The sequence below is a fragment of the Drosophila melanogaster genome, chromosome X (genome assembly GCF_000001215.4).
Source record: "Drosophila melanogaster chromosome X".
Taxonomy (NCBI): Eukaryota; Metazoa; Arthropoda; class Insecta; order Diptera; family Drosophilidae; genus Drosophila; species Drosophila melanogaster.
The window spans coordinates 22426731-22556004 of NC_004354.4; the positions used below are offsets into that span (position 1 = coordinate 22426731).

Here is a 129274-nt window from a genome sequence, read left to right on the forward strand (position 1 = left end):
TTTAATTTCGTTTCTTTTCTTTTTTTGCATTTGCTTTCACCTATTGAAGTCACTTGGCCGGCTGCTTGCCTGCATTACAGTATAATATTTAATAATATTCCGGTGATCTTCATATCCTTCTTCTTTTGGATGCTCTGGATCTCCTTTAGGTTCCTTTTCCGGCTGCGCCAGTTAAGTCGTGGTCTGAGGATTCCTGCTTCTTTTAGCTTCTTTTTATGTTAATCGCGAGGAGGATTTTCGATATTGAAGTAAGTCGCTCAAAGTTCGGTAACAGAATGAATTTTATTTACAGAATAATTTTCCTCTTAGCCTAGCGTACAATTCTTTTTGTTCTGCGAAACCCCTTGCGTTGGCGCTTTTCGCCCGGATGCCATCGTATTTGGTTCCTTCTATAAATATAGAACAGTTTATATGGTTTATTATTGTCGTTCCTTCAATAAGAAATGGTTCAGCACTTGTTTGATTTATGCTGATAATAACGATCCACTGTTGCTCAGGTTCCACTACTGCCTCGTCTGTGTTGATAATTTTTTGCCTCGCAAATAGGGTTTATTCCTAATGTGAAATATAATTATAGTTTGTTCGGATTCTATCTCTACGTTAAGTAATCTCTAGATATGCTCTTCTGAATTGATTGAAAAATTTTGAAGTTTGAAAATCTGTGCAATATCTCTTATCTCGTCAATTGGCAAGATAATGTTTGGAATTATATTGAATTTGGCCAATAATATTCTTTCTGCTATATCGTGTATATGGTTGTGCAAAACGTCTATATTGTTATTTATTATATTTATTGTAATATTTGTAAAGTTCTAACTCTTTTGTATTCTACTACTAATTCCTTAGAAATACTATTCTTAAAGTTATTAATATATTCTTCAATCTTTTCCTGTTCCTTATAAAAGTGTTTAGAAATGTTATTAAAATTTATGATTATATCATTGTTGTTGGCTGGCTAACTACCTTGTAGGATTGTTCGAATATGTGTGTTCGTCCTGTAAAAACTTCGTGGGGGGCAAACTTGGTAGTCGAGTGTATGGCGTTGTTGTATGTTACAAATGTTTCTGCTAATATTAGGTCATGGTCTAAGTTGAGTCTTAATGTCTTTTTCTTTTCGAAAATGATCCTATAAATTTCAGTTAGAGATGAGTGCAATCTCTCTACTGTGGCGTTGCTACTTGATTGTTGGAAAGATGTTATATGTAAATGTATCCCGTATTGATTGCAGAGTTCTTTAAAAAGAATTCCTGCCAATTCGGGACCTTGGTCGCATACTATTGTCTTAGGAATTCCATGGGTTTTGAAGAAAAACATCATATGTTTAGTGATGTTAATGGAATCCCGAGATGGAATAGTGTAACCCTCCGCGAATTTTGAAAGTTTGTCTATTATGGTTAAGATGATTTTCTTGTTAATCGAGTATAGATCTATGTGCACAATGTCTAGAGGTTTATTGGGAGTTTCTGTTACTTGAAATATTAGTTTTTGGGGCTGTCTATCATACTTGAGGGTTTGACAAATGTCACATTTGTTTATAAGCTGAGATATCTTTTCTTTTAAACAGGGGCAAAAAATCTGACGCTTAATGTGACTAAAAGTATCGTCTATACCTCTATGATTGTTCTTGATATGATAGTCGGATATGTACTCTATCTGTTCTTCCGGTGTTCTGAGTTCTTTTAGAAAGGTTGTGCATCTTATAATTTTGTAAGATTTATTTGGAGCGAAAAATGTTGCATAAATTTTTTGCACTGATTCGAAAATTGTATCAGTGGTGTAGATTGCATGTGTCTTGTTTGATCTTAACACTGCCTTTAATATGTCTATCATTGTCTTGTCATCAAACAAGGGCCTAGAAACAATTCTTCTGATTTTATTTTTAAAAGGTGTTTCCACCGAGTCGTTTGCACACTCTGCATCCTTTAATAAATTTTTGGATTGCAAATTCATTTATAGGTCTGTTAGAATTTAAAATTTCTGTATCAGCAGTAATTGGTCTAGTTTCGTTAGTGTTGAGCTCCACGACAATTCTACTCAATGCATCTGCCACCACGTTTTGAGAACCTTTCTGATATATAACTTCACAGTCATATTCTAGTTTCCATCTCACAGGTTCTTTAAGGTTCTTCAACCAAGCTAAAGGTTCTCTTATTTGAAGCGTCCGATTTCTTGGGGACCAGAAAAACCGGAGCACTCCAAGGTGAATGGCTGAGCTTAATTATATCTTGCTATAGGAGTTTGTTAATTTGGTCGGTTATTTCTGTCTTTTCTGAAGGACTGTATCTGAAGGGTCTTTTGTGTACGGGGACTTCGTCAGTGGTAGTAATATTATGCTTAACTATATTGGTGAAAGTTAATTTGTCTCCTTCCTTGTAAAAAATATTGGGAATAGTTTGCATAACCTCTTGAATACATTTCTTTCTTCTGTGTTTAAGTGTTCTAGTCGTAGCTTACTGTTTCCTTCTTTTTCCTTGTCCGAACATACCGTGCCATGATCTTTAATGTCGTTTATTATTAAAGACATATATATATATATATATATATATATATATAATTATTGGTGACTCTAGATACAACTTTTCTTATATCCCGTCTGTCCGACGAGGCTTTTAATTGAAAATTTTCGGCATCAATATTGTGTAGTTCTTGTTCATTTGTGGTTTCTATGTGGTTAAGGACATCCCCTGTCTTTGTTGTCCCGAACTTCCGTAATTCCGTGGGTATTGATTGTTTTTGTCATAGTGTTTCCTGTCCTCTTCTTTTACGCATTGTAGCCTCTCATTTTGGTATAACTTCTGTCGTTGTCTCTGAATCTTGAGTGATTTAATGTTTGATCCCTAGATCTGAAGTTTCTATCGAAGTCTGGTTTCTTATTAAACCTCTCGTCTCGAGGTCTGTCGTATCTACAAAATTTTCTCCCATTATAATTGGAACTGCTTGGTCTTGAACTCGGTGTTTGTTTAGACCAATTTTCTTTCATAAAGATATCCCTTTCCTTAATAGCCACATCAAAGGCTTCCTGGAGACTTCTAGGTTTAAAAGTTCTGACAGTAGCCCCAAGTGGACCTTTAATGCCGTGTATAAATGTGTAAGTTATTAAAGTTGGGGGAGTAATAAGGTTGACGAGCAGCCGCTCTTTATAAATGTTAAAAATCAACTGAACTTAAAAATGAATCTTACAGCTAACAAAAGACTCGCAGCGGCCACGCAAATATGCTGTGTCTGCCGGCTGCGCACGGGTTTCCGGCCCGATGCTGGGTCAGCACTTTAACGATATGATATTATATTTCGTGCACTGAGCCAACTGGTCTAGCTCGTTGGCTCGTGTTAACTTACATATTTAATTATCTGGTTAACTGTTGCAGGGATGAAATTGCATATTGGTTTAGTTCTTTTTGTAATGTTCTTAATACATTCGTTGTTTATTTATTTACGCTTTTGGTTATAGACTTTACCATGTTCTTCAAAATAAGTATCTTTTTTTTTGTTAAATAGGGATGTGTTCTATGATATTATTATGATGAACCAGGGGCCAGGGGTGGAATGGGAAGTTTATTAATTTTGTTCTGCTTTTAAATTGGGTCTTGTAGTAATGTGTTTCTCTATTTCTATTGGTGATTTTGTAATGGTCTTCGTCAGTTTGTTTGACGTTCCTTGTTAATTTAAAAGGGTTTTCTAATTTCCCTTTTTGCAACGGTCCCTTTCTATATCTAGTGTCGACGTTGTATATTGTTCGGTCTTTGTTTATTTCGTTGATTTTAATTTCTTTGTTGTGTTGTGTATCTAAAATTGGTTGTCCAGCGTAAATAAATATGTGGGCAGGAGTTTGTTCAGTAGTATCGTGTTTGGTTTTGTGGCTGTAAATGTAAAGGATCGTTTCTATTTTACTGGGTTTAGCTTCATTGTCATCGGAACTGTTTATGATACGGATTTTTTCGTTAATTGTTTTATGGAGCCTTTCTATATCTGCAACACCTGTTTTTGTGGTATTGAGTTGTAATTCTACATTTTCAGTTTCGAGCCAACGTTTGAGGGCTAAACTAGAAAATGCGCCATCTCTATCTGCCTTTAGAATTTCGGGTTTCCCCAACTGATTGAATATGCGCATTAGAGCATTTTTGCACTCTATCCAATCTTTTGTTTTTATCTGCTACAACTCAAATAGTGATTCCCTTCAGAGGAGTAGATATCTATTACAAATTTATCGCGGCAATGTTCGGGTTTAGGGGTGACTTTCATTGGCATTTTTGTATTTCGGTGTTCTGTTTTTGCTAAGTTACAAACTTGACATTCGTTAATTATATTTTGGATGAGGAGTTGGCTATTTGGGAAGTAGTATGATTCGCTGAAAAGTTTTACAGTTTTCTGTATTCCGGGGTGTAAGAGTTTTTGTGTGTGTGTTTAGAATTAGTTCTTTAAAATTTGCGTACGTGGGAATGTTTTTTAGTAAGATGAGGCTTCGGAAAATATTTGTATATCTTGGATTCATTATCTCCTTATATGCTTTTTGAATTACTTCGAAATCTGCATCGCTTTCGATGTAAAGAGCGCTGTTTTTTGAACAGAAATAGTCGAGTAGATATCGTTTGGCTATTTCGGGGGTCATTTCTTCATAAGAAAGGTGTATAATTTGTTTTTTGAAGTAAGTTTCTATTTCTGTACTATTGGGACCTTTAGTAAAGATGATTTGCCTTTTATATTGATTAATAGCTTTCTCTGTTACAGTCCTCTTCGGCACTATGTTGTGTAGATTCAGTGGCCCAAACTATTGCTAATAATTCTTTTCCTATGGCGCTATAATTGACTTCAAGTCCATTTAATATTCTGCTGATGTAACTAACAGGGTGTCCGTCTTGTGATAGAAGCTCCTAAAGCTACATTGCTGGCATCTGTTGTTAATGTAAATTTCCTCTCAAAATTCGGTATTTTTAGGATCGGATCTTCAGAGATTAATAATTTTAACCTTTGGAATGCTTCTAAGTATTGTGAACTGTTTATATCTATTGTTGCTCCTTTCTTTAGGCACTTGGTCAGGGGTTTGGCAATGTCAGAAAAGTTAGGTATAAATTTCCTATAATACCCTGTGAGTCCTAGGAAGGCTTTAATTTCTTTAGTTTTTCTTGGTAATGGATATTTTACTATAGCTTTTATTTTATCCGGGTTTGGTTTATTCCCGTCTTTAGTGATAACATGTCCTAAGAAAGTTGTCTCTTGTTTTAAGAATTCACATTTGTTTAGTTGTAATTTGAAATTTGCCTGTGATAATTTTTCGAAAACAGCCTGTAAGGCTTGAGGATGTTCTTCTAAAGATATGGAGAAAACTATGACGTCGTCTAGGTATACTAGACAACATTTATTTAAAAGTGGACGGAGTAAATTGTTCATGCATCTTTGAAATGTAGCGGGGGCATTTTTAAGACCAAATGGCATTCGTGTGTACTCGTAGTGTCCATATTTTGTAGAGAAGGTAGTTTTGGCTATTGACTCTGAGTCCATTTCTATTTGATAAAAGCCCTTTGCAAGATCTATTGTTGTGAAATAATTTGACCTCCCTAGTTTCCCTAATATTTCATCTATGTTCGGTATGGGGTATCTGTCGTTTATTGTTATTTCGTTCAATTTCCTATAATCTATTACGATACGAAGCTTCTGCTGTCCAGAAGCATCTAGTTTTTTAGGTACGATCCAAATGGGGCTACAGTACGGTGAAAAACTTTCTCGGATAATACCCTGTTCTAGCATGTCTTGGATCTGTTTTTCTACCTCCTTTTCATATGTCTGTTGGAAACTATAAACTTTAGAGTAGACGGGGATATTGTGTGTGGTGTTAATAATATGTTTTTCTTGGTTTGTGAACGTGAGCGTGTCACCTTGGTGAAATTGAATGTCTTTGTATTTTATTAGTAGGTTAATTAATTTTTGTTTTTCTTCTACGTTAAGGTGTTCTAGTCGGAACAAGTTTTCCTGAAGTGTGGAGGTTTTTAAATAGGTGGGGACTTGTGAATTTTAAGGGTCCATTTGGATATGATTCTGTTTTGTAATGTTATTACCGTCTTTTATCTTGTATATTTTGTTAAATAGGGTAGCAGTTTTCTTTTTATAATCGATTATTGCTTTGGCTTCGGACAACAGTTTGCGCCCGATCAGCATGTCATAATGATCCGAGAACTGGTGGATCAAGAACTCTTGGGCAATAGGGAAGTAGTTATTAGGTGGTATATTCGTAAGTGTGTTAATAATTAATGGGCCATTACTAGTGTGGATTAGATGATTGGTTTCTTGTATTCTATGTTATTCTATGTTATTCTATGTTATTCTATGTTATTCTATGTTATTCTATTCTATTCTATTCTTTCTTTTCTATTCTATTCTTTCTATTCTATTCTATTCCATGTTATTCTGTGTTATTCTGTGTTATTCTATGTTATTCTATGTTATTCTATGTTATTCTATGTTATTCTATTTTGAGGATATGTTGTGGGAATGTTAGTGTGGCTAGGTCCAAATCGGTTTTGGTCAAAAATATTTTGTCTGTTAAAAGCTGGGTTTGGTCTGGGTACTTGTGACATGGGTATGTTAGATTGTGGGTAAATGGGTCTATTTTGATATTGAGGAACCGGGTTTGGGTTAAACCTGGGCATATGAGAATGTGCTTGGTGATAGGGTTGATAGACGTTATTATAGAATGGTTGGAAGGGTACAAAGGGTCTAATTTGGTTATTCATTTGTCTATTTTGGGGGTTGGTTGTTATTTTGTTTGGAATTGAAGTTGGCTTTATGTTATCTTTACTTGAGGTTGGTGCCTCGTAAAGACCTTTTTCTTGTTATATGTTTATTAATGATCTCAGGTTTGGCATATTACAGTTTATTATTCTGAGATAAATGTGGCTTGGAAGTTTTTGAATTAGATTTTCGATGCTGGTTTGTATTAATCTAGTATATAGAGTGGTTTCAGTAATATTGTTTTCTAGTTCTAATTTACTTATAAGTATCTGCCGTTTTCTTTCGGCTTCTTCAAGGAAATGACGAATGTTACCTCGATATTGTGTGTTCCTGAATTCCTCCAGAAGTTGGTGGTTCGGTGCTTGGGGCTTGTAGTTAGGTATGATGAGTTGAGTCCTGAGTTCACTCCAGCTGCTGAGGTTGGTCACTCCGAGGGTGCGGATAACATCGCCACTGATGTTCCGTTCGATGTGTCCAAAGATTATTAACTTTTGCCTTTCGTCTGTAGTCTGATACAGAGCCAAGATGAAGTCGACGCGACTGATGAAAGTGTGCAAAGTGTTAGGATCTCCGTTGAAAACCTCGGTTGCGTGTATTTGTCTTTCGACTTGAATCATGTTCGAGTCGGACAATTCTATTTGTGCTGGTGCTGCTGCGGCCATCGTGGTTTGTTGGTTTGAATTTTTTTGTTAGTGTCTTTATTTAGGTTTGTGATTTGGATAGGATTTGCGTTCTCACTAATGGTTTGTGTCTTATTGTTCACTATTAACTAAGTTTGACTATATCCCTGTCTAGTCAACTCTTTGCTAAATAAATATTTGTTTATACTTTAGGTTCTTTTTAAATTATCATAAAAGTAAATTACTAATTTCACAAGTTCCACCGAGACAATATCGAAACAATAATTATTGTGATGCGCGTGCTGTTTATTGCAAATGTTTTCTGCACTTAATCTCCAAATGCGTTCTTTGCTTTTCGTATTTAGAGTAAGCACCGTTATCATAAAGAATGAGCCGATAAGAAAAAAGGCACGCTTACAGTTAGCTCTGAAAACATAGAAATTGCTCACAAGCAACGTTGGGCGCGAAAGGGTTAATTTTCACTTATTTTCACTGTTATTATTATTCTTTGCTTATTTGTGGTTAAGTTCATTTGGTTTTCACTTAGTTTAACTGTTATTATGTTAGTTCACTTAGTTGTAGTTACGTTTATTTAGTTTTCACTTAGTTTAACGGTTATTATTGTAGTTCACTTAGTTGTAGTTACGTTGATTTAGTGTTGCGCACTTAGTGATTTCACTTTGTTTTGAGTAACCTTTTGTTACTACTCAGTGAATTCAAAGGCGACATCTTAAAATTTGATATAATTTTAAGTTTTTTTTTTTCAATTTCTCTATCACTCTGTGGTTTCGGATATGTTGTTGGTTTTGAATTGATTGTACCGATTTACCGACGCGAGATATTGAAGTTGTAGTTCTTTAGCAGATGATACACAGTGAATTGAATATGTTTAATATCGCATCAAATAGTATCATCCTACCGACTGCGCCACTTACGTAGTTATTAATTTGTCAGTCGAATAAATGATCCGTCAATAACAAAGACAAAGATCAACGCTGAAACAACTTCAAATCGAAAACACGAACAATTTTGGTGAACGTCTTTATTTAAGAAATGTCAGCTTAAGACTAACTGTACAGAGTTTTGATCGGATCGAAGTGAGTCGCGAGAAACGGGAACGTCTAGTCAGTATATGTGTACAAAAAGGAACGGTATGGATGCACAACAAATCATGCGCTTAAGTGTAAAAAAAATGTAAATTGGTTTCATGTGTTTATGCATGTGCATGATTGTATGTACGATGCTTGTGTAAGCGTAATATGTGAAGCATATTATGCTACTATATATTCTTGATCAGAATCAATAGCCGAGTCGATCTATGTCCGTCTATCCATTTGTCAGTATGAACGTCAAATTCTTAGGAACTACAAAAGGTTGAGATTCAGCATAATGATTCTAGAGACATAGACGCAGCGCAACTAACTTGCGCTACGTCTAGAATCTAGAATAGTATGCTGAATCTCAACCTTCTAGCTTTTAAAGTACCTGAGATCTCGACGTTAATACGGACAGATGGCCAGACGGACATGGCTAGATCGAGTCGGTTATTGATCCTGATCAAGAATATATGTACTTTATATGGAAACGCTTCCTTCTGACTGTTACATACTTTTCAACGAATCTAGTATACCCTTTTACCAAAGACACTAGAATAACAAGATGCGTAACGGTCATACATTGGTTTTGCACTTTGCAGCCACTTTTTTGGCGACGACCAAAATTACCCTCTGTCCACTCTTATCTTAACATAGAATTTGTTTGCTTGTGCGAGTAAAAACAATAAACGAGAACGTGTATATGTTTGCGTAGTTGTGCCAGAATACGATTTTCGGGCCGAAATCAATTCTGATCCAAGAAACGAATTTACATACAGGAGTTTTGGCCAATTTCGTATCAGTATGATGAAATAAAATAATTAAAAATTCACGCAGTGACTACTACAATATTAAAGTTTCTTAATATTCGTTTGCTAAAATCGCCGCTCGAATTAGCTACCGTTTACTTATTAATATTTGTCGAGCCACTGCATATATTTAGGGAATGCCTTTAACAAACTTAGGCCGCTAGGACGGTTAACATTTAAGTTGGGTTTTTTTCTATAAGTAAATCGGATTACAATCGTTCAAATATTCTTATTGTTAGTACCGCAATATTGTCTCCCCCTCTTGGATAAAATGCAACCATAATATATCTGAGAAAATTATGGAAAGTGATCATCGTGGCCGTCCAAAAGTAGATTTCTCGATGTCATCATCAAGATCAAAGCGACGCCGTTTAGCTGAACTGGCCAAAATAGATGACACCGCTGTATCTGCTTTACTCAATGAATTTGAAAAAAAAAAAATATTGCCAGCAGATCCGATTGAAATAATTTTACTTTTATGATTTATACTATTATAATTTTACTATTAATGAGATACCCTGAAAATATTTTCGTTGATAAATCTCACGCTGAGGTGGAGTTACAGAGTTTATTAAATAACACAGCGTCAAGTATATTGGAGCTTCAAGCTGAGGTAGTCAAAACACTCACTGATGATTGTGTTAAACGTTTTTAATATTTTTTTTTAATTGGAAAGTGGGGATTTGATGGAATAGCGAATATAATCAAAAGTTTTCCAATAATGATCTACAGGATAAAAGTTTATTTGTCACATCCTACGCACCTCTCCAACTAATTTCAAAAGATAACCAACAAATAATTTGGAAAAACCATCGTCAACACGTTACTGCAGGCCAGTACGATTTCAATTTAAAAAAGAGACAACAAAACTTTCAATCGAAGAGGAAAAGTATTTTAAGGAAAAAATAAACCTTCTGAATCCAACTGAAAAAATTGGCTTCAAAAATTACCGAAATAAATAAAAATGTGATATATCCTTGTGCCACAATACTAAAAGCTATTGCATCGGGGTGTAAAATTAATATTAACAAATTTAATACAAATGTCCTCGATACAGCCAAGGAGTTGATCAAGAGTATCCATGGTACTATTTGCCAGCTACAGTCCACAAGGTGCTAATTCATGGATCTGCAGTAATACAGCATGCATTAGTGTCAATTGGAGATCTTTCGGAGGAAGCTGCGGAATCTAACAATAAAGAATTAAAAAAATGTAGACTTAATCACAGCCGGAAGATGTCACGCATTACAACAAATGCAGACATTATGAATTCATAAGTCAGCGTTATTTGAGTCTGTATATGTCTTACTAGAGGAGGGATAATAATTATTATCATATTGTTCATTATCATTAATTTAAATTGGGGTGTACCCTCTTCAGCCTTCGGAGGGATGGGAACCTCTACGGGGGGAAGAATATATCGTTTGCCGAAAAAATGGGGTTGGAGGGCCCCAATCTCAAAAATCAATATTAGATGCCTAAACGAAATCTTAGGCTTCTAGCTATATTGGAAGTATTTACGGCCGCTGCTCCATACAAGCGGAACCACTGTGCAATAGTACGGAAATATAAGCGCAAATAGTAAGTGCGATAAGTAGTGAAAAATAAATTCGAAGGTCATATAAATATCGGACCGCATTACAATTGTAATGGAGTACCGATTATTAGGTATATTACAAATAATTTATTATTAACATAAATATACAGTTTGTCAAGAAACTGTTTACACACCGTGAAATAAGTAGAATTTTTGACTTTAAAGGTCAAAATTAATTGTTTTTTGCTTAATTAAACGCAATTTTTTTATGAAATATAATTAAACAATATTTATTTTACTTATAAATTAAAAAACAAATTCAATATATCAAATATACAAGAAAATAAACAACAAATTTCAAGTTTACACACTTTTGAGAGTGTCAAGAAACTCTTTACACATTTTGTTTTCCTACTTTGTTTTGCTCTTTTTCTTAGAACGAACTCGATTTTTCCGTTATTTTTGTCTTTTGCATTCCTTTTTACAACGCTTCTATTGAAATTTGTTGACTTTGGTTGTGAAATTTTGCTTATCAAACGTGCTTAAAGCGAATTATTAAATTTAATGAAATGCCTGGAAAGAGATTGGCTTTTGAAGGGACCCAACTAATATACTATAACCACCAGTTGGGAAAATCTATTCCTGAATTAGTAGAAATATTTTCCGGATCCCGTAAAACCGTCTATAATATTTTAAATCGTGCGGAAAAAGAGGGCAGGCTTGAACCTAAGAGTGGTGGTGGGCGGAAAACCAAAATTAACAAGCGAGTAGACCGCCTTATTATGCGAAAAGTGATTGCGAACCCCCGAATCTCGGTCAGATCACTTGCTCTGGATATCAGGCAAGAATGTCACCTAACTGTGTCACACGAAACTGTGCGCCAAGTCATCCTACGCCATAGGTACTCTTCAAGAGTTGCAAGAAAAAAGCCTTTGCTATCAGAGATCAATATTGAAAAGCGTCATTCATTCGCTGTGAGCATGATGGATCATGCGGAAGAGTACTGGGATGACGTCATATTTTGTGACGAAACAAAAATGATGCTCTTTTATAACGATGGGCCAAGCAGAGTATGGCGCAAACCGTTGAGTGCGCTAGAAAAACAAAATATCATTCCAACAATCAAATTTGGAAAATTGTCAGTGATGATTTGGGGCTGTATCACCAGCCGTGGAGTGGGAAAACTAGCCTTTATTGAAAGCACTATGAATGCCGTGCAATATCTAGATATTTTAAAAACAAATTTGAAGGCCAGTGCAGAAAAATTTGGTTTGTTTAGCAACAACAAGCCAAATTTTAAGTTTTATCAGGACAATGATCCCAAACATAAAGAGTTCAATGTACGCAACTGGCTACTCTATAACCAAAGACACTAGAATAACAAGATGCGTAACGCCATACGATTTTTTGGCACACAATTTTTTGGCCGTGGCTCTAGAGGTGGCTCCAGGCTCTCTCAAATTTTTGTTAGAGAGCGAGAGAGCGAAGAGCGCTACAGCGAACAGCTCTTTTCTACGCATACAGTGATAGCAGACAACTTTATGTGTGCACACGTATGCTCATGCATTGTAAATTTGACAAAATATGCCCTTCACCTTCAAAGTTCTTTGACTTTAAATCTATATTATTTTTGATCAATTGGCACCATGCGAAAAATTCTTGTTTTGCATTGCCTTAACGTTATTATTATTTGAAAATAGATTAGAAATAGCCAAATCTATGTACATAATATCACAAAAATAAATTTCAAAAATGACTTTATATAAGAATATTTGTCATTAGAGTATTCATCTTGCGGCGTGTGAAAAATTAATAAGGCAATGATTGTTGAGTGCTTGTGTCCGCACTTCGTGCCTCAAGATATGACCAAAACAAAGACACTAGAATAATTCTAGTGTCTTTGATGTGACTTTTGCAATAAACAGTTTTCATATTTTTATTTATTTTACAAATTTTTATTTTCTACTTCGTATTATTTTTATGAAATATTTATTTCTCAATGTAATGTATTCCGAATTTAATGTATAACGAATTTAAAAAGCATTAAAATTAAAAAATTTTAAAATTAAAATTAAAATTTTAAAATTATAATAAGAAGGGCGCGAATTTTTAAAAATTATTTTATTTCATCATATTGCTACGAAATTGGCAAAAAACTACCCTAATATGTACAATGTAAATTCATTTCTTTGATCAGAATTGATTTCGGCCCGAAAATCGTCTTCTAGCACAACACGCACACATATACGCGTTCTCGTCTCTTGTTTTTACTCGAGCAAATTCTATTTTTAGATTTCTTATGTTCTCAGCGTGAGCGAGCGGAAAGAGAGTAATTTTGGCCGTCACCAAAAAAGTGGCTGCATAGTGCCAAACCAATGCACTATGGGGCATTTGGCCTGTTTTTTTTACAAAAATTAATACCTCCTAAACTATTGGAGATATTTGGATGAATTTTTTTTATACGTTACACATGCCTCCAGGAATATTTTGGAAAAGTGGGCGTGCCCCAACTCCGCCCCATTTTTTTTTTTTTTTTTTTTTTTTAATAATATATTTTTAAAGTTTATTTTTAATTTCAATAATGTATAATTCATAACCGTCTTCCTCTTCACAATCAGTAGAGTCTGAAGAATTTTTATCAGGTTCAAATTCGCAAGCTAACATTTCAATGACTTCTGGTGGAAGAGATAGTCGCTTATGTTTTCGCCTCTTTAAATTTATTGATGATATTATGGGATCCGAAGTATCCATTGCTCTGTAAAAGACATCTGCGAAGCTACTAATAGTTTTTGCCGTGGCTGGCTTCAACAAAAGAATTTTAAGTATGGCTGCAAGATCCCGCAGGCAGCACTTCCGTGCAGCTTGAACCAAAAGACGTTCGTTGTGTTTCTGCGCCCTTACGAGTTCATCTGCTTGCTGTCTTCGGCCACTCAAATTTTTTAAATAATATGACGTTTTCGGGAGTCCAACTAATTTCCTTTCCTATTAATTTTTCTCCTTTACCTTCAGGACTAGGTGTTCTTCTAACCAATTTGAAAAAAATTTTAAAAATTCATATATTTTTCGATTGCATTTTCTCCAATTTCGTAAAAGATTGACTGAAATCATTCGTTATTATTATTATTAGTTAATCGTTTATTAAAGTCTAGCTTGCTATCAGAAAAATGCCCACTGATAAAAGTGCAAATAGAATTTTCCTTTTGACGAACACCCTTTTGCGTGCGCCACACTTCCAGCAGGGCAGCATTGGAAATCGAGATATTGCTCCCTAAAAAATGAAATTTCTCAAAAAACCGCAAAAAACGCACATAGAGACTACCTGATATGAGTTAGGAATTGAACACACTACAACATGGATATAAACACTTACTGAACAAATTTGAACAAATTGTTGTAGCTCTATTCAAAGTTGAAAATTTTTTCAAACAACTACATGTTGACACCACTTGCTAAATGTACAAATTGTTAGAAATAGGCGCACACAATAAACAATATATTAATAACAACACATAATAAGAACCTAAAGATTGATTATCCATTTCAAATTATACTCTCCTTCTTCTTCTTTTTAAATTTTAACACTTTGAAAGTTAAGCTAAATTTTGCGCGCAAAGCAGCCACGTGGTATATGCTCGCAACAGCCGACTTTAACAGCTGTTATTATAACAGTGCATTGTTAAATTAACTTATGCGGGCTATATCATAACAGTTTAACGTATTTCCAATGTATTAATACTAAAATACTTCAAATTTGCATACTTGTGAAAAACACATTATTGTAAAAAAAACAGGCCAAATGCCCCATAGTGCAATGTATGGCCGTTACGCATCTTGTTATTCTAGTGTCTTTGCTATAACTGTGGCAAGGTGATCGATACGCCCCCTCAGAGTCCTGATCTAAACCCCATTGAAAATTTGTGGGCCTACTTAAAGAATAAGGTTGCAAAAAGGGGCCCCAAAACACGACAACAACTCATGGCTGCGATAGTCGAAGAGTGGGAAAAGATCCCGCTTGAATATGACCTAAAAAAACTCATACATTCCATGAAAAAAAGGCTTCAACTTGTAGCCAAAGCCAATGGGGGTCATACTAAATACTAAAACTTTTCAAATATTAACAAAATAATTAAAAAATTTAGGATTAAACTTAGGTTTAGTGTTTTGTGTAAAGAGTTTCTTGACACTCTCAAAAGTGTGTAAACTTGAAATTTGTTGTTTATTTTCTTGTATATTTGATATATTGAATTTGTTTTTTAATTTATAAGTAAAATAAATATTGTTTAATTATATTTCATAAAAAAATTGCGTTTAATTAAGCAAAAAACCCTTAATTTTGACCTTTAAAGTCAAAAATTCTACTTATTTCACGGTGTGTAAACAGTTTCTTGACAAACTGTAACTATGTAAACGGCAATTTTAGCAAACGAATATTAAAAAACTTTAAAATTATATTAGTCACGGCGTGAGTATTGAGTTTTAATTATTGTTGTATTTCATCATATCATAAATATGTATGTATCGAAGAGTCATCAGGATGCCCTTCTTCCTCTTCACTACTCTTGTCATTGTCTGCGCAACGTTTTCTGGCGCGCGAGCGAGGCACGTCTGTTCTGCGCAATGATCGATTACTGACTGACTCAATCTCTTTTCACAAAAACAAGAATTATTCGTAGTTGTTAACTCGACACGCAATACCAACACATTTTGGAGACTTATTCTAGTCCGCATACACCAATACTAATTCACACTGCATTATTCTGTACGCTTCCCGTTATTCGTGCAGACAGCTTGCATTGCGCGTCCCAAGTAGAAACACGCAATTGCGAGAAATGTCGTTAAATTTAAATGGTCTGCGACATGTGTAAATTCGTTTCTTGGATCAGAATTGATTTCGGTTGAAAATCTTCTTCTAGCACAATACCCACACATATGTATACACGTTCTCGTCTATTGTTTTAAGCAAGCAAATTCTAGTTTTAGATTTATTACGCTATCAGCGTAAGCGAGCGGACAGAGGGCAATTTTGGTCGTCGCCAAAAAAGTGGCTGCATAGTGCAAAACTAATGTATGGCAGTTACGCATCTTGTTAATCTAGTGTCTTTGGAGATACCCATAAATACGCCGATCGGAAATTGCTTTACACGGACGGTTTAAAGTCTGACGCATCAACTACCGTTGCAGTAGTAGACAAATATAGGAATCAATGGAAACGAGGAACGAGAACAAATCTTTTCGGTCTCACCCCGCCCTAAAATATATTAGTTAACCCAACATCAAATAATTAATACCTAATATTATTTATTATATATTATTAATAATCGACAAACTGCCGATCTATCAATAAGTCGAGTCGATGGTCAAAATAGCTAGTTACTTCTTTGTTTAAATTATTAATATATAATAATTAATTGATTTTATTTTCTTCAAAGTGGAAAATGTGTGAAGATGCTCAATTAAATTATATGGATACGGATCCTCCTAATTATACTGCCAAAACTTAAGACTTTTATAAATAATGCTAAATGATATCCAATGGCAATCTTCGTAGGGATTGTGCTGCTGGTGCTTGGTGTTCCTTTATCAATTTTTGTTGAAATGTTGAAACATTTTTCATCCTTTAACGCTGATTGAAGTTCTTTGACCTCAAGGGTTGTGGTGGTGTCGATTTGAAGACGGTTGTATTTGCACCGATCCGAATTTACAACAAGTAAAATCGCAATTAAAATAAACAGCCCGAAAATATGTGATCTTCTCAATAGAACGAATAACACAGTATATTATGAATGCTTTTAGGCTGGAAAAAATACTGTTCAGTCAAATGAGTAAGCCTAGTGGTACCGATGAAGAGTGTTTGGTTTTTATTTTATACAAAATTTATTTCTGACCCCACCTCAGATATGACAAACTAAATTTTGCCGTCCGCAACAAAAGTTATCGCGAGTGCTGTTTGTGAAACGAAACGCAGGTAAAAATACGTATAAAATATAAAAGAATTTATTAATTAATTTAATGGAGGGCCAAAAGTGTTATCGTAAATATTGAATTTAATAACTTAAATGGTCAAGGTGCAGTACAAAAGTAATTGCGATCTTCGGAATTGAAACTGTAAAAATTGTTGCCTCTCTATTGTCTGGAAAACAGCTTAAACAGCTGTTTACTATGTATGAAACACTCCGATAGCAAATTTTGCACAAACTAGAGAACCTAAAAACTAAATCAACAGATCAGACCAAAATCGAAATCGAAAAAAAACGATTACCGATTACATGCCTGAATATATACGTTGTGAATACACGTTTTTTACATTGCTCAAATGTCCATATGTGGTTATCCGAACAAGGATTTTTAATTTAACGACATTTCTTGCATTTAATTAACTCCTACCACTGTAAAACGGTTTTGTTTTAACCGATAGTTTTTTAGGCTTTTCACCGAAGTTAATTGGTACAACCTGTATAAGGGAAAAAATCCGCAAAATAGTTCGGATTTTTCGAACGCTTTTCAAATTCTCTTTTAGACTTCAAAGTTAGCCAAAAGCTGCTTAGATCGTTAGATGTTTCTGTCTTTGTAATAGATAGCTAGATAATATGAAATTCCTAACAGCCCTCGTGTTCCAAACTCCACCGCTCCATATTCGCTGCTAAATTATTGATGCTAATTTGACACACATATATGATGTGCATTATCTAACACCGCTTGATATTAATGACATCTATTCTTTATTTGGACATGATCCAGTTAAAAAGTTTACTTCAATAATTAATGTCAAATCAAAGCTACTAATATTAATATATAAAACTTCACACTTCTAATTCCACACTGCTCATTTCTCACAATATAAAATCGTATGACTTAAAGCATATCGATTACATTCCCATCATTCATCGCCATCTGAAAACACAATCAGATTCCCATAAACGATTCTCATACACGATTTATTTTATAGCTATACTTGGATATGCATCAAATACAAATACAAAACCCTCGGTTATCAAAACCCAGAAGGAAGGACGAAATTTGATTAGCCATGTTATCAAATACGTTTTCGAATGATAATTTGGCAGGGAAATAAACACTATCAACCGTCTACAGTTCTTAAAATAATGCATTAGCTTATTTTTATTTGGAAATAACTTATATATGTATATACTTTTGTTTTAATTTTGACGGAACTGTTGCATACTGGAGTACAAAATTGCGGTTTATCGAGAGCGTTTGGGGTAAAAGGGCTTTTAACAGTCTGGTAACACTGACAGAAAACAAAAAACAGACGACGTTTTAATAGACGATTTAAATTTTAAAAGAACAACAGGCGCAATGCAATAAGCCCCGCGTGTCGGATTGTCAGCACCATCAGCAGCTCCAGGACCAGGTCTTGCCACTTGCCCCTCGCCCGTCGCCAACGATTCGCGGTAGAATCGGCACCGCACCTAAGCCACGAGAGCACGGGCCAATCCCAGACGAAAAATGCTAGGCAAGCGGACTGGGTCGCGGCACATAGCGGTCGTGCTGCTGATGTGCCTCTTCTGGTACGTGATCTCCTCCAGCAACAACGTGATCGGCAAGATGGTCCTGAACGAGTTCCCTTTTCCGATGACCGTGACTCTGGTGCAGCTGTGCAGCATCACGCTGTACAGCGGACCCTTCTTCAACCTGTGGCGGATCCGGAAGTACCAGGACATACCTCGTCCCTACTATTACCGCCTTATTGTGCCGCTAGCGCTTGGCAAGCTCCTGGCCTCCGTCACCTCGCACATCTCTCTATGGAAGGTGCCAGTTTCCTACGCGCACACGGGTAAGTCAAGTGCCCGCCAATCTAGTGGTATCCCAACACGTCAGCAGAATCTGTGTGATGTGCTTGGGAGGAAATTTCCAAGCGGCAAGATGTGATAACGATCGTGTCGCTGATATGTACTTGGCATATTGACATTATATTTATGTTCCTTATTACAGTACCAATTATCTTGAAGAGCTATTCAAAAAATTATATTTAAGGTAGTTGTACATTTCCAAGGTGTTCAAGCATTTTAATGATCAATGTAAACGCTGTAAAGTGATATAAAAAGTTGTTGTGTCAATGCTTAATCCAACAACTAAATCCGATTTCGAAACAATTATAAAAAGTAATGCTTAAGTACAATTTAGTTAATATTTATGATTACCGCCAAACCATTGATCAACGAATTTAAGTTTAAAGTAGGTTCTTATTTTGCCGGTAAAGGAATAGGTCTTAACTTTAATACGTTTTTATTCTTTAACAGTCAAAGCCACAATGCCACTATTCACCGTCGTCCTGACACGCGTTTTTTTTGGTGAGAAACAACCGACACTCGTGTACCTGAGCCTGCTGCCCATTATCACCGGCGTGGGAATAGCCACAGTTACGGAGATCTCCTTTGATATGATGGGCCTTATCAGCGCCCTCATCTCCACAATGGGCTTCTCCATGCAAAACATTTTCTCAAAAAAGGTAACGCCCCCGCAGAGTCTGTTATTGATTCCATTACATTTGTAAATTACCTTTATCGTCGACAGGTTCTCAAGGACACCAACATCCACCATTTACGGCTGCTGCATTTGCTTGGCAAGCTGTCGCTGTTCATCTTCCTCCCCCTATGGCTTTACATGGACAGCTTTGCAGTATTCCGCCACACGGCCATTGTGAGTAGGGTACCTTATTCTGCACAAATGAGCAACATCTGATCTTCTGAATAGTATTTTTGATAGGGCGCTAGTTAGGGTTACCTTTCGTCTTACCTTTCTATCGTCTACTTCTTTATGTGTTCCTTATTATGCCAAATGACATTTCCCTTGCATTTGTCTTGGATGTCATTGTTAATATTATTTAAGAAAACAAGTCCTTTCCAAGCAAATTAAGTAAATACACACGAGCAATACAAGATTAAAAGTGTATTCAACACTAAATACTTTGGAAGAAAACTAATGACCAAAACCAAAGTTATGGAGAGGAATTTGTGCTTAAAGTTTTTAACTAACCCAAATTTGCGCTTTTACAGAAAAACCTAGACTATCGAGTTATTGCCCTGCTTTTCGCCGACGGTGTCCTAAACTGGCTGCAGAACATCATCGCCTTCAGCGTCTTGTCTCTGGTGACTCCGCTCACCTATGCGGTGGCCAGCGCATCGAAGCGAATATTTGTGATCGCAGTATCGCTCCTAATCCTGGGCAACCCAGTGACGTGGGTCAATTGCGTAGGCATGACGCTGGCCATTGTGGGTGTGCTCTGCTACAATCGCGCCAAACAGCTTACGCGGGGTCGCGAGCAACCGACACTGCCGCTGTCGCAGACTAGCTATGTCAAGTACTCGCCGCTGGAGCAACAGGCAGATCCGTACTACCGGGGATCGGTCAACGGGAAGCTATCCAATGGCTTGCACAGAACGCCCGGAAACAGTCTGCTGGCGAATGGCAGCGGAATGCCGAGCGGGACGGCAACGCGGCTACTATTTGTTTAGTGTGTAGTTAGTGAATGTATCCAATAAGCGGGTTAGCTAAATAGTATTAACCTGTGACGACCACCATCCAAATTCCGACTCTCCCCTCTTTTATATATATAAATATATATATGTATTTATATTATTATATTATATTTATATTTATATATTTATATATATATATATATAGTGTATATATTAAATATGTTTGACTAAAGAGGCGCAACTCTAAAATTAATAATTTAATTGAAGAAGCAACATTTTTATTTTCAATCGAATTTAAAGGAAGTGGCTTCAACCCCACAAAACAATGTCACAACCGACTTTTGAAACATTTAAGTTTGCTTCTTTAATATGATTGAATTAAAACATGAAAATAAGACGTAAAAGGTGCGTAATCAATACGGCTAATGAATAGTAGTTAAAGTAAAGGGACTGAAGGAGTGTCTTAATTCTAAGATATTATCGCTCTTAATGTTTCGCAAAATTTTCAATTTAAATCCCGTTGAGAGAAAACGACACACTCTTACGCAAGGTGTATAAAATGCGTAACCCTATGACATACTTTAGCTAATTAACTCGAAAATGTCAAATTTGATTCAGTCAAAAGTGCGTAATATATGTATATATACCTAGAATGCAATGCAATGCTGTAAATAAAATGTATTTTTGATATTGTTTTGGAGGCGAGCCGTATGTGTAAATAAGTAGTTCGAGTCCCCGATTTCCATATCCCCTCCCGCCCGCTAGTTTCGAATTTGTTTTCGAATTTCATTAAGCCGTAAAGTGTATTCAGAAAGCGTGTACGCATGTTAAATGCCAAAATAAAATTGTTGATGTATGTACATGTACATAGGCAAAGCAAATGCAAATCGCCTCGTCTTCTTCTTGACCTCACCTATTTACCAGTTGTCTAACTATCCAGCACCGTCGCCAGTTCTTTGGCGACCGGAGCGTCTATGAAGAATTCGGTACCAGCTTAATCCACTCATTGACCAGATCTTTCTGGTACCCGATCCGCTTGAGCAGCGCCTCCGACCGCCAGTTAGTAGCGACAATCCAGGCCGTTAGGGTGATCTCCTCGCCCCGAGCAATTTCTCGGCTCATCGCAGCGGCTAGGAGGCCACCTAGTCCTCTACGCTCCGCCTTGGGCAGCACTTGCAGCATGCTAAAGAGAAATAAAGAGAAAAGTTTATCGTGGACTAGCTCTGTACAGAGATGCTTATCATTTGGAATACATATATTATCATCGTTACTATGCCGACAGTGATGCTGTTCACAGGGATTATGAATTGAGTTCTTAAAAACCATAAGAGTTACTTTGTTAATTAAGTTACATACATATGTGCTAGCAATCGCATCGGCATGAATATAAAAGAAGAACATTATTAGTGAGATCATATATGTTTGGAAAAGCCAGATCACATTGTTTCAGCATTTTTATTTGACCTTTTGGTTTCTTAACTGTTGCTAAACTACATCCCTTTTGTGAACAAAAGCACCATACTTAAGTTGAAATGCATTGCTGTTATCGCGTGCATGATATATTTCAGATATACGCACCCCAGTCCGGAAAAGTCGTTCTGAAAGATCCAGGCAATCAGTTCCCCAGTGTCGCTTCGGCAGATGCCCAAGGATTTGTTGAAACGGACGAGCGCCTGGAGATAAGTGAGTGAGCCTTCACCCTTGTTAGGCCAGGAATCGTGCACCATGGCTGCATCCTCAGCCCTCAATCGCCGAATCTCGAACTCAGAGGGCAGATCTGGAACTTTTGCACAAAAGGCATCCTCGTGCGACAAAACCATCCCGAAACACTGGCGTGGTTGAATGGCGGTGACCCCGCGGCTGACGGCCAACTCTTTGACTCGATTACAAAATCCCAGATCAACGTTGGTCAGCAGGGCTCCCTGTGTCCACTCGATGAGCTGCGTTTGCTCCAGGCATTCCCACAGCTCCGCGGCTCCATCTGGCTGCCAGCTGAAGAAGGAGACGCTCTGCACGATGTCCCGATGAAGGCTCACATAGGTGCCCCACGTCCGGAAGTTTCCCCTTCGATGGGTGTAGAACTGCTTTCTCAGAGAAATGTGGTTCAGATCATTGCGCGGTATTTGAGCCTCGCTCAGCTGGCGGTCCCATTTTCGCTGGTTGTACAGTAATAGGTAGTGGAAGTTCCTTATACCGAATTTAACTTTGTATAGATCAAGCAGTTCGTCCACTTCGCTATCGCTAAGTGGCCGCAAGATATCACCGTTCTTATCTGAACTCATTGCCGGTCTATATGTATCTGTCTGTCAGCCGATTCGATTTGAATTTAGTTTTTGTGAACCTTCCGCCTGCCCGCTGCTAAAAGACTAGAGAGCTGGCCGCAGTAAATGCGTCGCTGTTAATTCGCTAGTTAAACTACTTAATTGTAATTCAGCTGATTAGATTTCTCTCGTTTGTCCAGGGGCGAAATTCATTCAGAGCGGGCAGCATAGTGGGGGCGCTATGAAATATATGTAATTATTATCTGGGATTAGAAACTAATTACATATTATCTGGGATTGGTTAACTATGCCCATTGCAAGGCTCGTATAAAAAATATGTAAAATGTAGAATTTTGTTATATTTTTTCGTTTTTATTTTTATTTTTTATTATCTGGCGAATTTCTATCGGTATACGAAACACATTTTGGCCACACCTCTCCAACGTCCACAAACCAATCCAAACTGTCACGCCCGCTAGTGAAAAATCATTTTTATTTGTTTTCGATATCGATATCGAGAAAAATGTCAAAATTTCAAAATTTCTCGCCCGCTTTTGAAGTATGTACATTGCTGAGTAACGAGTTTTGAATAGTATAGTATTTATTATTTTATTCTCCAATAATAATAACGAGGAATGTGGAATATAAAATTGCCTAGCAACGGAGTTGGCCTGGCCCTTTTCGGCTTGTGGAAGTTTATTAACTTTCATTACAGCACACATTCGGCAGTATGGTGCTTAGTGAGTAATTGAAATTGTAGAATAGTAATGTTAACGTACCAATTAAACTGACTAATCCGCAGTCACCGAAGAGCTGGTCCGCAAGAAATCAGAGCACAATGAACGTCTAATCAGCACGCTGGAAGAGATCTCCTTGCACCAGGAGGACATCGAGGTAATTGAACACATCCAGAACTGGTGTCGCGACCTCAAGATCCTACTCCTCCAATCCAACCTGATTGCGCGCCTGGAGAACTTGCACAAGCTGAAGCGCCTGGAGTACCTCAATGTGGCCATCAACAACATAGAACGAGTGGAGAATCTGGAGGGCTGTGAGTCGCTTAGTAAACTGGATCTTACTTTAAACTTTATAAGAGAGCTAACCAGTGTTGAGTCGCTATGTGGCAATTACAATCTCCGCGAGTTGGTACTCATTGGTAATCCTTGCGTGGATTATCCGCACTACAGGGACTACGTGGTGGCCACCTTGCCACAGCTGAACAGTTTGGATTGCGTGGAGATCACTCCCTCGGAACGTCTGCGAGCGTTGCGGGAACTGTCCAAGAACCGGTCCATCATTGTTCAGAAGCAGGTAGAACAGGACATCGAACGTGATGAGCAGCGTATCCGGGTGGCGAAGCAGCAGTCCGCTCTGGCTGAACATTGTGCCGGCATAGAGGACGAAGAAGAGCGCATAAAGGCCTTTTGGCAGGCGAAGAGCGAGCACTGCCCGGAGATTCGCACAGAGATCGCTCGGCAACACCGATTGGGACGGGAGCGGCACGAAACCAAGTCCCCACTGGACCCTCTGAAGCCACAGCGCAACCTCTTCGCTCCTTGTGGCAGACCCTACAATCTGAACCAGGCCAAACTGCCCTTTAAGTTTCGGGATGAGGCCGACCATTACTTGCTCCAACTGGAGGTGTACAGGTAAGCTAGGCTAAGATGTCTTAACCAAACTTATACATATCTTACAAGTTATCACCAACATATTACATATGTATATCGATATTGGTATTGCTTGATCGTTTCTACGCCCCAATCATATACATACACTTCAAAATTCTTAATTAATATTGCATATGTATATTCCTTCGCCCAGACACCTGGATACCTCTCTAATTGACGTCGATGTGCAGACCACATACACTAGAGTCACCGTCAAAAAAAAGATCTTCCAGATCGCGTACAGCGAGGAGGTCAAGCCGGATGAGTCCACTGTGCAGCGTTCCCAGATTACAGGTCACCTTGTGGTCAATCTTAAGAAGCTAAAAGTTAACGAGCTGCTGATAGCCAAGAAAAGCCCGACTAAAAGGTAAGTTCATCCAGTTCATTGTATATCATGAACCACAAATCCTAGCTACCTTTTCATGTAGCCCTGCCGCCCCTTTTGATGCAGGAAAAAAAGATGGGAAACCGGAGGAAGCGTTTCACGGAGGAGTAGTGGACATCAGCAACATTTGTGCACCCGAAGATCTTCCCGATTTAATTTGAGACTGTGTTCATTATTTAAAAATGGTTTATTTAAATATTTGTCTGATTTGGTTTGTTTTCTCAAACTCCTCAGTGATCTTTTGTTTTGTTTGGTTTTTGTGATCCATCCATTCCATCGATCAATCATTAGCTTTCTAGTAAATACTTTAGCCCGATCGGATGCTCATATATATATGCGCTTGAGTGTGTGTGTGTGTGTGTGTGTGTGTTTGTGTACATATACATTTCATATATAAATGTAACGTAAGTCGGATAATGCAAAACAGGGCACACGAAAATAAAGATTAAATTAAAAATTATATTCTAACTTGGTTTTTTTTCGATTATTTTTTTTACGGAAACCGTGGTTTGCCAAATTAATGAAAATGTCTTCGCCTAGTGGCTACGAGCGTATAAAATATATCCAATTCCAAATTCCATAGACTTGATTTCAGTTTCTTACTCTTCTGCAGCAAACGAAAAAGTATTCGGATATGAGGATATAAATTCCCGTGAAGTGGCCTCTTAAATGGCTATACAAAATCAGGGCCTAAGTTGGTTTTCGTTTAAAATATGCCTTTCATGCTGTATTTACAATACACGATCATCGGGATTATTATTACTGCTATCGCTTTCTGTATACATATTTATATATAAGTTGTGAAATTGCTATAAATTACAAGATACATAAAAAAAATGTATTCGATTTTATCTGAAAAAGTCGCTTTGTCCTGTGGAAAGTATGGGATGTGGTTAAGATTTGAGATTATTGATGGAGGGTCGTGTCTTATCTGAAATGATCATAGTTTGTTTGCTTATTTTCGCTCGTTTGTTAAATGGATATAGCAACAATCTTGTATTCTCTCTCGCTCATATATTTCGGTATTTGTTTTATCTTTTAGTTTGTATCTTTAAATAGTATTGTATTCTAGCTGTGTTGTGTGCAGTTCGTCATCAGTTTCCTGGTTTGGTTTTTAATCTTTAATCTATGTAAGTATTTCGCTTATTTCTTTAATTCATTTCATATTATGTTTGTTTTGCAATTGCTTAAGTCCATGGTTTTGCTTTTGTTTTTCTTTATCTCTTGTTTTTGTCGTTTTTCCGTTTTTTGGATCTGTTACAAAAATCGAACAAAGTAAAAATATTTCGAAAAAGCGTTGTTGCCGGCTACTTTTTTACCTCTCATTTTTTGTTCTCTGTGTATTTTTGTGGTTGTTGCTGTTTTGACCAGACTCGAAAACTCGATTAACAGCATTCATGTTTGAAAAAACGAGGTAGGACATTGTGTTATAATAAATATGATTTCTTTTTCTTCTGCATTCCATTTGGGTTCGTATAAAAACGAAATAAAAAAGATTAAGCGGCTCTAATTGATTGGAGTTTTCGGGGGTGTGAGTGTCGGGATTTGTCAAGTGTGAAATAAACTACAATTATAAAACATATTTTGGTTATACCTTATATAATTACATACTTGTTAGATCAACTCAGCTAAGAATTCTAGAATAAGTGCTTCGTCCTCTTCTCTTTCCCTCAAACTCATATCTTTCTTTTAAGCCCTTTCTCTTTCCATTTCTCTGCCTCTATATCCGTCACTTTCACATTTTCTCTCTCTCGACAGACAGTAAAATTAAACAAACTGCGGACGCGTGTTGACAGAACTAATCCAACTTAAGCTCACTGCTTTCCGCTTCCAAGTTACCAACAGCAAATGTATGTTTATTTGTGGGTGTTGTGTGTTTTTCTGACTTGCTTCTTTGTTGACTGTGCGTTGTTCAGCAATTGCAGTCAGGTGCTTCAGCAAGGACCAGACCAAAAAAAATTACTTAGACCCGCAGGATCTCGCACGCTTTGTTATAGCAAATGGCTATCCAGTCGGGCTGTGTGGCACCCCACTGAATCTGATTGACTTCGCCCTCGGCAGCTGTATAGGCTAAAATTGGATCCTCGATTGCACGTGGCATTTGTTGTATATCCCAGATCAGTGCTTGGTGATCATCACCGGCAGTGCAGATGTGACAGGAACTGCAAACCAAAATACAAATTGTTTAGGCACATTTTAGGTTTAAGGAATCTTATAGTCTCACCTATGCGGCGCCCACGCAATACCGTTGACGCACGCTCTGTGATTGCTCAGTCTTGCAACGGGTGTACAAGGAACACGAACATCTAAAATTATTACTTCGCACGAGTCCATGGCAACGGTGGCTAAGTAGTTCGGGTCCTGTTTGTTCCAGGCCAAGCGCAGCAGCGCCGTATGAGCAGGATCCTATTGGATTTATCGTTATGTAGTCATCCGTTTTTGTGTTTTCGCGCGTTCTACTTACCTCATATATAATGGTCGAGTGCTCCAAGTGCCGCAGATCAAACATGCGCACCGACCCGTCCGCTCCCACCGAGGCAAACATGTCCCGACCGCCGCCGGCCCGCGAAAAAGCAATGTCGTATACTTCCTTGTCATGGGCAATCAATTGCGTCTTCACGTGTCCTGCCACATAGACGCGAGCGTGCGGCTGTCCGGTCTCCAGTCCCCAGATAGTGCAGGTTGTGTCTATCGATGAGGTTCCCACCAGATTGGGATCCACCTCGTTCCAATCAAACGAAGTGAGGGGAGCGCAAAAGTCGCTGTTCTTGTTGTTATTCAGTACGCACTCGAGCCGCGTGTCCGGTTCCCCGGCACGCCACACCCGCAAGTAGTCGCCACTGGTGGCCAACAGATCCGGATAGACACCCTTGGAGTCCGGGATCCACATGATCTTGGTTGTCGGATATGGATGATCAAAGGTGCTATTTGAAGAAGAAATAATCTGTCAGTGAGGAAGGGGATTTCGGAAAAATGGTTCGTATAACCAAATAACTATTCATATTTAAAATGATTACAATAATATCAAAACTGCTTATCATTTTATATTATTTTTTAAAGATAATATACGAAATATAAAATGAAAACAGAAAGTAGAAGGGATCAGCTAAACAAATATTCGGTATACCTCTTAGCACTAAATTCGCTGGTGTCCTCGTCCAGGCTGATGATCTGTACCTTGTTGTTGTACTCCTCGATGAAGCTGCCCAGTGCGAGCCGGAATCGCTTGTCCGGCCTTACACTCCAGTTCATGGAGTACAGTGGCCATGGCGCGAGATATTTGTAGATCTCCTTGCGCTTTCCGGCGGTCGAGGACATAACTGTAGATATGGAAAAGGATCAGCATGAGAATCTAGGACTCGTATTCGAATTCGGAGTCTGGATCAAGAACCCACCTGAACTGTGTGATTGGATACGGATATCCAGACCAAGACGAAGATCAAGACTTGGATGACAAGGTGCTGCTGAGTTTTCTCAATGCCGTTTAGCTGGTGGCCGGCCTAATGACGACGAGCTCCTTTGGTGATGATGACGACAATGATGATGATGGCTGATAATGACCACTCACAGCAGCGGACAACTCAAGAAAACTTCATGGAATGGGAAACAAAGGTCTTTGCTTGCCACTCGCATTTGCACACTTTACCGGCTTGCTTTTCCTTGGCTTTTCCTGTAGCTTTCCTCTTTTCCGAGATTCACATCATTTTGTGCACTGGCAGTATTGCCAGCTCGCCCGTTTTCCGACTAGAGTCCGTCCGTCCGTTTGCCGTCGTTATTCCGGCGAAATTTAGGTCTGGAGGACACCGATCGGAGAAGTCGAACTGTACTCAATCAACAGGGCGAAGGAATTAATTCAACGGCGTGCACATCGCGACCGCAACGCATCCGTTTGGCCAGCAAGTGGAATTGTGCCCGGCACTCCGTATAAGGTGGCAACACTAAAACGTAATGCGACGCGAAAATTCGTTTGTGGCGGTCCTTCGATGGGCAAGCTGCCCCGGTTTTACCTTATAATTTGGTTAAGTTTCCAATCCAACCACAGTTTTCTGAAACAGCACGGTCGGAATTACACGGAATTAGTATTCAAAGAACTTTTAATACATTCTTTTCGACAGAATTTTCACACAAAAACAGTGTGACCGCGCAGATAGCTATAAGAAATACCTTGTGCAAAATCATTGTTATATACCAGATAAACAAAATACTATTTATTTAAAACAAAATTCTGTATTAAATTATATTGAACTGTAATATATAATATTCTAGGCTTGACTTTAGTCTAATTAAGAATTGAAAGTTGTGTGTTTATTTCCACCCAGAAATCTTTTCCCTGGAACTGGAAATATAATTCGATTGGCGTTTTGTGCAAAAACTATTAAGTTTGAAGCATATTTTTCAAATCCCATATGATGGAATTCTGTGTAAATGGAACATTAAGAAGGCCTCTGCTCATCTGTTAGCAAGTACACCAACCATACATGCATCAGGCATAGTTCTTCGATAGTTATCGAAGAACAGTTAACCTATCTTCAAAATCTAGTGACGGTGACTTCGTTTCGGCGTGCGGCCACACTAGCAAAAAAAATAGGATTAAAAAGTGAGTTCTGTGTTGTGCAAAAAAAAATTGCTTTAATTCGACCGGAAAAAGGCCCTTTTGCGGTGCAAAACGATGATGTCGCTTGGCTGGCGTTAAAATTTGTGGGATATCATTAAGAGACGGGACTTTCGGCAGCGCGACCTCGTTCGCCTCGTGATGTTCGTTTTGCGGTCAAATTTTCACCTTCGCCACCCATCCCCTCGCCCATTTGTTTTCTATCTTAGTATGAATTTATACACTTTATATACGCATTTGCCTTTGTACATTTTTTGTGTTCCGTGGATGTATGAAAAATTCCTAATAGCCGTCGTCGTCACTTTTCCACTTTCCATTTTGAGAAAGATATTTCACTTTGCGTAATTCGTACGCTGCCTGGCGCCTGTGTGTGTGTGTGTGACCGTGTAGCCAATAGTGCTACATCGCTCGCGCGCACAATCTCGGCACTGTTTTACTACTACCCTGGCTCGCCCCCTCTCCCTCACACATTTCACTGCCAAACGTACGCGCGTGTGTGAGTGCACCTTTTAAAAATAGAATCTCATTTCGTTTCGTTTTATATATTGTTTTTGCTTTTATCACAATTATTTCGATTTTGACGTGCAAAGAATGTATGAGTTTTGTGTCTAAAGAAAGCGGCTAATCGTGGTAACCGTTGAAAAAGTTCAGCTACACCTGTGGGTACTCGCGTGCGATTGTGTGAGCTTGGATAATTCAATTTTTTTAAGTGAATGTGTGTGAATGGGCTGTAGTGTAGTTGTAGCATTTTATGAACGAAAGATCGATTCGTGAAAGTGTGGCCATCTTATGTTAGTTAAGGCCTACCACCCGCTTCTCCCATCCCCCTGCACTACACCACCCGCAGAGCCTTACACTTGTGCATGTATGTATGTAAAAGCAACGGTTTTCTCGAATGGGAGCGTAGACAGCCTGGCGGCACACACACGAACGTAACTTCATTTTAAGTGTTACCGCATAAGGACAGCCGTCCGCGTCCCACACCGCCCCTACCCAGTTCAGCCAGCCAGCGTCACACTGAAGTTGTTGTTATGGCAAACTTGAAAACGGCTTTTCTCTATTTATTACTATTTTGCGATTGTAAACAAGTGTCGATCGGTTTTCCACTCTCCGCCTAACTGTTCATCAGGGACAAATCGAAGGCCACAAATTCCCGAGATGTGCGTGGGTGTTTTTTGCGCTTGTGAAAAATCAATCGTGGGAAGGGGAAGAAAGACGAGGAGTTCCGCTTGAAGGGTTTCGCATTATCTTATGCAGAATTCAAGATAACCTTGCGCCTGCAAGCCTTCATTTCTCCAATAAGTGAATCAAATGTAAACGGACAAGGTCTTGACAATTTAGAATTGTTTGCACTACTAAAAGTACCGTCATAAAAATGTGGTTTTGATTAAAAGATGTTCCCTCATTAGATCATTTACACTGGGCATTTTCCAATCTTTTGGGTATATTTTTGATAAAGAAGTTAGAATATTATGGTCCGATTAGTATGAGGTTTTGAATTCGAATTAATTTGATAAATAGGGCCTTCTAAAATTCCATTCTTTTCAGTTTCGCCTACAACTTTAGCAGCAACAAGAACGGGTCTTAGATGTAGCACATATGCAGCCATTAAGTTTAAAACTAACCTAATCCTAGGGATATAATGCGATGATAATGTAAATAACGTGACGCAGGTGGGTACATGGACACGTTGACGCTGTGATTTCCATTAATGAAACTGAATTCCGCCGTATAGCCCACGAAAAACAGAGAAAGCGAAGCAAGACCGGAAACAAAACAGGAATCATCCGCTCAGCAATACCACGTGCTGCCAGCAGACCAAGGACACTCTCGACTTCATCCGGAACCCGGGGCTTGATCACTGCCGCTGCTGCCATTAATATGCGTGTAATTGCGCCGCGTAGATCGTCAACGTCAGCGGCGGGCAGCGGCAGTCTCTACGGTACATCGGCGGTCGGCACCTCCAGCGGCAGCACCACCAGCAGCAACTCCACCAGCGGCAGTCACCACATCAGCATCACCGGAAGCGGTGCGGTGGATCGGACCAGCGGAGGCGCCGCCACGAACGGTTACTCCCGCATATCGAGCAGCTACGACCGCGGCAGCAGTCTGTCCAAGTGGCTGCCCACCTCGTCCGGCGGCTCCAACTCGTCGGGCTACGGCAGCAGCTACTATCCCACCTCTTACTCAACGTTCTCCGCCAACAGCGGCTCCTCAAGCGCCTCGTATGCGCCGCGCTCCAGTGTGCAGAGGAGCAGCGTTGGTACCACGTCGTCAACGTCGTATATGAGCGGCGGATCCGGCAGCAGCTCGTCCGCCTACCGCACCTCCTCGTATCTGAGCGGGTCCAGCTATGATTCACCTACGTACAGCCGATACGGAGTGAGTAACACCTTGCTTACCTCATAAGATGTACCTTGATTTACGATACACCCACTCCTGGTCGATTACTCTTAAGTTTGGTGGCTGATCTCTTGGTTTTCAGTAATATCTCTATGCGAATCCTGTATGCTGGGCCCCTGGTATAACTCTACTCACTGCCTTATCCCCGAAATCATCATGTGTTATGTATCTGCATATTTGGTGAATACGCATTTTATTCAATATGAAAGCTCGATAAATTGGTGTGAAGGCAGTTAATCAGTAGCATGAAGTTTAATGTTATGTTGTTTAATTCGAATATAGTCAAAAACATCAAATCCTATTCACTTAAAAGATAATTTGCAATGCGATTTAGAAATATGTCATTAAAGGTCAACATAATGTCTTGATTTGAATCGATTTGATGGTTGCTTTAAGTACTTGTACATTCAAAGAAATAGCAGTGCAAGAGAAACTAAGAAATACAACGGTATTTTTCCATGTCCCTTTTCGGGATCGACCTTTTATTCCACCTTTTTTTGTAAAATGGAATGTTTAGATAGAAAAAAAAAGTCCCGTTAGTTTTTCGTGTTCTCCTTATTTTATTTACATTCTTGAGCAAATTCACAACTTTTAGGCTGTTCATTAAAATAGCAGTGTCTGGTTTTCTCAAACGTAAAGTCCCGAAATTATCAATATTTTCTAAAAAGTGTGTTTGGTTAAGTTAATTCGTATATTTAAAAGATCAAAAAATTAAAATAAATAAAAAATATATATTTTAGTGGGTAGAGGACAGCACTACTCCCAGAAGAAAAGAATGTTAATTCTTAAGCTAAGAAAGGAAGGAAAAACATATAAGGACATTCAAAAAACCATTGAATGTTCTGCGAAAACCGTGGTTCCATCGTAAATCCACAGATATCGATGAGGATCGACGCGTAGTTCGTTGCAGCAAAGTGAATCCTTTTGCATCATCTAGGGACATAAAGTCTGAGCTGAATCATTGACGTTACAATTCGAAGACGACTATTGAATCAAAATCAAAAGAAAATCAATAGTTCACGAAAGGTTTCCCTACTTAGTCCAAGGCATATTAAGGCAAGGTTAGGCTTCGCTAAAACCTACCTAAACTGGCCAGTCTCCAAATGGCGTAATATCCTTTGGACTGATGGTTCAAAAATAGTGCTATTTGGAGGAATTGGTTAACTACAGTATATCTGACGACCTCCAAACACGGAGTACCACCCAAAACACTCACTCAATCCTGTATCCTGTATCCTGGTATGGGTTTGTTTTTTTTTTACAAAGGTATGAGTCCATAACATATGATTATGCGATTATATGATATGGTATTATAGACCAAAACGCATATGTAAATATACATAGTGATTTCTTACTCTCATATGCCCTTAAAATGGACAGGCCAACAGGATAATCGGCTGATACTTGGTTCACCCAAAATAAAATAGAGGTAATGCCGTGGCCAGCACAATCTCCCGATTTAAACCCGATTGAAAACCTCTGGGGGGCATTTAAATATAAGTGTCGAAGAACTCTCCGACGTCTAAGGCTCAGTTTTAACAAGTAGAGCAGGATGCATTGTCAAAACTTCCCCTCAAACGTTGCCAGGACCTGGTGGACTCCATGCCAACCAAGTATTAGACCCTAATTAGACACATTAAAAAGAAAAACTAAGTTAGTTCTATGTCTAAGTTGAATTTTGTTACAATTTTTTATAGCACTGCTATTTCAGTGAACATCAAAAGGTCTGCCTATTATGTTGTCTAAAATCTATATTTCTTTTACTATTGAAGAAATAAAAGTGAAACATTTTTTGAATTGTTTAAAATTAAATACCTAATGAGATTATAAAAAAAATTGCCCAAGCACTGCTAATTTTATGAACACAGCTGTACATACATACATATATTAAGTGAATTCGAGTTTGGCTTCAATGAATTAGATTTATAGCTAAGTAATGATTTGAAAATTACAATATTAATAAAAGTTCTAGCATATAGGTCAGGATGTATAAGGCATACATTTCAGAGTAACAACTCGATTTGCAAAGCCTTCGGCCTTCACCCATTTTAAAATCCCATTGACATTTGCATCATGTATTATGCCTGTATCTGTTCTATCAGTTATATCCGCGCAAATATTACATTTGTTGGTAATCCGCTTTCGGTTATATGCATTCGATCCCGAGAATAAACCTCCACAACAGACTACACTCACTCATAGCTCATAGTTCATGCGACCACGACGGCCCTATTTGTGGTGATCCTATTCCCGTCCCCAAACCCCACGGGCGCATTTACGAAACCCGTCCATTAATCCAGCCGGATTACCCGCCTATTTTGGTGTTACTTTATCCCTTAGACCTGATAGTTTCTTCTTTGGTGGCCTTTAGAATATTTCATTTTGGCATTATCGTTTGCTGATTATATCGTTTTGTTTGTGTTGTACTTTGTGATTGCAACAACGAAACACCTTACACCCATTCAAATTCACCCATGCACGCCCACATAATCGACATAGTCGACAAGCACTCACGCACTGGGAAATAGTGTATGTATTTTGTCTAGCCGTGGGACAAATGCCAGGTTTTATACCTACGATAACGGACCTCGGTACAGTAGTCGCTCCTTAGCAATGACAGTTTGGAAATTACGCGCTCCATACGCTCGTGGAGCCCACGAACATACATGTCTTTTGACCTTTAAAATGATAAGAAAACCTCATGTAAAGTTATTCGGTATCTCTTTACTTTTTTTTAGAAACTAATTGTGTAGAAAGTTCTTCGTCGTACAGATAAATCAATGGATAAAATAAACCAAGAATAATACAAATGACCAATAATGGTACACATATTTTTAACTTTTAAACAGATTTCCTGTTTAAGTATGATTAGTTTGCTTCAATACATGCAGATGAGATAGCGTGAACAAATATGTAATAGGTTGATGCCAAATAGAAACGTTGCACAGAAGTTGAATCTTAACTTTCAGCTAAACATGATCCCTATAATGGAGCGACTACTATAGCCAGATGTCAAAGCAACCCATCCAGCTCCAGGGCGCCACTTGTCCAGTTGGCTAGCTCTCTGCAAATATGACCAAGTGCGTCATTCTTCATGCACTGAGCACAATCACAGTCGCAGTCACTGTTCAAGTCACGTTCACAGTGACAGCCACATTCCATTGGCATCAGACGAAGAGTGCGTGTGTGTGTGTGTGTGAACTGAGCTGAACAGAACAGAGCTGCGAACCACTTGTTGGCACAGATCCAATGGCACAAAAAAAAAAAAAAAAAAAGCAACAGCCGAATGACAACACCGAAATACCGGGAATATAACGGCAAAAGGTTGCAGCACCAACAATTGTGTCCCATCCCCCATCCCCCTCTAACCGCCTTGCGAATTTGTAACAAGGTTAATGCAATGGGGCTAGCGCTATCTCTGTCTCTGTCTCTGCCTGCCCGTGCATGTGTGGGTGGATGGGTGGTCGAGTGTGTGTGCGTGCGTGCCGCAGAGCACACCACATGTGGGGTTTACTATGCTTCGCGATTTTTGGGATGCAAGGGTAAAGAAAACAAAAGCAATCGCAAGGTGCGCCCCCTGTCATTTCACACTTGTAGTCATAACTTTCGGTTACCTCTTGGTAAAGTTTCTAAAGTTTGTGTTAACAAGAACCAGCACACGTGGCAAGTTCTATTAGTGAGGTCATTACTACTGCGTTTAAAACTTGAATGGTTTTCATCAAGCATAATCATCATTGGGAAGTGCACATCGGAAATACTGGTACTCTAAAATCGTGTTATCATCAGGACCTGATCCCATATTTCTTTAGACTGTATCATTTTCGTTTCATTTGTGTATAAATCCAGCCATTGATCATATCATTGATGTTTCTTTTCTTTACATTTTGTTTTTGTCGTATACTTTTTGCCATTGAAAACATAAACATAACACATGTTTTATCGTTGCCGTTTACTGTTACAACGTTACCGCCTACCGATACTCCAATTCGAAAAACAAAAACCACCACCACAAATTCATTGACACCTGTAAATGTTTCGCAAAACCACTCGTCAAAATATTCAAAATTGAAAATCCAACAAAAAAAAAAACAAAAAAAAAAACCGAACCGAAACTAAAGTTACCGCGCAAAGCGGCGTCCAGAATTACCACCAACGGGGACAGCTTGAGCGGATCGGCCAAGAGGGAGGACTACGGTCTACGGCGTGGTCATGATACCGTCAAGAAACCACCGATCAGCGGAGGGAGTGTTGGCCACAACTGCAGCAGCAGCACTGCGAGTAGAGACACCAAAGCCGTCGATGGCAACAAACGGCTGTCCAGTTCATCCTCATCTCCATCGCTGGCCCGTTTGGTGGCCACCTCCGGACTGGACATTTATGAAAAGTACAGTCCGGCCAACTATAAACCCAACTGTGAACTGTCACGTTCCAGGTCGGGGCATTCTGAGACGGATCTAGAAAACGGAAGCAACAAGGAGACGACGCCCACCTGTACGGTGACCCTGGATAGGCCATGGAGCAGCACCAGTCGATACAGCCGCCTGTACAGGAACAGCAGCGATGCAGGAGGGGACTCCTCGGCTTCCGCGAAAAAATTGGGCTCCGGCAAGTACTCGATTAGCAGCAGCAGTAGCAGTGGCGATGTGCCCACGGCCACCTTTACACTCCGAAGCAAACGCACGCGGCGCAATCAAGCGGAGGAGGTACCCACGAGCACGGGAGTAGAGCAGGCAGGCCCAGCAGCTCCACCACCGACGCCACCACCACCGCCACCACCTCCACCACCCACAAATGGCCACAAGCCGGCTGAATCGAATGGCGGACTGGAAGCCAAATTAAACGGTCTATCTCTGCTCTCAACTTCACCCAAAAGAAATGCCATTTACGAACGAAATCAGGAGACCGCCGATGATGCAGGTGTTAGCCAGGATACTGCGGACAATGCCGATGTGAGCACCTCGGCCACATTTAAGCTAAACGACAGCAGCAAGGTAAAAGCTTTTGTCCACAAGTAAAACGGAGACTAGAAGTGCTGCCCCAAAAAAACGAAAACCAAACTAATTGCATGTGCCAACACAACCTGAACAACTATGGCGTTTGCGATCAAATAAGAAACCATTTAACCCCTAACCCAGCATTAACCATTGACCACCTTACTTCATTTTATTCAAATTCAAATTCCACCTTCTGTGTGTTCATCAGTCAGCCCAGCAAAAGCCGATCATTTAATCAAGTCTACATTTTTATGTATTTTTAGCTTAACTCTTGCAGATTGCGACCCTTCTAACTTAAACTAAACTCAAAAATCAAGCCCAACTAAACGCCAGGCTAACTAATAATACTTCTAACTAAAATCAAGCCCCCTATAAAACCGTCATAAGATCATCCAAATACCATTTGATTAGGATAGAGTGCGGAGCAGGACAGGATCTTCCTGTTAGTCGAGAGTAGTTTATACGTGGCAGGCGGCGAGGAAACAAACAAACACTACACAAAATCTCGTATCCGGTCAACCATAGGCCGGCCACATAAATTTACGCTACAACACTATAGCCACAAGAGGAGCTGCTGCAGCATAGAGAGAGGGAGAGAAAAAGAGAGTGCGGTGACCATCCCGTCGAATGATGTTAGACATTAAGAAGACCAGAGGATTCCACAAGATTCCACAGGCATCCAAATTACAGTCAACAACGAAAACATCATCAGTAGTAGCCACATCAGCATCAAGTCAAAACGAAGTGCCATCACCAGGAGGATCGGCTGGATCAAAAGTTGGAGCTACCAATCCAGTGCGAGCGGCCAACCAGCGCTTCTTCCTAGTGTCCAGCTACAAGGACCCCACATTTCTGAAGGCCGAATGCGACCTGGCCCATGCCCATGTGACAACCAGCAAAGTGAAAACCACGTTGCAACCGCACCGGCGGAGTCGTGCTGGTGAGGATTCAAGGAACAACAACTACAACACTAGCCGGGCACCAACGCTGATTAATATGCGACGCCCGTCTCTGTTCAATGGCAATCAGCAACCAACCACCACCAACAGCACCACCATCAACAACACCACCAGCAGGAACACCACCAGTAACACCAGCAACGGGGTGCTCAAGTACAGCGTGCGCTCCACGACGGCAACTGCAACTTCAACGTCTACCAGGAACTACGGCAAGCTGAAACCGCTCAATAACAACCAAACGACCGCTGGAGTAGCTATGATGAATGGACACACCAATAATAATAACAACAACACCAGAAACAGCAGCAACATCAACAACGGTGGCAATAACAACATGCAACGCCAACAACAGCAGCACGATGACATAAGCTTCATAGACAGCGATGATCCGCCGGCAACTGGTGGCCCTGAAGCCGGAATATCGACAACCAAGACGAGCATTTGTTACTTCAAGCCCATCACCCCGCCGCTGCAGCTGCGGCACGAGCAAAATCAAGTTCAGCAACAGGAAGAACAGCCGCAGCCCAGCAGCTCCAAGTCTGCCAGCCATCGCTATCCACGACCCAAGTCCACTATTATAGCATCGGCCCACTCGAATTTTGCGGCCAGCTTTGAGAAGTTTAGTGGTGGCCTCTATAGGCAGACCAATGGCGAGACGAACATTGAGAGCAAGACCAGTAGCAATGCCAGAAGATACGGCATTGATTCATTGAGTATTAAGGCCTCGATAGAGAAGTTCAACAACCTCAGTGGCCAGAAGAGACAAAATCCGGGCTCTGGATCAGGTATAGGACCTGGCAGTGCTACAGCGTCCGGTTTAGGAGGAGGACGGCTGTCTGTGGCTAGCCGTAGCAATCACGGATCGCAGGCAGGCGGTAGCAGCAGCAATCTGCAGCAGCGCTACAGCAGCGATCTGGACAACATACGCGTGGCGGCTGGGTATAGTAGTTCCCTGACCAGAGCAGCCTATCGGACTACAGCCACAATGAATAGTGTTAGCACACCGGTAGCGGTAACCTCTGAACTAGGCGGTCCTATTAGTGGCGATGGAGGAGAAACCGCCACGGCAATGGGTCAGCCCACAAGCAAGGTAACGGTGAGGGGTGCTCACAGCAACCGGCAGCCAATCGAATGCGATAGCGTGGTCTTGACCAACAAGGCAAGCAAGGATGCAACGACAGCGGCAACACCTACTGTTGCCACTGCCACAGCAACACATACACCAGCCACGTCTTCCGTATCCACAGTCACAGTCACCGCCGCAGCTCCAAACTCCGCCAGCGATAGTGTAAGTCGGTCCTTGGCCAGGTCACCGATCAGTTCAGTTTAGTATTATTTACTGTCTCAATTCCGTTTTCTTATAAGTATTAAGATATTTGAAATTCTTGCACTTGTCAAGAGAAAGCAACTGAAATTACGAAAAGAATCTGTAGCTAGAACATGTATTTACTTCATCCCTCTTTTGGATTCATCACACACTATTTTCCTTTGTTAACGTCTGCCTTTTCTCGCTATCAATTTGTTGCGTTTGTGTTATCCTTTGCATGCTGGTCTACTATCGCTCTCTGTACTCACTCTTCATGTGCATTATGAAACACAGAAAACACCTGTACTAACTTCGACTTATAGTTGTTTTTCTTTAATCTCTGACTGTTTACCTGCTAGTTGCTTTAATTAACTAACTTAACCTTACCCTTAATACTCAAACTTTCGCCCGAGCCTTTAGACAGTTATAGATTATCAGTGATGGGAATGTTGTTAGCAAGTCGGAAATTGGGAATTACTTTATAGGATTTTGAAATATACAAAAACTAATGGAAGAATCGAATGTCCCCATCACTGGAAATCATTCGCTAGGTTACTATTGCGTTCGGGCACTTGAATGAAAACTCAATTGATATTCACATAAGATAGTTTCTCTGTTGCACAGACGTTGGCGAGAAGTGGCACTGGGAGTAGCAGCACTGCCCGGAGCGTCCTGCCGCCCATGACGCCTACGTCAAGTCGGTACTGGGATCGGGACAGCGGCACCAGCCGCAGCAGCATAGGCACCTCCTCCGCACTGAACTCGTCATCCCTGAAACATAACTCGGATGATGGCTACAAGACCGCCTCCTCTTCGCGGGATGAGAAGTCCGAAGGTGGGTAGAGTATTATGGATATGATTCGCTTTTATTTGCCGCATTTGTTGTCAATAATAATCTTAGAACGTCCAGGTTGGCATAGAAAATAGAGTTGTTCCGTTCCGTTTCCTGCCAATCGTAGTAACTAAACGTGAAAACGTTAGGTTCGTTTTTATTTGCTTTAACACGTCAATCCGAAAATAACTATATCTGTAAACAAAAAATTCTAGTGAAATTCAATGTAAAATCTAATAGTATAAACTTGGAACAAAAACATTTCCTCGAGAAATAGTAACGTTGCAGAGGTGTAAGAAAAAGGCCAAAGGACGGGGGAGGATGGTATTGTCTTCCATTGACGAATGCAACCCCATGCATCCCGATTGGGGAGTAAAAACCTCGGCTATGCCGGCCCCCTGACCATTGAGAATAATTTCTATCCCTTTTCTGCAAACAGGTCTGTGCGGTCTGCGAAACATTGGGAACACTTGCTTTATGAACTCGGTCATCCAGTGCCTGAGTCACACTCAAGAGCTGACCCGCTTCTTGCGGTCGCACCACGGCTCTCGTTCGTTATCCACCAAGGATCAGCAGATACTCCACGGTTAGTTTGTTGATAGATTGGCACATTATTCTTTTTTTTTTACCCCCCTTGCGTTTGCAGAATTTGCCAAACTCATTCAGGAGATGTGGACCGCTAACGTGCACACGGTGACGCCCATGGAGCTAAAGAGGGCGTTCTCGACCAAACATCGCATGTACAGCGACTACAACCAACAGGATGCGCAGGAGTTCCTGCGTTTTTTCCTTGACTCGCTGCATTCGGCCCTCAATTCGGGCGTCAAGGGTGAGACGCTCAACATTGACGATAATCTCAGGTGGGTCTTTATTGATTGGTTTGTATAATCTGCCCACTAATGCCGTTTATGATTAACCTGTAGTGACAATAAGAAGGCGGACTTGACCTGGGAGTGGTATACGCGGCACGAGAACTCTCTGGTGCGCGACCTGTTTGTGGGTCAGCTCAAAAGCACACTGAAGTGCACCACCTGCGGTAACACCAGCGTCACCTTTGATCCGTTCTGGGATCTGAGTGTACCGTTGCCGTCTTCGTCCCGCTGCAAGCTAGAAGCTTGCCTCGACCTCTTTATCCGCGAAGAGGTCCTTGACGGCGACGAAATGCCCACGTGCGCCAAGTGCAAGACACGGCGAAAATGCACCAAGAGCTTCACCATTCAACGTTTCCCCAAATATCTTGTTATACGTAAGTTTTCACATTCCCGTTTGTAATTCAATATATAATTTATAATTCAAGCAAGGTTATAATACAAGGAAAATACAATCTATTTGCATATTTACAGACCTAAAACGCTTTTCGGAGACACGCTGGAGCAAGCTGTCCAACATCGTTGAATTTCCCACATCAGACAGCGAGCTGAACATGGGCTCCTATGGCGCCAACTCCAACTCGAATGTGCATTACTCGCTCTATGCGATATCCAATCATATGGGTGAGTTCCACGTATACTTGTGGATTTCAGTGCACTTATCAATACATATCCAACAGGGTCAACGGCTGGTGGTCATTATGTTGCCCTTTGCAAGCATCCAGTTTCCCGCAAGTGGCACGAATTTAATGATAATATGTAAGTATGATTTCCTTTGTATTAATACCCGCCAACTAAACCTATTGCACCGCACCTACGAATTTGATTTTCTTTAAAGTTGTTAACCGAGTTTTCTCCTTCATTTTGCAGAGTCAGCGATGCCTTGTCCGAAAACCATCTCGTTTCATCCAGTGCCTATATTCTTTTCTACGAGCGTACGTAAGGCCCAATCGGTGCTCTACGTGCAGCACTCTGCATATAGCGATGGAAATCAAGATGACCATGGGGTAGGATGAAAGCAGAAGGAAATGAATCAAACGAACTTTTAGAAACGCTTCGTAGAATTGCATACAAACAATTTACTTAATTTAACTCAACTTAAAAGCAAAACAAACTAACTCCTAACTTAAAGCAGAAACCAAAACAAAAACGGAAAAGCTGAAGAAAAGTGCATAAAAAAACCAGAACAAATGTACATAAACAAAAACGAACTTCGATGGCTAAACTATACAACAAAAGGAACAAGAATAAAACTCCGACGAAAAACAATGAATCTGTGCAATAACAACTTTCGGCAAACCAAGCAACCTCAAGCCCCAGGATAAACGAAAGAGAAACTAATGCTAACTAGTAACAGGAATTCTTTTGTAAGGATACTGAAAGCTATCAGCGATATATGTTTCAATATTTCTCCCTTTCTAAGTGTTATTTAATTAAAACTAAATTTGCAATTTGCATCGACGTACTCTCCCTGTCTCTTTTTTCGCTCGTCACTCTATATCTCTCTCTATTTAATTGAATCCATTGGTTTGCCGAAGGAAAGTGCCCTGTGGTTGTGTGTAAAAATAAAGAAGTAAAATAGAGCGTGGGAAAAGAAACTGAATATAAATTTTCAATTCGTCTTGTGCAATATATTTCATAATAATACAAAAAAAAAAAAAAAATAACTGTAATAAGCACTGCAAGCTAAAGACGGTTCAAGCCAAAAAATAAAAGAAAACAAAACGCAATCGCGCCACAAATATCTCCATAGCTAAGGGAAAAAGCTTTTTAGCAACTAAAATAAAAAGTAATATTAATTAATTGATAAATGAGCAACAAATTGAATGAAAGGGGCCGCGAAGTGAAGCTGAAATCTGAATTGTGAAAACGTACTTATGATAATTGCTAGTAGTACAATTTAAAAAAAAAAAAAAAGGTTAACAGCAACAACACCAAAAATCCATTGTTATCCCCTGGCCAAGACACCTACCAACCAAGATTCAGCCCATGTAATAAGGGGTGATTTCCGCAACGAGACAGCACCCGGTAACAGGGAATTTTCCCAGGCTACAAAAGACCGTTTCGAAGTTCGTTTTAATGTTATACAATTTCTTGTGTTTTTATTTTGATTGGCTTGCGAAAAAGCTACCAAAACTAGTCTCAAAGAAGAAAGGTTTACATACGAAGCCACCACTTAACGAAATACACTTTTAATTTGTTTGAATTTGTGCGTATTTTGTAGTTTAAATCAAGTTTTTCTACAACCCAGCAATCCTACTTATAATTGCTATACACATTTTTGTTGCTTGTTTTGTTTTTATACCTACATATATAATATATCTTATGTAATTTATTTATTGTATTTATGTAAAGGATATGAAGAAATACACTCAAACACCTACACTTACACTCAGCGAAACAGGATGTGTACATAATGTAACTTGTTTCCAACAGATTCACGAAGAACTATACAAGCTTCAACTACAACCACACTGAAATTTGGACGAAAAATAATAAATGAATCCAAGACACATTATTTATTTTTTTGTAAAGAAAGTGCAACACTTTCTTTTGGCTTAAATATTAGTTACGATTTTAATTGTTGGATATTTTACTAACGTTACAGAAAAACTAAAAAGGAAAGCAAAAAATCATTAAAACACTAAGAGAAGACGGAAAAATAAACGCAAAAGCAAAATTTAAAAATAAACATTTTGAAATCTGTTTTATTCATCTCATCGATTTCATTATCGACCAGGGCTGCAGTCAAGTGCAATAACACAACTTAATAACAACTAAAGTATTTTAATATTTCTGTTTTTGTACATTTCCAAATATTTTTTTAAATGATTTTACTTATCAGGCATATATTGTGTGTCGTAGTAACATCATTCATATGATTCCATCCTTCGGAAATAGAATTGGGCATCCTAACAAAACTAAATTAATAAAACTAACATTTCATTATACAGAGTATATGTCAACAATTTAAACTTCATTTCGTGCGATTAGGGTCACACCCAGAACTAGAGGCTCTGCTTCTTTTTATTTATACTTTAATTTAAAAGTTAGGTTTTTGTTTGCGACAACATTCTCACATTTACAAAATATATCTATAAATAACGACTACTGAACTCCACGTTCAGCGGCTCTGTTTTGGGTTTCTTTGTGAAATAAGATTTGGTTTCCCATTGGGGACGTCCCGCCGTTTCGTAACTGCAGCAGAAACTATAGGCAAAGTACATATTGAGTGTGTATCTGAATATATGGGATGGGATTGAAGGGATTACGGCTATTTAACTGTGGTTAGTGGGCGTGTGTGCATCGGCAACTCAGTGCGGTGGCTGCGGCTTCTGCGATCGACTGTGATTCCGGACAAGAGTTATGTTCGTTTGAGCACCAGTGCCAGCAAGAACGGCGGCAGTTTAACAAAAAAGACAACAGGTCAACTGCTCGCCGCTCGCCGGCGTCCGGTCGCTGCTGGTCGCCGATCCCTTGGGGCATTGACAGTGGCAGCAGCGGCGGCGGCGGTTTAGGATCTAGTGACTGTGGCAAAGGCAACGACACCACTGAAGTCGGAATGTGTTTGCCCGTGGCCGTGGATCATTCTCTCTCGTCCTTCTCTGCCTTGTCCGCCTTAGCGCTTGCCCGGGTGGCCTTCTTGTCCTCGTACATCTTTATTAGCTCGCTTTTTGTGGGCATGGGCTTAATGTAGCCGTGTTGCACCAGGTACTTAATGGATACGGTTGTACACCCTGCAAAACGGTTAAAGCGGATAAGCTTAAATGATTCTTATTACAAAAATTTAAGTTATGCGTGAAATTTTAGCATAATCTGTTCCAAAGAAGTTCGCATCAAAAGGCCACAATAAAGTTTTTTGAAAAAAGGCATCTGATGTTAGTCAAAGCTGAAGCTTACCCAAAGTAAGGGCGTAGCGCAGGGGCGTGGCCACTTTATAGCACAGATAGGCGATGGCGTAGTGCCCCATATCCGAGCCCTGCACCTTCTCAATGATGTTCTCGCTCAAGTGGATGTACTGCAGCAAAGCGGGCACATCGACGCCACTGCAATGGGAGGGATTCATATAGGGTTTGAACGGAACGGTTTCTGGGGTATGGTACGCACCTCTTTGACAGGTAGTAGAAGCCTCCAAACCAGCCCACTGACGTGAGCACGTGCACCGGGATGAGCACGTACCAGTACTGTTTGTACATGTGCTTGAACTTGGCGAACAAACCCATGTTTGCCGCCTCGCCAAAGAGTTCGCTGGAGGTGGTGCTGTTGGTGGCCTTCAAATCCTTGCCGCCGGCTGACGAGTTGTTAATGGCGGGCGCTGGTGCAGCCGCCGCCGGGTTCGCCGACTTGTGGTTGAAGCGGATGTTGACGGTGGGCAGGAGCAGGTTACGGCGATTCGCGAGAGGCCAGGAATCACTAGCCAGACTTGTTGGACTAGTCTCGGACATCGTCGACAGGCACCTTGAGTGGGCGCCACCGAACAGCCGCAAGGAGCAGGCAAGCAATCGCTGGCGCGACAGAAAGACCACTGTTGCCATAATTGAACCTGTATTGGCCAATACTCTACAGGAATTAACCAATATGCAACGTGCCGGGCTGGTCCTCGCAGAGGGTGCTCTTCTATTGGCAGCAGCGGCTCAAGATTTACCACTTCCCGATTCTCCTGGGGACTATTCCACACGCACGTTCCCACGCAGAGCCGGCTCAATTCAGTTTATTAAATATCTTCTGATTTCACCTGGCCTGCTGCAGTCATCGGGCTATCGGTTTTCGATAACTGAGAAAAAGCACTAGATGTTAAGTAACAGGGCTGGCGATAGTAGGCATAAAAAGCTTTTCTATTTTCAATTCTACGCATTTGTATTTCTCAACTAACAAATTGCTGAGTAGTTTAAAATCGAATTATCCTTAAGGTCTCTCAAATAGCTATTGTTTAAAGATAGCACCAGTCTTAACCAAGATTACATATCTGGGCCTCAACGATTTAGATCTTATAAGGAGAAATGAATCTTCTTAAACTTTTACGCCCTTGATATTTAATTGCATTAACCAAAGGGCTTAGGATGCGTGAGATATGTACATATTTGTCGAAGAGTCTCTGCCGCGCATCAAAAGAATAGAAAAGGCGCGTGCCAAGCAGAAACGCGCAATTACTAGAAATGTCGTTATATTTAAATGATCTGCGACATATGTATGTATTTATACCCATTGATAAGAAGGGTAAACCTAATTTGTTGAAAAATAAAAATCCTTACTAAGCGATCTCAACATTAAGATATGTACATATGTTGTTTGCTTCGAATATAAAAGCCGGAAAATCGCCACGACCACGTTTTAAAAAAACATTTGGATTTCTTTTGGATATAATTTCAGTACATAATTTTAGTGGCCAATTTAACGGATAAGCCAATGCAAATAACAAATAAGTACATGTATAGGTACACAAAAAACTATTGTACAATTCAACAAATACATAGATACAATTCTACACTGTTGAAAAAAAATTGTTCCTGTACAATGCGAATGTCTTCTACCGAAAGTAACGGGATCTAATCGCCCATCCACTCTATGCATATTTTTCGTGAGCGCATTATGAATTGCACACTACATACAGATAGTCAAGAAATTGTTTGCACAATGAAAATAAATTGTATTTTCTGCCTTTCAATGCAATATTAAGGGCTTTTTGTTTACCTTTATGGATTTTTTTTATTTCCATTTATTTTTTTATATGTTTTTTATCAATATGTAAAAAATAATAACAAAACTATTAACAATGAACGAGAAAAACAACTAAATCTAAGCTTGCACAGATTTCACACTGTAAAGAAATTGTTTGCACACTTTTCTTTTGTTTTCTATTTTGCTCCTATTCCGAGGAATTTCGATAATCAAACGATACATAATCGTCATTTACGCTTTATGCGTTGTGTGGGTGGCAGATTTGGTTTTGAAATTTGCCAAATTGAGCATTGTTCAAGTTAGTTTTGTAAAATTTAAAAATGCCTGGCAAACGATTGAGTTTTGAAGTAGTTTAACTGATTTTTTATAATCACCATTTGGGAAAATTTGTTAAAGAATTGTCAGAAATGTTTTCTGCATCGCGGAGAACAATTTAAAATGTTATTAATCGCGCAAAAAACGAGGGCAGATTGGATTCAAAATGTGGAGAAGGACGTAAAAATAAAATTTTCAACCGTTCAGACCGACTTATTATGCGAAAAATTTATGAAAATCCGCAAATATCCGCAACTATGCATGATCATTGAGTCAGTCACAAATAAACTCATATCCGCATAAATACTAAGAATTTAAAAATTCTTATATAAACTATGTAAATGTAGAATTTAGAAAAATTGTCAAAATATGACAATGGAATAAGGGGATTTCAGCTAGCTTGGGCTTTCAAGCGTGTTCCCCACGTAACAGAGTGCTGTTAGGCGCAGCACGCTGAAAACGCTGTTAAATCAGCTGCTGGCAATATTCAATTTTCTTAGCCAATTGAACTACTTTTAAATACACGAGGGTAGCGGTAACGTAAAACACAACAAAAAATCTAGTAACAAGATCAATGGATACGACAGAAAAGGCTCTCAAGGAGGTGACCCCGGCGATGCTTAGCCTGAACAATTGCCCGGGCACAACGCCCGGCACGCCGATGAGCAAAAATCAGCTTAAGAAGCAGCGAAAGCTGGCGGAGTTTGCCGAACTCCGGAAGCTGCGACGCGAACGGGAGCGTGAGAAGAAAAAGCAGAAGCGGCGGGAGGCCAAGGAGCTGGGTCTGCCCGTCCGGACGGGACCCTCCCGCAAGGAGCTGAAGAAACGCCAGTTGGCAGACGGCGGAAAGTCTGGCCTCTCGGTCGCTATAGATCTGGACTACGACGATCTGATGCAGGAACGGGACATCGTCAAGTGCGTGAAGCAGTGCCTTCGCATCTACACCATTAATCGGCGCAGCCCACAGCCGGGCAATCTGCACTTCACAGGCATCCGGCGCAACGGTCACATCCACGAGTCATTCAAGAAGAACGAAGGCTGGGAGAACTGGCACGTGCAGTACTACTTCGATCGCGGGCACACCGATATTTTCGAGCATAGCCAACTGGTCTACCTCACCTGCGAGTCGGATCGGGTGTTGGACAAGCTGCAGCCCGGCTGCACCTACGTCATCGGTGGCCTGGTGGACCACAATCACTTCAAGGGCCTGTGCCACTCGAGGGCCACGTCGGCGGGGCTGACTACCGCTCGCCTCCCGCTTAGCGAGCATGTAGACATGAAGACGAGGGCCGTGCTGAGCACCTACCATGGTGAGTGGTACAATTTGCATAATGTAGTCAGAACCTCATTCAAGAAACGTTGAATTCAATGTTGATTGCTAATACTTCCATATTTATCCAGTGTTTGAGCTGCTGACCAAAGTTGCTGCCGGTCAGGACTGGACTACGGCCATTCTGGAAACTATTCCCATGCGCAAGGGAGCCAAGGCGAAAATCACAGACAAAAAGGAGCCGAATCATTGCTTGGAGCAGCAGGATGAAAAACAGAAACAGGAAGCTGAGTCAGATAAGCCCACCTTAACCGCCGTCGAGTCTGAAATCGAATCCCATTCTTTAGACAGTTGACGGCAGTCGACATCGGATCTCGAGGTCTTTTTGATTTTTATTTCAGTTTTTGTTTTTACAAAATCACATTTCGTTTTGTTTCGCAATTTAAATGATAACTTATGTATTTTAAGCGCAAATAATAATAAGAATACAAAGAAAGTGTGTTACTGCATTTAACGTGAAATTTATGTTATACAACGCACGATGATGGCCAGCGCAAAGTCGGCAGAAAAATAATAGCGTCTTCTAATTTTATATAACGCTGAAATGATTTGTGCACTTTATATGGCTAATACGTTTTCAGACAGCACCGAACCAAATCTCTTCATGGTTTTTTCTGCGTTTCTTATTTGCCACTTTTTTTGGTTTTTTAATTGCTGCATCAATATTTTGATTTGGATTCAGATTAAGTAGCTAACGCCCTCACTCACAGCGACATCAAAATAAACCATACATATACGTAAGTGTAAGTGTATCTGTGGTATATGTACAAGTTGCGTGCCGTCGCTCGTTGTTTCTTTTGTTTGCGGTCAGTAGATAAACACACAGGACAAATACAAACTAAAGTCATAAAGTAAAATAGTCATAACCATAGGGTTAAATGGGGAAAAAAAAAACAAAATGTACAAAGCAAGAGGAAGAAAAACAAAACTGGGGAAAACTTTTGGCTTAACTGTAGGATGATTAGTTTAGTATATAAGTATACATAGCACTAGTGTGTAGCAAAATATATAACTGATCTCCACCAGGGAAATTGGAACCACTCCAATCGTTGGCGCCGTCTGTTTGTCTGTCGATTTTTTGAGTTCTATTTGTGTATGCATATGTATGTTAAGACAATAGCTTTATAATACGACAAATCGGTCCGATCGCCGATTGATCCAATCTTTACTTAAAGTCATCCGATTCGAGTATCTCAAAATCGCTCTCGTCCGACGAATCCAGGGCGGTGACAATGCGCTGCTGGTCACGATCTCGATTTGAATCCGTGCAATCGCTGGCACCGGCTGCAGCAGCACCACCTGCTCCCCATTGCACCAGGCCGGTAACAAGGCTGGGCAGGAGCTTCCCGCTGTTTGCCAGGAGCGCCTGAGCCTGCGTTTTCACGGCCAGGGCTACAAGCTCGCCGGCGGGATCCGGGCCAGCGGTTATCTGACGCAACTGAGGGTTGCCAGTGGCATCTACGGTGGTGTGATCGGGGAACTGCAGCCCCTTTGACAGGCTTTCCTCCGACGAGGAGGATGTGGACAGCGACGAGTCACGCTTGAAGTGACTCTTTCGGAAGTTCATATCCTCGCTCTCCTTGGCCGGCTGCTCCTGTGGCTGCAGCTTCTCCTGCCTCTTGGGCGCCAGCGGGGCTAGTTCATCGTCCTCGTCGGTGGATTGCTCGTCAATCTCGGGTATCGCATCCGGAATGAGGAGCTCCGACGGTACGTCGTCGCTGCGATCGTCATCGTCCTCATCATTCGCATCGGTGGGCGAACTTATGGTGGCCACATCGCTGGCCCGCTCCAACACAAACAGATTCGACTCGTTCACGTCCGGCAGGAACTCATCCTCTGCCTCGGCTTCCAAGTTGTTGTAGTTCAGCTTCTCCGACCACTGAAAGTCTGGAGAAACAAAAAAAAAAACATTTGATTTTAAACTATTATAACAGTAAAAAATAATAAAAAACTCTAAAAATAATAATAACTTTTGTTCCATTTGTTTATATTTGTAAACATGCCGCAATAAGGTTGTCGTTTTTGTTTGGTTTTAGTAAGTACTAATAGATAGATTTTTAATTCAAATAAAAAATATAAAGAGAATGCGAACGCGAAATTTCCTAATTTTTATGGGATATCGATAGATATTGGTCGAATAAAAAGATAGAAAATTTAAAAATTGTTCAAAAATGTGGGCGTGACTGTTTTTGTTGGTGTAAGTAGAGGCGTGACCAAACACTTTTTGGTATACAGATAGAAATTGTCAGGACGAACAATAAAACCAAGACAAATCCAAACATTCTTCAAAAGTGTGGGCGTGGCAGTTTCGGGAGGCAAGTGGGCTTTATAGTGGACGTGGCAATATTTTTTCAAGACTAATAAAAAAAAACGAAAAATATCAAAGCATTTTTCAAAAGGGTGGGTGTGGCAGTATTGGTCGGTTTGTGGGCGTTAGAGAGGGCGTGGCAACAGGAAGGTGCATGCTAAATCTCAACATTCTAACTTTTATAGTTCCTAAAATCGAAACGTTCGTACGGACAGACGGACATGGCTACATCGACTCGACTATTGATCCTGATCAAGAAGAATATATATACTTTATATCGTCAGAAACACTTCTTCACGACTCACCCCTGTGCTCGATCTTCAGCAGCTTGAAGGTGTACTTGGTGGAGACTAGTGCGGAGACGACCAGGATGGTCAGTACCAGCGTTGATCCGGATATAAGGTGACCGAGCACTGCGAGGGTGCCCAAGCAACCGCTGCTGGCCAAGCAGAACATGCTGGGACTGCGGTGGCGCCAGTCGTCGATCCTCTGCAGCCAGGTGTTGATCTTGCCGCGCAGCTCGTCCGTAGGCACAACGCGGAAGCTGCAGCGCGTCCAGTAGATCCAGTAGCCAAGTAGTCCCAGGAATAGCACGCCCAGCGGTCGGGCCCTGGAAAGATCACAGCGCACGCCGAGGTGGTAGACTTTTAGCGGATATATGTATTTATAGCCGATGACAGATATGGCCGAACTACAAGAGACAAAGGCTCAACAACTACTGCCGGAGATAGCCCGAAAACTCGATGATGTCTATTGCGTTTGGAAATGTTTAGGGCAATAATTAATGACCGCTAGCTACTGGCGAAACATGTTCTAGCAGGAAGCATAAGCGTACCCAGTTTAACTCCCAAAGATGAAGCAAAAAGCTGGTCAGACCTGGTTGGTCGACCGAGCAACGTTTTTTCGGACATTTTGTTTCCATTTCACGTCAAAACGTTTCTACAGTGCGTATCTGGACTGTAAGGCCAACGCACGGCAAAAAGCAAAGTCAGTTCACAGCTCTTTTGCCTTCGATCGTTAAGAATAATTATTGAGAATATGTGTCTATATATAGTCTATTTTACACCAACGGATGGGAAATTAATTTGAACTCATCTGTAAAGTCAATTCTAGAATTTCTTGCAATTGTAATCAGCGGAGTTTATAAGACCTTATTATTTACGAACCCCAAAATGTATTTACAATAACGTTTGTTGCGTTTTTATTAAAATACCAAATTAATGGCGAGGGCATGATTTATTTGGTTTCTCGCTTATACTACTGAATCTGCTGCCGCCAACAAGTTGTGCAAAATGAAAAATAAGTAATAATAAGTAAACGTTTAGCAAATTCCAGATAGCTGACGAAGGCAATGATCGCCCCGTCGATCGGGGTTCCCATCTGCGGATATTCAGTTTCTGCCTCTTATCGAAAGTATCGAGCTACGCGCCACCACCAACACCAAAAAAAAAAAAAAAAAAAAAAAAAGAGGGCTCACTGTAGCAGTAGTTGGGCAGACAATATCAGCTGACTGATAAATTATTCAAGCAGCGCTCGGTTTTAAATAACAGGAACTTGAAATTTTTGTTTTTTGTTTTCATTTGACTTTGCTGTGCCCTAGTGTTTGTTTGTTTGTTTTTTTTTTTCCTTTTCCTCGCCCTGCGAATCGCTGACGACTTGTTTTGCTCTTGAAAAGCGTCTAATTAATTATCTCGCTGTTTCTCTGCTAATTCGCACTTTGGATTGATGTTGATGGGAGGGGGCGGTGCATTGGAACTTAGGCGGCAAGTTTTTCGAGTGGTGGTCAGTGGTTTTTCGGCACAGCCAGCGCATGTGTCGCAGTGGACACTCATGACACTGCTGCTATTGTTGCCTTCCAATCGTTTTTACCTTCCTGTACTTTTGTTTAGTAACTGTGGCTGAGAGCTATTGGGGCACAAGTGAAGCGGCTAAAAAGCAGAAAGCAAATATAGAGCAATTGTCGGGTTTAGATACGGACACGGAGAGCATTTAATGTATCACGGTTAATAGGTTGGGCAGATTGGTAGAAATATTTTATTATATGAAATGCTTGGGCTATACAATGTGCATAGCCCGTTTCCTAAACAGTGACCGGAAATAGTAACAAATGGTTGCAAAGAACTCAGCTCAATAGCAGCTCAAGATAATAACATTATTTGCACAGACAAGTATCATTTCATTCGGAGTGCTCTATCCTTTCGAATCACAGTGTGAATCGATTGGACTGAATTTCACAAGGACAAATCCATCCTGCAAATACGTTAGCCGAAATTATTCGCCGTATAGAGTTGTATCTGCGAAACGGCTGCGTGCATTCATGATGTGTATTTAATTTTATTCTGTTTTGGTTAATTGCGCCACACAGAACGCTTTAAATGGGCGGAGGAGTGGTCGGTGTGCATGGGCATGGAGTGACATTTTTATGTACAAGTGAGTATTTATATAAAGCAAGGACGGCGCAACGGGGCGAAGGGTGGGGCCTTTCAGTCAGCTAAAACGAAGGTGCAAGCACGTACAAAAGATCGCCGGCATACACACAGCAACCAACAGCGGAGCCTAAGTCAATAGAACTGATTTATAATCAGCGGAATTGAACGGAAATTGATACACTTTTTATCAGTTTAACAAGTGCGCAAACAAGTTATAATACTACTTTTAAAAATTGCCCAGTCTGATAAATAAACAGTAATCACGTTTAGTTTCACAAGTTGTGGATATTACAAAAAAAAAAAATGCATTTTTGTAGTTTTAATAAAAGAATAAATAAATAGGAACTAAAGAAAGGACCACAAACCACAAAATGCTAATTTCGGGCGCTTTTTAAATGTGTGCTTCACGGTCTTGGCCATAGCTGTATTTGGATGGCCATGTGCATGCACATGAGCTTCATTTCGGTGCGCTTTTACATACATACATATGTGGAACAATCTTTGTGTGCACACACATATATTCCGAAAATAAAACATTGCAACTTTCAGTTCGAAATTGGCCACGCAAAGAGGTTCTTTCTTTCTTTCCTACCTACAGCTCCACAATTTGTCTTGTGTGACCGACCATACGATTTTACACAGTATATTTTACATATTCACTTTGCTGCGCAGCTTTCTTTCAATGGGAACGAGACTGAATTGGCTGGGAAGAAATTCGGACCCGCTCGACCCAATTAAAATGTACATCATTTAGTGCGTAAATATACGCACTACGTGTCGCTATTTATTGAGATTACTGCCCTAATTAAAACCCGCCGACAATTGTTAACTTTTAACAGAAATCAGATTACAACTATGGACATTCATCCAATGTACCTGTTTCACATTTTCCAAAAACGGACGGACTCCCCGTAATGCCTACAAATTTTATTGTTTTTTATTTGTTGTCTTATTCCTCAAATTTAAACGCCGCACGTTTCAAACTTATCGATCAACGAAAATTGCCACTTTTACCAGTAATTAAGTACTAAGAACTATCTTGCCAATAAACTCTGATTGTGCCTATCTACTGAATTGAAAACTATAGTTTTAAATATGGGCTTAGAAGGGTCTTAAGATTCCCCTTTTTTTTTTGATACGAGGTCAGTTTTCTAGGAAAGCTGGATCAATTAATGGCAAAATTCTGGATGGATTGTTACTTCGACTTACCATGACATTAGGACGACTGTGACAACGGCTGCCGCTATGCAGTGGAACGTGGATCTTGACGGACGGGGCAGGACTTGGAACATTTTGTATGGGAGTAGCACCAAGATAGCACTTTGGAATCGCTTTTGTGGGTTGTGATTTCGATTTTCAGCTCCCGCGGTTGGCGGACTGATTTCCTTTCCGCTCCGCGATTTTAGGCGACTTCCGGTTCCCTTTCGCTGTCAAGTTTCGCTTGTTGTACGACACAATTACTTTACCGTTATGCCAGGTTCTGGGTCAGCTGTGCGCATGGGCAGAGTAACTGTTTTCGGTTTGCTCTCTTTGCTTTCGTCCTTCCCCTCTTTTATACCATCACTATGATTGCTCTTTGTTGAAAATCCGCGACTACTGCGTAGAAAATAAAATAACAATATTTATATGTAACTGTTGCATGAGCATTATTTCGGATACATGGCAATTTACCAAAATGTTTTTGTCATGTTTTTCTGGCTTTTGAGGCCCTGTCTCACTCACACAAGCGCACTTGTTTTCACAAACGTATACCGATTAAGAACAAAAAAAAACTCCGTAGTTCAGCATGGAAAAGGTGTCATTGGAACTGCGACTTTTCCACCAGTGATTAACCATTTAATTCGAAATACTTATTTCATCAACTTATTCCCTTGTTTTTCATAATTTATTGTCGCCGCCGTTGCTGTTGTTGTTGCTGTTTGCTGCTTGGCTTACCGGCTGTGTGCGAGTGAGACAGCAATGCAGCGTGGGAGAGGACGAAAGCAAGCATGTGGAAGAGAAACAGAGAGCGAAGCGCGTGGAAAAGTTGTAATAATAATAATAAGAACGGAGCCAAACACTAACGCCCAACTGAGCAGCAACAACAGCAACTACAGCCATACAAAACGTAAAAAACACCAAGTTGTTTGGCCTTCGATGTCTTTTTCAATTGCGTCGCAGAATGAAACACAAAAAAAAAAACAATACAGAAACACCACACTCAGCGTGTGTATGCATATGTACACATATATGTGCGAAACTTTGCGCTTTTTGTTTTTGTTTTCCTTACACTTTTACCGTATTTTTATAAAGGAAAGGGGCTAGGAATAAAGTTAGGGGTAAAAATTACTTGTATTCTACTTAAAAAACAAAGCTGATACTGTTGAAAAAAAATTGCACTCCCATCTCACGCACACACACACGACTGCATCTACAATGCAACTTTAAAGAGAGAAATCTGGAGCAATATAAACCGCAAATAGTTCATATTTGAAGTACAAACTCAGTTTTGCGGACGTTCTTTGCAAAAACGGTTTTAGATCGTTTTGTAACTAGATAACACACACACATAACATATGCAAACAGAAGTTACGAACACAACATATCGACAAGCTGTAATAGAACTCGCATACTTTTCGCTATAGCTGGTGACTTTCGAAAATATTATGTTGACTCCCGAATTCCAGGCAAATTCGATCGCGCCAGAGCAACAATCAGCGCAAAAAAACACATCCAGTGAATGTGACCGCGCGCACGGCGAAGGAAAATACCATCCGGCGCAAATCAAATACCAAAATGTACCACACCAGTTTCGATAACCACCTAGTAAACTGTTGAATTCGGCCAGCTGTTTCAAATTAGTTTGTTAAGAACCAATAAAAGTTAAGTTTTCGCAGACAATGTTTCTTTAATTTTGACAAGATTTTGAAGCATACGAAATATACAATATAAGTTCCTGAACACTAATTTAATCCACCGTTTTCTTTACTATAATTCTGGAAGGACTGAAAACTTGTTCCTCTGCTAATCTGTGGAGTCCTCAAATTTTCTCTAAAAACGCTACTTCCAAAAGTCCGGTTATCGATATCTGACGTCAGGGCTGCATGGACTTCGTGTGAGTTTTGAATTGCCGTTTGAAAATAAATGTTTTCCCCAGCATTAAAGCAGCATTTCTCATTGGCTCTTGATGGTAGCTGCGATCCACGGTAGAAACATTGAATACAAAACTCTCAACGATTCGGGATATCATTTGATTGATGTAATGAACTCTTCAGAGGTTTCCTAATTTTTGGCGGGAAGTCGAGGGCTCCCTAGTGCCATCGTCATCTCTAATGGCAACTAAAACATAGCAGACATTTAATGAACTTTCACAAAACACCTAGATTCAGCTGACCTCTGAGAAGGCTTCCTGACATTTCGACGTCCCAACAAAAATTCCCAGTAGCAAAACACCAATGGATGCGACGTGGTGAGTGGGTCTTGGGATTTTATGAATCCCGGTTGCTTACGGGCTTCTAATTACTGATTTTGCTCAATCTAATGCTTCTCCAATTAAGCAGGGCAATGGAGCAGCTGCTGTCTGCAGTTGAGATGGGAGGTAGCCACAGCGAGGCCACCACACCAACGGCCACGACCACCATATCGATCTGGAGCGCCCCCTCCGAGGGCAGTGGCTCTAGTTCCATGGACCCTGTCTCCTTTCGGTTCCACTTGGACGGGCAGCCTATACTGCCACCGCTGGTGATTTAAATTCTTGGTCAGGGAGTGGCATTTACTGAGGCGTAACCATTTTACTTTGTTCCAGATGACGAGCGCCAAGAAGCGCGAGGTGCAGCTGGCCCGCCAGATGGCAGAAGCGCTGGAGAAGCGGTACCGCCTGGCCAGACACTCGGCGGGATCCGACATGGCCAGTAGGAGAAGTGTGTCACAGCTGCAGCAGACAGAAACGTTAATCTATGACAGCACACGGGGCCAGGCTCGTCCTCAGACTCTGGTCTTTGGCAAACAGTTGCCCACCATACAGGTGGATCCTCCCACGCCTCAACCATTTGTGAAATCAATAGAAAACACTTCCCCAAGGCGGCATAATCGCATTACCGATCGTATCCTGCAGTTCGAGCAGTCGGGACTGGGTAAGCTGCTGCCCAAAGTTCCAGATAAGTGTATCCTGCGCACAAGTCCTGCGGTAGCCGAAGACCAGCAGGATCAGGATACAAAGGACACAACGGCAAGGGAGCTCGGCAGTCCACTGGCAGAACCAGCTAATTTTCAGCGTTCGAGAAGTTTCACACTAGAGGAGCCCTCCCAGGTTCTCGTGGAGCACATGGAGAGGGAGGCCCTGGCTGTGAAACCCAGCCAGAGTTTGGCCAACTTCGAGAAGCAGACCATCGAGTCTCAGGCCAAGCGGGTGAACCGTAGTGCAAGGAGTATTAGCAGCAAAATTAGCCACAACAGCTACAATAGCAACAGTAGCGCCGCAACCAAGAGCACCATCGCCACTAAAACCACAACCGCCGGCAGCAGCTGTTCTAGGCGGGATCGCGAGGTGGAGCGTATAATAGAACGGGCGCTGGACGAGCATGGCGCTTTGGAAGCCAGCCGCAAGGCAGGAGTGCGCAACTATCTGCGTGGCCATCGGGAGCGAATGAATCAATTGGTCATTCACCAGGAGAAGGAACGTCGTCGCATGCAGGCCGAGTTTGATCATCAGCAGCGTCAGCTCATAGAGGAACTGTGTGCCGAAATTGATGTTTCCTCGGCCACCGAAAATCCTGACAGTCTGATATCGCAAAGCACCAGTACGGGAGACCTGCAGCGTTTTTCCCCCTCGCCTACGTTACCCTCCTTTTCAGAGGACATAGAAGACTTTCCGACGATGGAAGACAAGTGCCAAATTGCGGGGCCTTCTTCCGCTCGCAAGAGGCTGTTTAGTCCAAAACCATCAAAGGACTCGGAACCGCAGCTGCTCAGTGCCCCCAGCACACCGCGATCGTTGCCCCTCCGGAACAGCAGCTTAACCAATAGCAGACGAAGTGTCCAAGTTGTCCGGCGCCGATCGCAATCTGTGGGCGGTAGTCTAGTAAAAACAATCACCGCAGCAGACCGCGAGGTGAAGAAATCGCCAGCGAAGCCTGGAGGTGGAGCAGGACGACCGAAAAGTTCCCCGGGAAAAAATAGCTCCATTATAGCGAAAAGGGGAAGCGCCCCACCAAAAAGCGCCTCACCGACCAAGCGGCTGGGCAATGTAAGTTTTTCAAGCGAATCTGAGCGATATTTTATTTGCTTTAAGTCACAAAGGTTTTCATTTGTGCCAACCTAAGTTAGCAGCTAATTTGGTTGGACTCTTACTTTAAATCTCTGCTATTTGACCTTTCCTTTTATTTAACTAAAGCATTAACGATTTTTTATTTATGGTCCTCTATTTTTATACCCGTTACTCTTAGAGTAAAAGGGTATACTAGATTCGTTGAATAGTATGCTACAGGCAGAATGAATCGTTTCCGACCATATAAAGTATATATATTCTTGATCAGGATCTATAGCCGAGTCGGTCCGGCCATATCCGTCTGTTCGTATGAACGTCAAAATCTCAGGAACTATAAAAGCTTGAATATATGTTGGATATTTTTCACAATTTTATTAGACATGTACATTTCTATTGACATTTTTAATTAATTTTTAAATTTTTTCTCATTTTATTCCCAATTTTGTATCGATATCCCAGAAAAATTATGATGAAATTTCTAGTTTGCATATCCACTAGCTGAGTAACGGGTATCTGATAGCATTCTTTTTTGCTTTATATTGATATTGATATTGATATTCTTAGCATAATCACTTAATATAATAATTAGGTATTTTATCCCTAAAAAAGTGAAAACCTTGGCGATATAATCTGTAATATCTATTTCCTGTACTCCCATTCTATTATTTCCTCTTCCCCAACACAAACAGCGCAAGAAGCCCTAGCAATTCGGGTAGTCAGTTATGCAAGTGCCTTAACAAAGACTGCGAGGAAATCGAGGGACCAAGCCTCTAGCACCAGTAGCTAACCTAATTACTAACCCAACTAGCAAGTGCCTTCGTTCCCTGTTTAATTTCGCCTCTAATCCCTGCCAGAAATATGTCGAGCTGAAACAGGAAGAGCGCCAGTGGGCGGCCACACGTATTAATGCCGGTGTGCGAGGATTTTTGGTCCGCCGGCTTTTTGCAACCGAGCAAGTGCAGCGCATTGTCCAAACCATCAGAGACACCCTGATCTTCGTGTTGAACCTGCACCTGGAAACTTGTGGACATGGCCTGGATGCAGAGGAGCCTGCAAACTTGCGCCTCAAGGCGCGATTGCTTCAACAGGTGGGTTACTTGGTTACTTGTCTAGGTGTAAAAGGTGCCAAATGTGTACATTAGGCTTGGATGATAAAACTAGAAATTAATTATTATCTGAGTGAAGGGTATGCGATAGTCAAAAAACTCGACTGCAGTGTTACCTACTGTGCTTACATTGACTTTGGTTTAACTTTGAGTAAGCAAAACCAAAACTACTGGTATTTTAGAATAATTAATGCGATTTTATATAAATATTTGATTTGAAATTGCCTTGTTTGCAAACTTAATACAAGCTGACTACTTTTTCCTTTATATTCATTGAATTAACTCATAGCTCTGCTCCGCCAGTCGTACCCTGCACCTGATCTTCTTCCAGACCAACATAAAGGACCGCATGGAGATCATCGCTCGGGATCGCCAGAGGATCAAGACCAAACTACTCCTCAAACATCGCCGATTGGATTAGGATTTCATAGGTTAGATTGCTCGAATAAAGGAGGAAACGATAAACGAAGCATTCTTGTTTTAACTAAACACATTTTTATTAAGTTTAAGTTTTCTGGTTCCACTTTCTCTCTATACATTTTTACATTTTTGTACCCTTTTTGTACTCTACGAGTAAATGGGTATACTATATTCGTTGAAAAGTATGTAACAGATAGAAGAAAGCGTTTCCCATTATAAAAAGTATATATATTCTTGATCAGGATCGCTAGACGAGTCGATCTGGCCACGTCCGTCTGTCATTACGTCCGTATGAACGTCAGGATCTCAGAAACTATACAGGCTAGAATGTTCAGATTTATCATGCAGCTTCCAGAGACATAGACGCGATTTGCCAAAAAACTCTGCCACGCCCACTCTAACGCCTAAAAACAGCCAAAAGCTGTCAAGCCCACACTTTTGAAAAATGTTTTGTTTTTTCTACGTTTTTTTGCTTGTTTTGCCCATTTCTATCGATATATAATAAAAAAAAACTCCCAAAACGGCGTTTGGCCCACAGCGCCCACAACTCGAACCATTTACATATATATTTTTTCTCATTTTATTTCCCAACTTTGCGTTGGCATATTCATTAGCTGAGTAACGGGTATCTGATAGCCGACTATAGCAATCTCTCTTGTTATTATTTAATTTGTATTATGGAATATATATATTTGAGCTGAAATGGAAGAAAATATGTATATGTTAATACTTAAATATTAAGTATATTTTTAAATATTAAATATTAAAAAAATATTAAAATAATATAAAATTTAATGGGTAGATTCGGTAGTATCCTTAACTACATACACAAATTAATTCTTACGATTAATAAGCAATTCTAACAAACAAATATACATACTAGTCGCAATATTGAACTGAAATACATTTATATACTTATTTTTGGTTATATCTCTCTATTATCTTTTTAATACCTTTTAATACCTTTTCTTTCTTGATTTACAGAACAGCTGTTTGGCAAAAGCCCGCGTGATTTTTTGCAGCCAAGCTTTCAAGACATTGCGGAGCTTTCTAGACAAATTCGCCCTGAAAGCTGCGGCGGATTGCCAAAACAAACGGAACTTTTAAAGCGAGTAGTCGTGTGTGCGTGTGATGGCCTTAAAAGAAAACAGCAAAGGCAGACAAATAATCAAAAGCGAGAGAAAACTAGTTTAATAACAATTAATTATTAGTGAGCACGTAACCCACAGCAATTGGCCGACCTCCCGCTCATCCTGTTATTCACCCAGCTGCCCGCGTGCCTTGCCCACCCAATTCCATAATTCCGCCGGCGGCGAATTTAGAACGACACACCAAATTGAAAAAATAATAATACAAATAATAAAACCACACCAATAACAGATTTCGTAACTCGTAAATCGAAGGACAGTGAGAGAAAAAATCGTTAACAAAAATATAAGCGCACACTTATATTTTTAACACGCGGCAAAGTTGCGTGCGTGGGGGTGAGAGTGAAAAATGTAAAAACAGAATACGAAAAACGTTTCCCAGTGTTGTTGTTTGCTCCTTGTTTTGTTTGGATAACTCGCACTAACACCAACACAAAGGATTACCATGTCCTACACCGAGTTGGAATCAGGGTACCAGGATATATCCCAGCAGCATCAGCAGCAAAATCCGCATCAAAGTCAGCCGCAGCAGCGGGTCGGTTTCTACTTGGGATTACAGGATGGCAACGTATGCGCTCCACCGTTTTACCACTAAAATCTAGCGTAACCCACTAAAACACATAATTTTTTTTATTTGCATACTATATGTGCTATACATGCACGTATTTATTTTTAAAACAAGTCAAATCGATTTTTATTTAATTTTAAATAGTGTTTTATAAGAATGTGAAATATAAAATTATGAGCATTGAAAAAGTATTTAAACCTGGTGTTATAATCTAGCTGACTTCGACTGTAGATTTTTACATGCGGAGAGCTGACCCTGACTTTTTGCGGCTTTTTGCAGTGGAGCTTTTTCTCTTCCTCCGCCTCCTACTAAATTCTTCTCATTCCTTTGCTTCTTCCCAACAGCTGACTGTTCAATGTCAATGCCAAAAGCTTTTGCTCTCGGCTCTTTTACTCGTTTTCTAATGTGTGTTTGTGTGTGTGGTTTTGGAATAAACATAATTTACATCCCTTGAGCACCCTTCCAGCGAAGAGATAACCAAACAACAGTCCAAAGAGTAATGAGCAACAGCATCGATAAATTCGTGGCAGGGAGAGTGGCGTTTTGGCGGACGTCGCTGGCTGACGCACGTAAGCTTCACTCCAAATGTGGGCGGTGCGTTGCGGTCTACACTCGAAAAAATAATATAAACAAAACTGCCCCCAAACTGTTTAAAAATAACTAGGAATATTACAAAATCTTTGAGAGAGGAAATTTAAAAACAAGCAACTGGGAAATAAAATAACAAATGTCTTAGAATATTATGAATTTGATAAAATAATGAATAATAATAATAAAAATCGAATTTTTGAAATTTGAAAGCTGGAGAGTTGGTCTGCCCACCGATAAAGTTTTTTTTGCCCACGTCCAGTTTTCGAGATCTGAATTTTCAAAAAGTTCGAAAATTGAAAATGAAAATTTTTTTAAGTCGCAATTAGATAGTTGGCGTTGTGAATAGCCACCACAACGATGAAAAAAGTAAACATTTTTTTTTATAATATTTAGTTATAAGAGATGGGCAAACGCTTTATTTTCTGAGTAGACCGAGATTAACCTGAATGTCTTATATTTTCTAACGTATACATTTTTCAAAATTCTAAAGGATGGGCAAACGGGTTATTGCAATTAAAAAAAATTATGAAAAAAGTAAACTTTTTGATTTTCGAAAATTGTCGAACTTTTACTACAAATTCAGATGTCGAAAACTGGACTGGGCAAACATGGACAAACGATTCCAGCTTTCAAGTTTCAAAAATTCGATTTTTTCGACGCCAGCTTCTTTGAGCTCAAATCCTAAAGAGCAGAATTAGATTTACAAACATAAATCGGAATGTAGTGTAATTTTCTCTCAGTGCACTGTTTATTTTTGTGCGTAGATCCCACATTTACTATCTGTTATCCCTTTTCTCCCGCCCATCCGCTGCTCTTCTTACCGCCCGCGAAAATCCAGAGACAGACGTCAGCGAGTTGGAGCCGCGCTCCTCATCGTTTTCCCATCCGGTGATTCGTCGGTTTTGCACTTGTTTTCATTTCTTTAATGTTGCGCTATTTTGCTCGCTAGGTAACTGGTTTTAAACAATCTACATTTTTTGGTTACCGTTACGCTTTGATTGTTTAAGCAATTGGTGGGCGCGCTGTGTTCTAATTACGTTTTCGGTTTCTTGGCTGCATTAATTAATTACCCGGTTATGCCATTTGTTTGCTTAATTTGTTTGCTTTTGGCTTCCGACTACGTCTGGAATCTCGAGTAGCTCCGACGAGGGACCACTTGCATTCTCAGATTCGTAGACCAGGTTCGACTTTCAAGCGGAGTGGTTTTAGAACGGTTAGTTTTCGATGGTTTCGATGGTATCGAACCATTTTGTTTAGATAAACTGTATGTATTATACATACATATGTATATGTAAGTGCTCGTTTGCTTGTATAAAGTAAAGTTTTCGTCAAAGTTGGAGATTTAAAGAGAATCTTTGGGACTGTTCTTGGGCGAAACTTAATTTATCCATTTCATATTTTTGGGTGGCTATATGAGAAATATAAAAACGTAGTGAAATAGTACTGGAATAGTGATATATCAAAAAGTGAATTGTACATCCAATTTTAAGAGTTAAGAATTATGCCCTAGAACTCTTAAAATTGGATGTTCGTCAATGTTTAAATCGATGCTCAGTACGTCTGGCAATCGGGGAAACGCTGAAAGTTCAATTAATCAGAAAAACCGATATGTAAATAGTAGCTGTCTTATATCGGGTGTTTGAAAACACTAAAATTTTGTATTTAATTGAATGTTATTTATTTATTAGGAAGAAATATTGCTCGATATTGCCTTTAATGTCTTATATTTTCTAAATAATAACTTTTTTTTAATTCAAAGGGATGGGCAAACGTAAGCAAAGGATGTTATTACAATTTAAAAAAAATTTTTGAAAAAAGACACTTTTTGATTTTCGAAATTTTTCGAACTTTTTCGAAATTTCAGATCTCGAAAACTAAACGAAGGCAAAAAAAAACTTATCGGTGGGCAAACATGGGCAAACGATTCCAGCTTTCAAATTTCAAATTTTTTTTTCCCCAAACTCATTTCTTTTTTAAGCTACTAATATAGACTTTTTTAAATAATAAAAACGAGTTTTAGAGTTTCATTACAAACAATATAAAGTGTTCGGGGCTTGCTAGTCTACAAGTGTAGGTAAAACCGAATAAAATCGTAAAAGATATACCAATTTTATTAATTGAGGGCTTAATAGTGAACCCGTCTTATAGACCTCCCTTTCTTTTTTTGTCTGATCTTTATATCTTTGTATGTATATCATCTAATTTTCATCTTTAAGTTCGGGGAAACAGAGATCTCAGAGGAAAGATACGTGAAGGTCATAATTGATGGGGAACATCGCTTGAATGGCGCCTGCTAGTGGTCGCCAGCGACGGGTTCTATACATAGAGAAAATATTTACTTTGGAGCTTGGATTTCTAAGGCAGATGTGTGTTTTACGAGCCGTAGCGCCCTTATCACTGGAAGTCTTATCTGCTCCACCGACCGCAGTTACCGGTTACCGATTACCGATTTTCGTCGCTGCTCTTTGTGTAGCTCTCGTTGTCTTTGTTGTCGCTTTCATTAACACTGGCCGATCGGCCGGACGTATACGCTATATAAGTTGAAGTTAAGTTTAACAAATGAGAGCGACGATGATAACATGTCGAAGCAATTATACACAGAGAACGCCTTTTCGTCGTTCTCCCGCTCTAGGTATCTTCATGCACTGAAAATTTTAAATTAATAATTACCTTTGGGGCTTTGTAAAACTTCTAATTAAATAACTGCATCTGTTGCAATGCGAACTTTAGCATGTATAATTCACATTTGTAATATGTGTGACTGCAATTTAACTGTGTGACTGTATTTAACATAATAGCCTAATATGTTTTTTATTGTATATACAATATATATACAATATAGTATATAAAAGAGTAAGAAAAACTCAAAAGCTTTAAGAAAAATATCCAAATTTATTCGTACAAAACCTTTCTAGGAAAGAATGTTTTTTTATAAAGACAGGTCGATATATTTACAGTTCGTATTTATGTTCGAAATCGTGCTGAAAATCGCAATCAAATCCAGATCCAAAACGAAAGCATTTCTTCACAGTGTATTATCCATCTGGCTCTTTGTGCGATCACTTCTCTTTCTGTTTTACGTCGTCTCTGGCTGATCGGATTCTCCCCTGAGTGAGTGGGCGCACAGACGAATGGGGCCGTACGCTCGGAAACAATCCGATACCGATACGATCCCCAGCGATCCCCAGCGATCCAAAGCAACAAACCGTTTTTTCAGTTCCGTTAGTCAGTTGGCCGCGTTGCACGGAACGGGCGTTATACGCCGACCCCGTCGGTTTGCGTTTTCAGTATTTGTTCGGGTTAGGTCATCTGGTTTTGTAGAATCCGACCGATAAGCACGAACGGTTTAGTTTCCGCACTATCTATCCATTTTATTCGACGACGGATTGCTAAATTGCAGCTAAATCCGGCTAATATTTCGGACGATGCGTAAAAAATATTTGACAAGCCCTAATAAACAATTTGATTGTTTATAAATAAAGTACCCTCAAACGAGAAGCCCAAATGTTAAAATAACGGAATATAAAACAAGTTTCTAAGTTACCGTCCTGGGTAAACAGTCAGATTTGGCCAAAAAGAAACTGAGCTACCACCACAATGGAGTGGACTTGGTTCAAAGACTGGTGGCGTCTCAAGAAGCTCCGATCTCGTCACCAGCGACATAAGAAAAAACTCCAAGCAACCGCGGCGTCCGCTGAAGCTGCGGTGACAGCAAGCGCATTTTTGGCCGGCTCTGGGTGCGCGGAAAGTGGTGGTTCCCAGGATCCTCAAACCAATCGTCTCCACAGCTTGGACGCAGTGCCATCTGATGGAACTTTAGCCAGAAGACGCCATGGTAGTCGTGATAGTCTACGCCGGAATCGCTTGCTGCAGCGCCAGCGACGGAGTCAAAGTGCCGCAGTTCGCAGTCATAGAAGCCACGACGACGACGACGATGGGGAGTACGGACCCTTCAACGTCAGTGATTACGAGGATTACGGGCCAAATCATGGCAGCGACGAGGAGAGTGATGATTTCTGCTACTGTGAAGTCTGCATGAATGTAGGTCTCATTGGTTAGACCAAAGAAATTGATTGATTGGACCCTGAGTCGTTAAGAATTTTCGAAGTCGGGGTCGAATTGAATGCTAATTAATTTGTGGATCGGGTGGCATCTGAACCATATATATTAGGCTTCAGTTGTTCTCCCAAATGTCTGGGATTTTAATTTGAAGGATTCTTAAATGTGTGGCGTTAACCAACACAAACACAAAGTCAGAAAAAGCTTAAAAGCTATAAGTAGTTGATGACTGTCAGATACCTATTAAAGTCACCATCCGCCTCCTAGCGGTTGTTAAATTTATTGGTTACGACTTTATTACGTCCCGAATTATTATTATTTATCAAAATATACTCTATGAAATTAAACCTATTTCATTAATGTGTAAAATGGTTTTGTCATCTCGGGAGGAATTGAAGAGGAAAACAAGAGAATAGGCTACAGATCTTGACGTTCATACGGACGGACAAACAGACAGACAGGTCCAGACCGACTCGACAATTGTTCCTCTTCAATAATATACATTATATGGTCGGAAACGCTTCCTTCTATCTGTTAGATACTTTTCAACGAATCTACAAGTAACGGGAAAAAAATTAAAAAAAAAATTCCAAATGTGGTAGTTTTTGAAAAGTAATTCTAGAATAAATCTACTTCATGGGGTCAACAATATAGTACCAATATAGTACACCCTATAAATCTTTCGTAGAGTAGAGTAACGAATAAAAGGTATAATAATGAACTGAAAAAATGGTTGAATAAGTGCCATAACTCATTTCTGAAAGATTTGAATGATAGCTCATGATTTACATACGATTTACTTGTTTGTGTCTTGGTTTTTCCGTGAATACAACATAATTTGACTCTATATGGGTTTCCTTTTCAAAGAACTTACTCATAGCTTTGTAGTAGGAGTGGAAAAATGTGACACGTTAATAAGTATACAAAATAATACCCAATAGATCTGAGAAGCGAGAATCCTGATATTCCCGTTGCCTGCTGCCTGTCTACACAAATCATTGAGAAAACCTCATTAATGCCCGCATTATTCTGTTTTCAAAGGGCGACACGGACTTCGGAGACAGCAATGACGGGATGGACTCCGACACGAGCACCTCTTCCAGCAACAGCAAGCAGGTGGTTGTCGGCATCTGCGCGATGGCCAAGAAGACACAGTCAAAGCCAATGAAGGAGATCCTGACACGTCTTGGAGAATTCGAGTTCATCAAACTGGTGACGTTCGAGGAGAACGTTATCCTGCGAGAACCGGTCCAAAATTGGCCCACCTGCGACTGCCTGGTATCGTTTCACTCGAAAGGCTTTCCCCTAGAGAAAGCCATCGAGTATGCCCAGCTTAGGAATCCATTTGTGCTGAATAATCTGCATATGCAGTACGATATTCAGGACAGGAGAAGAGTGTACGCCATTCTGGAGAAGGAGGGTATTGAGATTCCGCGCTATGCCGTCCTCGATCGTGATTCGCCGGACCCTAAACGTGAGTACTAAACATTTATACAAATCGTTATTAATTTTTGGTAATACGCCAATCTTTGGAGTTAGTAACCCGGTATACTCAAAATTGATTGTGGCTTAACTTTAACTTCTAACCAACAGACCATGAGCTTATTGAGTCCGAGGACCATGTGGAGGTCAATGGTATTACCTTTAACAAGCCGTTTGTTGAGAAGCCTGTGTCGGCGGAGGACCACAACATATACATATATTACCCGACGTCGGCGGGGGGAGGAAGTCAGCGACTTTTCCGAAAGATCGGCAGCCGGAGCAGCGTGTATTCTCCGGAATCAAGGGTGCGAAAGACAGGATCATTTATCTACGAGGACTTTATGCCCACCGATGGTATGCAATTTGCTCACTTTGCTCCCATTTTAAATGCAACTGTAGGTACTTCCTAAAACCCCACCATTTCCCGCCCATTTTGCACATGAAATGGATACTATCTAGATTGCCACACAAATATTAATTTTTATACCCGTTACTCGTAGAGTAAAAGGGTATACTAGATTCTTTGAAAAGTATGTAACACGCAAAAGGAAGCGTTTTCGACTATATAAAGTATATATTATATTCTTGATCAGGATTAATAGCCGAATCGATCTAGCCATGTCTGTCTGTCCGACTGTCCATCTGTCCGTATGAACTTCGAGATCTCAGGAACTATAAAAGCTAAAAGGCTGAGATCCTGCATACAGATTCTAGAAACAAAGACGCAGCGCAAGTTCGTTGGCCCATGTTTCCACGCCCACTGTAACGCCCAAAAATTACCACGCCCACACTTTTGAAAAATGTGTTGATATTTATTCATGTTTATATTAGTCTTATACATTTCTGTCGATTTGCAAAAAAATTGTTTGCCACGCCAACTCTAACGCCCTAAAACCGCCCAAAACTGCCACGCCCACATTTTTGAAAATTTTGTATATATTTCCTCATAGTTTTATTAGTTTTGTAAATTTCTATCGAGTTGCAAAATTACTTTTTCACGCCCACACTTTTAAACAATTAATTTAGCTGAGTAACGGGTATCTGATAGTCGGGGAACTCGATTATAGCATTCTGTCTTGTTTATTTTATACATTGGTTCATAGAATATGGTTTGAAATTGTCATCGTAAAATCATATAGTTTATTTCTGTTGTTTTCGCGTACGTCTATATTTTAAATTTTAACCTTGAGTACTCAATTTAAAATCATTTCTTAATTTATATGTATAATTGCTAAGTTTCTATTCAATTTCCAGAATTTGAAATAAAAAACAAATATATTCTCAAACGTGTGCACTTCTTTCATCGCTATCCTAATTCACTTTGCGCTTTGGCTGTTTGCTCTTATTATGGCTTTGGCTGCTCCATTCTTGTAGACCCACTTAATCTAATCCTCCAACGATGCATCGCTCATTGTGCCTTGACCTGTGTTTTGCCCCGCACGCGCGGCTCATCGCCAAACTCACAGAAATCTAGTAAATAAAAAAAAAAAAAACACCGAATCACACCAGTGGCCGCCAGTCGAACGCACTGAATCCAGCATCACCTTTACAACTTAGTGTACTTTTCAGGCACGGATGTCAAGGTGTACACCGTGGGACCAGACTACGCCCATGCCGAAGCACGTAAAAGTCCCGCGTTGGATGGCAAAGTAGAGCGCGACAGCGAAGGAAAAGAGATTCGCTATCCAGTGATCCTCAATCATTCCGAGAAGCTAATCTCACGGAAGGTGTGCCTGGCCTTTAAGCAAACCGTCTGTGGATTTGATTTGTTGCGAGCCAACGGAAAGAGCTATGTTTGCGATGTTAACGGCTTTAGCTTCGTGAAGAACTCGAACAAGTACTATGATGATTGTGCCAAAATACTGGGCAACATGATTCTCAGGGAGCTAACACCTACCCTGCACATACCCTGGTCAGTGCCCTTTCAATTAGACGATCCCCCCATTGTGCCCACTACTTTCGGCAAAATGATGGAGCTGCGCTGCGTGGTGGCCGTAATTAGACATGGCGATCGCACGCCCAAACAAAAAATGAAGGTTGAGGTGCGGCATCCCAAGTGAGTAATTTTTTTTGTTAAGTTCTTAAGGAAACCGAAATGAAACCGAATCTCTTTTAACCAGATTTTTCGAGATCTTCGAGAAGTACGACGGCTACAAGCTGGGCCACGTTAAGCTAAAGCGACCCAAACAGCTTCAAGAGATTTTGGACATCGCCCGCTTCCTGCTAAGCGAGATCCACACCAAAGCTCATGCCGAGATTGAGGAAAAGGAAAGCAAGCTTGAGCAGCTTAAGAACGTTCTGGAGATGTACGGTCACTTTTCGGGCATAAACCGGAAGGTTCAAATGAAATACCAACCAAAGGGACGTCCACGTGGCTCCAGCTCCGATGATAGTAAGTCCAGTCGAATTTCCCCGAATCCAAGTGCTTCGATTAACCAAAGTGAAGCCAATCTAGCAGCGGATCAACCAGTGGAACCTTCCCTGGTCCTCATCCTCAAGTGGGGCGGCGAACTGACTCCAGCAGGCCGCATCCAGGCGGAGGAGTTGGGTCGCATATTTCGGTGCATGTATCCAGGTGGCCAAGGAAGATCGGATTACTCGGGCACCCAAGGACTAGGTTTGCTAAGGTGAGACGATCTTTAGTTTCTAAAGATTATTATTCTATCCATATAAGGATAAAGGACATTAAAACATGAATAAAACCTGAGCAAATTGAACATTTGGGAACATAAAACATTTCAGATTGCACTCGACGTTCCGGCATGACTTGAAGATCTACGCCTCAGATGAGGGTCGTGTCCAGATGACGGCTGCCGCTTTTGCAAAGGGTTTGCTGGCCCTGGAAGGAGAACTTACTCCCATTTTGGTCCAGATGGTAAAGAGTGCCAATACAAATGGACTGCTGGACAATGATTGCGACTCCAGCAAGTACCAAAACTTGTAAGTTTGTTTAAAAAAAAAAACCGATTTAAACGGGTTATCGTTAGGTATCTTTAAATCATTGTTTTATCAAACAAATTATGTTCGATTATGACATATTTAAGTGATCTAGAATTCTTATATTGAATTGTTTAACTTTTCTAAAAGGTTAATTGCTTTGCAATCGCTTATTGATTTCTCAACAATAATATTTTCTCGATTTTGTCGTAGTGATCGCAATGGGAAATGTTTGAGACAATTTCTCAATTGTTTGTTGTTATTATACCCGTTACTCGTTACCCGTCTATGATAGTCGGGGAACTCGACTATAGCATTCTCTCTTGTTTTCTTTTACTTATTTTGCCATATATGTTTCATCTCAATAGGGCTAAAGGTCGCCTACACGAGCTTATGCAAAACGATCGAGAGTTCTCTAAGGAGGATCGTGAGCTGATTAATCCTTGCAATAGCAAATCGATTACCCAGGCTCTGGATTTTGTAAAAAATCCTGTTGACTGCTGTCACCACGTACACCTGCTTATTCGCGAGCTTCTTCACATTATCAGCATCAAAAAGGATGATCCAAAGACCAAGGACGCCATCTTATATCACGGCGAGACGTGGGACCTGATGCGTTGTCGCTGGGAAAAAATTGAGAAGGATTTTAGCACCAAATCGAAGCTGTTTGACATCTCAAAGATACCAGATATATATGATTGCATCAAATACGATCTGCAACATAATCAGCACACGTTGCAATACGATCAGGCGGAGGAGCTATACATCTATGCGAAGAATCTGGCTGATATAGTCATACCACAGGAGTATGGACTGACGCCACAGGAGAAACTGGCAATTGGTCAAGGTATCTGCTCCCCATTACTGAGAAAGATCAAGGGCGATCTGCAGCGAAACATCGACGAAGTGGAAGACGAGTTTATGAACCGTTTGAATCCACATTATAGCCATGGTGTTGCTAGCCCTCAGAGGCATGTTCGTACAAGGCTCTATTTTACCAGCGAATCGCATGTTCACTCGCTGCTCACCGTTTTGCGTTATGGAGGATTGCTCAATGTGGTCACAGATGAGCAGTGGCGTCGGGCTATGGACTATATTTCGATGGTATCGGAGCTCAACTATATGTCCCAGATCGTTATCATGCTCTACGAGGATCCGACCAAAGATCCAACTTCTGAGGAACGCTTCCATGTCGAACTGCACTTTAGTCCGGGTGTTAATTGCTGTGTGCAAAAGAATCTACCACCAGGTCCGGGATTTCGCCCGCATTCGCACGGCGATAATGCTTGCAATGTAAGTTTGCAATCCTCGGACGAGTCAAATCCTGCCAGAATCGAGGAGGAGAATGACTCGAATTCAGGAGAAGAACGGGAGGGCAAAAAGCGAGGGGTGAGTTTATACATTTGTACCATGTATTCAAACCTTTGTTTCTATACCATTTTCATTAGACCTCAGGCCAAAGGAGTACGGATCGCAGTGCGGAACGCATCTCCCCTGCTTTCGGATTCAATCGATTAGAGCTCAGATCCAAGCAGTTCAAATCGAAACCTATCCCCATCGGAGCCCATCACACGGTCAGTGGCCATGAAGCAATGGATCTAGCCAAGCGGCTAAACGAGGAGCTGGCATCGCACCAACAGCAGCAAAACCAGCAGCTTCGACCCATCAGTCCGGATATAAGGGCAGTAACTCCTGACTGCGAACCACGCTCCCGGAGTTTTGAGCAGCGTCCAACGTCCGGCGTATGTGCCAAAGAACCGGGTATGTATGTTTGGGCAGGGCCTGACGGTCGATCGAGCAAAGCTTGCCGCCGCCGCCGCCTTCGCAGCCGCCTTTACTTCAGGGTGGGAAATTCACAACCCATCTTATTCCAGCTTTCCTGAATAATTGCGCGTTCCTCTTTTGTCTTACACATCTCACAACCACACGATTGGCTATTCCCAGTTTTAGACTAATCCGCTCTGATTCGGTTTGGTTTTTCCTAATTAAACATTGTTTGTTTTCTATCACAATTCGACAATGTAATAATGACATTGGATATTAATCGGATATTCTATCCACTAAAAGGGCCAAGAAGGCTGCTAAAGTTACGCAAGAAATCTGAGTAAAAAGTGTGCTTATTTGCACACTACTATACTCTCTATATTGTGGTTAAAAGACTGGCTTTAGTAGTTAAGGCAAGTTGTTGAATACTGAAAGTAAAAGCTTTAAAAGTATTAGACGAATCCGTTTGTCAGATTTTTCAGCTTTTGGCTGTTTCGAAGTACCACCTCTTCTGTAAAATGTGTGCTTAGCTTCGTGTCCTCTTTTCTAAGGCTTCTAAGATATTTTTTGTGGGGTTTTGCATGCCGTTCCTTTGTTTTCTGTATTTACGTCTCCCGTCCGCACAGCCAGCAAACACCACTGGGAAATCCCCAAGAAAACACTGAAGAAAGGAAATACCCCCGCCCTCCCAAATGTCAAGAAATCGCCTATATTTTGTTTCATATCTCACCACCGCAATATTTAAACGAGTTTTGATCCCTTTTTAATTTATATATATATATATAAATATATCCTTTAGCTAGATGTCTCTATTTCGAATGGTAATCGAATAATATTCAGTTGTAATTTTACATAATATTCACAATAGTGAAGAACAAATTTAAACGAATTTTTTTCATTTCTACCTCTTTTGAGCTGTGCCCAACATTTTTCGGTTTTCATTTTTTCTTTTGTATTGGAATCGAAATAACGCACACACATAGGACACATCAAGCACACATTTTTTTCGTTTTTTATACGTATATATATTTCAATATATATTTTTCAAATAAAAAAGGAAACAAGGAAATGTGTAGAAAAAATGAAAATCTATAAGCATCTGGTCGCGGAATCCCGTGTACTTGGCAATGCTGGTCACACTGTCTCAGTCACAACAAAACGCACACACAGCCACTCTAGCCACGCGCCGCACACCTGCCACGCCCCTAACATGGTGCAGCTGAACACCCGTAAAGATTTACGCCTCCAAAGAAGTTTTCGAGAGAATTTTACAAATCTTTGCTGGTGTCCAACTCCCTACGACGGTCACACAATACTTTATTTGATTTTTGGCTCCCCGTAGTTTCTCTATATATCTGCCTGTTATGTCTGCCTCCATCTGTCCTGTCTATCTTTTTTTGTTTTTATCTCCGTGCATGATAAACAAGAAGTTAAAAATACGGAAAAAATACAGAAAAAATTGTGCTTGGTTTTGCGGAGATTTCTTGTCTGTGTCTGTACGTTGCTCGTTGTCGTTGTTTGCAGACCCAGACCCTTCCCACCCATCCACGACCACTCCCACAACCACATGGAAACGCACACATGAAAACACCACAAACTTCGCAACAGGACCTAACCGAACTCAAAAAAGGGACTTACTCTTCCGAAGCTTTTAAATTTGTATACACTACTAATAGCTTTTACTAAAGGCCTCTGCAGCTTCCAAGTTTGCCAGCTTCCAAATTCTTTAAATGCTCTTGTGGGGTCTTTAAGATTTTGAAATAATAATAATTAGAAAATAATATAGAACACAAGGTTCGAAGAATTATCGTTGTTTTAATGTATATCAAAGGCTAAAACTAACTAGCTAACTTTAACTTTAGTAAAGGAAAATGTGTTGCTAGGATAGGAAAGTATAAATGTAATTAAGATTACAAGTGAAAGATTCGGTCTTTTTTTATGTGAAACGATTTTAGACACTTTCATTTTTTGATAATTTTAAATTACCTTTGTTTATTTAAGTTGCCAGTTCTTAAATCCTAAGGTTCTTCCAAGAGTATTTCCCATTCGGCTTGCCGATTTGTTTGCCTTTTCATTTCTTTTCCTTTTGGTTTAAAAATTGATTTTCTTTGGTTTATTCTTTCCCCGTGTTTTTACAAACCTTTTTTTTTTTGTACGAACTGTGCGCGATCTTCGACGTTTTGATTATCTCGGCTAATGAGTTTTCTATTTGTACACAACATTACATACACCAACGCACCGACACTCCAAATCTCGAATATATCACTGAAAACTTGGCTGACTTTGGACCTGAAACGTGAACCCATAATCATGTCAAACTAATTACCCTTCATCGATTTTGCTCTCGGACTGAATTTTACTTTTATATTTAGTAGTTTCTTCTCCTGATTTCGGGGATAATTCTCGGACTCGTTCTTCTGAATTCGGGGAGACTTGTCATGCTCGAGTGGGCACTGCTAGTAACTCAGATGGGGGCGGGTCTCATCCGAGAGCGGATCATCGCACTGCCTTTCAGATTCGTGTTACAAATAGTTTGTCCTTCTTTAAAATTGACTCTTCGACAAACGAGCTGCCTTTGTCGGACATTGATTTTTCGCTGCACCCACCCACTCCGCAATGCGGTCCCTTGTCGCACAAGCGCTTCCACATCTTGACTATGCGGCGGATGGAGAGTTGCGACGATGGTGCAGAACTCGAACAGGTTCGTCATTTGCCACAGATCTCGCCGATGGCCACCAATGAGCGACCCTTAAGTTCCTGCAATTGCAGTAGCTCAGCGGCCCAAGCGCATTCGCACTCAAAAAGTCTGATGGACTTGGCACAAGCGGTGGTTATGACTTCACCGCAAGAAACTGGACCGAATTCGGAGCAAGGTTGTGACCCAACAACGGCGGCTGATGTGAGTGTTAGTAGTTTCGATGATGACTTTCAGTTGTCTAGCTCAGCACCGGCCATCCTGATGAGCGCACACTTCGGCAATAGGCCTGTGGTGGCGTCTCTATCGTCAATGGTCCATGTCACTACCTCGCCCTCTGCCTCTACTCTACAGCTCTGTCGGGACAAGGACAAGGCCCTGGCTTCTGGCACATCCTCTGCACACAGCAAAGCCACTAGTAACTCCTGTGGTCAGCTCTCCATGGCAGGTTCTGCTCCTGTGGTGACAGAAAACCCATTTCGATTCACCGTTTCGTCATTGGGCTCTGCAGCTACCAATACCGCCTGTTTTGTAGGAAGCTTCGAGCCCATTGAAGAGCAGATCACGTCCATTGTGGAGGTAGATTCAAAGCCCCTGCAGCCAGAGCCTCAAGTAGTATATAATCTGCCCACTGTGCTCATTACGGGAACAGCAAGTAGCTCAGAATTGTCGACCAAACTAAATAGCAATATACTACCGACTGTTACAAACGCTTTTTCTGCAATAGATACCGAAATAAATGACGAAATAGGTATATCGAAGGAAGTAGGAATAGGGACAATAAGAATTACAAACACACATACACCCTGCAATAAGGCAACAGTTACTCGACCAGATACAAAAATAGCTATAACAACTGATCCACAAACGGTTACAGCAACAGAGACAGCAGAAGATACATCAATGGATATACAGCCAAAGATATGTATTGGAAAATGTGCACCTGGGCTGCTTACACCAACAGTTACTACTACCGATATTTTAAAAGGTATACGAGACATCGCTCCTACAGCCACCCAAACATCCCCACCAACATTTACACCATCAACCACTACTACAACTGGAGCAGCAGCAGCTTTGTTTGATAATACAGCAACAATGTCTTCTAATCGACCATTTACTAACCAATTCCAATCGATTGATCCCACTTCAAACGACGCACCACACCAACATCATGTACATCAACACCAATACCAACATCACCGAAAAACAACAACGACCATCATCAATAACACTCTGAACGAAAACCACACCACCGCCACAATAACAAACAACACTACCACGACCCCGTCTTGTTGTACCAAAACCATCGCCACAGATAGCCAAGTCTCGGTGTCGGTCTCGGCATCGGTGTCATCGGCCAACGCATCCACGTCGTCGCGTCGCCAAAGACACAGTATTGCCGGCCAGATGTCCTATATGAAAATGTTGGGTTTCGGTGGTTTTAGCAAAAAGATGGCCACCAGCGCAAATAGCCTTTTCAGCACCGCCGTCATCAGCGGCAGCTCGTCCGCTCCAAATCTTCGCGACATGATAACGGTCTCCTCTTCCGGTGAGTACGCACTATTATTATTTATTTGAAAAGATATATGATATCTTATATATCGATACAAATAAACTATTTGTCGGTTAATAAGTGAAGGAATATGATCTGAGCCTCGCACTGATTTGAAACAATGCGCTGGTTAGATGAGCATCGAAAATTAAATGTTATTACTTCCTAAAAAAAACATTATCTAAAAGGAATTATTTCCCCTAAAAAAAAAAACTAATTCAGTCAAATGAGCTACATCGACGCCGTAAAATGTCAAAATTAATGGAGAACCGTAATTGTAAATGAGTACACGAGAGCCAAAAATGTTTTGTATTTCAAAATAGTTTCAAAATAGATCTTTAGTTGTAAGCAAAGAACTTCTTGAAAAGTGGAAATATACTAAACGAATTTGAATTTAATTTAATTAAATATTGTGTACAGATTGTAACATAGATTGTGTGCTTAAATATAAAGGTCTTACTTTTTGTGGGTGATTATAACACTATTTTCTCTGCAGGATTTGGCGATGTACCACCAATCCGCCCGCTGGAGACACTGCACAACGCCCTTTCGCTGCGCAAGCTGGACAGTTTCTTGCAGGACATGATCCTGGCGCAGATCTTTAAGACGCCGACAGGGTCCCCGCCGCGGGGCTTCTCTAAGAATACCTTGCCAGCGGTTTCCTCGATGACTCTAACCGCCTCAAATCAGACAGAGGTTGTCGAACATGAGCCGATATCAACGACCGTAACGCCCACCTTTGACCGGCGTGGCAGCGAGTCCGGATCCACAGCGGATGCCCATCTGCGTCTTCTTTCGGAGAGCCAGTGCCCTAATCTGGACGATAGCAACACCGAGCTGCGAGAATCGCTGGCTGGAAAAATGGAGCGTAAGTGCCGAAAAAAGTCAGTGGTCGAGTGGCAGTGCTGAACGGTCTCAGATCTGTGTTTTTCTCATTCTTATACGCTTCAAAAGCACTCAAAATTTGAAATTTTATATTGTGTGATTCGTTTTTTATTCAAAATTAGAAGAGTTTACAATTTGTATAAAATAAAATTGTTGCACTGTTGTTATGAACATTCAAAATTATCTTGCTCACTGTCTCTCCGCTGAATTGTTGTCAATAAAATGTCCGTTTTAGGCACTTTTTTATGGTAATTATTGTATTTGGCTTAGGAACAAATGTGTTAATCTACTTTTTAAGGAATGACAAATGACATTATTTATTATGTGATCAATTTGTTTTTACTTTTACAGAAGCCACAAAACAAAAACGTTGTTGTTTGAAAACAAAGTTATGAAAATTAATCAAATGAAATTTATTTACTTTTATTTACTTACAAATTATTCACTTAGTTTTTATTTTCGTTTTTTCAGAATATCCAACAGAGCCCAGCATTTAAAACAAATGCAGCAATCACTTTCTTTTACCAGTTTCTGTATAAATATAACCAATATAATTTGATATTTATGCATATATATGTATGTATGTATGGATATGAATGAAAATTGTGTATTAAATTCCTCTAGTTTTTAAGCCTTTCGTTCAGAATTGGAATAAATATTGCTAGAAGTACTCCAACATGAGTATACTTTAACAATTTCTTTTATAGACTTACTTTTACTTTTTACGCGTTAATGGTATGTTTTCTTTATGCATACATCTATTTATTTTGCCCTTTTTTTTCTGTTTTTCAAATATTACTGATTGATTTGTAAATATTGTATGGAGATCAAATCGGATCTTGTTTTGTATCATACTGCTTTAAAAGTGTTCGGAATGAACAATTAATGGGAAAATAATAGTGTAGGTTTTTTTTTATAATGTTTCGTTGTTTCTAAACCTCAACCTCCACTTCCACCGGTAGAATGTATTTTATATATCCCGAAATTCTACAAAAATGTTAATGTTCATTTCTTAATGTTAATGTTAAACTTTATCAGAATCCTGCGAAAAGTCCAACATTTTATAAATATTAGTCAATACCAATAAGAAATGTACATATAACAATCAACTAATTACTATATTGATTTTAAATATTGTGATTTTCAAGTATGTTTTGTATGTATTGAACAATAACGATGTGTTATATGTTCGCTATTTCCCCTTACTCCTTTTAATATGTAATTATTTAACTAACATCTCAACCCCTTGATCACAAACACATTCGTAAACCAAAAGTTTGGCCACAGGACATTGTGAAGGCAGCCGAGGATGAGGAATTAAACCTGTCAGAATTGGAAACAAAACCAAGGTGACAATTAATTTGTTAAATATGTGTGTATTTATTAAACATTTTACCAGCTTGGACCTTACCATGGAGATTATGGAGCGCGGGGTCGCGGGTATCGCCTCCATCCAGCCAATGAATCGGGACAGCGATGAAACGATGGGCGGTGGAGTCTTTCTGAGTGTTTGTGAGGAACAGGGCAGCGGAAGCACCTGCCTTACACCAGTTAGTTTTGGGATGGATCTCGACCTGAGCATGGTGGCTAACAAGGGCTCCATTACGCTGTCAATGGAAGTGAGTGGAGATATTACCGATTATTTCATAGCTACATATTTCAACTATAATTTATAATTTAATTTATTGCTTTTGATTTTTTAATTTGAAAGCATGCAAAATCTAGCGTATTTCTTATCAGTTAAAATTTGTACTCTTAAATTACGTTGCCTGTGGTGAGGTGACTATCCAATTTCTGCTTATTATATATTTAAAAAAAAAAAACTCTGCTCTCGTGTTTTCTCCAAGGGGTTCGATGATGATGAAGATGCCACTTTGTCGGCGGCCACAACACCTTCCCTTTTGGCGGACTGTGAGCCGCGCCTGGAGAGTTGCTATTGTTGCCCCAGCCATGCAGAGGCCCCGCCTGAGGTTCCCAGCGATGATCCACGGTTTGGCTTTGCGCTGCCCGTTCGAGTCACACAAGCTTCACCGGAGCATGCGCGACCTGTGCGCCGTGCTCATGATCCCGTCTCGCCAAGGATCCAGAAACAGATCAGCTTGTTCGAGGGAAACGCGGCTATGGCAACGGGTCAGGAAAAGACTGAGTCCAGCGGGTCGGTTGGGGGCGGTGCAATTCTGCACGCCTCCATTAACCTGCCGGCGGCGGGACCGCATCATTTGCGCCAAGATGCTCGCCTGCGCAAGTTTGAGAACCTCACGCAGTCCACATCAAACTCGAACTTTCCCTTCGAAAGCAACACGCTGAAGCGGGTGCCCATGCAGACCACCAAAGACTACGACAACGTGAGCCACACACAGAGCTGCATAAATCTCAAAAGTGGCAGCAGTGGAGTCCTCGGGGGATCGCCGCAGCGTCAGAGAGGTTGGGCCAATAAAAATAAACTTTTGAGAGAGGCAAACGACAGCAAAGTCATTTGCAATTTAAGAATGATTAGATCTCGATCTTAGTATGTTGAACATAATTTGATCTTGGCTAGATTTTATGATCGAAATTCTTCAAACGAGATCGCTGAGAACAAGTTTTTCTCTGAGTGTATAAACGAGACAGAATAATGAATCTTGTCAAATACATAGTGATTTTGCAAGTCGTCATACGTTACATAAATTTTTATATCCGTTGCTCGTAGAGTAAAAGGGTATTCTAGATTCGTTGAAAAGTATTTAACTGGCAGAAGGAAGCGTAAAAAGTACCATAAAAAGTATATATATTATTGATCAGGATAAAGCGCGAGTCCAACTGGTCATGTCCGTCTGTCCGTATAAACGTCGAGATCTCAGGAACTATAAAAGCTAGAAGGTTGAGATTCAGAATACAGATTCTGGAGACATAGACGCCGCAGAAGTTTTTTGACATGTAGCCACACCCACTCTTACGCCTACAAACCGCCCAAGACTGTTTTCTTTTGGATTAAATCAATTGTTTTGCCAATTTCTATCGATATGTCGAAAACGATTTGTCCCCGCTCACTCAGACCCTTAAAAACCGCCCAAATCTATCCCGCCCACACCTGAGAACATTAAAATTAATTTCTTCTTTCCCAATTTCTACCGATTTTCCTGATATTTTCGGCCCCACTTGGACTAGCTGAGTAAAAGGTATTTAATAGTCGATGAACTCGACTATAGCGATCTCTCTTGTTTACTTTAATGCCCCAACACGCCAGACCCGTCTCTTAAGAAGATACGAATCGGGAATCATTTGATTACTATAAGACAATTAGGAACTAGGATATGCATGTATTTTGCCAAAACGTTAAAGTTTGTTCAACTTGACTTCCTTCTCTGTAGGATCCGATGGAGGAGGCGTAGGTGCAAGTGGAGTCCCGGCAGAGAGCCGGGAGCCGACGCGGGTGCATTATGGACGGATGAACAGTACATGCTGCTCTGCCTCGGCATCGCCGTCCCCCTCCCCGGGGGCGCTGATTGTCAAGGAGCGGTTCATCGAACCGCCCAAGCGCGGTGTCGTGCGCGGATACCATGGCAAAACGCAGTCCATGGACGCCGACTTCCTGTTCAACGAGTTTCTACTGCTGCCGGCCATGGCGCCCGCCAAGATATCCTTTGATAGTTCCGATATAGACCAGGCCAGCGATGACGACTCCCCGAGCAGCTCGAAACAAAGGCACGCTTAAATATCAATCGAACTCCAGATCCTTAAAGCACTCGCATCCCTAAGCCGCGCCAATGTAACTAACACAAGCTATCGCCACAGCGGTTGCCATTGGAAATTCGAGTTATCGCATAGATTCACTCGCTTACGCACTTTTTAATTAATTAATCAAACTGTTTGTTGTTGTTGTTGGGCCAAGAAAATACAAATAAAAGGCTTATCTCTATTTTTGTCCATAATAAGATTGTTTTGCCAAATGCTGTCACTCCAAAAGTTGAAGTCTGTTGAAGTTTTCCAGTTATTATTTTTCACTCCCTGCAACATCAGGCATGCGAAGCGATGCGGACCATAACTCAGACGCATGCCCCGAAAACGCCCTCATCCAAAGGCCCAAAACTATCAGTGGGTGCCACATAAAAGCCAAATGCATATCTTATGCAAACGTGCTTGCCATACGCAATTTAGAATTCGCAATGACACACCGAATGTGGATCGAGGTTGACAAGTGAAACCGCGTCGCCATATCCGTAGAACAGGTAGGTCGTTGACAGCCGCCAATCGTACTTTCACTTGGCTGGTCCGAGCATTAGCATGGCATCATCGCTGCAGGCCATCTCCATCACCCGGCTTCATCGACTTCATTACCATGATCATTGTTACCGTCCCGCAGGCGGGCGACTGTTGCCGCTCGTTGAGTAATTCGCATCTTCATCGGATAGTCAGCGCTGGATTCTTAGGAGCTTATATAATAGCCAAAAAAAAAAAAAATAAAATAAATAAGTAGGGTGGAGGATTTGTATGTGTGAACGAGAAGTTGTAATATTTTTTTTTTTGCAAATCGATAAAAATGTACAAAACTAATACAAAAAATTAAAATATATCAAAGCATTGTTCATTAGTGTGGGCGTGTCGGTTTTAGGGAGTCTTTTGGAAACATTCAGAAATCTATAGAAATTTGCAAGACTAATAAAAAAAATAAACAAAACATTTTTCAAAAGTGTGGGCCAGTTTTGGGCGGTCTGTGGGCGTGGCAACATTTGGAAACTAACTTGCAATCTCAATTCTCTAGCCTTAATAGTTTCAGAAATCGAGGAGTTCATACGGACAGTCGGACACACGGACATGGCCAGATCGACTTGGTTATTCATCCTGATCATACTTTATATAGAGTCGGAAACGCTTCCTTCTGCCTGTTACATATTCTTCAGCGAATCTAGTATACTCTTTTACTTCACGAGTAACGGGTATAAAAATCAATGTAAATAATTTGACATACCAGTTTCACATACATACATATTTTCAATCTTCGAATCCTTTTTAATTCTTCTATTTGACATATTGCATTACGATCGGGTTCTTTCTTGTCCCTGCACAGGCTAGGCTTCAATATTTCATTATGTTTAAGAAATAGTGGTACAAAATGTTGACTTCCACATATTTTTATAGGCTTACTAATGCTAGGCAGTGGGAGTTATCCACCACTTTATCTAATTTATAGTAATATAGGGCACTAGTTTCTGTTGCTGCTTGGCAGAACGCACTGCGTGCGATTTTAGTTTTCATTCCACTTGGATTTTAAGTACGGTAATTAGCATAGGCAAACAAAATCATGGAAAAGCCAAGCGTTTCCACTCAATTTAGTTTCTTGCTTAATTTTACGAGCGGGTGCCGAGGGGCGATTGAACTGTATTAAGAGCAAAAGTGTGGCCAGCACACACTTTCTCACTCTCTCGCGTGGATACACTGAAAACCATAACGTGTCGGTTCTGCACACGCCATGTAAAATGCCTATTGGCATTTGAGATTGAAGAACTTGCATACATATTTTCATAAGAAGATCGTATTTGAGCGCTGTTTAAAGGAAAAGATAGATGAATTGCTTAAAAATAAAAAATTCGCAGTTCTGATGACGTTATAGATTGAAATAGCATACCTAAATATAAATGTTAATAATCGATTATTAGCATTTCTGATTGATTTATCTCGGTGTATGCATAGGTAGCCATTAGCTGCGCGCTGTTTGGTATTCGGCTGTATGTAAGAGTTCCAAATGCCGGGGCGGGGACTGTTTCGGGGGAGTGGCGGTTGGGTGCTGGTAGAAATACAGGTAAGGTAATACAGGTGAATCCGCGTCTTGCCGCAAAAGTTTCGCATCCAGCGAAAGTTCTAAAAGACTAGAGAGTGTGACCCTTTTTCAACGTTTTACTTTTTGTCTCCGCAAATTTATGCAAATGCAAATAGAGTGTTAATATAGCCCAGCCAAATAAACAGACATGTTTATGTATTTTCCATTTTTTCAAAAACAAAAATTTGAAGGTTTTCAAAGGGTCTTGCATCGACATTGCTCTGTTTATATCCATACGTGTACTTATGAATGAAATTTTTTTTGTAAAATGTAATGAGTAGATAGAAAAAAAAGTCCCGTTAGTTTTTCGTGTTCTCCTTATTTTCTTTACATTCTTGAGCAAATTCAAAACTTTTAGGCTGTTCATTAGAATAGCAGTGTCTGGTTTTGTCAAACGTAAAGTCCCGAAATTATCAATATTTTCAAAAGAGTTAGTTTGGTTAAGTTAATTCGTATATTTAAAAGATCAAAAAATTAAAATAAATAAAAAATATATATTTTAGTGGGTAGATTCTTAAGCTAAGAAAGGAAGGAAAAACATATAAGGACATTCAAAAAACCATTGAATGTTCTGCGAAAATCGTGGTTCCATACGTAAATCCACAGATATAAAGGATCGACGCATAGTTCGTTACAGCAAAGTGAATCCTTTTGCATCATCTAGGGACATAAAGAATCATTGACGTTACAATTCGGAGACGACTATTGGGCAAAAAGCATTAATACCATTTCATTCCACATATATTTGTTAAAAACATACAACTTTAACTTTGGTGATTCGTTGTGCCATACAAAAGTAATATTCCACAGAACACTAGAACGTTTGTTAGTAAAAAACTGAAAATACTCACAAGCAATACATTGGACAATTCAACAACAACACACAATTATCGGAAAACGTGTATTTACGAATAATTTACATACTCTGACTTGTTTTTTCCATAATTAAAAATAAACTCAAAGTTTGCTATGAAGACAATGTTTGCGCTGCAATTTGTTTAACTTTTTCTGCCAATTTTCACAATTCAAAGAACCTCTGATTTAGCTGACTTTGAAAGCGCGCCAAAAATAAACGATAACTCGTAAAAATGTTCTAAATTTATTTTTATGCTATCATGTTACTTAGGAATAAAAAAATTAAAGCAGCTTTAAAATATCAATCTTAAAAAAAATATATTAATACCAAAATTTCCTGCTTTTTACCCATAGTGCAATGTACACAATGTATTGTCCTCATGGAGACGTAAAACAATTTATATGAGTTTGAAAGTTAGTTAATGTAGCAGATTCTTGCGCTTCCACACAATATAAAGTTCGAACTCATGTGCTTTGTGCCACATAAAATACAACACAAGAGAGCATGCTATAGTCGAGTTCCCCGACTATAAGATACCCCTTACTCAGCTAGTGGAAATGCGAACGCGAAATTTTTATCATTTTTATGGGATGTCGATAGATATTGGGGAATAAAATGGGAAAAAAAATTCAAAAATGTTCAAAAACGTGGGCGTGATCGTTTTCGGCGTATTGAAGATGTCAGGAAGGGCGTGGCCAAAGTGTTTATGGTATATTGATAGAAATTTGTAAGACAAACAATAAAGCAATGGAAAATCGAAACATTTTTCAAGATTTTGGGCATGGCAGTTTTGGGCGATATGTGGGCGTTAGAGTGGGCGTGGTAACATTTAGAAACAAACTCTGAAATCTTTATGTCTAATCTTAACTCTAGAGCAGTAATAGTTTCTAAGATCGAGGCTTTCATATGGACAGAAATGCATATATGTACATACTTTCTGTGGTCGGAAATGTTTCTTTCTCAACTTGTCAACGTATCTATTGTAGTATAAAAATATTATATTGCTTTTCTATTAAGTAAGCATTATTTCAAGCCTCATAGATATACATATGTACATATGTAGTATTAGTGAAAAATACAAAATAGTTAGTTAGTTACTTATCTAACGAATGCATTTGCCAAACAAATGTCAAAATCGGCGTAGCCCACTAACATTCCGCAACTATGTTGCTTGGTGTGTTAATTTTGAATTTTTTTTTCGATTTTTTTGACTCCATTTACCTTATGGAAACGAGCGGCGGGCAGCCCCCCAAATATTTGCATAATAGAAAATGTTTAAGCTCGTTTGGTGGCTCACTTCTCGGCTGCTGGCAGAATCGACAAGATCTCAGATCGGCGGGGAAAGAGTCAACCGGTGTTAGACATGTTGTTCACTTTCTTTTTCACTTCACCTCGGACCCAATAAGAAATGCTTTTTCTCCTGTCTGTCTGTCTTTCTCGCTTTGAAATGCGAAGAGTTGGTACAGCAGATTGAAAGACACTTTGATCAACTCAAAATTCAGTGTTTAGGGAGCTTCAACCATCCTCTTGACCACTTGTTTGATTTGTCTTTCGAAGGGGTCTCATTAATCATGTGTCCAATGAGCCGGAGCTTTGCATTGTTTGATCCCACCTGAAGCTAATTACGCACCATAGCATTTGTTGGTCGAAGGGCAGGGCGGAGGAAGCGGCTAAAAAATGGATATTTCAAATCGCGCATACGCCCCGCCTGCCAAGTGAAAGATACTGAGATGTGAACGAGAGGAAAAAAGTCGTCAACAGGCGACGTTTTCGAAATTATTCAACTCTCTCTCTCTTCGCTTGCCCCTTAAACATCATTTTGAAAGAATTCCAAAACCCAATGGAGAGTGAAAGCAGCCGGCAAAATGTGCGAGTTTCGTTTGGTCTGGTCTTTCGCCGGAGCCCCCAAATAAAAAATCCGAACAGCTCCCAAAGATCATTGACTGTTGCTGTATCTGTGTAATTTTCATATCTCTGAACTTTCGTATCCGTGTGATTTTGTCACCTGTGTGTGTGTGTGTGTGATTGCGCTGTGCCAGTTTGTGTACCACACTTGCTGCGTGTTTTCATTTTTGGGCTTGGCCCGATCGGCAATCAAAGTAGTGAACTCGTTTTTTAGTCGCCCTAGACTTATTGAATGTCTGGTTAATGGCTAAGGGGAATTCATCGGATACGTGTGTGCGTGCATATGGTGTACATTTAACACACATTTGCGATTTGTTAGTGACTGCTAGTTTGTGTTGTTTAAACTAATATTCTTATGAGACCGAATATAATATTTTAGTTGAAATGGTAGAAATCTGGTGCAGCCCAATTTCCAAGAATTATTATTTTGTCTACAAATATTCATAAATTTCCTTTTACATATCAACTGCATTCTTGCACAACTCTATTCTCAGCCGTGCCGTGCCAGCCGGTTAGTTCATCGACATATTTGGACAGACAAAAAATGTACAATATGTACATATACTATAAGCTCCTTCTTAATCAGCCGATATGCGATATCGTATTCATGGATATCTTTTCTGCTTATCATGGAGTTCATTTCGCAATGTGATCAGCGATTTATGAGCACGCCGCCAAATGGAAAAGAAAACGGAAGACTAAAGACACAATCGTGTCGCAGCAGCGGCTGCAACTGCAGCAAGCAGCTGCAGGTTGCAACTTACATAAAGCAAGTGCCAGAAGTAACAAAAGTCAAAATGAAGAAAAAGCGGAGAAAAGACTACAAACAAGTGGAAAACCAGTCACGAAATTGCCGGCCAGGAGTTTTTGTGCAATTGACTAAGTATCTCTCCATTTTTCGGGCTTGAGTTTCTGTTGTCTCATGTGTTTTTATTTTACCACTTGCGTAAAGTAAATGTTATACCCGTATACTTGTAGAGTAAAATGGTATGCTAGATTCGTTGAATATATATTGTTCTATATGTATATATATTCTTGATCAGGATCAATGGCCGAGTCGATCTGGCCCTTTTCGTCTGTCCGTTCGTATGTAAGTCGAGATCTTAGCAACTATAAAAGCTTAAAGAGGTTAAGATTAGGCATACAGATTCTAGGAACATAGACGCAGCGCCAACAAACCACGCCCATTCTAACGCCCACAAGCTACCTACTTTGAAAATTGTTGTGCTATTTTTTCATATTGTTATGTCTTGTAAATTCCTATCGATTTGCCAAAAACTTTTTGCCACGCCCACTCCAACGCCCACACTTGTGAGAATGTTTTGATCGTTTATCTATTTTGCACTCCATCTCGTAGTCCTCCAAGCTGATCAACGGGTATCTGGTAGTCGAGGAACTTCTCTCGATGTTGCTACTATTCTGGGTCACTACAAATCAGCTCCTGGGCATCTTCTTTCGCTATTTCAATGATGTGACATGTTTTTGCTGTTTTCGCTTTCATATAACGCGGATTGAAAGCTCTTTTTAAAGCACTTTACTTAAGAGCAGACGCGGTGCTTGCGTTGCGCGCCAAAAAGTAATCAAAATGTTTAAGTCCAAACTCAAATGGTAGCCGCTTCTTTTTTCGGGTTATTTTATATGGCCTATAATTTCGGAATATATTTTTTGTAGCCTTTTGTTTATGGATCTGCTGCCTTTCTTGTGGGCTGCTGCCGCCGTTAAGCATTCGCATTGCATCGGTTACACGCCTTTCCAGTTTACAAAACGTACTCTCTGCCATTTTTTCTTTGCCATCCCAGAAACACGAATGCAGTTATATAACAGCAATAGGCTAAAATATCCATGAAAAGCCCGAGCCGAAAAAAGATTCTCCAGTCACGTCTTTCTCGGCAATGAACAAAACGCATTTTTTCAATCCAACCCAAGGCAACAGCATTGAAAAAACTTGCTAATGAATAATGGAGAGTAATGGGAAACTACTTTTTATTCAACTGAGATTGGTATATAAAATTTATAAAGGTGCATAATATAATTGGTAAAAATAAATAAGTTAACTATACTTATGTTATACTCAATATTCTTTATTTTATACTCAATTTTTCTTTATCACATCTCAATGTCTTAGATGTAATGAAATACGTACATACATATGTACTATATTCACAATGATGAAATAAACAGAACTATATACGTATGTAGATTTCTTGGCGGGCTAACTATGTATTTTCCCCACGTTCTCGTTATTTCTTTAATCATTTTCTTCCCCGATTTTCCACCTGATTTTTCGCCCTGAAATCACTCTCAATTTTGTTCGCCTGTCGCAGCATTCCGGCGTGACGTCAGCAAATTGTTCCTTTTGTCTGCAGCTGCAGGTGAAGAGCAGATTGAAATTGAAATTGATTATAATTTAACGGCGGTCACCAGGTTGAATATGCTGGCAGAAAGTTCAATATTCGAAAGTTCGTTGTTGTTGCTGCGCCTGCGCACACTCATTACCGTTTGTTGTTGATTGTCGGCACTTCTTTAAGCGCAGATTTACGCTAACAGGTTGTAAAACTGTCCGAACAGTGATGCCCCGGTGGTATTTTTTGAGTTTTCCAGCCAAATCGGGCTATGCAAGAAATTCAACTCTAATGTTACGCGGAGGTCTTCGGTGGAAGGTGCATACGGTACGTACAAATATACATACACACATATGTACATACATACATATGTACAACAAGTGTAGCTACTTCTTTTGGGGCCTCCATCACCGACATCGACTGCAACAACAGTATGGTGGCATACCAAAAGTTAAAGGCTCCGCTTTGCCAGCTTTTCGGCCAGCGACGTCGACTGAGAAATGCGGCGGTTGAAAGCGCGCGAAGCGATCAACTTGGTTTCAGTTAGAAACGAACGCGCCGCCGAGAAACTCGCAAGCGCATGCTCGCTGTCTTGCGCTCTCCTTCTGCTTTCGTCTGTCTTCGAGTAACGGTACCGTGTGTGAATCGCCAATTAACCGATCGCTTTATTGCCTACTTCGATATTTTATCGCCGCATGTATTTTTTTTGCAGTTGTGTGTTGAAGTGAAATGGAATTTGTTGAATTTTAATTGCACGCAGCACGCTGCCGGCGAAAACAACAGCAAAATTAGCGGGCTGATTTCATTCAACCTGAGATAAAGCAACAATAATAGCGCACAACACATCGCAAAGGCGCAGCAGGAGAAAATAGCTGATAAATAGACAATAATAAATAAATATTACACACAAAGGCCAGGGACGCCGCTTTAATTAGAGTAAGTTTGCACAGATAAACTAAAAATAAAAGACTGACGAATGCTTGAAAAACAGAAAACCGTTTTAAAAACATACGCAGACAACTTGGCACAGAAAGAGTCTCTAGAGCACTTGAGAAATCACACAAAATCAACTAATTGCCCAGAGTAACTTATTCAGATAAACATGTTCTCTGAAATCTACAGATGGTTTAAGTGGAAGATGTCTAATTTGTGTTAACAATAACAACAGTTGTTTGAAATGCTAATCTTCGTCAAAGTTATTTTGACAAATTGCGTAACTTACGTAAGGGTGATAAGCAAGGCTTACGTAAGCTTTCAGTTCTGCAGTTCTACAGTAATTCTAGGAATTTAAATGTTGCCTTTGAATACATATCTGCTAAGCGCAACCTTTTCTACATTTTCGAGATGTTTTCGCATTCTAATGGCTCTAAAACGAATAGCTGACCAGCGTACATTAAGTGCTTCGAAGTCTCGAGGCAAAGTCATTAAAAGAAAGACCTAACAAGCTTCCGTCCTAAGGTTGTCAAATTGTTGCCCCTGTACCCAGCAATCCAGCAAAAACGCCTCATAAATACTTTATATTCCGCGGAATAAATCCTCTTAGCAATTGTTTCATTCGGGCTGACCAGCAAGCAAAAAAAAAATAATAAAAATAAAATTAATATGTATAAAAGAGCGAAGGCAGTTGACAAGACTTTATCAAGGAAACTGCACTCGTTTTAAAAAATTTGTCGTGGATTGCAGCCCAAATTCGATGGGAACTGAATTTGTACTTGAGTCTCAATCAAAAGTTAGTCTGTATTGTTTTTATTTTATTTCAAATCAATGATGAGTCGGAAATATAAATTTTAAAAATAATTTTTTTTATTTTTTTTTTTTATATAAAATATAAATTTTTTTATGGGGGCAATAACGTAATTTCTTTCCAAAAATTATACCTGTTACTCGTAGAGTAAGACGGTATACTATTGTAGATTTGTTGAAAAGTATGTAACAGGTACGTAACAGGTATGTAACAGGTAGAATGAAGCGTTTCCGACCATATAAATTATATATATTCTTGATCAGGATCAATAGCCGAGTCGATTTGGCTTTGTCCGTCTTTCCGTATGAACGTCGAAATCGCAGGAACTACAGGATGCGGCAGCATAATTACCTTTTTTACGAACTCAATGAAAACTTTTGTAGGCATCGAAAGATATTTGTTTATTTTTATAATGTAGGTACATGTCTAAAGTTTTTATTTATTTATTTTTTTTTAAATGAAATCTGATAGGTGACATTCCCCATTCTCCATATATTGCGTAAACCGATTTCTGGCGTTTTGTCGTGACTCTTGTTTGTTAGCATAGCAGGTGTTAAGTTGTCAATTTCTTCTTGGATGTTGGTTTTTAAATCTTGTAGGGTTCTTGGACGGTTCACATAAACACGGGATTTCAAGAAACCCCATAGAAAAAAATCACAAGGGTACAGATCGGCTTCATCACTAAAATATAAACAATAGCATCCTCGGGAATGACATCAAGAAGAATCGTTCATCCGAGAATTGAAGTCACGTTCTGAAAGTTCCTGCACTATCGCCATCTTATACGGATAAAATTGAAGATCATCATGAACAATTCTTCTCACAGAACGCCGTGGCGATCCCAATGTTCTCAGGTGATCTAACGGGTCGAGGGACTCCAGTTCTGCGTCTCGTCGCACTTGCACTTTGCCTGAATGTAGTGACCCATGTGACAATTGATTTGCGGTCTGGGACGTTAGCCAACGGGGCTAAATTAAAGCTATTCCGAAATGCACGCTGTGTTTTAATAACCGAACATCCACTTGAAAAGTAGACCTCAACGGCAAAGGCACGCTCCTCACTATTCCAACGCATATCTGCCGATATATCCCAGAAAAATTATGAAATTTTGCATTCGCATTTCCACTAGCTGATTGATGAGAATTTCAATAATTGCATTATCAATCGACTGTAATGCCAGTGATCGTATCGTATCTTCGAACCCGATTGAGCAGCGGTAGGTTTCGATAAAGGGTCTTGAAACTCGCATTTGCAAATACGTTACACGCTGCATAATGGCTTGATACATTTATGGACACTCATATGGAGTTGTACTCTTAGTTTCATAATCATAGTCGGGACGGTTACACTCACCACTCCACTCCATTCTCCGCCCTCAGCACGCGTACTTATGCGATAATTGCAGGAAATGCAGCGCACACCACACACCAAATGTTGCATGCAGCGAAAGTTTTTCCTTGAAATGCGCATATTATAAATAATAATAAATGCGAAACGAAACGAAAAAATTGCAAAGAGACCAAAAAAGCCGCGCTGCCCACTGGCTAATTGAAAGTGAAAGGGGGAACCAGACGCACAGTGCACAGGCAGAAAATGTGTAGAGCGTCTTATATGTATGTCAACTACTGATTATTGAACTGGGACATCCTAACTTTTTATTTAGCAAAAACAAAAAGATATTATGAGTTCGTGCTCTGAAATTATTATAGAGTTATCGTTATTAGAGTTATTACTATAATATGATATACAATATATTGTTGTACTTTTCATAAAGCTAAATAGCAGTTCAAAATTTTTGCACTATTTCTTTGAAACCTCCAACCTTGGAAAATCGACAGTTCCATCTAATGATATGCCCGGCCCACCACTTCATTTCCTCGCGATCGGGCAAGTGTTTGGTTTCGTTTCGATTCATTTTGATTGCCGCCGCGATATGTATGTCTGGTGTTTTGTGGCCCCTTTTTTGAATTTCATAAGCTCGGCCATAAATTGGCCTGTTATCCAGTTAACCAGTTGGCCTGTTGGCCATCCGCTATTAGCCGCGTGCGTTGCACTCGTTTTCGAGTGTTCGTGGCAAGTGCGTAAGTCACTTTGCAGCCAGCAGCCACTTTCCGCAGACACGCCGCTTGATCTCTTTCCGTTCGTGCAATTATTTTCGTATGAAGTCATTTCAAATGTTAATTCCAGCGGCGGCAAACGGCGACGACCTTGCCGCCTTAATTGTCCGCAGATTGGGGAGCGGAGACCGTAGATCATGGGGGCTGTGTCCCCGGGGGGATCGGGTTGTGAGACTGTGAATGCGAATTCGATTGCGTGCAACGTTTGTTTTTTAAACCAGATTAGGCAGGCACGTCGCGAGCTAACCAAATGCGATATATGCAATACATTGCGCTACGCCTTGCCAAGTTGCACCCAAAGTCGGAGTCTTATATTATTTCCACATTTTTCATGAAGGTATTTATTAATTCAACTATTGAAAACCTTAAATATATAAAAGAGAACACTTCAAGAAATAATTAACATACAACATCGCCAAATCCTCAATATGGTATCAAACATCAAACCAAAATCATCCTAACAGCTACATTTTTTTAAGTGTAAAAAAATGTCGATCTCACGAAGAGACCAAATAAAAACAAGAGAGAATGCTATAGTCGAATGACTATAGAATGCTATATAGTTCCCCGACTATCAGATACCCCTTACTCGGTTAGTGTTAATGCGAATTTCATCATTTGCGAAATTTCATCATTTTTCTGGTCGGAAACGCTTCCTTCTGCCTGTTGCATACTTTAGAACGAATCTAGTATTTACGAATTGTATTAATTCAAAAATCGGCCAGTAAATCCAATTTATTTTTTAAATCGTGGAATCATGCAGGCGATTATCAACAATGGTCAATATATCTTCCAATTTAATTCCTATTCTCAATGAAACATTTTTTCAAAAAGAATTCTCGTTTATCGTCAGTGTTATTGATGAGTGTAACTTTCTCTTCGCAATTGTTTAAATTAACATGAATAAAGCCAATGCCTACGTTTATAGTAGGTAAGACTATAGTCGGTAAGACTGATCCATGCAATTAAATAGATATCTTCTTTACTTATGTAACATGACGAGCTTTCATCATTACGCAAATTGGAAATTAATTGTCCACAAAAACTTAATTAAAGCTTAAGGGCAAACATGTGTAAAAGATCCAATCAAACGACCAAAGCCCGAAATCTTAAAACAGTGAAACACCGCTGTTGTCGCTTATGATGTTATATCCAGTTTTCAGAGCGTTTAAGGAAACGCAAACCAATTATGAATACCTTAAAAAATTGTGAATTGCGCGAAGCTGATTCTAGATTAATATTCCTCTCCAATTAGAAGACAAGTTAATGATTTCGAACGGATTATTTTTTATTTAGCTTTAAATCATCTACAAAACAAATATGTACACACACTTCTTTGTCATTGGAAATGAACTCCCCTAACAAATACGCCTAAAAACATCAAACATAAAATATTAAGTATACGCAAAGCTGACATTGGCCACAATTAACAGTCAGTTACTACATTCCATCGAGAAACAAACAAAAACGAAAAGAAACGAAACATTGCAGGCTGACCACAATTTTGAAGGCTGCTCTTAACCCATTGTTGGCCAACATCCGAATCTTAATGTAAAGAAAACAAAGCCGAATAGGTTAACAATGCAAAATTGTCATTTGGCCAGCGATTGTCAACTTTCCGATCGTGTGACTTAAATACTTTGACATTTGAACCTTTGTCTGCAAATGCAGCCCATTGACTAGCAATCAGATTTTCCTCGAAGTTGCAACCATCATCAGCATGATCATAATTATTCTCATTCCAATTCATTTGTCTGTCCGAATTCCTGCATAAAATTAACTCCCGCTCATGTCAGGCCAGAAAAATACCACAGAGTGTGGTGTGGTTGTTTGTTCGGAGACCTCAAGCGGAGAGTTTGAGCTGCATGCAAAAGAGATACTTGCATTCCAGGCCAAACAGTGGGCCAAATGCCAGCTGCGATAAACTGAAAGGCACTAGATATAAAGATAAAGATATTGTAATCAAATTGCATCCTTTTAAAGTGCAAATTAAGGAACACATTTTTTCTTATGAAACCAAAATGTTTAAATCGTTAAGTTCCCTTAATTTTGTATGAAGTTATGAGCAGAACGTGCTGGTTCCATTTTCATGTTTCTAGCGATACCACAGATTGTGGACATATAAATTACCCCCAGCAAACGAATGACTTAGGCAACGAACTTGTTAGAGCCGTATTACTCCCGACGCTGTTGTTCTTGATCTTATTAGCAAATTGAGCGCAATTTAGTCATGCAGTTGTCAAGCGATTTGATTGTTGTCTCCCACTCCTTCGTTTTAAAACAGTTGCTCCATTTGCCAACGGATTGTTCTTAAGATTGTTTTCCTTGATTGTTGTCTTTTGATGACGATGATAATTACAATGATGTTGGTGATGCAACACACAGCAACTCAGGTGTTGCAAGTTGATGCTGCAGTGTCGCATCGTCTGTCACGGGAGGCGGCGTTTTAATTACCTAAGGCAACGGCGACGTAAACATGCATTACATCTAATATCAGCCACATATCAGCAACGAGTCACGATTGCGTGGGTAACAGGAAGCTCCGTCATCTGCAACTGCATCTCGTGTCTTGACTTTGTCTATATTTGGGATGAGTCAGGCAGTCAATCAGTCAGTCAGTCAGTCAATGTTGTGTGAATTTTCACATATGCGAACCGCTTGTTTTTTCATTTCATTTTAATATGGGTCTTTTGTATTAATTATTTTCTTCGTCTAGCCCATTGATGCTGGCTTGCCTGAAAGGAGTTTTGCAAAGGAACCTTTGATTGCGAAATGAACTAAGAAATTTCCTGTGCTTAGTTATCTTCCATCATATTTCCCACCAAATACAATGTACGTATGTACATAAAATCAAGGCAATCTGTTGCTAGGCTACAAACACAGTTTCAAAGTTGCTTGTGCAATCCACGTTCGCTTCCAAAATCTAAACACATTCAGCATTCAGCTGCCCTTAAAACTAACTGTGAGCAACCGCAGCTGATATATTCACAGCTGCTTGAAGTGTCTACAGTGGAAAAGGTGGTATGCTTGGGACTTAAGTAACGTTTGATATTCTAAATTAAAACTATGATTAATTGTTGAATACCAAAGTTGCTTGCTACAAATGGCTAAAATTAAATATTCATTTAGTTAGTTAATTATACCTAAGTAAATAAACAACCATAGTATTTAATCTTTAAGCTTAAACATTAATTATACAATGTAACTAAAGTCTTTATCATGTTTTGTGTTATAACGAACCGTGCGATTGGAGCTATTTGAACAGGGAGAATCGTCCACAAGGTTCTCCAAGTTCCAAGACTCAGGTGGGCGTTTGAATGGGCGTGGGTCAACAAACTTGCATAGACACAGATTCTCTAGAATCTGTATGCTTAATTCCATTCCAGCTTTTTTATAGTTCCTGAGACCTCGACGGTAATACGGACAGACGGACAGGGCCAAATCGACTTGGCAATTGGACCTGATCAAAAATATATATACTTTATATGGTCGGAAAGGTTTCCTTCTTCCTCTAACTCTACGAGTAACGGATATAGCAACGAGGAGTGCTGCGCAAATATTCCATATTTGGCTACAGCTGTCATAACTTTAATGAAATTTGCAATGTTTCAATTTCGTGTACGATTCGATATGTGAAACCCAATTGATTGCCTCATTTGCTGGCATGCAATCAATTGTTTCGAAAAGTTTTTTCTATTTGATACCCCTGGTAAAGGCAACGCCGATAATGTTAGGAAATCCTCCATCCATCTGACTCCCATTAAAAAATAGTTGGCCGAAAATTGTATGGTGTATGTCAATCAATTGGCCACCAAAATTATGGCTAACATGGGAAGCCGGCCAGTGAAAGTGTTGATATATATACACGTGAATACAGGTAAATATGTGTATACATACACATACATACATCCGCAGACGGCGTAGCTGACCGCAGCAGTAAGTTTTTCTGCTGCCAAACCGGTGCAATTTTGCTTTCAGGAAAACCTATCGACATCTCACTTCCCCTCACGCCATCATGGTCAACAACAAGCCACCAGCTCCTTTCTTTCTTTTATTTTCAAAACTCTGTTGCACTTGCCCTTTTTTGGCCAAAAAAAAAGCTGAGAAATTTACGTTTAGAGACAAAACAAATTACTTGCACATTGTGCAAACCTGCTCGCTTACAGCTCAAAGAAGCTGGGGTCGGAAAAATCGAATTTTTGAAATTTGAAAGCTGGAATCGTTTGCCCATTTTTTGCCCATGTTTGCCCACCAATTAGTTTTTTTTGCCCACGTCCAGTTTTTGAGATATGAATTTTCGAAAAAGTTCGAAAATTTTCGAAAATCAAAAATTTCGCTTTTTTCAAAATTTTTTTTTTTAAATCGCAATAACATCGTTTGCCCACGTTTGCCCACCCTTTAGAATTTTGAAAAAATTTATACTTTAGAAAATATAAGGCTTTTAAGTTTACCTCGGTCTAATCAGAGAGTAAATCGTTTGCCCATCTCTTAAAACCAAATATTATCAACAAAAAAGGTTTGCCCAACCATTATTATTAGTTTTTATCGTTTGCCCACCCTTTAAAAAACCTTTAACAAAAATTTTTTTTCGATTGCCCACATTTAAAATACACCCAATTTCGTTAGCCCACCTCTTTAAAATAAAAATTTCCAAAAAAAACGTTTGCCCACCATTTAAAACTAAATAATTTCGTTTGCCCATCCTTCAAAATTCATTTTTAACGTTTGCCCACCCTTTAAAAATAAATTATTTCGTTTGCCCACCCTTTAAAATTTGTTTTTTTCGTTTGCCCACTCTTAAAACTAAATAATTTCGATTGCCCACCTTTTAAAACTAAATAATTTCGTTTGCCCATCCTTTAAAAATAAATTATTTCGTTTGCCCACCCTTTAAAATTTGTTTTTTTCGTTTGCCCACTCTTAAAACTAAATAATTTCGATTGCCCACCTTTTAAAAGTAAATAATTTCGTTTGCCCATCCTTTAAAATTCATTTTTAACGTTTGCCCACCCTTTAAAAATAAATTATTTCGTTTGCCCACCCTTTGTAAACTGTAAATTACAAGATTGGCAATCGGAACCAATTTTTGGTCTATATAAACCCAGAAACACCTGTGCGTCTGCACGTGTTATGTAGGCAGATCCTAAAACTAGGAAAGTGGCACGTGTTTATATGGTGGGCAATAGAATTTATTTATTCTTAAGATTTTAGGATGGAAATTTAGGAAATTATTTAGTTTTAAAAGGTGGGCAATCGAAATTATTTAGTTTTAAGAGTGGGCAAACGAAAAAAACAAATTTTAAAGGGTGGGCAAACGAAATAATTTATTTTTAAAGGGTGGGCAAACGTTAAAAATGAATTTTAAAGGATGGGCAAACGAAATTATTTAGTTTTAAAAGGTGGGCAATCGAAATTATTTAGTTTTAAGAGTGGGCAAACGAAAAAAACAAATTTTAAAGGGTGGGCAAACGAAATAATTTATTTTTAAAGGGTGGGCAAACGTTAAAAATGAATTTTAAAGGATGGGCAAACGAAATTATTTAGTTTTAAAAGGTGGGCAATCGAAATTATTTAGTTTTAAGAGTGGGCAAACGAAAAAAACAAATTTTAAAGGGTGGGCAAACGAAATAATTTATTTTTAAAGGGTGGGCAAACGTTAAAAATGAATTTTAAAGGATGGGCAAACGAAATTATTTAGTTTTAAAAGGTGGGCAATCGAAATTATTTAGTTTTAAGAGTGGGCAAACGAAAAAAACAAATTTTAAAGGGTGGGCAAACGAAATAATTTATTTTTAAAGGGTGGGCAAACGTTAAAAATGAATTTTAAAGGATGGGCAAACGAAATTATTTACTTTTAAAAGGTGGGCAATCGAAATTATTTAGTTTTAAGAGTGGGCAAACGAAAAAAACAAATTTTAAAGGGTGGGCAAACGAAATAATTTATTTTTAAAGGATGGGCAAACGAAATTATTTAGTTTTAAAAGGTGGGCAATCGAAATTATTTAGTTTTAAGAGTGGGCAAACGAAAAAAACAAATTTTAAAGGGTGGGCAAACGAAATAATTTATTTTTAAAGGGTGGGCAAACGTTAAAAATGAATTTTAAAGGATGGGCAAACGAAATTATTTACTTTTAAAAGGTGGGCAATCGAAATTATTTAGTTTTAAGAGTGGGCAAACGAAAAAAACAAATTTTAAAGGGTGGGCAAACGAAATAATTTATTTTTAAAGGATGGGCAAACGAAATTATTTAGTTTTAAAAGGTGGGCAATCGAAATTATTTAGTTTTAAGAGTGGGCAAACGAAAAAAACAAATTTTAAAGGGTGGGCAAACGAAATAATTTATTTTTAAAGGGTGGGCAAACGTTAAAAATGAATTTTGAAGGATGGGCAAACGAAATTATTTAGTTTTAAATGGTGGGCAAACGTTTTTTTTGGAAATTTTTATTTTAAAGAGGTGGGCTAACGAAATTGGGTGTATTTTAAATGTGGGCAATCGAAAAAAAATTTTTGTTAAAGGTTTTTTAAAGGGTGGGCAAACGATAAAAACTAATAATAATGGTTGGGCAAACCTTTTTTGTTGATAATATTTGGTTTTAAGAGATGGGCAAACGATTTACTCTCTGATTAGACCGAGGTAAACTTAAAAGCCTTATATTTTCTAAAGTATAAATTTTTTCAAAATTCTAAAGGGTGGGCAAACGTGGGCAAACGATGTTATTGCGATTTAAAAAAAAAAATTTTGAAAAAAGCGAAATTTTTGATTTTCGAAAATTTTCGAACTTTTTCGAAAATTCATATCTCAAAAACTGGACGTGGGCAAAAAAAACTAATTGGTGGGCAAACATGGGCAAAAAATGGGCAAACGATTCCAGCTTTCAAATTTCAAAAATTCGATTTTTCCGACCCCAGCTTCTTTGAGCTCTCGCTTACACCACGAAAAAATTGATTAATGTTTAAAAACGTATTTTATTCTGGATAAAGTTCTTAACTGTGTCATTAGTTCTCTATACAAGTGGTGCTTGAAGCTGAAACAGCTTTCATTTAATTTTCTTTAGATTTACATATATTATATATACTTGATTTTGTGCAATTCCGAGTTTCTTGACTAACTATGTTCAAATGTAGAACATCTGCAACCCCTTATCAATTAGAGAAACTGTTATCACACTTCAGCTTGTTAAAGTCCCACTGTTTATCTTCATCTCTTTGTTATTTTTGTTATTTGCTTTACTGATTTATCGGCAAATTTGGATTTCTTGCATTATATTCTGGTGTTGCTGTCGCGGTTTTCTTGGTTTAGCGCTTGGGCGATTTTCGAGTGCAACAACAGCTGCTGTTTGGCAACAAAGTTGGCCACTAAATATTGAAGCATTAAGAGCAGTAAACAATTTTTTTTGTTTTTACGATCGTATTTCGCTATACTTTCTCCTAATTATTCATCCCAGCTATTTTTATCCATTTTATGCTTTCAAAATATACTTTGCCACATTTGTATTTTATCAACAGAAGAACAACCCGTTTTGATTCTACTAAAAAATGTTCCCCAATACGACCTTTTCAGTGCAACAATTGGCTTTAAAATGTTGGCAGCACTTGCGAGTGTGGGAAAGGCTTTTGGTGTATTTGCGCTTGGAAAATGGAAAACAGCCCACCGAATTAAAAGGCAGGAGGGGAATGACGGGCTACTCGAAACCAAATCGAAGGCAGTCGGGTAAATGTTCCAGTGCTAACTGAAGTGTGAGCCATACACGTATGGCGGTGTGTGTCTGGCCAATTACGCCTAATTGCTGCCAATGCGACAACAGTGAAAATGAAAAGTGCCACAAATGACCAGCCGGACTTGGGACAGTGGAAAGCTTTGTCGTCGACGGTGCCAGGGAGGGAAAATCGGTGAAAAACGGGGGAAAAAGTCTGCTTACTCACTGAAAGTGGCAAAATGTCAATAGCAAACAGAGAAATACCAAATAAATATCAACTTTACTGGCATAACAGCACATCTTTGTGCTTTTTCATTGCACTCCGGTATGTTTTGTATTTGCCTTAAGCCTGTTAAAGCGAAGGTGGAATCAATAAGAATTCAGTTCTGGCTCCAGCGTGTCTTTTATTTAGTACACAGCATTTAAATATAATTATATTTCAAATGTTCGAACTGAATCATTTTTGATTTTAGGGGCGTACTAAGCGCGATATCTATGTAATTTATTTAGACGCTAAGAGAAAGCATTTATGTTTAATTTAAAAATGTATTTTACTTTACTCTCTTTATCTCTGGGAATTTTCGTAAAATTACCGATGACTATTTTGAGGGCTGTACTTGCTCCACTCCCCTAGTAAGCAATCGATTTGCCAGTTGCACCAAACAATTTGCCATATCGGATGCCATTTAAGTGGTTTGCCTCCAAACGCCGCATGGCACCGCCAAAACAATGCGACCCATGCCCCCGCAACAAAACAATGCCACGCTTAATGGCTGCTTGGAATGGACGGAGAATGTTCTTAGCGATTTGAAAATGGAACTTGAACGGATTACCTATATTTAACTCATACATTTTATTTGTATAATAATTCAAGCCCTTAAATCAAAATTTATTTAGAAAACACCAACATGAAAACAAATAGTGTACCATAATTAATTCAAATTCATATTTAAAGATAAAACATATTAAAGTAAAGTTATTTAAAGGTTTTAGTTATTCAAATCTCCACGATATTGTATTATATTATAGCTAAAGAACAATATAGACATACTTTTTTTTTAAGGGGAAATGCTTAAAAAAAAGTGGTATAGTTTTTATTACTTAAGGAATGTACTGTTTGTGCCTTTTACGTCTGTTTCCACTTTATTTACATTTTGTTTCGGCTTTCGATTTCAGTTTGCGTTCGGTTTCAGTTTCAGTTTTGGCTTTGTTTAATTGCCAACAAAATGATAACCGGTTCGCAGAAGCCAAGCAAAATGACAACCGACGAGCGCAGGCAAATGTCAAGGTGTTCCAAGGCAGAATACTGGCATTGTCAGCCGGTTGACACATGATAAGTGTGGACCGGATCGGATTCTGAGCAGGCTCCATAAGTGGATTAATGTTGACGGAGAACAGGCGATTATTGCAGAAATTATGCGTCCAAAGTGCGAATGATTGATCAGATCAAATAATTGATGAATGGCAAAAGCCAATCGATCGGTGGATAAGCAAGCGATAAGCAAGCAAGCCTTCCGAAAGTGTGCGCGCCAAACAAAAGACTCTGGCAACGAACCTGCTATTCTGCGGGGTGTTCGCTGTCGAGCCGCCAATCCATAGGCCATGGCGAGTATTCAACTTGCTACACTCGACAGAATGTAAAAAACGCAATAAAAATTAAAGGGTTATAAAAGCTGGAATAGTGTCTATTTGAGAGACTATGAAAATAAGCTTTATTACTATTACTTTCGAATATGAAGATACCAAACGATACCAAAGCCATAATCTTCACGTTATTTTTAATATTTAACTGTTCTCCTCATTTGCCTGCAGCTTGTCAATGAATCAGTGACATCACCGATCATCATAACCCAATCATCTCAGCCAATCAGCAGAAATGACAGAGACCAGTAATCAGCAGCCTGGCGGCGAAGATTTCAATGGCCGCCACTCGGCATCGCCGGCCCGCACCATTGATTCGCATGATTCCACCACCGGCAGCATGGATACCATTGTGGATCGCAGCCTGAATCCTGAGGAACTCCATCAGGTGGTGACCACCATCGAACATAGCACGAATACCACGAACTTGGCGGGATCGGGCGGTAGTCTGACCAACTCGCAAATCGGCATGCTTCAACGGGATGAGAATCGAAAACAGCAGGAGGACCAGGAGCAGGCGCGCCAGGATGCCCAAAGTCACATCTATTCGAGTCCTGTCTACGATGAGAAGCCGCCGGCGGTGAAACTCCTATCCGCCGCCCTAGACTTGGATGCCCAAAAATCCCAGGCAAACAATGATGACGATAATAAGCCCAATCTTATTTCGCACCAAGAGTTCAAACAACAGCTGCAGGAAGCTATTGCTTCGCGGCAACCAAACCAGGTAGGTCCTACAAAAAGTCAACCAAAATTAATCAATTTGTATCAGTTGAATCACCTAATAGGGCTAGAGAATCTTTAATTGTCCATTTCTGTACTGCCTTGCTCTCATTAATCCTCAGACAATCGAATATTGTACCAAACACATTTTTTCTTCTGTGCAGGTGAATGGCACTAAGAGTGGGGCCACCACTTTGGACTCCAGGATCAGTCGTAAACAGCGCTGTCCACCGGAATTTATTAAGTACAAGGAGGGCAGCGAGGGTGGAGGCAGTGGCTCATCGCTTTCCTCGAAAGATCGGCGCAAGCGCAAGGCGAGCAATGAATGCTGCTCGGCATTTCCACTGCAAATAGTGTTGGGCACTCTCCAGTTGCTCCTGGCCATATCGCTGGTGGCCCTGGGATCACTTCTGATCGTCCGAGAGGCAGCGCTCTCACTGGCGGGATGCGGCATCTGGACGGGATTGATAGCAGCCGTTACGGGCTCCCTTGGAGTGGTGAGCATGCGCAAAACCCAGACAGCGTTTTTGGCCCTCAGTTTGGTCTGCATCGCCAGCAGCACCCTGGCTCTGGCTATTTCCGGCGTGGGATTGTCAAGGGACCTCAACAGGATGGCGGAGCAAAAGGGTGAACAGGTAAAGCCGGGCTCTTCGCATTGAGGCATGTTTTTTTAATGGTTTCATCCATTCTAGTTCGACTTGATCGATACCAACAGCGAGGTTTCCGCTGCCTGCGGCCTAATTTTTGCCCTGTTTCTTCATTTTGTGGTCAGTATTGTATCCGTCTATCGTTGCGCCCTTCAGATTTGCACTAAGTAAGTAAGCTACTCCTACTACTCCTACTTTTATATATGAAAAGTGGTTGTTGTCCACTTTTGAAGCAATAATAATACTGAATCTATAAGCACAATGTTTTTTTTTTTATTGTTTTTAAAAGCGCTTGTACGATATCCATTAGTTTTTTACCAATTGAATTTGGAATGTTGCGGCTAATATAAGTAAGTAAGTCTGCAAAACCGTTGTATTTATTTAGCAAAGTTTCCGGAAATCAATATAAAAGGGATATAGAAATTTATAATAACGGTTTTTAGACGGTTTACACAAGATAACTTGTTTCGTGACGACGTTTTCGTAATGAATTGGTATTTTTCGCGTTTGGTATATTGCTAGACACGGTCACACGGGCCAAATCATTCTCAAATAAAACTATATTTATATGTTTTTTTTTTTTTAATTGAGTTATATAGACTTTTAAAACCGAAAGAATGTATTAAAAGTGTAAACAAAAATTTGCTGAATACGCACAGTAAAAACATCGGCTGCAAAAAGTAAATCGATGTTTTCGGAAAACTGAAACTATCGATGTAATCGATGGTAACATCGATTTTTTTGCAGCTCTAAAAAAACTTTATTGTGAATGTGTAAATAATAGTGATAAGAAGCAACACAGCTGTGCGGATTGCGAAGCGGATAGTAAAGCAGACGGCGTACGAAACGTGGGCGCATTAGGAAAGCGCTGCTTGTTGGCCGTAGGAGCAGCAGGGAAACCAGAGAAATCCGGAGAGGCAACAGCGCAGTCGACTGCGACGCCCACGCAGCGGAAGTAATAAAAAAGAAAAGTGAAATCGGAAGTAGGGAGAGTTCGGTGGAGGAGGAGCAGCAGGAGGAGTTGGAAACGCAGGGGGAACTCGGGCTCTAGCATTGTGCATCAGGATCTGGAAACAAAGGAACCGCTAGGAGCAGTTGCCTCACAACGCTAGCAGCCACCGAAGTCATGCCGCTGGCCGATTCGCAAAAGGATCTCCGCCAGCAGCCTCAGCAGCAGCAGCAGCAGCAGCATGTGTCCTCCACCAGCAGCAGCAACAATGCGGAGCAGCAATGCAGCAGCAGCGGATTGGGTCTGCAGCTGCGCCAGCGCATGCAAATTACCTCGTCCGGCTGCAGCAGCCTGGCGGTCACGCCCATGGAGCACACGCCCACCGAGGACGATGAGAGTGGCGGAGGCAACAGCGGTGTCACTTCCTCGGTGACCACTGTGACATCATCGCAACGCCGCCAGCAGCTGCAACAGGTGCAACAGCAATCTGCTCTGCAAGCGGCCCTCGAGCAGCATCACATCTCACCAACAGCAGACTTGGATTCCGCTAGGAAAAGGCCGACGCATCGAACCTTGTGCCCGCCGCCAGAACTTATGGAGCTGAGTGATTCCGAGTCCCAGGGAGGCGTGGAAACTGGCGGTAGGAGAGAAGGGGCTACTGGGCGAAGTGCACCTGATTTAGAAGACACCGAGCCCCTATATGAAACAGAAAACGAATTCGAGCTTAAGGAAGTCATCAAGGAGGGTCACGACAAGGCCGATCCTTCCCAGTTCGAGCTCCTACGGGTTCTGGGCGAAGGTAGCTTTGGAAAGGTGTTTCTAGTGCGAAAGATCATAGGCAAAGATGCAGGAACACTCTATGCCATGAAGGTGCTCAAAAAGGCCACCCTAAAAGTAAAAGATCGCGTAAGGAGCACAAATGAACGAAAAATACTAGCGGACGTGGGTCATGCTTTCATCGTACGTCTTCACTATGCCTTCCAAACTCCCGGAAAACTCTACTTGATACTGGATTTTCTTCGTGGCGGTGATCTGTTTACCCGTCTATCCAAAGAAGTAATGTTTACGGAAGAAGATGTCAAGTTCTATTTAGCGGAACTGGCGCTAGCTATGAATCACCTACACACATTGGGCATTATCTACAGGGATCTGAAACCGGAAAATATTCTACTGGACGAGCATGGCCATATAGCCTTGACGGACTTTGGTCTATCCAAGCAGCCTTTGGATGGCTCAAAAACATATAGCTTTTGTGGAACCGTAGAATACATGGCGCCGGAGATCGTGAACCGAAAGGGACACGATTTTGCCGCTGATTGGTGGAGTTTCGGGGTGCTCATGTACGAAATGTTAACGGGGAATTTACCCTTTCATGGCCAAACCCGCCAAGAGACTATGAATCAGATCCTTAGAAGTAAGCTGGGCATGCCGGAGAATTTGTCGCCAGAGGCGCAATCCCTGCTACGTGCTCTCTTCAAAAGAAACCCCCAGAATCGTTTGGGTGCGGGTGCCCAAGGAATTCTGGACATCAAGGCGCACTGCTTTTTTGCCACCATCGACTGGGTGAGATTAGAACGAAAGCAGGTGCGTCCGCCTTTCATACCGGCGGTTAGCCGTGACGATGCCTTTTACTTTGATGTGGAGTACACCTCAAAGTCCCCCAGGGATTCTCCGGGTGGCCCGATCTCCGCATCTGCCCATGAGATCTTCCGCGGGTTCAGCTTTGTGGCTCCTGTCCTTCTGGAAGGTCAGTGTGCTGGCTCGAATATGTGCTCCACCAGCGCCAGTCCTCTGCATAGTATAGCTCCTATTCCTGCTGCTCCAGTGGGAGCCCCTCGAACATTACCTGGTGTTCTTCCCGGAAACTTCCATGCGGAATATAATCTACTGCAAGAACTGGGACGTGGAACCTTTTCAGTTTGTCGGTTGTGCGAGCATCGAGCCTCCAAGAAACATTACGCAGTAAAAGTAATCGAAAAGGCAGCTGTGGCCGCAGCATCCACATCCACTTCTGCCGATTGTTGGGAGGAGGTGGAGATTATGCTGAGGTACGGCAACCACCCAAATATCGTCACTCTGTACTCTGTTTACGAGGATGCGGGGTCCGCATATCTTGTGATGGAGCTGCTTAAGGGTGGCGAGCTTCTCGATCGGATACTTGCCGTGGGCCAGATGTGCGAGAGTGAGGCCAGCGCGGTGTTAAGGACAATTGCATCTGCGGTAGCATATCTCCATGAACATGGCGTGGTCCATCGAGATCTTAAGCCTTCAAATATGATATATGCCAGTATGCGGCAAACTCCCGAGACCCTAAAGCTCTGCGATTTGGGTGAGTGCGGAGCGGAACTAGTTAAATATATTTTATTATAGCCTTGCAGTAAATTTTCCAATTGCTGACAAACATGATTCACTTTAAAAGCTAAACTTTCGTAATTTTTAATTCCTTTAACTATTATTTGTTTTCTAAGTTACTTTGTTATTTGCAATTTTAAAGGTTTCTTTTCTCCAAACAGAAGGTTTTTCATTTTAAGATCTTATTTAGCCAAAGTTCCATCCTATTGCAATTGAAATCATTTGATAATATTTAAATTCAGAAAGCATTTATTTCTGCAAGGCTATATATTTTTCTGTGCGAGTATTTCTTGTTGGTAGAGCAGGAGTAACCTTCCGATTTCCGCTTAGGTTTCGCGAAGCAGCTGCGCGCGGACAACGGCCTCCTGATGACGCCATGCTACACAGCCAATTTTGTGGCTCCCGAGGTTCTAAAGAGACAGGGCTATGACCTGGCTTGCGACATCTGGTCGCTCGGTGTGCTGCTTTACATCATGTTATCCGGCCGGACGCCTTTCGCCAGCACTCCAAATGATTCACCGGACGTAATACTGAAGCGCATCGGATCAGGACAAATTGACTTCACAAGCAGTCGCTGGGCACTGATCAGTGTGCCGGCCAAAGAACTTTTGCGTCAGATGCTACACATAGTACCGGAGAATCGGCCGACGGCGGCGCGAATACTTGAGCACGACTGGCTGCGGGAGCAATTCGCCGGCGGCGTACAGCTTACAGAGTATGCGGTGGCGCCCGGATCCCAACTTTCGCTGGGCGCCCAGCAGCAGCAGCAGAATCACATCTCCATGGCCTTAAGAGGCGCTGTTGATGCCACTTTCCGGGCTATTGCCATACCCCAGGCGGCGAATGTGGGACCCGTAGAACTTTCCATGCTCGCCAAGAGGCGGGCCAAAGATCGAGCCAACCTGCACTCCTAATCCTGGGCGGCTGCATGGTGTCCGCGGCGCCAGGCCAAGCGGCAGATAGTCCGACTACTTTTCCGAATCTATAGTATTCTAATCCAATGCTGCTGTGCCAATCCGCGTCGTCTTGTCAAGGACAATGCGCAGAAGCTTGGTTCACATCCACAAACGCTGGGCAATCCTCGCCAACGCTGCCGCAGCGCCAAGCTGCGTGTGGTTTAGGTTTTGGGGGAATCGGCCTAACCTAAAGTATTTGACAAGTGTTAATTATTTATTTTATATGAAAGCATGCCAATATGCCAAGGCCATAACGCACTGTGCGGGGCATCTATATACACATATATATAACTATACAAATACTGATATACATCTATATATAGCTATTTATATAACGAATCCTAAAGCAAGGGCCTAGAGAGCGCGTGTGAATGTGGCGCCAGGATCATCCCAGATGATTCCTGAAACCACATTATTTATCCCAAACTGGAAATTAAAAAAAAGCCTCTCGCCCAAGTTTACATATTTTTAATTAAATTAATCGTAGCTAAATTTTTCAACATCACCGTGTTATTGTTGCTTAATTAAATTAATTAAAATGAAAAAAAAAATGGAAAAAAGTATTAGCAAAACAAACAAAAATTAAGAATAAAAGCCGCAATCCTTTTATATAATAATAACTTTTTTCGCCAAACTATAAAGGAAGAACAAAGAACCCAAAAAAAACTGTGTAGAAAGATAAGAAAATCAAACCACAAGAGTTTCCACAATTCTTACTTGGAATGTCAATTTGCACAATGAAATATGAAACTAAGCAAAAGATAAACATAACTACCATATTATACAGAATGTGTACATAAAGCGGAAACTGTGCTTTTCGGGTTTATAAGGCAAAGGATATTAGAAAAGAGTATTTTATTAATAATTCCCTAAACAATAAAAACCGACGTTCTTTCCAACACTGCACAAGGGTGCATATTGTTATTTAATTGTAATTAAGAAACGTAAATCCTGCTAACTTGTCTTACAGTCGCGAAACGCACAGTTTAGTTGTAATAACGCCGGGGAAACAGTTGTGACAACATCAAATTGGGTTTCCATTTTGTTTGCTAACGTCTTCCAACAGAAATTATATCAAACAATATACCTTTTTGCGCTGTAACCAGATATAGAAAGTTCCGACTTACCATTGGATGATTTAGAACCGAAACCGCGATATATTCCATCATACTCGTACTGAATACAAATAGGATAGCGTCGTATAAACGACTTGGGTTAATGCAGAGAATTCCATTTGTTTGTGCTAGTTTCTCTAAAAACTGCACGATCATCAGTTCCCAACAACTTGTTTCGACTCTTCGAAGACAATTCCAATTTTGTTGTATTTTTGCCAAGGAAAACTTGTTAAAATTATGCTAGAGGGAAATATACAAAAAAAAAAAAAGAAAATACAAGCAAAGTGGAACGAAATTGAATAAATTATGTAGAAGAGCCATGTGAATCCTTAGAAGCTATGTATGCCACTTGAAAAGCAGAAGTTTCTTGTTTGCGAGCTTGTGTGTGTGCATAAGAGGCTGTGTGTGTGCTTCTTGTAAGTGCATGTGTGTGTGTGCTAAAGGATTATTGTGCTGTGCCACTACTGAACTTACTGCTACCAAAAATAAAACAATAACTTCATATACATATTTACACCACCTAAACAAGGTTAGTAAAACTTAGAAATTTTTTAAAAAAGGATAACATCCCTTGAATAAAACTGTATTTTCGTGGTGTTATTAAAAGGAGTTGGAGGGGGAAAATGGTATGATTATCCTAAAGTACATATATAATTAGCTAGCTGCGGAGGGAAAACAATGTGTACACATTGACATATAATATAGAAAATATTTAAGAAGGATCTTGAGATGAACATTTCGCCTAATAGTTGTCACGATAAACTTTTGCAAAATATGTTGCGTCTACAGCAATGATTTATACTTAATTACCTTGTTTTGAAATGACGACAACCAAATTGAAGGGATACGTCGTTTCCCTGCTTCGTTTTTTAACAGATTCATACACAAATTATAAAACGAAGTTGAGACAGGCAGAAAAAGAATTTTAGTCCACGGGCTGATGAGAAATCTAATCCAGCGATTAGATTAAAACTCATGTATACAAAAGTGGCCTACTATGATAAAAACTGTAATCATTTATCAATAATTCCGAACGGTCTCTTACAAAAATGTTCGGGTTGCACAAAAAGGACAGAGACAACAGATAGTTTAAGCATACAATACAAGCAACCCACTTTAAAGCCAACTCTCGACTAAATTCCCCAAGAACATACATATATATCTTAATCATATATATGAATGCGTGAATATATTTTCTTAGTAGATTTTAACAGCTTCCAGACTATACATACATTCAAATGATTGAATTCCGATATGAATCATTTAATTAATAAACATATTCAACGAAACTGATTCGAAATTATTGTTAAGTTGAATTTTTCAAACCAAGCAGAAGGAACCTAATTGAAAAACAAATAACCAATTCGAATTGTTTCGATCTAATTGGGATATCCAAAATACATTTATAATGTCGTATAAGACAGCAAGTGAATCATTTTCATTATTTCGCTCGATTTTTATCTTTCAATATAAGGATCTGTACCAAAATGGTTTAGGAACACTCTTCGGCTGTTTATAGAGTAAACAAAAATTACCTGCCTTTAAAAAATGTATTCATCCAAATATTAACTTCAAATCAAACGACATTCCTAATGTTAAACATAAAAACATAACATTTTAAAATATAATATAATGCACTGAAATTTCGCTTCTACAGAATAGAACGTTAACAGAACTGATCAGGATTTAAACATTTTCTGGGCGCTACTGATAACAAAACGAAGGAATCCAAAAGTAATCTGTATTGGCATACAGCAGAGTGTTAAGCGACATTTAAAAGTTATTCAAGCCTTTCTTATCGCTTGTGTTTCTTATCAGTTGCCCCAATAATTCTCTGGTCTGTTAGTTTAGTTAACAATATTTGTAATTATATTTTATATTAATAGTTGGCTTATGTTATACGCAGCTTAAATTACTTTTTATGCTTTCATTTGGAATCATAAGGTTTTTATTTGCGTTATTGAAAATATCGCCTCCGTTACTATTGGGCTTTGTTCGTCATTCAATCTTTTAGGATAAAATAAATACACTTCATTGCCGCAAATTATTGTACAGTTTCATTAAGTTGACATGCGTTTCTGTTTTGTTTGTTTGGGGGCGTACATAAGCAAATTATGTAAACTTTGAATGTTTTGAATTTGTCCTTTCGTGTGGAGTGTAAAAACAAATATAGATGTGCCCATTTCAGCCGCATCCATATCCGTTCGAATATTGCTTAGTCTAATTACGACTAATGTATCGGCCTGGGTGGCATTACCTTCGTCCTAGTGCTTGCCTTTGCCCTTGCGACCCTTCTGTTGTTGTTGTTGTTGTTGTTGCTGCTGCTGCTGTGACTGCTGTCTCGTCGTGGACGCCTCTTTGTCCTTATCATTAACGTTCTCCTTGCTGGATTCGCCTTCTAAAAAGTAAAATTGGGTTAGGCATTGATTTCATTTAGGGGGAAATTTTCTATAAAAAATTATGATAACTACAAAATCATAGTTCTATATAGCTTAGTTGATGTTTTAATATAGAAATATTTAGTTAACGTTGGTTCTTCATAAACAAAACTTTTTCTTTAGATTTTATTTTCGTAAAAGAAAACACATTATAATAGCGAGTATATGTGAGGAAGAAGAAGAACTATTGTTTATGGGTTAGCTTGGAAGTTTTTGCTCACCCGCTGAATCCGCGTTCTGAATGTGAACTTGCTCCAGTGAAGGGGTCAGCTCTACCACCAGGGTTTCGTCGAGTGTCCCGTCCAGCCGCCTTGGAACTTTCGTTTGATTGTGAGAAGTCCTGGCCTCATGAACAACCACTTCGCCTTCCTCTTCCTCTTCAACCACGTGAGCTTCCTCGGCAATCACGCCATTGAGCACGTTGACCGCTTCCTGCGCCATATGGGCCTGGGCCTGGCGGCGACGATGTTCGAGATCTCGTTTGTAGTTTTGCGTCCACTCCACGTGCTCTTTGTAATACTGGCAAACCGGGATAACAATCACCGAGATGTCATCAACAGTGGCTGCAGCCTTGCTATCTGCGAGTCGCCAATGCCCGGAGTCGTTGATTTTGCCACGAGCACGGGCCACCAGCTCCTGGGCGACCATCGTGTAACGATGTTTCTCCGTTGAATATTTGGAGAGCGTCTGGAAGACGGTGCGTGAAACGGCGTCATTTTCGGACACATCCCACAGGCCATCGGTGGCCATGACGAGCACTCCGTAGTCGCCATCCCGGTTGTCCTCATCCGGAATTGAAACCACCTGTGTCAGATCCCGCTGCCTGACATCGGGGTGAGGCGTGAGAAATGGTTTTATCTGAATACCTGTGTTGATGGCTAGCAGCTCGTGATCGCCAAAGCCGCGCGTGACCCCCAACGTACCCAGCAAGCGACTTCTTTTTCCCTCGCCATTGACCACCGGCATGCAGAGGTCTTCCATGGTCAAAGTTTTGTATGTCCAGCCACGCATGGTGCCCTGTCGGCAGAGAATGCGCTGGCCCATGTCCTTGATATGCGGCCGCTTTGCGTACTCCATGGCCACATAATGCTTCCCCATGAGGTGAGGCTTCAATCTGGCCACATTCAGCAGGCGTTCGCGCTCAGTTTCAGGCGTGTGATCCGCCGAGAATGGCACTGGATAACAGCTAGCTTCTAAGGGATCCGGCTCAATCCCGGAGTCAGTATTTGTTTGTGGCCTCTCGGGGGTGGCACGCCGCTGGCAGAGCACAGCTCTGGAGTCGCCGGCATTGGCCACATACATCTTGCCATCGATAAACAATGAAACGCAGGCGGTGCAACCCCCAGCATCTCGATAACGATCACAGTCCTGCGCTATCAACGAGTCCATGTTGAAGAAGGCACTCTCCAGCGCCCCGATGATTAGTTCGTCCTTAGTCACCCGGCGCTGGAAGTAAATGGGGTGCGGGAAAGTGGGATTCAGCTTGTTGCCTTCCCCGCCGCCATTCGTGGCATCCGCATCCCGTGGCAGGAGGAGCTCCAGGCAGTCCACTAGCTTCTCGTGCAGGATGTGATGAAACTGATGCGAGGCGGCCAGTGCGGCCCCATAACCGGCGTGTCCGTCGAAAATGCCGAAGTATGTGTACGGGAGATCTGGGTGTTTATGCTCCGGATCCGAAAGAACTTGCCTGGGTGTGGGAAAAAACACAAGAGCTTAATTACTTGGCCATTTATTTAACATTCGTGGAAATTTAAGATTATGCCATGTGGTATGGAATGTGATTTAACGAAGTTCTGTACATTATTGACTGTGCTACAAAATGTACCATATCAACTTTATATATGAGGGACCTTATTGATTCTACAACAAATATCCTATTTGGATCTAGGCGACATGTGCCACTCGCTTCTACGAAAACATTAAAAACAAATATATCTATCTTGAAGAATAGTTTTAGTGGCACAACCCTTGACATATGTACATATATCCACAACGTACATTGTATATATGTACATAGTATGTACATATACCATGCACAAAACAAGGCTTTTTATGTTTTTTATAGAAAGAACATATATTTCACCTGCGACCAAATTCAAAAGTAACTTTTAAGTCTGTAGAAAAAGGACGGTACATAATCGAATAAATAGACGGCAGATTAAGACTAATACGCTCATACTGACAGATAATTTGAATGCAAGTACATACATAATAATAATAATAATTTTGTTTTATCACTTTCACTGCCTCCATCCTCTTTTTGCAAAAAAATTGCATTGTTTGCATATGTAAGCCTTAAAATGTAATTGTATTTCTTTAAAATTATATATAATATTTTGCCCAGAAGGTGAGGCTAGTGTTTGCTGTTTGTTTAACAGATGCGAAAAATTAAACACAAAAGCGTAGAAGCAGAAAAAAAGGCCTACGAATTCTACGATTACATATTTGGGTGTTCTGCTCTTTACTTGATTATGAAATCTCCTTAGGTTTAATACATTTCTTAATATATGCATACATAAGAGCGAATTGGAAATGATTTTGCCTCATAGATGAAATAGAAAAAACAAAGCAATATACATTGTACACAACGATAGCAAATGATATACTATGTATGTGTGGTGGGCATTATGGTGGTGCAGATACAAAACCCTAGTGAGATCAATAGAACAATGTGGTAATCAATAGAACCAAAGGCTGCCCCACTCACCGGCAGAAGGCACCCTGGTCCTCGTTCCACTCGGATTTTCCGGAGTTGACGCATTCGGCGTATCCGGTGCCCCAGGGCAGTAGGTTGATGTCCCGCGGCACGATGATGGGCCGCACATTGTGGTCCGCCGAGGCGCGCAGCTCGTCCGGCGTGAGAAGCTGCAGAAAGGGCGGCCGGGCATAGGGGAACTTGTCCGGCATTGGCTGTCCGCCGGAAGCGCCGAACCGGAGTCGCTGGTGCGTCGAGCTGTGATGGTGACCGCTTCCAGAGCCAATAGCCCGCTCGCTGTTGCCCGGCAGAGGTGGCAAGTCGGGCGCTATGGCCGAAATAATACGCTCCTTAAAGTTGCTAAACATTTTGCTTTCTTGTCTCTCGCTCACTCCCGTACGCTACTCGTTTGCGCTCTCGCTCACTCCCACTGACGTGGCGAGCTTGCTTTGTTGTTGTATTTCTCCTTCTTCCACCTGATTCCCTTCGATTTTCGAAATACGCTATATACGCTATATGGGTTGATGGTTTATGTTAACGGCGACGTGCGGTCTCCGATCAAGTGCACTGGGCTGTGGAAATAAGCGAGTTTTGATCGGCGACAACTTTCCGGACTTATGGTGTTTTTTTTTTTACAAAATAAATCGATTAGCGCGCAGTGTGGCCGTGCACGCGAGATCTTAAAATACTAAGGTTGTAGAGTAAAAATACCAAAAATGGCTATGCCATTTACAAAAATACAGTAATATTGTAAAAATGGTAAATGTTGTTTGCATTTTTATACCCATTTTAATATAATAAAAAAAATCTATAAATGGGAGTTTGATTTAGACGCAAAGGATATTTATCGTTTCGGTAGAACGATCCTTATAACTTAGAAATCCTTAGATAAAAGAAATCAGTTTGTGCAATTTTAGCATGATTTCTCACATTTTGAATTACGAACTCTAATCTATGGTTTTATTGCTAAATATGTACCTCAATTAACTCTTATAACTAAGGATCACCTAATTTATTTACTTCATTGCAGGTCGGAACATAGTGAGCTTCGCGACGTGATTATCAAGTCGAATGCTTCGGGAATCGCTCTGGACCAACAGAAGGTGGACCAGTACATCAAGGCGATGTCTCTGAATGGCAGTGAAAAGGTTGTCAAGGTGCTGTTAGATTAAGTGTGGGACCTATCCTAATCCAGCTTCATTTCGTGCAGGTGAACACCGAGAAGCTAGCGGCTATGTGGATGTATGCCACCCAGATGGGAAGCCTGCCGCCAACAGTCCGCAAACTGACGCCTCCATCGCGGCAGATCATGCTCATTCCCTCCACCGCTGGCAATGGGGTAAGCTGAATCCTAAGATACCAAATCCAGTGAGTTAGTACTCTAGTTTGTGATGAGCTAGTAATATGTATTTTTAATATAAATATGAACCAAGCTCCGGCTGTTGAAACCGAATATTTCGGGTGCGTTTAAACCCAATTTGAAGTTTTTATTTAAGTTTCTTATTCGTTTCCTACATAGAAAGAAAAGATAAGTTTACTTTGAAATATTGAATTTTTAACAAATAAATTTTGCTGAAATTTTAAATACAATTTTTGTTCTAATAACTATATTCAGATGGCACCACCACCGCCCACACGCTTGCCACCTCCGCCTCCGGGCGCCAGAGCTGGACTTCTGCTTCCCGTGCCCCCGCTGCCGGCGCAGTACCGTGGAATGACCCTTCCCTACATGCGACCTGGGCCCGGATCCGTGACCTACGCCCACCCGGCTAGCCTAAGCGGGACATACCGGACTCACAAGAGCACAAAGTCAGCGGAGATCAATGGGCAGCGAAGACGGCGGCGGGCGGGAAAGTCTGATGCCAATCGCCGGCAGCGCCGAAAATCGGAAGCGGATGTCCTGGACGGTGCTCCCAATTTCCAGTATACGGGTCTAGATCGAGCCATAGCTGATAGCTTTTTGGCCAGGCAAGAACAGTCACAGGCGGGCAGTCACGTCGACTATTCGTCGTCTGCCTCCTCGGACTTGTACGGCGGTCAGAGGGCATCCTTCAAAACGAAGATCGTTTGCCGGGATGTGGTGATGTGACGGGAAAAGCATCCGCTCTCTAGTTCCCAGTTTCCCAGACTTTTGTATATATTTTTTTTACGGAGCCACAACGAAATCCCATCTATGTGGGGCTTTGTCTGATAAATTACCCCTTTTATATCCATTACTCTATCAATGTACTTACATATGCGTATAGCTCTTAAGACACATTAAAATTAATCGAATAAAGATATATTAAGCAAACTATTTCAATTATTCGAGCATTGAATTAACTGATTATAACGTATCTACAAAAGCAAATTTAATTTATATCTCGCTTCTTGGAGGAATAGATTAGCTAAAGTCATACAGATAACGATGTACTTAGTTAGGGATCCTGGCTATGCTTTGACTTGCACAGTCCCACTTACCTATGTACATGCAGAAATCCATCTTTGACTACACTTTGATTGCTCATCATACTAGTCACCATATCGCCAGACAATTCGTGTTACTGCAGGAACCGGAACCCTAAGGCCGTCTATTTGCGAGACGGTGACGTATTTGATTGTGACGTGGAAAGAAATCTTTTAATTGCTTGATGGGAATATTTTATTTACTTTTTACAACCTGTCTGCCCTCTGGCTGAGTTTATAAAATTAGCAAATAAATATAAATATTGTAGTTATCCCTAGAAATCCTCATCGCTGTGATGCTCCGCTTTATTGGCGGTCTTCGGTCTAAGTGGCAGTTCGCCAGTTAACTTTGAAATGCTTATGTCATCGATCGAGTTCAGATCAACTAGGGGTGAATGAGGTAAAGTTTTGTTATAAGTTCAAGGCGTAACTACACGACTTACAATCATCATCGCCGGCTCCCAAGGCAATATTGCTCATCCCACTTATCCCGCTGATAGCGCTCATGCCACTCATTCCGCTCATTCCGCTCATGCCCATGATTTTACCCACATCCAGTTCGCTTTCGGAGCTCCCGAAGCTGCTGTCTTCGTCCCGGGAGTTGAGCATACTGCTGCCGGGTCCGTTGCGGCCGTTTAGCTGGGTGCCATCGGCGTCTCCTCCAGTCGCAACACCTCTCCTGGTGCCGCGGGCTGCCCTGGCATCATTACCACCATCCGGGCCGGCTGTGCCTCTTCCTGGGATTTTCGTTATTTGAGCAGGGAAATAAGTTTGTGAAATTAGAACTTCCTTACCTCCTACTGCCTTCCTGCTTCTACCCGTTGTGGGTCTAATCCTGGAGGTGGCGGTACCAGGACGTTTTCCCTGGGCGGAAACCATGTTGTTTTGTTGCATTAGTTTGTCCTCGTCCCGTATGTCGGGTATCTCTGAGTCCAGGCCGAAGACACTCCTGCCATTGACCACCATTTCGAGACGGGAAAGTGCTTTGCCGCCATCATCGCCCTCATCCTCGTCATCCAGATCGTCCTCGTCGTCGTCGTCATCGTCGTCCTCGATGAGTCCCTCCGGGATGAAGGGCATTGAGTTCTCGGCGGGCTTTTGCAGAATGGGTGAGGAGATAGGTGTGGCACGTTTAGTACGCAGGTCCAGCTGGGACTTTAGAGCATCGCGCACATGCAGCCTGAGAAAGTAGCGCTGGAATAGCTCCTGCAACTCCTTCTCACAGTCCTCGAATTCGGCCATGTGCGCTGGTCGAATGCGATGCAGTGCCTCCAGTCTTTGGCGGGTTCGCTCGAGCTCCGCCCGACGGCGCTGCAGCTTTGATCCCAGAGCATTGAGCTCCACCTTGGCTGCTTCCAGTTGGGCTCTACTCGATTGGAGGCGAACTTGGTTAGCTTGGATGGCGCTCTTCAGGGTCCGCTCCACGCTGAGCAGCTCCAGGGGTCGTTGGGCCTGGGACATTAGCGATTCCTTGTGGAGCAGTTCCTTCGAAAGCATCTCGCATATGGTTGTGCCACGCTGGGTTAGGTCTGTGGCCAGTTCTCGAGCCTTACGCAACTCCTCTATTTTATCGCCAATATCCACGGGATTTAGGCTCCGGTACTGGTCCCTTTGGTCCTCTTCGTCGTTGTCCGCTTCGTTTTGTCCTGGGGATGTCAAGAGTCGGGTAACCTTCTGTAGCTCTGCCGCCGTAACCGCAGCGGCTGCATACAGTTTTCGGGGATTAATACGAATGGCTGCCTTGGTCACAAAAAACTCGGTCGCCGAACGGACGAGAAGAACCCGCTGCTCCTCCGATTCAACGCCGCCGGGCAAAGTGGCTCCTGGCTCTATTAGTCCTGCTAGCCATTGAAGGAGCTCGGCAACAATGTGGAAACTGGCCAGGCTGCCATGCTGATTGGCCAGGGATTGGAGGGGAAACACGCGCGGGAACCCCAACAGCTTAAGATGTTCCCCCAGATCTGGAAGTGGAGTATCAGTCTGGTCGTGTTAGGTGGAGGAAGTAAGAGGAGGAAGTCAGTACGCACCTCGCACATCCTTGAAGGACATTCCTGGCTTCCAACGAGTTCACCTGTTTTTCTTTGGCTGCTTGCAATCGCTGCGGCTGCGCTGGCAATTGCATTTTCAACACCGTCATTTGTTGTGGTCGTTGGAGCTTTTGTTTGGGCCACCGAATCCCAAATTGATGGTTGCTAGGTAACGGAAAATGCATAGCGAGAAAATATGATAACGAACTCTAAACATTGATCCATTTCTAAAATATATTATTAATATTAAACTAAGATTATTGTCAACAACAATGTTGGTAATTTTAAACGGAATTTTAATAAGAAAATATTACATAAAATAGGAATTAAGATATATGTACTAAATTTCTCAAAAACAGCAATACATGAAACTGAAAATAAAAGCGAAATAAAATTAATTTTAACTTAAATAGGTTTTAGTTTTTTTATTTTAATACTTAAACAAATACAGGTTACTATCACTTGCCATATGAAATTTCTCGCAGTGTCCCCCTGCTATCCTTGGCTAATATTCATTCGATTGCTGTGGACGGTCGCACGGGGTTCACCTGGGAAACGGTTGCGCGGTTTCCATTCCATTAAAAATGTAGGAGTTGCTAAGAACGAATTATTGAAATACGATAATTGGGATTTTTACAAATTAAGCATACCCGACAGAGGGCGCCACTATCTCAACTGAAATTGACCTGTTGGGCACATAAATTTCAGTTTTTCTATATATCCTTTATTGTTCTTGTAATTTACTTATCATTGCACAGATTCAACACTCTGTTGGGTTATCGATGGTGTGATATTTTGGGAAGTTTGCGGGCGTTATAGTGGGCAAGACGACGTTCTGAAACACACTAGAGCTGTGTGTGTGTCACATTAGCTTTTACAGTGTATATACATATATACATATGTACATATATAGCTTATAGTTAATATTGATCGACAGATGGAAGATTCCGCTTGTGATCCTCATCAAGAATTTATATTTTCTAATTTTTTAGTTTTTATACAATTAATGGATATGAAAACCAAATAAAACTCTATTTATTTAAAAAGTCGAATGAACCCTGTTTCAATCATACAAGCGCACATTCAAAATGCCTAAAAGCGGCACTAAATTTGTTATATCCTTTTAGTAATATTCTTATGAAACAGGTAGAAGGAAGCGTTTCCGACCATATATTGTATATATATTCCTAATATACAATATATCCATGTTCGGCCGGACATCCGTATGAACGTCGAGATCTCAGAAATCTATCTATTTTTCAATAAAAGCTAGAAGGTAAAAGAAAGTTAAGAAGCATACAGATTCTAAAGACGTAGACGCAGTGCAGTTGCCCATGTTCCCAAGCCCAGTCTAACGCCCACAAACTGCCTAGAACTGTCACGCCCACACGTTTGCTAAATGTTTTAATACTTTTTCATATTATTATTAGTCTTTTAAATTGCCAATATTATATTATTTCCCAATATCTATCGATATCCGAGAAAAATTATGAAATTTCCCATTCGCATTTCCACTAGCTGAGTAACGATGAGTATCTAATAGTCGGGGAACTCGATTATATCATACACTCTTGTTTTGCTTAATATGGGGAATACGGATTTTACTAAGTAATAGTCTTGGTGCATAAGGAATAAATACATACCAAAACCAACCAACCACTAACGTGTATCTTCTGATAGTCGGAGAACTCATTCATAGCGTTCTCCCTTGTCTTGCTACGCATATTCTGATACTAGGGTATCAGATAGTTAAATAATTGAGGGGTTGTGCTCAAACTGTTTTTGTTTTTTGTATTTTATAGCGCACACAAATGTATTTTAAACCCGATCAGTAGCTGGAGGCCTTGTACTCAAAAATTGAGTAACATTATGAAATTACAATTGCTTTCACAAACTTCGCGTGCTTTGCTTATTGCGTGCATTTTCAAACTTTTTTTCTCTTCTATTCGCATCGATATCATACCGTTTAGTTATTGACTATCTCGTTATGGTTAAATTATTTCTGGACAAAAACCCGCTCGTTACACATACATATGTATCTATGGTGTGTGCAATAACATTTATTTGTATAAGAAACTAAAAAAATCAATGATTGATTGTAATAGTGTGAAGTCTAAGAGCTCTCAACAGGTGTTATTTATCTGTGAAATTGGCAGACAGCTTAATTTGTTAGATTTACAAGTTTTCTCGTTCATAAGCATGATCAGAAAATATATGAATGTAAATATATTTTCAGATCATGCTTATGATAGACTTATTAATCAATGATCAACCCAAATAAAATTCCTCAAATTAGGAGTTCAAATAAATAAATCTGGAGATCTCCTCAGCAACTACTGGAATACAATGCACGGCAAAAAGGTGATGGGAAAAGAGTATGTAAGGTTTTTTTTTAAATTATTATTTATTAAGTGAAGAATCCGTACATCATAATATTGTATCTTAACATCACAGGTATGTACAGAGTATGTAAGTAAAATAAGAGGTTTACATTTACCAACATGTTTAAATGTACTTAAGGATACCAAAACGAATTTTTAAAAAGGCTTTCTATTTGATTTTCATCGGTGCAAGTGTTGTACATACATATATGTATGTATGTATGTATCTGCTGATTGAAGCTCTACAATTTAGCGTTGGACAGTTAAGAGGGCTTCCCAGCCAATAGGAAGTTGAGTACATATATTTTTTCAAACTTCCGTTTTCATTGCGTTGAAAGGTTAGGCGTTAAGAAAAATATATATAAAATATTGATATAATTAACGAGTGATGTATTGAAAAAGTTCCTATCCGATTGGCCTTAGTAGGGTTTCCACCTTTCTTTTCCACTGACAGATTAAAAATATTAAAAGCAAACCCTATCAGGTTGTGACCTTACTTTTAACCTTATTTTCTCAGAGACGTTTGCATATAGTCATAACCACAGCTATGGCCCCAAGGAAACGGATCTCGAGGATTGCATCACGCAGTGTGGCGACTGTGGAGCAGTTCACTAAGCGCATCAACTGCCGCTCGGTTGGCACCCAAACCGATATCCTGGCTAAGGGTCCGGCGAAGCGCAAAAAGGTCGAGAACAAGGTCAAGCTGCTGGATTCGCAGCCACTGTCGTCCCAGTACTTGGCCATCCATCTGATGCCGGCAATCAATCCACTGGCAACTGAAACAATAAATCGGCGTCCGGATACATTCTCATATTTTCTCCCCGGTCCAAATGAGAAGTCTTGCCAGGCTGTGGCCGACCGAATCGCTGACGCAAGCGATCGGGTCATCACCGCTAGCTCCGGAGAACGGCAAATAAACCACCTGAAGTCTGTGGTGAGCAACCGCCGCGAAGAGGCCAACCAGTGGGATCGTAACCGTCTTGAAATTCTGCTGGCCCAGATCAATGGTGACCCGCCGCCGCGCTGGAACTCGGCCACCCAATTGTGGCTAGAGGTTGACATGCTGGAGAAGCGCATAGAGGCCTACGACCAAGAAGAACTGCAGAATGCCAAGAATCGCAATTTGGACAGGAAGCTAGACGGTGGGCAGGATAAGGGGCCGTCAGATGAAAAGGACCAGCAGACTTTGAAGACTTTGAAGGCAACGTAGCCTTTTCATATTTAATATTCAATGGCTAATAATGGTGGTCTATAAAGTCGAACTCGACTTGGATTTATACACATTGCATTCATTTGTACACACAAAAAATGGATTCGTTTAAATACTTAGACGATTCATTTTTTAATTATGACAACTGAATATGAATATGATATGATCAATATGATGAAATATTGATTTGCAATCATTGCCGTGGAAAATGGTAATCTTAAAGCAAATAAATCAGCAAAAATATGTGGATTTATGAATTACCGTAAAAATAGATTTATTATTTTAAGGACGCTTGTTGTAACCATTGATAATGATAATTTTTTTTAAACAACACATTTCTAGCGGCCTTCCACATTCGCTGTAAGTGCTTTTTGGTAGAATAGCCCGGTATGCCAGACCTTTTTTAAAGCAGCCGTCCCACGTTAGGCTTCATTCCGGGCAGTCATACGGTTCAGTCTGTGATTTTTAATTGCAAAACAAGTGGTGTGGATCGCTTGTTACCATATGAATGCCCCGAGTCGCGGCGATGACAGCCACTCACATGGGTCCTTGGTCCTGTGTGCCGTCTCCTTGGTCCTTGGCCTTCTCCTCAGTTGACAGCAAACCTAGCCACGCCCCAGGTCTCAGCCCACTCGTACCCACACACACCAACGCACCATCACACCAAACTAGTACACAAAACTAGCGCACTGATACTCACACCCATGGCACATCTTGTTGGGCTTAGGTTTGGGCTTGGGCTTTTGGCCATGCTTGAGTCTTTGTGCATATTTAGGTTGCGAAGGATGCCAAGGATGCAGTCGCTCCCCATGTCACTTGGCCTGCATTTGACGAATTTTCACGCGTCACGCTCAAAGGCTTCCTGCACGTCACAACCGCCAGTTTTGTCTGATTTTCCGGATGTTTATACGGCGCGCAGAGTATCTAAATTGGTTTTTTTTTTTTTTTTTTTTAATATATCATGAAATCTTAAGTAGGGACTCATATGCAACTGTAGTCCAACTTTGTATACTTCAATCCAAACTACAGGTTGTGCCAAACAGAGAGGAGGCTCAGTGAATCATACTTATTTTAAAGGGATGCTATACCTCATAAACTAATATATTGACATCATGAAACATCATTAAAGTAATAGTTTGTTCATATTTCTGCATAAACTTCACGTGAAAACAGGGGCTGATGTTCGTATTTGGGGACCTCCAAATTGGTACTGCCTGGTGTTTATTCAGGGGGCTGGGGTGGTCATATCAGCGTGGGCGTGGCTCGGGGGTTGGGTGATGGGAGGCGAACGAAGTCATCTTAGCTGGTTCTATTAACTCCATTGGCCCCGTCATTTGGGGGCCGGCGTCGGCTTGCATGTACTTATGTCAACATGTGCATATATTTGCATTGCCCCGGGCGACGCTCTGTCCGTCTGCGCTTCTCACGCCGAAGTACAGCCGAGTTGGACATTTATTAGCCATCTGTCTACCCTTCCAGGACTCCAATGTCGCCAGCAGCAATAAACATAGGAACATTGCGGAACGACTTTTCCTTTCTCTATTCCTCCAACAAAGGCTACCCGAGCTACCCGACTAATAAAGTTATTGCCCAAGTGCTGAATATTTTTATTTCACAATGAGATTCACAAACAGATGCCTTTTCAAGGAGTTCCAGAGCCGCCTAACCTGCTGATACGGCTGCAGTGGTGCTAGGCGGTAGACGCGGTCTATATGCTGCAACAGAGGAAACTAATCGGCAGCAGGCAAGCGATGAAATAAACTGAATTCCGCTTTTGCTAGTCGCTGATAGAAATGGCTTAGATTTGTATTTCATTTAAAATAAAATGTTAAATAGTTGACACAGCAGCAGCTGAGTGACAAAAAGAACAGCGGAAGAAAAAGGGCATCCAAATGTCTGGCATTGGGCTCGAAAACGTGGCTTTTATGGTCTTTCTCTTTGTTTATCTTTGTCAAAAACTAGATGTATAATGCTCGTTAAATTAGTTCAGCAATTGTATTTATTTAATTTTATATTTGTCATTTTTAATTTTTTGATACAAATAAATTGTATACATCTTAAGAAAAAGTTAGGAAAATATAATTTGACTTAATCTTGCCTCATCTTATTTTTGATTAAACTAAATTTCCACTTTAGCATTCTGTAATAATTCAAAATTATTTTATTAGGTATTTAGCGAATCTTTTTGTATTTCTTAGGGGTCACCACTGAGAGCTTATAGGCGTGGCAGACGAGCGTTCGGATGGCCAAGTTGGCCATTGCAAGTTGCAATGCGTTAAAGTTCCGTTGACGTTTCGCAGCCGGAGCCAATCTGAATCAGACTACAAACAGGCATTGTGGGGTCTCGGGTAGGTACGAGGATGTATATGCAGGTGGTTAAGGGGGGTGGCGGATGGGGGCAGTGGACGGGACATTGGCGAAACTTATGTATGTGCATACACTACCATGTGCAACTATAAACAGAAGGCAGATGAATGAAACCCGAGACACAAGCCTACAAGAAAGCACAACTGATTTAACATTTGGTTCACTGACTAAACGCTTAATTAAACTAAATTAATGTTAGGGCTGTGAACCACTCCGAACTCCGTTTTTTTTTGCAATCAAGTTAGGTTTAGAAAACACAGAATCAATTAATCACACAATAAAGTTTCTTTCCCAAATTATTCCAATCGGTTTATTACATTCCGAATAAATATTAAATTAATGTTCTCTAAATATCTTCAGCCATAATAAAAACGCCATGCTTTTTTTACTTTAAAATCCTAATTAAATGTTGGCAGAATTTCTGGTAGATAGCCAGTCCTTTGGCACGACAATATAAAAATGTTTGTGCCTAATTTAATTTAAATTGAATGGCATTAGCACGAATGTCCTGTCATTAGCAGGCACACTTGATTCTTCTTTGTGGTTTTCGTTGCAGGAGAGCGAATATTAGTAGGTTTCATTGTCTGGCAATTGTTGTTCGATTGATTAAATCAAGCCTGCCTAAACATTTCGCGTTGAAATTCGCAAAGTTCTGCCATTTTAAGTTCTACTGCAGGATTCGGATTGTGGCACAGCTTATAAATTAGAGTTAATTTGAGTTCCATTGCGAGTAGTTGAATAAGAAACGAGTTTCTCACCCTAATATATGTGTTTAAAATAAAATATTAGAAATACCTTTCTTACTAATCGTAAATAGTATTATTATACATTGCCCTATATTAAATTAAATTTCAATTTTTATTGAGTGTTGCGCATTCGATATTGATTACATTCGGAAGAACACTATTAAAAAACAGATTCCAAATTTCTATACTCCCTGAATTCCTAGTTTTTTGAAAACAACGTACACCAGTAACTTATCTTTTTTTGTTGCATCAAGTATGTACCTAGTCTTAGAATATTTTAAATTAATTGCGTGGTAATTGTATGTATTGCAATTGTGTATGTGTATGTATGAAAACATTTTTCCATCTTCAAAATCATGTTAAATGTTGAGTGTTCGGTTTGCCAACGTTTCACGTTGGTAATAAATAAATCAACTGACCCCCCGGCAATAGGTGACATTTTTCCAAATTTTATCGTTTGAATGATATTTTGTTTTTCTAGCGCACTCAACGGTTTGCGCCATACTCTGCTTGGCCCATCGTTATCAATTTTATTTTCCGCCCACCACCACTCTTAGGTTTAAGCCTGCCCTCTTTTTCCGAGCGATTTAAAACATTGTAGACGGTCTTACGGGATACAGAAAACATTTATACTAATTCTGGAAAAGATTTTCCCAACTGGTGGTTATAGTTTATTAATTGGGTAACTTCAAAAGTTAATCTCTTTCCAGGCATTTTATTAAATTTAGCAATTCGCTTTAAGCACGTTTGATCAGCAATGCAAAGCCAAAAATAACGGAGAAATCGAGTTCGTTCTAAGAAAAAGAACAAAACAAAGTAGGAAAACAAAATGTGTAAAGAGTTTCTTGACACTCTCAAAAGTGTGTAAACTTGAAATTTGTTGTTTATTTTCTTGTATATTTGATATTTTGAATTTGTTTTTTAATTTATAATCACAGTCTTCGACTAGCTCTTGTCGAACGCGGATGTAAAATCTTCTATTCTCTCTGAGAACATTTTGGTGTACATTAAATATTTTCTGTTTTCTTCTTTAATTGTGATATTCGCAAAAAACTACAATCAAACGTTCAAGTGATGCAATTGGCGATGCTGAAGCATCTGCCGTTGAAAAAATGCGTACTAAAAGGAATAAACCACTAGTGGAGCGCCAGAACGAACGGGGCTCCAAGCAATTTACAAATTATTTTCGTCCACTACAAACTTTAGACGATGATAATGATGATAAACCTATTGAAACGGACACACTTGATGAAATAATAATCAAACCACCTCCTATAACATTAATTAAACAAAATACAAAATTTGTACACGAGCTAATGGCTAAAATTAAAACTGATGATTACTTTATTAAAACCATCTCAATTGGAATTAAAATATTTTTACCAAATATGGACTGTTTCAATGCAGCTTGTAACCAACTCAAGGAACATAACTGTGAGTTCTACACGTACGATACTAGATCAAACAAGCCATACAAAGCCATTTTATCCGGGCTGGATAAACTACCAATTGAAACTGTCAAATCCATGCTACAAAACCTAGGATTACAATGCACCGAAGTCAAAATTGTGGAAAAGAAAACTAAGTCTGATCATGAATTATTACTGTACATTGTTTATTTCGTAAACAAAAGTATCACAGTAAAGGAACTGCGCAAAAACTTTATGTATGTCAACCACACTAAAGTACGCTGGGAGTATAAAGTGAAATTGCAGAATAAAATTACTCAATGCTACAATTGCCAACTATTTGGACATGGATCAAATAATTGTTCAGTTAAAACATCATGTGCCCATTGTGCTGGATCACACCAGACTGCCGTATGTATGGACGTAAACAACAAAAAATGCGCTAACTGTAAAGGCGACCATCCATCGACAGAACTGACATGCCCATGCCGAATTTCTTATCTCAATTTACTTTCCAAACGCTCATCACAACGCATTGGAAGAAATAACTTGGAAGCTCATGGAATGAGGAATTCTAAGCAACACATCGCTCCATCTGCTCTCTTTGGAAATCAACCCCAGATCTCATTGCCTACTCAAACTAAGAGAGTGCAACAACTCAACTTTGGTAGCTATAGTAATGCACTCACCAATATTCATACTTTGCCAAATCCCAAAGCAAATATCACAAATGAAACTAATCTCTTTTCATGTGAAGAGATAAATTCTCTTTTGTCTGAATTAATAACAAGATTTAATGAATGCTCCAATAAGGGAGAGCAATTTCAAGTAATTTCTCAGTTAGCGATTAAGTATGTTTACACAAACAAATAATTTTATTGATAATTTGAATATTATGGCATGGAATGCTCGTGCCGTTAGAAACAAACGTATAGAACTGATCAAGTTCTTAGAAAATAATCACATTCACATAGCACTTATAAATGAGACGTGGCTGACTCATAGTGACCGTTTTAATATACCCGAATACACTATATACAGAAATGACAGGAAGGAAAGTAGGGGAGGCGGCGTTGCCATTGCAGTTAGTAACACATTGATACATGAACAAATACCCTGCATTAAAAGTCATGTTATTGAAAATGTAGGTATACAAATCAACACTGACTCTAATTCCAGTCTAAAAATTTACTCTATTTACTTTGCTGGAAATACTTCAAAATGTATTCCTAGTTCATGTGATTTATCTTGGGACCATAATCATTTAAAAAGTTTGTATAGATCTGATCTCCTTAAGATCTCACAAATAAATGGAAATTTTCTAATTTGCGGGGACTTCAACTCGCGCCACAGAGCATGGAAGTGTACCCGAGCCAATGGTTGGGGCAAAATTCTCAATGAACTTTCAGATCTGGGAAAATTCAGTATTTTGTACCCTACGCAACCCACATATATTCCGCATAACCATAAAGCAAAAGCATCAACATTGGACCTATGCCTCACTAATATCCCTAACCAGCTGGCTAATCCAGCAGTAATGCAAGAGCTTTCCTCTGATCACCTACCAGTGGTTATTAAATACTCTACAAATTTTATGCGCAATGTAAAAACATATCCGATTTTGGGAAGGGCAAATTGGGCGCTTTTTAAGAGAATTATAAATGAAAGGCTGATGGTTGAAGAGGTGGTTGTCAACTGCTCACAGATATCGACTTTGGATATTGATAATTTAATCGGCTCTTTCACTAGAGTAATCAATTATGCCTTTCTTAAAGCAGTCCCTCATAAACCTATACATCACTCCAAGCTTACACTCCCTGTACATATAACTGAATTATTTAAAACAAGAAATATTATCCAAAGACAATGGTTTAGGTCACGTCATCCATTATTAAAATCAAGATGTGATCATTTAAATTACATCATACGAAAAGAGCTTTTCATTTATAATAATGCAAAATGGAACAATAAACTTCAAAAGCTGGATAAATGCAGCAAACCCTTTTGGAATATAACCAAAGCAATTAAAAAAAGAAAACAAATTGTTCCGTGTCTAAGTAAAGCTGATGAAATATACGCTTCTGGAAAAGAAAAAGCGAATATTCTTGCTGATGTCTTTCAACTGAAGCATAATCTGACACATTCATATTCAAACCAAAATACAATTGACCAAGTCAAAATATCTTTACAATCTATAGCTGAAACCCCAAACAACATCGCAGAAATTTGTAGAGTCACTTATCCAGAGGTTTTTTCAATTGTAAAAGCTCTCCATACTAGAAAATCTCCTGGAATTGATGGAATACCTAATATATCCTTGAAAAACCTTCCTACAAGCGCCATTAATCATATTGTTAACATTGCCAATCACTGTCTTCAGGCAGGCTATTTCCCACGGGATTGGAAGATAGCAAAAATAGTTCCAATTCTCAAACCAGGAAAACCTCCTGATAACCCTGAAAGCTACCGACCAATAAGCCTATTAAGCGGATTGTCCAAGATTCTGGAAAAATTAATTAAATTGAGATTGGTGAAATTTTTGGACATACACAACACACTACCAACGGTACAGTATGGTTTTAGAAATGGTCTAAATACCATACTGCCGACCTTAAAACTAAGAAATTATATTAAAGAAAGTATCCAATCCAAACAATCTGTAGGGCTGGTTACACTTGATATTGAGGCTGCATTTGATACTGTATGGCATGACGGACTGTTGCACAAACTAAAGATGATTGGAACTCCCATATACCTCATTAAAATAGTTCAAAATTTTTTGACACATCGATACTTTAGCGTTAATTTGAACAGTAGTCAATCTGCTAGACGAATTTTAAATGCAGGTGTGCCACAGGGTTCTGTCTTAGGACCTACATTGTTTAATATTTTTACACACGATATTCCACAAGCTACAAACTGTGTACTTTCACTGTTTGCTGACGACGCCGCTGTCTACAGTGCTGGTTTCTCGTACAGCGAGATAAATCAATCCATGCAGAGTTACTTAAATGAATTAGACATATATTACAAAAAATGGAAAATTAAAATTAACCCTAATAAAACGAATGCTATATTTTTTACAAAAAGAAGGAAACCTCGTTATCTTCCTGATAGACAGTTGCGAATACTAGACTCTCCAATACAATGGGTTGACAACATTCGATATTTGGGTATAATTTTTGATAAAAAACTAACATTTAAATACCACATCAACAACACAATTATGAAAGTTAATAAAATTATTTGCACACTGTACCCTCTAATAAATCGTAAATCTAAATTATCAATATCCAATAAGATCATAATTTTTAAAACAATTTTTAATCCAATATTAATGTATGGGTCACCTGTTTGGGGTAGATGTGCTCAAACTCATATCAAAAAACTTCAAATATGCCAAAACAAGCTGTTAAAATTAATAATGAACTTACCTTATTACACAAACACTAAGTACCTACATATAAAAGCAGGTGTACAAAAAGTTCAACAAAAAATACAATATTAACAATCTTTTGTTTCAAGTCTTAGTTTTTAAGTTAGTTGTAAGTCAATTAAGGTTTTTCTTCTCCCTTGTTTTCCTTAATAAATAATAAATATTGTTATACAAAAAACTAAAAACAGGTCAACTAGACATAATTAATAAATATTTCAGATGAAAGCCTTAGCTAAACACTGTAAATACCTAAT

The 129274-nt window shown here is 40.1% G+C and overlaps 15 protein-coding genes and 2 long non-coding RNA genes across 58 annotated transcripts, besides 40 other annotated features; 9 read left to right on the forward strand and 8 right to left on the reverse strand.

Moving 5' to 3' along the window:
• Nucleotides 1-368: 368 nt before the first annotated feature.
• Nucleotides 369-3091: a mobile genetic element.
• A 40-nt stretch (nucleotides 3092-3131) lies between these two features.
• Nucleotides 3132-3269: a mobile genetic element.
• A 64-nt stretch (nucleotides 3270-3333) lies between these two features.
• Nucleotides 3334-8624: a mobile genetic element.
• Nucleotides 7475-7819: a mobile genetic element.
• Nucleotides 8625-8755: a mobile genetic element.
• A 37-nt stretch (nucleotides 8756-8792) lies between these two features.
• Nucleotides 8793-8970: a mobile genetic element.
• Nucleotides 8971-8981: 11 nt separating this feature from the next.
• Nucleotides 8982-9357: a mobile genetic element.
• A 1250-nt stretch (nucleotides 9358-10607) lies between these two features.
• Nucleotides 10608-10643: a mobile genetic element.
• Nucleotides 10644-10858: 215 nt separating this feature from the next.
• Nucleotides 10859-15886: a mobile genetic element.
• Nucleotides 10951-15179: a mobile genetic element.
• Nucleotides 12148-14634: a mobile genetic element.
• Nucleotides 13162-14592: a mobile genetic element.
• Nucleotides 15302-15643: a mobile genetic element.
• Nucleotides 15887-17496: 1610 nt separating the features above from the next.
• Nucleotides 17497-21078, forward strand: CG14621 (uncharacterized protein). Of its 4 annotated transcripts, none has more exons than NM_001298594.1 (5): nucleotides 17931-18026; nucleotides 18088-18578; nucleotides 19045-19253; nucleotides 19319-19444; nucleotides 19801-21078. In NM_001298594.1, exons 2-5 carry the CDS (start codon nucleotides 18251-18253, stop codon nucleotides 20257-20259), a joined length of 1122 nt encoding a protein of 373 aa, NP_001285523.1. In that variant the 5' UTR covers nucleotides 17931-18026; nucleotides 18088-18250; the 3' UTR covers nucleotides 20260-21078. The 4 variants fall into 4 exon arrangements, with proteins under 4 accessions (NP_001285522.1, NP_001285523.1, NP_001285524.1 ...); NM_001298595.1 differs by having other exon boundaries at nucleotides 18019-18312; nucleotides 18398-18578; nucleotides 19801-20451; NM_001298593.1 differs by having other exon boundaries at nucleotides 17497-18578; nucleotides 19801-20451.
• CG14615 (uncharacterized protein) lies at nucleotides 20453-22761 on the reverse strand. 2 transcript variants are annotated; one of them, NM_001298596.1, is made up of 2 exons: nucleotides 21802-22673; nucleotides 20453-21406 (listed from the first exon to the last, which is right to left on the reverse strand). In NM_001298596.1, the coding sequence occupies exons 1-2, from the start codon at nucleotides 22503-22505 to the stop codon at nucleotides 21196-21198; spliced, it is 915 nt and encodes a 304-aa protein (NP_001285525.1). In that variant the 5' UTR covers nucleotides 22506-22673; the 3' UTR covers nucleotides 20453-21195. The 2 variants fall into 2 exon arrangements, with proteins under 2 accessions (NP_001285525.1, NP_608459.1); NM_134615.3 differs by having other exon boundaries at nucleotides 21011-21406; nucleotides 21802-22761.
• Nucleotides 22762-23006: 245 nt separating this feature from the next.
• Nucleotides 23007-24733, forward strand: tilB (touch insensitive larva B). Its single transcript, NM_134616.3, has 5 exons — nucleotides 23007-23043; nucleotides 23118-23224; nucleotides 23287-24133; nucleotides 24306-24518; nucleotides 24580-24733. The coding sequence occupies exons 2-5, from the start codon at nucleotides 23215-23217 to the stop codon at nucleotides 24695-24697; spliced, it is 1188 nt and encodes a 395-aa protein (NP_608460.1). The 5' UTR covers nucleotides 23007-23043; nucleotides 23118-23214; the 3' UTR covers nucleotides 24698-24733.
• Nucleotides 24715-28692, reverse strand: wap (wings apart). 4 transcript variants are annotated; one of them, NM_001298597.1, is made up of 6 exons: nucleotides 28544-28692; nucleotides 27932-28329; nucleotides 27664-27856; nucleotides 27001-27460; nucleotides 26761-26942; nucleotides 24715-26698 (listed from the first exon to the last, which is right to left on the reverse strand). In NM_001298597.1, exons 3-6 carry the CDS (start codon nucleotides 27852-27854, stop codon nucleotides 26500-26502), a joined length of 1032 nt encoding a protein of 343 aa, NP_001285526.1. In that variant the 5' UTR covers nucleotides 27855-27856; nucleotides 27932-28329; nucleotides 28544-28692; the 3' UTR covers nucleotides 24715-26499. The 4 variants fall into 4 exon arrangements, with proteins under 4 accessions (NP_001285526.1, NP_001245798.1, NP_608461.1 ...); NM_001258869.3 differs by having other exon boundaries at nucleotides 25032-26698; nucleotides 27932-28357; NM_001258868.3 differs by having other exon boundaries at nucleotides 25538-26698; nucleotides 27932-28474.
• A 380-nt stretch (nucleotides 28693-29072) lies between these two features.
• Nucleotides 29073-43416, forward strand: Usp2 (Ubiquitin specific protease 2). 9 transcript variants are annotated; one of them, NM_001258871.2, is made up of 12 exons: nucleotides 29073-29133; nucleotides 30697-30821; nucleotides 30884-31530; nucleotides 35670-36542; nucleotides 36809-38792; nucleotides 39435-39645; nucleotides 40082-40228; nucleotides 40289-40502; nucleotides 40566-40888; nucleotides 40986-41135; nucleotides 41192-41270; nucleotides 41382-41745. In NM_001258871.2, the coding sequence occupies exons 5-12, from the start codon at nucleotides 37173-37175 to the stop codon at nucleotides 41452-41454; spliced, it is 2817 nt and encodes a 938-aa protein (NP_001245800.1). In that variant the 5' UTR covers nucleotides 29073-29133; nucleotides 30697-30821; nucleotides 30884-31530; nucleotides 35670-36542; nucleotides 36809-37172; the 3' UTR covers nucleotides 41455-41745. The 9 variants fall into 9 exon arrangements, with proteins under 9 accessions (NP_001245800.1, NP_728455.1, NP_728454.1 ...); NM_167777.3 differs by having other exon boundaries at nucleotides 35984-36542; nucleotides 36962-38792; NM_167776.3 differs by lacking the exon at nucleotides 36809-38792.
• Nucleotides 31965-33427: a mobile genetic element.
• Nucleotides 43251-45291, reverse strand: CG14613 (uncharacterized protein). Of its 2 annotated transcripts, NM_001272843.1 has the most exons (4): nucleotides 44619-45291; nucleotides 44412-44557; nucleotides 43784-44248; nucleotides 43251-43721 (listed from the first exon to the last, which is right to left on the reverse strand). In NM_001272843.1, the coding sequence occupies exons 1-3, from the start codon at nucleotides 45044-45046 to the stop codon at nucleotides 44097-44099; spliced, it is 726 nt and encodes a 241-aa protein (NP_001259772.1). In that variant the 5' UTR covers nucleotides 45047-45291; the 3' UTR covers nucleotides 43251-43721; nucleotides 43784-44096. The 2 variants fall into 2 exon arrangements, with proteins under 2 accessions (NP_001259772.1, NP_608463.1); NM_134619.4 differs by having other exon boundaries at nucleotides 43529-44248.
• A 314-nt stretch (nucleotides 45292-45605) lies between these two features.
• Nucleotides 45606-45696: a mobile genetic element.
• Nucleotides 45697-46125: 429 nt separating this feature from the next.
• Nucleotides 46126-46756: a mobile genetic element.
• Nucleotides 46757-46967: 211 nt separating this feature from the next.
• CG14618 (uncharacterized protein) lies at nucleotides 46968-48268 on the forward strand. Its single transcript, NM_134620.4, has 2 exons — nucleotides 46968-47815; nucleotides 47907-48268. Exons 1-2 carry the CDS (start codon nucleotides 47080-47082, stop codon nucleotides 48128-48130), a joined length of 960 nt encoding a protein of 319 aa, NP_608464.1. The 5' UTR covers nucleotides 46968-47079; the 3' UTR covers nucleotides 48131-48268.
• CG12576 (uncharacterized protein) lies at nucleotides 48121-55627 on the reverse strand. 4 transcript variants are annotated; one of them, NM_001272844.2, is made up of 4 exons: nucleotides 55375-55627; nucleotides 53782-54168; nucleotides 50449-50753; nucleotides 48121-49722 (listed from the first exon to the last, which is right to left on the reverse strand). In NM_001272844.2, exons 2-4 carry the CDS (start codon nucleotides 53862-53864, stop codon nucleotides 49001-49003), a joined length of 1110 nt encoding a protein of 369 aa, NP_001259773.2. In that variant the 5' UTR covers nucleotides 53865-54168; nucleotides 55375-55627; the 3' UTR covers nucleotides 48121-49000. The 4 variants fall into 4 exon arrangements, with proteins under 4 accessions (NP_001259773.2, NP_001259775.1, NP_608465.1 ...); NM_001272846.2 differs by lacking the exon at nucleotides 55375-55627 and adding an exon at nucleotides 55185-55297 and having other exon boundaries at nucleotides 53782-54165; NM_134621.3 differs by lacking the exon at nucleotides 55375-55627 and adding an exon at nucleotides 55185-55297.
• Nucleotides 49919-50438: a mobile genetic element.
• Nucleotides 55352-60728, forward strand: Cp110 (Centriolar coiled coil protein 110kDa). 8 transcript variants are annotated; one of them, NM_001298601.1, is made up of 7 exons: nucleotides 55352-55666; nucleotides 55746-55810; nucleotides 55935-56020; nucleotides 56112-56292; nucleotides 56357-57796; nucleotides 58507-58905; nucleotides 59227-59390. In NM_001298601.1, the coding sequence occupies exons 3-6, from the start codon at nucleotides 56007-56009 to the stop codon at nucleotides 58519-58521; spliced, it is 1650 nt and encodes a 549-aa protein (NP_001285530.1). In that variant the 5' UTR covers nucleotides 55352-55666; nucleotides 55746-55810; nucleotides 55935-56006; the 3' UTR covers nucleotides 58522-58905; nucleotides 59227-59390. The 8 variants fall into 8 exon arrangements, with proteins under 8 accessions (NP_001285530.1, NP_001033857.1, NP_788949.2 ...); NM_176776.3 differs by adding an exon at nucleotides 60328-60728 and having other exon boundaries at nucleotides 55665-55810; nucleotides 58672-58905; nucleotides 59213-59354; NM_001038768.2 differs by having other exon boundaries at nucleotides 55720-56020; nucleotides 58672-58905; nucleotides 59213-59390.
• Nucleotides 57975-58337: a mobile genetic element.
• Nucleotides 59508-60000: a mobile genetic element.
• l(1)G0196 (lethal (1) G0196) lies at nucleotides 60450-81399 on the forward strand. Of its 10 annotated transcripts, none has more exons than NM_001298606.1 (15): nucleotides 60450-61059; nucleotides 66751-67183; nucleotides 67303-67545; nucleotides 68749-69247; nucleotides 69312-69583; nucleotides 69638-69818; nucleotides 69934-70131; nucleotides 70497-71517; nucleotides 71577-71889; nucleotides 75906-76139; nucleotides 76639-77010; nucleotides 78304-78376; nucleotides 78427-78646; nucleotides 78875-79451; nucleotides 80378-81399. In NM_001298606.1, the coding sequence occupies exons 1-15, from the start codon at nucleotides 60937-60939 to the stop codon at nucleotides 80719-80721; spliced, it is 5103 nt and encodes a 1700-aa protein (NP_001285535.1). In that variant the 5' UTR covers nucleotides 60450-60936; the 3' UTR covers nucleotides 80722-81399. The 10 variants fall into 10 exon arrangements, with proteins under 10 accessions (NP_001285535.1, NP_788950.2, NP_001285536.1 ...); NM_176777.2 differs by having other exon boundaries at nucleotides 68761-69247; nucleotides 80378-80936; NM_001298607.1 differs by lacking the exons at nucleotides 78304-78376; nucleotides 78427-78646; nucleotides 78875-79451; nucleotides 80378-81399 and adding exons at nucleotides 74265-74791; nucleotides 74942-75575; nucleotides 77499-77696 and having other exon boundaries at nucleotides 68761-69247.
• On the reverse strand, nucleotides 61124-64142 carry lncRNA:CR43493 (long non-coding RNA:CR43493). The gene is made up of 2 exons (NR_047862.1): nucleotides 63990-64142; nucleotides 61124-63058 (listed from the first exon to the last, which is right to left on the reverse strand). It is a non-coding gene; the product is annotated as a long non-coding RNA:CR43493 (long non-coding RNA).
• Nucleotides 61834-62325: a mobile genetic element.
• Nucleotides 63362-63630: a mobile genetic element.
• Nucleotides 66131-66277: a mobile genetic element.
• Nucleotides 67704-68269: a mobile genetic element.
• Nucleotides 70418-70453: a mobile genetic element.
• Nucleotides 79698-80226: a mobile genetic element.
• Nucleotides 81400-81532: 133 nt separating the features above from the next.
• Nucleotides 81533-81949: a mobile genetic element.
• Nucleotides 81950-83082: 1133 nt separating this feature from the next.
• Nucleotides 83083-83531: a mobile genetic element.
• Nucleotides 83532-84035: a mobile genetic element.
• A 141-nt stretch (nucleotides 84036-84176) lies between these two features.
• Nucleotides 84177-84595: a mobile genetic element.
• Nucleotides 84596-86592: 1997 nt separating this feature from the next.
• Nucleotides 86593-86878: a mobile genetic element.
• An 844-nt stretch (nucleotides 86879-87722) lies between these two features.
• Nucleotides 87723-88161, reverse strand: lncRNA:CR43962 (long non-coding RNA:CR43962). Of its 2 annotated transcripts, none has more exons than NR_123989.1 (2): nucleotides 88082-88161; nucleotides 87723-87951 (listed from the first exon to the last, which is right to left on the reverse strand). It is a non-coding gene; the product is annotated as a long non-coding RNA:CR43962 (long non-coding RNA). The 2 variants fall into 2 exon arrangements; NR_073667.2 differs by having other exon boundaries at nucleotides 87792-87951.
• A 305-nt stretch (nucleotides 88162-88466) lies between these two features.
• CG17600 (uncharacterized protein) lies at nucleotides 88467-115294 on the forward strand. Of its 4 annotated transcripts, NM_001272849.1 has the most exons (8): nucleotides 88467-88558; nucleotides 88640-88863; nucleotides 101299-101851; nucleotides 102012-102482; nucleotides 102540-102661; nucleotides 114030-114156; nucleotides 114210-114338; nucleotides 114615-115294. In NM_001272849.1, exons 3-8 carry the CDS (start codon nucleotides 101363-101365, stop codon nucleotides 115086-115088), a joined length of 1812 nt encoding a protein of 603 aa, NP_001259778.1. In that variant the 5' UTR covers nucleotides 88467-88558; nucleotides 88640-88863; nucleotides 101299-101362; the 3' UTR covers nucleotides 115089-115294. The 4 variants fall into 4 exon arrangements, with proteins under 4 accessions (NP_001259778.1, NP_608469.1, NP_728465.1 ...); NM_134625.3 differs by having other exon boundaries at nucleotides 88467-88863; nucleotides 114030-114147; NM_167787.2 differs by lacking the exons at nucleotides 88467-88558; nucleotides 88640-88863; nucleotides 101299-101851; nucleotides 102012-102482; nucleotides 102540-102661 and adding an exon at nucleotides 113713-113854 and having other exon boundaries at nucleotides 114030-114147.
• Nucleotides 89877-90812: a mobile genetic element.
• Nucleotides 90001-90745: a mobile genetic element.
• Nucleotides 92338-92480: a mobile genetic element.
• Nucleotides 95094-95323: a mobile genetic element.
• Nucleotides 95953-98710: a mobile genetic element.
• Nucleotides 96835-96955: a mobile genetic element.
• On the forward strand, nucleotides 103234-109641 carry S6kII (Ribosomal protein S6 kinase II). Of its 2 annotated transcripts, none has more exons than NM_001272850.1 (2): nucleotides 103234-105772; nucleotides 106126-109641. In NM_001272850.1, exons 1-2 carry the CDS (start codon nucleotides 103621-103623, stop codon nucleotides 106707-106709), a joined length of 2736 nt encoding a protein of 911 aa, NP_001259779.1. In that variant the 5' UTR covers nucleotides 103234-103620; the 3' UTR covers nucleotides 106710-109641. The 2 variants fall into 2 exon arrangements, with proteins under 2 accessions (NP_001259779.1, NP_523437.2); NM_078713.3 differs by having other exon boundaries at nucleotides 106126-107363.
• CG17598 (uncharacterized protein) lies at nucleotides 108101-113653 on the reverse strand. 2 transcript variants are annotated; one of them, NM_001272851.1, is made up of 3 exons: nucleotides 113012-113653; nucleotides 110526-111991; nucleotides 108101-110264 (listed from the first exon to the last, which is right to left on the reverse strand). In NM_001272851.1, exons 1-3 carry the CDS (start codon nucleotides 113365-113367, stop codon nucleotides 110131-110133), a joined length of 1956 nt encoding a protein of 651 aa, NP_001259780.1. In that variant the 5' UTR covers nucleotides 113368-113653; the 3' UTR covers nucleotides 108101-110130. The 2 variants fall into 2 exon arrangements, with proteins under 2 accessions (NP_001259780.1, NP_608468.1); NM_134624.4 differs by having other exon boundaries at nucleotides 109711-110264.
• Nucleotides 115295-115655: 361 nt separating the features above from the next.
• On the reverse strand, nucleotides 115656-117592 carry Cluap1 (Clusterin associated protein 1). The gene is made up of 4 exons (NM_134626.3): nucleotides 117472-117592; nucleotides 116239-117405; nucleotides 115888-116181; nucleotides 115656-115829 (listed from the first exon to the last, which is right to left on the reverse strand). The coding sequence occupies exons 1-4, from the start codon at nucleotides 117491-117493 to the stop codon at nucleotides 115720-115722; spliced, it is 1593 nt and encodes a 530-aa protein (NP_608470.1). The 5' UTR covers nucleotides 117494-117592; the 3' UTR covers nucleotides 115656-115719.
• Nucleotides 117593-118608: 1016 nt separating this feature from the next.
• Nucleotides 118609-119050: a mobile genetic element.
• An 81-nt stretch (nucleotides 119051-119131) lies between these two features.
• Nucleotides 119132-119181: a mobile genetic element.
• Nucleotides 119182-120366: 1185 nt separating this feature from the next.
• CG17601 (uncharacterized protein) lies at nucleotides 120367-121326 on the forward strand. Its single transcript, NM_134627.2, has one exon. It carries the CDS (start codon nucleotides 120400-120402, stop codon nucleotides 121060-121062), a length of 663 nt encoding a protein of 220 aa, NP_608471.1. The 5' UTR covers nucleotides 120367-120399; the 3' UTR covers nucleotides 121063-121326.
• A 3282-nt stretch (nucleotides 121327-124608) lies between these two features.
• Nucleotides 124609-129274: part of a mobile genetic element that runs on past the window's edge.
• Nucleotides 125110-129274: part of a mobile genetic element that runs on past the window's edge.

Coding starts and splice junctions, on each gene's coding strand:
- CG14615 (NM_001298596.1), bottom strand. CDS start 22,505: ATGAGTTCAGATAAGAACGGTGATATCTTGCGGCCACTTAGCGATAGC. Junction 21,407..21,801: donor AACGACTTTTCCGGACTGGG/GTGCGTATATCT, acceptor ATTTCTCTTTAG/CATGCTGCAAGTGCTGCCCA.
- Cp110 (NM_001038768.2), top strand. Junction 57,797..58,671: donor CGACCAAGCGGCTGGGCAAT/GTAAGTTTTTCA, acceptor AATCCCTGCCAG/AAATATGTCGAGCTGAAACA. Junction 58,906..59,212: donor AGGCGCGATTGCTTCAACAG/GTGGGTTACTTG, acceptor ATTAACTCATAG/CTCTGCTCCGCCAGTCGTAC.
- Cluap1 (NM_134626.3), bottom strand. CDS start 117,493: ATGTCCTTCAAGGATGTGCGAG. Junction 117,406..117,471: donor GTCCTTCAAGGATGTGCGAG/GTGCGTACTGAC, acceptor CTCCACTTCCAG/ATCTGGGGGAACATCTTAAG. Junction 116,182..116,238: donor AAGCAGGAAGGCAGTAGGAG/GTAAGGAAGTTC, acceptor CGAAAATCCCAG/GAAGAGGCACAGCCGGCCCG.
- Usp2 (NM_001298599.1), top strand. CDS start 37,173: ATGATGTTAGACATTAAGAAGACCAGAGGATTCCACAAGATTCCACAG. Junction 40,503..40,565: donor AACATTGACGATAATCTCAG/GTGGGTCTTTAT, acceptor ATTAACCTGTAG/TGACAATAAGAAGGCGGACT. Junction 41,271..41,381: donor CACGAATTTAATGATAATAT/GTAAGTATGATT, acceptor TTCATTTTGCAG/AGTCAGCGATGCCTTGTCCG.
- CG17600 (NM_001272849.1), top strand. CDS start 101,363: ATGACAGAGACCAGTAATCAGCAGCCTGGCGGCGAAGATTTCAATGGC. Junction 102,483..102,539: donor CGGAGCAAAAGGGTGAACAG/GTAAAGCCGGGC, acceptor CATCCATTCTAG/TTCGACTTGATCGATACCAA. Junction 114,339..114,614: donor CCTCCACCGCTGGCAATGGG/GTAAGCTGAATC, acceptor AACTATATTCAG/ATGGCACCACCACCGCCCAC.
- CG14621 (NM_001298593.1), top strand. CDS start 18,251: ATGCTAGGCAAGCGGACTGGGTCGCGGCACATAGCGGTCGTGCTGCTG. Junction 19,254..19,318: donor AAAACATTTTCTCAAAAAAG/GTAACGCCCCCG, acceptor TATCGTCGACAG/GTTCTCAAGGACACCAACAT. Junction 19,445..19,800: donor TATTCCGCCACACGGCCATT/GTGAGTAGGGTA, acceptor GCGCTTTTACAG/AAAAACCTAGACTATCGAGT.
- CG17598 (NM_001272851.1), bottom strand. CDS start 113,367: ATGTTTAGCAACTTTAAGGAGCGTATTATTTCGGCCATAGCGCCCGAC. Junction 111,992..113,011: donor GACCAGGGTGCCTTCTGCCG/GTGAGTGGGGCA, acceptor TCCCACACCCAG/GCAAGTTCTTTCGGATCCGG. Junction 110,265..110,525: donor TCAGAACGCGGATTCAGCGG/GTGAGCAAAAAC, acceptor TTTACTTTTTAG/AAGGCGAATCCAGCAAGGAG.
- wap (NM_001298597.1), bottom strand. CDS start 27,854: ATGTCCTCGACCGCCGGAAAGCGCAAGGAGATCTACAAATATCTCGCG. Junction 27,461..27,663: donor AGCGAATTTAGTGCTAAGAG/GTATACCGAATA, acceptor TTCTTCAAATAG/CACCTTTGATCATCCATATC. Junction 26,943..27,000: donor ACTCGACCATTATATATGAG/GTAAGTAGAACG, acceptor TAAATCCAATAG/GATCCTGCTCATACGGCGCT.
- tilB (NM_134616.3), top strand. Junction 24,134..24,305: donor CTCCAACTGGAGGTGTACAG/GTAAGCTAGGCT, acceptor TCCTTCGCCCAG/ACACCTGGATACCTCTCTAA. Junction 24,519..24,579: donor AAGAAAAGCCCGACTAAAAG/GTAAGTTCATCC, acceptor CTTTTCATGTAG/CCCTGCCGCCCCTTTTGATG.
- CG14618 (NM_134620.4), top strand. CDS start 47,080: ATGGATACGACAGAAAAGGCTCTCAAGGAGGTGACCCCGGCGATGCTT. Junction 47,816..47,906: donor CGTGCTGAGCACCTACCATG/GTGAGTGGTACA, acceptor ATATTTATCCAG/TGTTTGAGCTGCTGACCAAA.
- S6kII (NM_001272850.1), top strand. CDS start 103,621: ATGCCGCTGGCCGATTCGCAAAAGGATCTCCGCCAGCAGCCTCAGCAG. Junction 105,773..106,125: donor CCTAAAGCTCTGCGATTTGG/GTGAGTGCGGAG, acceptor ATTTCCGCTTAG/GTTTCGCGAAGCAGCTGCGC.
- CG12576 (NM_001272844.2), bottom strand. CDS start 53,864: ATGTTCCAAGTCCTGCCCCGTCCGTCAAGATCCACGTTCCACTGCATA. Junction 50,754..53,781: donor ACAGTCGTCCTAATGTCATG/GTAAGTCGAAGT, acceptor TGATCTTTCCAG/GGCCCGACCGCTGGGCGTGC. Junction 49,723..50,448: donor GCTGAAGATCGAGCACAGGG/GTGAGTCGTGAA, acceptor TTGTTTCTCCAG/ACTTTCAGTGGTCGGAGAAG.
- CG14613 (NM_001272843.1), bottom strand. CDS start 45,046: ATGGCAACAGTGGTCTTTCTGTCGCGCCAGCGATTGCTTGCCTGCTCC. Junction 44,558..44,618: donor TTCTACTACCTGTCAAAGAG/GTGCGTACCATA, acceptor CTCCCATTGCAG/TGGCGTCGATGTGCCCGCTT. Junction 44,249..44,411: donor GCGCTACGCCCTTACTTTGG/GTAAGCTTCAGC, acceptor ACCGTTTTGCAG/GGTGTACAACCGTATCCATT.
- CG17601 (NM_134627.2), top strand. CDS start 120,400: ATGGCCCCAAGGAAACGGATCTCGAGGATTGCATCACGCAGTGTGGCG.